Source organism: Leucopleurus acutus, assembly GCF_964270905.1.
Source record: "Leucopleurus acutus genome assembly, chromosome: 9".
NCBI classification, from domain to species: Eukaryota; Metazoa; Chordata; class Mammalia; order Artiodactyla; family Delphinidae; genus Leucopleurus; species Leucopleurus acutus.
The window spans coordinates 102,240,688-102,359,743 of NC_139144.1; the positions used below are offsets into that span (position 1 = coordinate 102,240,688).

General features: G+C 55.7%; 5 protein-coding genes across 5 annotated transcripts; 3 read left to right on the forward strand and 2 right to left on the reverse strand.

Annotated features, from left to right (window-relative positions):
• Positions 1–9,925: 9,925 nt before the first annotated feature.
• KRBA1 (KRAB-A domain containing 1) lies at positions 9,926–24,709 on the forward strand (the record flags this gene model as incomplete). Its single annotated transcript, XM_082847039.1, has 18 exons — positions 9,926–9,974; positions 10,367–10,486; positions 11,148–11,282; positions 11,900–12,055; positions 12,774–12,905; positions 13,112–13,294; positions 14,175–14,330; positions 14,952–15,170; positions 15,657–15,830; positions 16,322–16,423; positions 18,549–18,701; positions 19,250–19,432; positions 20,236–20,430; positions 20,514–20,645; positions 21,563–21,667; positions 22,095–22,334; positions 22,588–22,677; positions 23,826–24,709. The coding sequence occupies exons 1-18, from the start codon at positions 9,941–9,943 to the stop codon at positions 24,707–24,709; spliced, it is 3,393 nt and encodes a 1,130-aa protein (XP_082703165.1). The 5' UTR covers positions 9,926–9,940.
• A 24,131-nt stretch (positions 24,710–48,840) lies between these two features.
• On the reverse strand, positions 48,841–50,676 carry ZNF467 (zinc finger protein 467; the record flags this gene model as incomplete). Its single annotated transcript, XM_082846868.1, has 1 exon — positions 48,841–50,676. One exon carries the CDS (start codon positions 50,674–50,676, stop codon positions 49,183–49,185), a length of 1,494 nt encoding a protein of 497 aa, XP_082702994.1. The 3' UTR covers positions 48,841–49,182.
• A 1,611-nt stretch (positions 50,677–52,287) lies between these two features.
• Positions 52,288–57,033, reverse strand: LOC309966218 (zinc finger protein 467-like). Its single transcript, XM_082846191.1, has 5 exons — positions 56,696–57,033; positions 54,648–54,723; positions 54,055–54,171; positions 53,130–53,243; positions 52,288–52,354 (listed from the first exon to the last, which is right to left on the reverse strand). Exons 2-5 carry the CDS (start codon positions 54,679–54,681, stop codon positions 52,347–52,349), a joined length of 273 nt encoding a protein of 90 aa, XP_082702317.1. The 5' UTR covers positions 54,682–54,723; positions 56,696–57,033; the 3' UTR covers positions 52,288–52,346.
• On the forward strand, positions 56,836–87,990 carry LOC309966666 (SCO-spondin-like; the record flags this gene model as incomplete). Its single annotated transcript, XM_082846869.1, is given in 68 exon segments — positions 56,836–56,860; positions 59,269–59,344; positions 60,458–60,559; positions 60,788–60,946; positions 61,274–61,374; positions 61,552–61,636; positions 61,638–61,650; positions 61,654–61,729; positions 62,555–62,668; positions 62,894–63,134; positions 63,633–63,777; positions 64,610–64,745; positions 65,368–65,510; positions 65,516–65,590; positions 65,592–65,798; positions 65,996–66,161; positions 66,396–66,517; positions 66,519–66,631; positions 67,425–67,614; positions 67,736–67,830; positions 68,061–68,186; positions 68,188–68,306; positions 68,635–68,770; positions 69,409–69,517; positions 69,519–69,608; positions 69,729–69,856; positions 69,909–69,979; positions 69,982–70,023; positions 70,363–70,402; positions 70,404–70,515; positions 70,632–70,723; positions 70,789–70,958; positions 71,165–71,398; positions 71,606–71,827; positions 72,158–72,487; positions 73,078–73,233; positions 73,331–73,422; positions 73,507–73,729; positions 73,861–74,013; positions 74,126–74,536; positions 74,640–74,844; positions 75,375–75,507; positions 75,637–75,763; positions 76,585–76,677; positions 77,006–77,224; positions 78,089–78,277; positions 78,327–78,600; positions 78,719–78,882; positions 79,018–79,097; positions 79,374–79,526; positions 80,049–80,200; positions 80,796–80,842; positions 80,953–81,144; positions 82,148–82,244; positions 82,354–82,430; positions 82,519–82,528; positions 82,641–82,687; positions 82,893–83,053; positions 84,258–84,382; positions 84,999–85,195; positions 85,444–85,445; positions 85,449–85,522; positions 85,524–85,579; positions 85,716–85,821; positions 86,354–86,601; positions 86,962–87,093; positions 87,193–87,313; positions 87,810–87,990. Coding segments are annotated over 68 exon segments (9,102 nt in total).
• Positions 87,991–91,497: 3,507 nt separating this feature from the next.
• Positions 91,498–116,162, forward strand: ZNF862 (zinc finger protein 862). The gene is made up of 7 exons (XM_082847092.1): positions 91,498–91,651; positions 97,823–97,934; positions 99,146–99,250; positions 100,745–101,442; positions 102,895–103,051; positions 113,286–113,381; positions 116,149–116,162. Exons 1-6 carry the CDS (start codon positions 91,628–91,630, stop codon positions 113,297–113,299), a joined length of 1,110 nt encoding a protein of 369 aa, XP_082703218.1. The 5' UTR covers positions 91,498–91,627; the 3' UTR covers positions 113,300–113,381; positions 116,149–116,162.
• The last annotated feature ends 2,894 nt before the right edge of the window (positions 116,163–119,056 follow it).

Genomic DNA, 119,056 nt, shown 5'->3' on the forward strand with positions numbered 1-119,056 from the left:
TCTACATGTTTTCATTGCCCTAAATCAGCGCTTGCTGGTTAGTGTTTAACAACCAGCTCTTGGGGTTGTTGCTACAAAGCACTGATTTGTAGTGTTTTCCAATTTCATGGTGTAAATAATCTCACCCTATCCAATGTCAAGCCACAAACATAAGATCACTGATCATGGAGCTGGGAAGACATGCTAACAAGTGACTCTCTGGTGTAAGCCAGCTTGAACACACCACTGTCCCTAATCCATCTTCTCTACAGTGGCATGGGCTCTGTGACCCCCCCCCCACTCTATCCTCACGATGCTTACAGACATCAGAGCAGTGGATGTTATGGAATCATCCACTTACTTAAGACATATTTGAGTCCTAATCAATGCCAGACACAGGAAAGACAGAGCTCAGCAAGAACTGTTTGTGGTGAGCAAAGGAGTCAAATTAAGAAATGGTCGGGGGCTTCCCTGGTGGCGCAGTGGTTAGGAATCCGCCTGCCAATGCAGGGGACCCTGGTTCGAGCCCTCCCGCAACTAGAGAAAGCCCCCGCCCAGCAACGAAGACCCAATGCAGCCATAAATAAATAATAAATAAATGGTCACATGAACGATAAGGATAGCTAGACAAAAGGAGTGTGCTAATCCCTTAAGGGATTTTAAAGTTTAGGGATTGAGACTGAGGGTGGCACGTTGGCACGAGCTGGAAGAAGGGACACCTATAAGGAGGAAGCTGACCTCAGCAAGATGGTAGGACATAGGCCCAAAGCACAGGTAAGGCACTTACCAAGGGGCTCTGTGGCCTTTAGGAATCCTGAGATCAGATGTTGAATTTTAAACTGTCCTTTTCCATGGCGTGAAACCTTGCGATATCTTCAGATCCTCAGGACAGTGGGCTACACAGACACGGGTCCTGTGTCAGTGATTCCTTGGGTGTGGAGGAGGGGGCTTTGCCCAGGTATGGGGCTGGGCAGGGACTGAGAGTGGTCTCCCGCGGCCTCTCCCTGGAGGCCAGGCCAAGATTGTCAACACTGTATCCCAAAGTTCTGGGAGGTGATCAGCAACAAGGCCAGCGGAGGCCCATGGAAGACTAGAGCGGCTACAGGGAACAACTCTGGGATTGCTGGGCCAGACATTCCCTTTCCCCAAAGAGTCCAGAGGAAGAGAACTGTCGGGGTGGGGGATTGGGGAAGGGCTTTCTGGGCGGCAGGCCCCTCCTCCTCATTGGACCCGGCCTTCCTCTGCTCCTGTAAGCCTCTGTCAACCAGAGCAGGTTTGCCCCAGAAGCCCACCTTCTCCGAGCTGTCCTAATCGGGGTCCTCCAGACCAGGAATGAGGCTCGTTGGGCTCAGCTGGGGTCCTCTCCCCAGAGTCCGCCACCCTCCCCCAGCCCCACTGCTTCCTTTCTGACCTGGAGAACGGTGGGCTCACGCTTCGTTCATTCATCACATTTACTTGAGGGCCTACTACGTGTCAGGAACTTATGGGGTTACCACAATCAACAAGATAGACCAGCAAATAGTCACACAGATATAGCGGCACACGGGTCAATGCTATGGCGAGCGCGGGAGCGCGGTGACAGATCTGAGCATGTGCTGGGCTCAGGCAGCCACTCTGACCCACACACTATCCCAGCCGAGCGGTCTGGCCTGCAGCCCCCTCCGCACCTCTCGGGACCCGCTTCCCCCACGCCTCCCCGGTGGCCCTAGTCAAGGTCGGTTTACGGGATGCGTCCTCTGGGAGAGGCGGTTCCCGTTTAATCCGAGCATCCCACCTGGCACATAGGGTGCGCTCAGTAAATAATGAATGCAAGAATGGATGGATGGATGTGTGGATAGATGGGTTTACGTGTGCAAGAACACCGCAAGCTGACCACCCGACAGATCCCGGCGCCAAGCCCCCCTGGCAGCTTCTCGGGGTCTCGGCTGAACCAGTGGGCAGAGGGCGCCCAACAGGCTCGCCCCGCCTTCACCTCGCCCCGCCTTCACCTCGCCCCGCCTTCACCTCGCCCCTCCTCCGGGCGGCGCCGCGGCGCCTTCTGGGAAGTGTAGTTCGCGCCTGCGCCCGGAGGGCCGCGGAGGCTGGTTCCCCTCTCCTGGGATGCGACGCCCCACGCCCGCCCCTCCTCAACGGCCTGCGCGCCCGGCCCGGTTTCCTCCTGCGCCGACCTAGGTCGCAGCCGCCGCCGCCGCCGCCGCCGCCGAGGGTCGCAACGCAGCCTGTGGGCGGGGAGCGGGTGCCCCCGGCCGTGCCGGAAGCCAGGAACGGAGGCTGAGTCCGGGATGGCGCGCCAGGTAAGGCTAGCGCGGACGGCGCCGCGAGCCGGGACCCCGCCGCCAGCCGGCGAGAACAGACGGACGCCTCGGCGGGTCTGCTCCACGCGGCGCTGTGCGTGCCTGGAGGGCGGGGGCGAGCCTGGGACCCGCCAACTTTGGCCGGGTGGCGGGGAGAGTGCTGGTGCGCAAGATTTGGTGCGGAGAAGTCTAGGTCCCCGGACGCCCCCCTCCCTTCTCCCCGCCCCGCAGTGTACGCATACTTGGAGTCTCTCTCCACCTTTGGAAACTCGTTCCTTTGGGTTAAGCATCACCCTCTCTTCTTGGCTTTTAATGATAAATTATACTGGGAGCGATGGGCACGAAGGCCTAAGGAGAATGAGTAAATCTGTTCACTTTCATTCTTGGTAGGATCCTGGACTCTGGGCGGGGGGAGGGCATAGAACGAGGTACCGGGTGTTATCCATTAGGTGAGATGTGTAGGTCCGAGAGGTGGAGGGAGAGCCCCATCTGTCATAGCCTGGGACCAGTTTGGGCAAGTTGTGTGAAGGTGCTAGGAAACCTGATGGTACCAAAGGGGAGTTGCTGCACGTTCTGCTGGGTGGGTCCCTGGGGCCAGCTCTGTAATTGTGGTGGCTCATGAACTTGGGCCAGCCTCAGACAACCGTGGGCTCCGTGGTTTGAGGGCGGGGGAAGGGGTGGTGGTGTTGGGAGAGTGGCTGGGGCAGTCTGTGGCCAGGCAGAGCGGCACTGTGCCAGGACCTTGGCGACGTTAATGCCCCACAGGCTCCTGGGAGAAAGGGAGAAGCCAAGCAGTTTGGATGCTGTGGGAACAAGGGCAGTCCCCTCTGCAGATCTGGTTGTGTCGTTAGGGAGCCCACGGACACCCAAGCTCAGATATGCCCGCTGGCCCCATGCTCAGGCCTCCTCGTACCATAGTTTCCTCTTCTGTACAATGAGGGGTTGGATCTTTTAGATCTCATGTTCTGGAGTGTGTCCTCCCATTGTGTAGCTTCATGGAGAAGGTGCCCAGGAGTGGCCTTGAGGAGTGGTAGGTCACAGTCAGAGGGAGAGGAACAGGGACGGCCTCCTGTCTTCCTGTCCAGCAGGACTGCCAGATGGTCAGGGGCGTGGGAGCACAGCCCGCAGGTGGGGCAGCAGGGTTCGGGATCTGATCTGGAAGCCCAGAGTCTGAGCCTGAAACATGTTGGGAGAGTGGGTTTGCGCTGATGCGTGCGCGCACGCGCACACACACACACACACACACACACACACACACACACACTCCTCACTCTTCCTCTGCTTTTTCTGGGTAGGGGGAGACTACTGATGGAACCACCTCCCCTGGCCACAGTCAAAACCCATTCCCGTTTTATAAGAACTTTGTCATACAAGAGTTTATCTTTTGGCTGAGGTGATGAATGGCCTGGAAACCATCTCTTCCAGATGTCTGAAAGAGCTGGTATATTTAGCCAGGAGATAAAGAGGCACTCAAGGTCAGGAATGGTGTGTGTAAGAGCCCACTCTGCAGCTGGAGGTGGCCGGCTGTGACCTACAGGTGGACGCTAGGCAGACAGATTCGGCTCTAAGAATAGGAATCGTAGCACTTATCACGTCCCAGCATTTGTTCCAGGCACTTTTCCTATGTTAATTCATTTAATCTTCACAACATCCCTATGAGAGAGGTTTGGGTTTTTTTTTTTAATATTTATTTATTTATTTATTTGGTTGCACCGGGTCTTAGTTGCAGCAGGCAGTCTCCTTAGTTGCAGCTCGTGGGCTCCTTAGTTGCAGCATATGGGCTCCTTCATTGTGGCATGCGAACTCCCAGTTGTGGCATGCATGTGGGATCTAACCCGGATCTAACCCGATCCAGGGATCGAACCCGGTCCCCCTGCATTAGGAGCACAGAGTCCTATCCACTGCACCACCAGGGAAGTCCCGAGAGAGGTTGTTTTGATCCCCGTTTTATAGATGAGTTTGCCGAGCCCTTAGCTAATGTGAAGCAAAGCAGGGATTGGAACTCCAGCAGCCTGGCTCCTGAGGTCAAGCCCAAAGCCCCACACTCTGCCCGTTCGTGTTCCAGAACTTCTTAACTGACAAATCAGGCCAACGATGGGACTGTGGTGAGCCCTCCATTGCTATAGGTGTTCAAGGAGAAATTGAAGAACCCCCCTGTTGTGAGTGGAAGTTGGCACTAAATGTTCACTGAGCCTTAAAGGTGTACAGCAGTTGTCGGTGATTTCTACTTCACAGACATGCTGCGGTGGACAGCTGGCCCCTGGCGGGAGGAGAGGGTCCCGTTCACCCGAGTAGTTTTCATTCTGGCAGGCGGGGCAGGTTCTGTCCAGTCTCCGGGGCCGTGACTGGAGGGCAGCTCTCCCATGGCCCTGTGATTCTAAACTTAGAATGTGTCAGAATCATCTGGGAAACTTGAAAATGTCAATTTCTGGGCTCTGAAAGCACTAAACATAATCATGATTTAGTAGATCTAAGATGAGGTGAGAAAATCAGTCCTAATTAAAAGGAAATTCTGAAGTAAATCCTTTGAACCTAAAAGCCTTTCTGTTTTTTCAGATGTTAGGTAGTAAATAGCTTCTGATGGGAGAAGATAAGGACAGAGTATTTTTCACCCAGTTTGACAAACAGAGAAGCTGTCTGCTGACTTGAACTAGCTCTGCAACAGACCTGCCACTTGGCTCTGCTGGACCCTTACTCTCCCCACTTCCTGCTCCAGCAAGGGCCATGCCATTTGGACTCTGCCATTATCAGTGGCTACAGGATCATTTATTTTTACCCAAGACCCTACCCCTCCCCTCCATCACCATCTTGAAAATCTTGTTAAAAGTTCAGCTTTTATTAAGAGGTTACTGAGAATGAGAATTTGTTTGTAACAGATACTCCCACAATCTGTCGCCACAAACTGTACTGGGTAATAATGATTTTCTAAAAAGTGGATGTTTGGGACTTCCCTGGCAGTCCAGTGGTTAAGACTCTGTGCTTCCAATGCAGGGGACGTGGGTTTGATCCCTGGTCTGGAAACTAAGATCTCACATGCCGCAAGGCGTTTGATGCTTGGTTTGTTAAGGTTTACTGATCTTCTGATAGGTTATAGTCACAGTCAAGCAGAGTCTAGGGTCGTAGACTTGGCCCCTGGCTGTCTGCCTGCTCCTGCTGCATCACCCCTCCTTGCTTTGGAACCTTCGCCCCAAGCCCAGGATAAAGTGCCTGAGCAGCTGCCTGCGTAGGGCCATCCTGTCAATCGAACGAGAGATCTGAAGTGCTCGCAAGTGTGTAGGGATCACCCCTCTGCTGATGTTTAGGCCCCCTGTGTGTGACATCTCACTTAGCATCCGAGTGGGTTAGAGGGAGGGACAGAGATGGATGGAGCTGAGAGGCTGGCTGGGGTCTCACGCACCTGGTCCACATATAAAATGTGGCGTGTTGGGGAAAGTGTACAGGCAGAGAAGGTACCACGACCCCAGCTCTCATCTCCAGAGAGGGAGGTGTCGAGGCCGTGTCAGTCCTCAGCGTGGCTGGTGTTCCCTAGAGAGGGCCGGGGGCGGGGCCTCATTAGACAGGCGGGCCCTCTGCAGCTCGGTAGCTGGGATCTGCGTGTTCTGCCCTTGAGCTAAGGGACCTGCAGAGCCAGCCCTGTGTGGAGCTGCCAGAAGGTGGAGAAGACGTGGCCTCGAAGCCCACCTTGGCTCTCCTTACCGGCCTCCTATAAAATGGGCGTGTGTTTTGGGTGGCATTTTTGTTTTGCAGGTGCAGAGCCTGGTGTCGGTCAGTGCATCCCCCCCCCCTTATAATTCTCAGGGGGATCAACGTACACGAACCAGACTCACAAAGGACAGAGAGATAAATCAGAATATGCCAGTTCCTTAACTTACGGTGAAAAATAGAGCTGACAATCAAACTGGAACTATATGGTGGCCGATTACGTGTTTGACCACCTAACGTGAAATCTGCATGGGAAGCCCAGGGTTAACAGAGTCCGAGCACAGAGGTTTGCTGGATAAGCTGGCATCGTGGAGCCAGGATGGCCTGAAGCACCCGTCTCCCTTAGGAAGAGCCCTGCGGTGCAGGACAGAGACTCTTGTCACCTGGGCAAGGCCAAGAAGCCCAGACAGACTCTGGAGCCCCCAGTGCCCTTCTCTAGGTGTGGTCCATGGTGACAGTGCCGCAGTGGTGGTGGCTTCTCCCTTCGGGCAGCAGCGACCTAGTTCCAGCCCCTCCGCCTGCCCTCCAGCCTCCCTGACAGGTCCAAAGGCCAGGACCTGGGGCTTCCAAACTCCCTGCCATTGCTAGGCCCCCTCCAGGTGGCCGATCTTTCCTCCAGGGCTTGGTGTGACTTGTTTCCAGGCTCTGGGGACACTTACTTTTCTCTAGCGATTGGTCATAGTGGGAATTTAACACATATTTGAGTGTCTAAGGGAAAAGAGAGTGAAGTAATTGTAACTCCTTGACCCTCTCCTGCCCCCTCCCCACTTTTCCTTGGCTGTGGTGGTGAGAGAGTGGCACTACTGATAGGGGGTGCCAACCTTTTTGATTCTGTGACCCTCTTTCTTAACGTTGAAAACTTAGTACATTAGAATTTAGCCTTTCCATGTATTTTAAAATAAATTCAGTATTACCTTTAAAGGACACACATGTGTTCATCACAACAGCATCTATAAACGTGTGCATGCAGCCTGCTGGCAGCGTTTGTGCCCATTCAGCCCCTGGGCCTGTTGGGACAAGTCTGAGCCTCCCGAACATTGACAAAAAGCTAACCAGTCGTCGATCTAAAGGAGAAATAGAGAATTTTATTCATGCCAACCTGAGGGTTATAACCCGAGAGACAATCTTTCAGAAAACTCTGAGGACTGTTCCACTTGTTAGAGGTCGAAGGCACAGTTATGTACATTCTAGAGACAAAGGATCGTTTGTCAAAATGACACACTGACATTTTACATAAAGTTCACCAAAGATACAGAGTCCAGATCTACACGTACAGCAGGTCACCATGACCCCATACAGAATTAGGAAAAGAATGAAGAAGGAAAAAACGCATTGATCTTTATGGTTGAGCAGACATTCCTGCCTTTGTGGAAGTCTGCTTAACGTATGATGTAGATGCCCATTGCACGTTAGGAGGGCCCAGCACAGGCAGGGAGTACGTTATGCTTCAGTTTCCTTGTTCTGCCTTAAAAACAAATTTTATTCCATCACGGTCCGCAGAGCAGACAGGGACTCCCTAACCAAAGCGTCTCCCTGCTCCACCAGCTCCAGGGTTCCCGAGCCTGGCTGGGATTCAGACTCTGGGAGGGAGAGACGGAAGAAGAGGAGAGAGGAACAGAGGACGGAGCGAGGCAGGTGGGCTGTGGATGCCAGGAGGGAGGCGTGAGTGGAAGCAGCGGGGGACGAGGCTGCAAAGCTAGGGCCAGGCTGGGTCGTGAGGCTGAGGCCTCCCCGCCAGACGTGCCAGGTGGGACACCCTCTGGGCCCGCACAGTGCTCGTGTCCTGTTGGGACGTGTAATGGGACCCTGTGTCGGGGTCCCTGAGACCACCCCAGGGTCAGGGATCTGCTAGGAGGACTCCCGGGGCCCGTCGTATAGTTGTATTCACGGCTGTGATTCGTTACAGCCAGAGGACGCAGTCACGATCAGCCGAGGGGCAAGGCACGGGGCAGAGTCCCGACGGAGCAGGAGACGCGTCCTCTCCTGGCGGCGTCACACAGGTCGTACTTAATTCTTCCAGCCGTGAGTTGTGACAACCGGTGTGAAATGTCCTCTCCTGGGGAAGCTCCCTAGAGACTCAGGGTTTTCACTGGAGGCAGACCATGTGGACACCCTCCTCCTGGCATGTACTGAAATCCCAGAGTCCCAGAAGGAAAGCAGTGTTCAGCATCAACCACACTGTTTGCACAAACAGTCTGGGCCCAGCAAACCATCCTCATCAGTCAGGAAGCCGTGGGAACCTCCCCAAATCCAAGTTCCCCAACACCAGCCTCAGGCCAGCCTCGCAGGCAAGCCTTTCTCGGGGCAGCAGCGTCAGGCCCACTCTTCCATACGGACCTGAACTTTGGCTACGAGCTCTCTGTCCAGAAGGCCAGGAAGAGATGAGGGTGGCTCTTTGAGAGGTGTTTCGGAGGGCGTCTGAGCATGTTCCCGAGAGGAGGTGCCCATACCCAGCCAGGGGGCAGAGGTTAGTTCAGGAGAGCCCGCTGGCCTGCTGAGTGGCTGTCCGGTGGTCAGAATGCACAGGGGGCCAAGGAGGAGGAGACTGCGGTGTCTGACCACTTGTGGGCCTTCGGACTCTGGACCGAAGGCAGGTAGCCCGTGGAGAGGCTGCCTCCAGCCGGGTGTGTCCTCGTGGTGCCCGTGGTCAGCGGGAGACAGAGCGGGGAGCAGATGCCATTGGTGACAAGGCCATGGTTGGTGGCGGCGATGGTTTTTACATTTATTTATTTAGTTAGTTAGTTAGTTAGTTAGTTAGTTAGTTGCGACGAGCGGGGGCTACTCTTCGCTGCAGTGCGCGGGCTTCTCATTGCGGTGGCTTCTCTTGTTGTGGAGCTTGGGCTCTAGGCGCGCGAGCTTCAGTAGTTGTGGTGCGTGGGCTTCAGTAGTTGTGGCTCGCGGGCTCTAGAGCGCAAGCTCAGTAGTTGTGGCGCACGGGCTTAGTTGCTCCACCTGGACCAGGGCTCGAACTCGTGTCCCCTGTGTTGGCAGGTGGATCTTAACCACTGCGTCACCAGGGAAGCCCCACAGCGACGGTTTTTAAAATCACTCACTTGAGTTGATGAAACAAGGCAGTAGATTATCTTTGCTTTATTAGGAGTGTCTTCATTTTATTTAATAATTTTTTTCTTACAGATAAATAGTTTAGCATTTGTTCCTAAGCCAGAAGGACCCTTCCCGTAATTTATATTCTGCTTAATATAAATGTAAACTTTGTGCTTAATTTGCATGAAGTTAATTTTTGCTGTAATTTAAAATACATGCCTTCGAGATGCTGGTCATCTTCTAGGGTCCGACGGCCATTTTAAAGCCCACTTAATGACTATTTTTAAAGAAATTAGGGCACAATGTTTCTTTAATCTTCCGAAGCCGGCTCCAAAGGCTCTGGAGGAGGCTCCTGCCTCACCTCTTCCAGCTTCTGGTGGCCCCGGGCATTCCTTGGCTTGCGGCTGCAGCACTCCAGCCTCCGTCTCCATTGTCACATGGACTTTTCCTGCCTGTGGGTCCGTCTCTGTTCCTCTTCTTTTAAGGACACCAGTCATATTGGATTAAGGACCTGCCTTATTCCATTATGACCTCATCTTAACTAATTACATCTGCAGCAACCCTATTTTCAAATAAGGCCACGTTCTCAGGTACTGGGGTGAAGTCTTTGGCGTAACTTTTGGGGGACACAGTTGACCCCGTCACTGTCTCTTGAGCAGACTCCCGTTGCCCCTTTGCCCGTTCCTGTGTGTCAGGTGCCTGCCCCACGCTCTCTGTCACTACTGCCCCCCCTCTGGTGTCCACCTGGAGACACAGGCAAGCTGAGGATGACTAGGCGGGCCTTGCCAGGAGGGAACCAGCCAACTCCCCTGAGATTGTGCCCACAGGTGTCCATGGCCTTCCAGGACCTGGCCGTGCGGTTCTCCGAGGACGAGTGGCGGCTGCTGGGGGAGGGGCAGAGGGCGCTCTACCTGGACGTGATGCGGGAGAACTACGAGACGCTGGCCTCCCTGGGTGAGGGGCAGGCAGGAGCTGGCTGGCGGGTGGACGGGAGGCCGGGTCCCGAGTCGCTCTGGACCCTGGGACCCACCGGGCCTTGGGCTTTGCTTACACATGAGGTGGCGTCAAGAGCCTTGCGCTGAGCTGGGGGCCTCGCGGGTCTTCTATGCTGTCGTTTCTGTGGACTGTACTAGGGTGCTGGGTGTGATTCAGTGGGGACCCTAACAGACTGGCAAAACAGCACTGGTCCCCGAGGTTCTGACCGTCCCTGGGGTTTGGGTGCTCATACGGACACACACGTGCACAGGTGCGTGGATTGCAGGTGCCTGGGCTGCTGGCGCGATTGTGTGTGGGGGGGGCGGAGGCCGGCTTCCACTCCCGGGGACTGTCCCTCTTTTCCTTCCCAGGGACAGTGGAGCTGCTGCCCCTCTCTGCCTTCCTGTGTCCCTCGGAGCCTGGAGGAGCCGTGGGGGGCGGGGGCTGTGCTGCTGATGGGCAGGACCCTCCGCGGGGAGGAGGGCCCCTGGGTGAGTAATCTTGGCGGACGAGGACAGGCCCTTTTGGGGTCCTGGTCCTCCTGGGTAGGCTAGGCCCAGGTGGACTCACTCGTGTCCTTCCCACGTGTCCTCAGCCCCTGGCTCCGTTCCTTCTGGGACGCTGTGACCGCAACCCTCCCCGCCTCGCCACACCGACCCCTCCATGACCTTTCACCCCTCACCCCTCTGGGCCGGGAGCCTGGTACGCTGTTGCCCATCGCATGAAGTGCTCAGAAGAAAGCTGGGGTCACCCTTGGAGAGCTTTCCCCGCTTAGGCCCCCTTCCCGCCACCACCCGTGCAGAGCCAGCCTGCAGCCCCTGAAGGTCCAGAGGCTTTGGGCGGTGGATGTGGTCCAGGGGGTGCCAGGAAAGGCAGGGGCCCGGATAGTGGCAGGGCACGGGGAGGCAGCCCTCCTTGGTGGTCCCCTCGGAGGAGTAACAGGGAACGAGCGACAGGAGCTCAGTTACCCGTGGTCCCCAGTGTCCTGCTCCTGGCTGTGCCCTGAGCCCAGGTCCTCTTTGTCTGCGGACATGGGTTTCTCCTTTGCTGCCCCTCACGTGGTGGGAGGATTACATGAGACGCAGCGTGACGCCGCAAGCAGCAGCATGAGTTTCGAGCTAATGCGGGGGATTCCCTGTGGCCTCTTGGCAGGAGGAGCCCCCCAGCACAGCCTGCACCTCAGCGCCCTGGTGCAGCTGGTGAAGGAGATCCCAGAGTTCCTGTTCGGGGAAGTCAGCCCTGAGAGCAGGGGAGCCAGCCTGGACGGAGAGGGGGCGAGCCCCGAGGGTGAGTTGACAGCGGGCGGGCCCTCTGCATCCCACAGACAAGTTCAAGCTGTGGGCAGCGCTGTGCGCTTGCCCGGCCCCTGCCAGGCCCTGGGTGGAGTCGCCCCACTGCATGAACCCGGGCGGCGTGCCTGTCCTCTGAGAGTGCGTGGATCGTGGTGAGACAGCAGCTTCTGACTCTTCTCTACTGGCTCTGCCTGGCTTCATCCACGCCCTTGGGGCCCCCGTCGTGGCGTGCCCTGCATGGTGGGCGAGGCCAGCCCTGTTCTGTAGATGAGCGGCCAGGCCCCCCGAGCCTGCACTCTTCCCGCCTCACCAGACTCTCCCTCCTTCCCCGAGCTCTGCTCGCCGGCACTCTCACCTCCTCAGGGGTGTGTCCCCAGCAGCCCCAGCCCGTAGGGTTCCTTTGAGTCCGCTCAGCTGATGGTCGGGTGAGAGGGATCTTATCAGAACAAGACCTAGACTGTGAATCTATGTGTCAGAGCCCAGAGATGACAGGGCAGAGGTTACTGACGTCCTGGTCGTTGTTAGTGGAACACGGCAGGGAAGGGCCAGGACGGGACAATGGTGGGGGCATTCTGCCTCCTGCGGGGCTTAATTCCAGTGTCCCGCCCCCAGCAGCAGCTGTGATGGGGGATACTTACCCTCTCCGAGGCTTGCTTGGCTGCCTTCCGGACACACCTGTCGGCCGGCCTGGCCTGGCCGCCATGCCCAGCGGCAGCTCATCCCGCAGCCCGCCCAGAGCCAGGGGGCAGGGGAGCCCCCTCCCCATCAGTGAGTATGACCCAGCACGGGGGCCCCAGGGAGCAGGCCTAGTGCTGGGCCCCCGCCCGTGGGCCAGCGCAGATGCGGGGTGCTCGGCCCCACTCGCGGGGTGCTGTGTGCAGCGTGCCTGTGGCACCGGACCTGACTCTCAGAGCTTCTCGCCATGGCGGCGTTAATAGTCGGGGAGGGCAAGGTGGCCACTGGAATTTCTCTGGGTCTCATTTTATTTTAAAATTTTTGCAAATTATACATTTGTCTGAATATCTGTTTTTATCTGAAACATTTCAAATTAATCTGGCATAAAATTGGCACTCCTGAAAAACATACCCCATTTAGCCTGTAGTTTCAGGTGTCACCTGGCACCTTTGCCACGTGCCCAGCTTTGAGAAACATGTACAAGGCTTGGGCCTGCGTGTTGAGGCTATGGGCATATGACCTGCTGAGCCAGAGTCAGAGGCTGGGGGTGGGGGAGGGTCCCGGAGTGGACAGTCTTGTGCTTACATTTACACCAGAAGGAAACAGGGAGAGACCCTGCCTTCCCCAGGATGGACTCCTGGAACAAGCCTGCGGGAGCTGGCTCTGCCGCAAATCCAGGTTCCCAGGACTTGGCTGCCCCTCAGGGATTTAGAGCCTGGAGAGGCCTGTCCTCTCGGGGGATCAGATCCTGCGTGGCTTCTCAGGGTCGGGAGCTGGGGCTAGAGAGGCCTTCCTGTCTCTCCTGCAACAGAAACTGCTGACGTGCCAAGGCCTGTGGAGGAGAAAAGCCCAGGAGCCCCCAGCCAGGAGCCTAGCCCTCCTACCTGTAGCCCCGGCAGGCGGAAGAGCCACAGGAATCAGGAGAGAGGGGCCACGGGGGCAGGTGAGGGGCTGCCTTTCCTGAGGGCGGGGCCTGCGCCGGAGCTGAGGGGGTGGGAAAAGGGAGGCGTCGTGTGGCTCCCACCTCAGCCTCCTGACCGCCCGGCGTGGCGCTCAGACGTCGCCCGCATTCTCACGGGTGGGAAGTCTGACCCTGAAGTTCCCACAGCTGCCGCATTCAGGGCTGCCCTGAGTGTGCGGGCCTTGCAGGAGCTGCAGGAACCTCTCCTGGGAACAGCCCCCTGCAAGGCCTCATCAACTGCCTGAAGGAAATCCTCGAGCCCGGGCCCCAGCACCCTGAGCGGCCCCCGCGCTTCCTGCCGCCAGCCCGCAGCCTGGGTGCGTCCCAGCTGACCGGAGCAGAGCTGCGGCCCGGGAGCCCGCCCTGGGCAGGTGAGTCCCTGCGGACCCGTCTCCGCGCGCCAAGGTTTCTGAGCCCGCGGAATTGCCCTTGGATGGATCTTTGTCTATAAATACAACATCCTCCCTGAGGATCGTCGCCAGCTTGGCCATTCCAGTATCGTCAGTGTCACATTTCTGGAGCCAGATGGCTGTCTTAGGGGAGCAGCATTGGTCAGCTGGTGTAAGAAAGCTCAGAAATAGACTTTGCCCTGGGTTCTTTGGGTTCTTTACTCGTCCTGATATGGGACACCTGAGGAGGAGATGATGCGTGATGTCACTTCATGTTGACACGAAGGGGGATGCTTGCGGTGGGCTTGGGGGAGCAGGGTGACGCAGTGCGGGCAGGAGCCCCAGCCCTGGACCCTGACGCCTGTTAGCCGGGCAGACTGTGAGACGCTCCTCCAGGCTTTGAGCCTTGGTTTCCAGTCTGTAAAAGGGGACAATTGTTCCCACCTTAGAGGGCTGTTGTGAGGCATAGGTACACTGTGTGTGTGTGTGTGCGTGTGTGTGTGTAAAAAGCTTGGGCCTCCTCAAATTAAGTTCTGTTCAGGACCCAGAGAACCATCTACAAGCAGCAACCCAGTCCACCCACTTCCTTCGTTTGTACTCAGAGTAGCACCATGTACTCTGCCCGTAGGGTGCATTTGCACATCCTCCTTTCATCCATCCAGTTCTGGGAGGTGTGTAGACAGGCATTTTTAAACCAAGCACTAAGAAGACAGTGGCCTGTGCAAGGCTGAGTGAGTTGTAAGAAGACCTGCGTCTCCAGATTTCTGGCCTTGGACCTCTTAACTGAATTCCCCTTTTGGGTGTTTGTCACCGAGCCTGAAGTCGCCGATTCAGGGGGAACGTGTGCTCCTTTTCTCTGTAGTGAAGACAGAGACAGCCTCAGGGGCTTGTCCCCTCCAGAGTCTGCTGAACTGTCTGAAGGAGATCCCAGAGGCCCGGGACAAGCAACCCAGCCCCTCAGGAGCAAGGGACCCATGGCTGCAGGAGGACCCAGGGGCCTGGAAAAGGAATTCTGGAGGTAAAGGCCACTGGCTGGGCAGGGAGGCCCCTGGACGTCAACCACTGCCTTTCTCCCCTCCAAGCAGGGCAGTAGGTGACCCTCCACAGCCAGACACTCGGGCGTCCACATCAGTGTGTCGGTTGGAGTAGCCAGACGTCGGGGATCGTGCTGTAAAAGGGCGTAGGCATGTAGGAGGTGCAGCAGTGCAGTGACATTCCAGATTGGCTCTTACAGTAGGAGCTGAGGGTTCCAGAGGAAGCAGGGTATGGTTGGGAGGGAGAGAGAAGGAAAATAGGAGACATAGCTCCAGGCAGTAGACGTGCCGGATATCATTTTGACGAGGGGGTTCTTGTCACATTCGCGTGGGCTCCACTGGTCATCAGCGTCCCAGAACTTTGAGAAAGTCGATCTGAGATGGGCGCGCTGCCCTTGAAGGCAGGACCCTGGCTCGGTGCTACCTGGGGTGGGCTGCTTGGCATCATCCCTCAGCAGAAATCCCTGGAGGCGGGGGTGGGACTGGGTCCAGCTGCCGATGACTGAGCAGCGACGACCTTGGAGCTGAGGCAGGTGTGGAGGCCGGGGGGCCTTGGATGCCCCATCCTAACCCTATGAGAAGGCCTCATGCGGGGCTTCCCACAGGGCCCCGCCCCTTCCAGACCCCTCCACCCGGGCCTGGTCCTGGAGCTGGCAGCGTGCTCTCTGCAGTGAAGGTGGAGGACGGCTGGGCCCAGGGGCCCCCAGAGCCCACAGCCTGTGAGCTCAGCAAGCAGACCCACGGCCCTTCCGCCGCGGGCAGCCCTGGGGACAGTGGAGGCACCGCCCGGGTCCAAGTGCCCAGCTGGGGCTCTGCCGCTCGAGGTGAGGCCTGGGCTTGTCTGCTCGAGTCTTCCCGGGTGGGGTTCTCAGCGCCCCAACAAAGTTCTGCCAGCCCACAGGGGACGGGGCACCTGCCTGTCTCCTGGGTGGAGAGGCAGCCACCTGGCCGTCCTTCTCAGGCAGTTAATCCCTTCCCTTAATTCCCGTCCTCCTTAACCCAGGCCCTTGCCCAGGAAGCCTTCCACTGTAAGGACCGTGGTCTTGCAGACAATTCCCAACAGTTGGGAAGCTGGCCCCTACGTGTGGCTCTCCCAACGCTGCCCCTGGGCCTGAGTACAGCTGGTGTTGCTTCCCCAGACTGGGGAGCAGAAAACAGATCAGAGCCCGCACAGAAGGGTGTCCTGCCCGGCAGGCTCCCACGCCTGGTGCAGGACTCGCCACCCCTGCGGAAGGCAGGCCAGGCAGCCAGCCGGGGCTGGGCCGGGGGGATGGGCCAGAGATGGTGATGGGGCATCTCCCCTATCCCAGCCGGCAGCGCCTCGAGCTCACCCCTGGAAGCCCTGGAGGCCTGTCTGAGGGGCATCCCCCTGAGTGGGTCGTTACCTTCCCAGCCGCCGGCCAGCTCTTGGTCCCAGAGCCCCCAGCCAGGAGACCCTGGGTCTCAGAGGCCCGAGCTGCAGCGCCTCGGATCACACAGCAGAGGTAGACCACGTCATGGGCTCGGGGTGGCGTTTGTCCCTGTGCACAGAACGGGGGATGCCAAGGACACCGTCAGGTCCGCCCTCCTCATCCCAGGCCTCAGGGGTGCAGCCCTTCTCCCCCAGCCCCCTCTCACGCCTACCCCCAAACAGCCCCTGCACTTGGTGGAAGCCAGTTAAACTCTTCTGCCCACTGTCTCCACTGAGAGTTTCACCTGCCCTCTAGGCCCACAAGACCCGTGGTTGGGTTTATGTGGGTTAACGTGCTACAGGGTTTTAATCAGCGCCGCGAGTGCCCTCACCTAAGGGGAGAGCCCAGTGGGAAAGGCGTTGGGGCCGGTCTGGGCGCCCGTCCACAGCCCAGGGCCCAGGGGACCTCTTCTCCTGTGGTTTTCCCATGACGCCAGCTGTGCTGTTTCCCGCAGAGGTGGTCTTGGGGCCTCTTCTGGCTCTGGGCCTGCGGGGCTGCATGAGAGACCCCTGCCCTCCCTGCAGGCTCCCAAGGCACCTCCGCCAGCTTCTCTTCGTCCAGCAGCATTGACGGGGACCTGGATTTCCAGAGCCCTGAGGGCAGCCAGGGGCATCGGCCTGGAAAAGGTGAGCTGGCCGGCCTGAGGCTGGGAGTGGATTCTGGGGAAGGACAGGAGGCGCGCCCTGCCCACCGCCATGTGTCTGGCCCAAGCAAGTCAGGCCATCGTGCCCGGTGCCGGCAGCAGAGCGGGGATGCCACGGCGGGAGCAGATGCAGGACCTGTTTTGGGGGGCGGGGGTCTCTTTTAGTGACTTGGCTCAGAAGGGGCAGGACGACAACTAAGATGTCTTAAAAAGTAAAAAGATCTTTAACATCAAATTCTTCCTTATCCCAGCCACGAAGAAGTCAGTGTCTGTCATATTCACTGACTTTCCAACTTAAGGAAAAATGTCATGAGGTTTGTGTGAAACCACCTTAGAGGGTGTGTTTGGTGGCTGTGCGTCAGGGTACCTCCTCGTGGAGGCCGCCATGTGAGCTGTCCCCTCTTTGGGACCTTGCAGGACTGGACCTTTTTCTCCACCTGAATAATCCCAGTGCTCTCTGCCTGCCTTGTCCATGGACACCCGGTCCCCGGGGCTCTCCTCTGTGTTTTGGCCTCACCCACTGTCAGTGGAAAGGCCTGGAGCTGCACCCAGGGCTCTGCGCCAGGCCAGCTGGGGCCATCGGGCCGGCCCGGGTCCTCCAGTGTCCCTGGGCCTGGGTCCCTGCACCTGCCGCGGGTTAGCCCCTTGGGTGGGGGGGGGGGCTTTACCTCCCAACATGCAGCCGAAGTTTCTTTTTCATTTTTAGTTCTTAGTAGGTAATAGATCGTTCAGTCTTGCTTAAAAGCTGCGGACGGTTGCGGAGGAAGGGTGGCGTCTGCCTCCCTCTGCTGCCCTGTGTTGCTGAGCCACCCGCTGCCGTGACTTCCAGGGACGCTGCGTGTGGCCCCGCATCCTGCGCGCAGCTTCTCCACCGAGCTTTCTGTCTTCATGCTTCCCTTTGGCGTCTTCCCACGTTTGGTCTTAGCATCCTCAGCGCTGTGCTGCCCCCTCCTCTCTTCCCCGCAGCTGCGCGGTGGGCTGCGGTCGGTACCAGGACATTCCTTCTTGAGCATCCTCTGTCAACAGACCTGGTTTTCTAAGTCACCCAAATGGCGGGCAATCTCACGCCGCCTTGTAGAAGCTTCCAGCCCAGCTCCCCAGCTCCCCGTGTTGCCCCAGAACTCAGCAGCGTCCGTGGGGAAAGCTGTGTGTGGGGTTCCTCTCGTGACTTTGCAATTCCAGCCTCACAGGGGCCTGAAGCTCTGGAAGTTTCTCTTTTCTCCTGCTCTGCCTGGCCCAGCATCGGCAAACGCCTTCAGGGAAGAGCATGGCTGAGGTGACAGCTGACCCAGGAAGGGCCTTTTCTAGAATTTCCGTCCAGGGACTTCCCTGGTGGTCCGGTGGTTAGGACTCTGCGCTTCCATTGCCGGGGGCGCGGGTTCAGTCAGTGGTCGGGGAACTAAGATCCCACGTGCCGCGTGGCACAGCCAAAAAAAAAGAAAAACAGTTTCAGTCCATCTAGTTCCTATCGTATCCACGGCTCTGTCACTAGAAGTACAATTTTGGCAGTTTAGTTTTTTCCCAAGTTGAAAGGCATTAGCGTTGCCTTTTTTTTTTTTTTGCGGTACGCGGGCCTCTCACTGTTGTGGCCTCTCCTGTTGCGGAGCACAGGCTCCGGACGCGCAGGCTCAGCAGCCATGGCTCACGGGCCCAGCCGCTCCGTGGCCTGTGGGATCTTCCCGGACCGGGGCATGAACCCGCGTCCCCTGCATCGGCAGGTGGACTCTCAACCACTGCGCCACCAGGGAAGCCCACGTTGCCCTTCTTGACCTGCTCCATCCTTGGCCTTTCCCTCTTTGAGTAGCGAAGGCAGCCTGACGATGTTCCAGCCTCAGGGCCCATCTCCCCCACCACAGCCCGCTGACCAGTTTCTGTGTAGGTGGCCGAGCTGGGGAGGCCTCTCCCAGGGCGGCCGGGAGGCAGGAGTGATGGGTTTGGGGCCAGGTCCGCCCCCACCCCCGGGTGCCCTGAGCCGGCGTGACCGGCCTCGGGCCCTGCGCCTCCTCCAGTAGCTCCGGCTGCACCGGACACAGGGCACAGGCGAGGCTCCTGGGGTTCACAGGACCGAGCTCTGACCAGCCAAGACCGCGAGCGTTGGGTTTTCACAGGAAGACGCGAGGGAAGCTCCCCGCTCCAGGGCCTGGAGAACTGCCTCAGAGAGATGCCTGCACCTGGGCCGCAGCCCACCTGGCCCTGCTCCTCGGCAGGGCACAGGGGGCCATGGAGGGTGGAGCCCAAGAACTGGACGGCGGGCATGGAAGGTAAAGCGCTGCCCGGCGTCTGAAGGATCTTGAGGCTTCTGGAAGGCTCCCCAGCAGCCTTCCAGAGCAGCTGGAGGCCAGCACCAGGGACCGCCCTGGGCGCTGCCTCCCCAGAAGCTGGTGGGCCCCCATCCCAGGCTAAGATGAGATGATGTCCTGGAAACAGCCTGGGCAGAGGCTTGTCGGCGGTGAGGCGGGACGGGACACCCAGCCCCACGGCTGCTGCTCCAAATCCGGGCCTGGGCCGGGGCCTGGGCCGCAGAGTGTCTGTGTCCTGGCTGTCGGCCCCACGTGCCTTGGCGTCCAGCACGGCCGCTGAGCTGTGGGGCTGCTGGGAGTCTGGGTAGCTGGGTCGGGGCATAAGGAGATCCTGGAGGATTCGGGAGGCTCCGGGAACGTCTGCGGGACTGTTGTATGACGCGCTCCAGGAGCTTGTGAGCCCGAGAGTCCAACGTGACAGAAGTTGTTCTCTGTCCAGTGACTTCCTGGCCTCGGTGCCAGCACGGGGCCCCCGGGCTGACAGGCCTCTTGGCTTCTCATTGAAACAGGACTGAGGGGCGAGGCCTGTGAGCCAGCCCACCTGGGACAGCGAGGGGGTGACGTGCCCACCAGGAGCCTCCGCCTGGCCAGCCCACAGGCACTTGCCCCTGGCACCATCCCTGCCTGCCACCAGCAAGGTCCCAAGGACCCCGGGGCCGCCAGGCCAGGACCGTGGAGGTGGCTCCCAGACGGTGAGCTGCCTCTGCCCCGGGACTTGCTGGCGTGTCTTCCCTCCCGGTAACGGTGTTTGATGAGGGAACAGATGTCCCCTTCCCTCTGTACTCCTCTGTTCCTTCCTTATCTCACCCATTCGGGACTGCCAGCTGGAGAGTGTGTACATTTCCCAAAGACTGCTGGCTGGAGCACCCCGAGGTGTACTGAAAAGAAGTGGGGAGAGCACTGCTTTTATCCAGAAGTTGCGTTTCTCTGGGGGAAGGACTGGTGGTTTCCTCTGTTGTACTAGTTGCCTGGGGGTGGAGGCATGTGTCCTGCTGCTGCAGTGTAGCTGAACTCACAGCAGAATTCCTTCCTAGACTTGCTGAGGTGGGTTGGTAGGGTCTGACTCACTTGAATAAGTACAGTATTTCTAATACTCCCACCAGGCAAGAAAGAGCTGGTTTGGAGGGCCTCCTGTGGGCATAACTGAATCTCTCCTCAGGCTGCAGGTCCTGAGTGAGTGCAAGTGGGAGGTGCTGCCTGGGTTATAAGACCCAGAGCCTGGCTCGAACCAGACTGCTAATGGCTTCCAGGGTCTTGAGACTTCTGGAAGGGTCCCCGGCGGCCTTTCCAGAGTGACTGGGGACCGGGCCAGGCTCTGGCTTTGCATCTGTCCACTCCCCATGGCCAGAGAGGACGCTGTTCAGGGTCCACCAGAGCTTGTATGGGGCTGAGCTGAAAAGGGACCAGCTCCCCGAGCCCGCCCGTTTAGGCAGAGGGCCCTCCTGCCCGGCATTGGGCTGACGGACAGAGGGCTTCTTTATTGCCATTTGCCCAGGGCCAGCCACCAAGCCCTCCCCACTCCACTGCCTGGAGAACTCTCTGAAGGGGATTTTGCCCGGGGGGCCCCTGCGCTTCGCCTGCCTGGCTGACCCTGTCCTGGGCCCCAGCCCCAGCTCCAGCTCCAGCTCCAGCAGCTCAGAAGGAGAAGACCCAAGGCTGGAGCCTGAGCTCTGGCAGCCCCTCCTGCAGGGTGAGCTTGTTGGGGAGAAGGAGAGCCGGCAGCCCCGCCCCAGGGTGCAGGCACCGCCCTGACCCCGGCTTTGTCTGTGACAGAGAGGGACCGCCTTCCCAGCTGCAAGGGCCTTGGCCCTCCTTCCCCACGCCCTGGCGGCCCTCACGCTGGCAGCAGCCCTGGTGAAGTCCGGAGAAGAGGCGAGACCGGGGACCACCGTAGTCTCAGTGCAGGTGAGCCTGGGGTCTCCTGAGAAGGGGGCATGTCCCCCAGAAGGGCCAAGGGTCCAGGTTCTCTGAGTCCCACCCATCACTTTGCCTGACTCTTGCCAGAAAGTTCTCTACTTTTGTCACGCTTGAGTTCCCCGTAGGATGAGCTGTGTCCAAGAGAGAAGGCGGGGACATTGAGGCACATGGGGCCCCAGGAGTGTTAAATGAGTGTGTTTAATTGGAAAGTCCGACAGTAAACTTGATATATATATATATTTTTTATATGTGTATATACTATATGCACATTACACACACTTAATAACATATGTACGTATATATACTGTTGTGTCGGTCCCAGTATATCGATAGTGAAGCTCTCAGCTAGGAACACCTGGGGCCCTCACCCCAGCTCGTGTTACTCGTAGCGGGCCAGCCCCACACACTGGAGCCCCACTGGAGCCAGCGTTGTGTGCTGTAGGACGCACTTCGGCAGAAACCGTCAGGGAACAGGGAAGCACAGGATGTATTACTTGCAGGTCGTGGAGGTTACGTGGCACGCCCACCGGCGAGGTGTGGGGGAGAGAGCGTGCGCAGCCCTGACTGTGTTTTTATTAGGGTGGAGGGTAGGGTATCTAGGGTTTGGCAGGTTCACTCTTTATTGGCTTATTTAAAGCATAAGCGTGGAATTGGGGCCCAAGAAGGGAGAAGTAGGGTCACTCAAGTGGTCACTGATCTAGGTCACCCAGATCTGGGGGCTGCCTGCTTCCTTACCTGGTTGTGTTGCCAGTAGCTTTGGCGGTAAACAGAAACAGTGTCACAAGTGAGATCCCTCCACCCGGGGAAACGAAGCGGTCGTCCCGTCAGGAAAGCTGGAAACGGCTGCCTGCTACTCCAGGCCTCCGCAGTTCTCAGTCGGAGCCTGACCCAGTGTTCACTCCCAGCAGGAAAAGCAGAAGAGAAGGTGGGAGGCCGGTCCCATCCGCCCTGGAGAGAAGTGTGCTTGGAGAGCCTGGGCCCGCCTGGCCCCCTGGGCAGCGCCGGAGGAGGTAGGTATGGGTGGGGTGCAGGGTCGGGGAAGGGGGCTCCCTCTCCCCGCACTCAGGCCGGTGGCTCCACCCACGCTTGGCCTCTGCGCAAGCCCCGGCTGTACCCACATTCCTCACCGGCTGTGGGCCTGTCGGGAAACAGCAGAGGGGGCCAGGCGTGGACCCACAGGGCCTCCATCAGGTCTCCAGAGGGGCCTCACTGGGGGTGGGAACTGCAGGCATGGCGCTCTCCAGCCCTCACCTACTGGGAGAGCCAGAGGCATCATGCCGGAGCCGCAGAGGACTCCGGAAATAATCTGGGCCACCCTCGTCCTGTGTGCCCTGGTGCCCAGAGATGGGCATCCTAACCAGCCGAGTATATCCCTCTTGCGTCTCGTTTAACCAGTATTTGAAAGTTGAAAGTTTGGTTGTTTTGGGTTTTTTTTAGGTCGTGTCCATATATCCCCGGTCAGAGTGGCTCTGGGAAGACGATGTGTATCCACACCCCAAGGGCTCTGTGCTCTTCCTGCGGGGGCAGCTGTGGACCCTGCCTCTCAGCTGGAGAAAAGGTCGGGGTCTGGGCCCTGCCAGCCTCCTGGGTCAGCCTGTGGGCCCCTGTCCTGGAATCCGACGGCTGGTGAAGAGTCCAGGGGCCTGGGGCCCAGAGACGGAAGCCCAGGTGTTACAGGTGAGCTGGTGGCTTCCCCGCCCCCTCAAGTATCGGGAGCCCTACAAGCACGGGGCTGGCGGGGCCTCAGCGTCTGCACGGCCACCCACCCTCTTTCCCCACTGCTTAGCTCACTGTGGCGGGGTGGGCCAGCCAGACCCCCGGGCTCACAGCCTGGGAAAGGCGTTTTCATAACAGCCTTCCAGGCTCGTCTGGGTCACAGGCAGGAAGAGTCTCACGTTGAACTCACTTCGGCTTGCTTATTTCATTTCAGGGTTTTCCTCCAGGACTAGTGGGCTGTTTCATACGAGTGTGCAGACCCTTTTTAGAGGCAAAACAGACATTGAGACTTTCCCCAGAATAGGTGCGTCCAGGATCAAAGTTCGGGGTCTGAGGCGGCTTTAGAGGACAGAGCGGGGAACAGGCGCAGTAGTGAGCGGCCCGGCGGGGGCGTCCCCAGAGATGTGGCTCTGTGTCACCCGACCCCGAGGAAGCTCTTCCCTACACCACGTCAGAGACCCGCCTCGGGAGGGCAGGGCTCGGCCCCTGGTCCGCTCTGGGCCGTGCACCCAGATCCTCACACTTGAAGCCTGCGGTGGGGGGGCTCCGTCGTATCGTGGGCTTGGCGCCCCTGCAGGTGCAGCTGCTCTATCGGGAGCGCTGAGCTGGCCTGAGGCCGGCAGCCCCGCTGCTGCACGATGGGTAGAAGGGCACCTAGGACAGCAGCACTATCGCGGGCCCTTAGCCGAGGTCCTTCCTGAAGCACGTGGCCGGGCATCGTTTGGGTCCTTGGGCTCCAGTCTCCACCTTTTCTGTTTGAAGCTCTGGGGTCCTGAGAAGCGCAGGCCAGAGCCGGGCTGGGGACTCAGACGTGGCCGGAGAGCAGGTCTGTCCTGCGGCTCCGGGTGGTAACGGGGCTTCTTTATGGGTGGAGTGCCTCGGGTGGAGACCAGTTCCAAGGGCACTTAGGGTGAAGGAGGAGGTGATTTTTTTTTTTTTAAAGCAACTGAAGACTTAAAGTCCTGTGTCTGGAACTTCTGAAGAGGGAGGGTAAAGGCCAAGAGGGAGTGGGGACGCTTGTGGTTTACTGGTGACCAGTAGCACTGGGTGCTGATACAGCTCCCTCGTCACCCCACTAGCAACACCTGGGACCCAGGCTGGACTGGCCCTCCTGGGCCCTCTCCAGATGCTGCCCACGGTCTTGGCCTGATGCCATCTGCAGCTTCTCCAGGCCCTGCCCACTGACTCCCAAGGGCAGAGCTACTCGGGACATCAGTAGGGCCCAAAGGTGGCATAGAGAACCCACCTTTTCCTAGAAGATGGGAAGGCCACTGTCCTAAGCGAGCTTGGTTACCATGGAGACCCGGTCTGTGATTTATCCATAATTCCCCAGCCTGAGTCACTAGGATCCTACCCGTCTGAAGCCCGGCCTTAGCTGAAGGGACGGACCCTGGGGGGACAGAAGGTCCTGAGCCTTCGAGGACCCTCACCCGCGTACCGCTCTGGTTTCAGCCGGGACCCACCCGAGGCCCCTTCCCGGAGATCCGCCTGGGCCTACCCCCGGAGCCGCCATCCCTGGGGCTTTGCCGCGCGCCTCCCCGTGGCCACCGTGCCCCTGCACGAGTTCCTTGCAGCACGAGCTCCGCGGCCTTGGTGCCGCTCTCTCGGAGAAGCTGGATCGGCTGGCCGGGACCCTGGCCGGCCTGGCTCAGGAAGTGGCCGCCGTGAGAACCCAGGTGGATCGGCTGGGGCGGCGCCCGTGGGGTCTGGGGACGAAGGGCCTCCTCTGGGGCCCTCGCTGGACCGGTGGCCCTGCTCACAGACACCCGCCCTACTGGAGGCACAAGGGCCCCCGCAGGCCGAGACCGAAGATCTTGCGGGGCCAGGTGGAAGGCTGCAGGGCCGGCGACTCCTCAGGCCAGGCCAGCGGGAGGCCCCGCCTGGTGCCTCAGCTGCCCCCGGACGTGCCCCTGGCAGAGGCTTCTGGGCCCAGCTCCGGCCCTCTCACCTTGGCATGCAGCAGCCCCGCTGTGCTGACCGCTTGTCACCCCCTCGGACTCCCGGAGAGCCACTGGAGCCCCCCACCCCCTTTGCTGCCTGCTGCCCCACCCCTCCAGGTGGCCGCCAGTGCAGGAGCAGAGCCTCGGGCTGCAGCAGCGGCACAGCCCAGGACCCTAAAGTGGCCCAAGGATCCAAGCAGCCTGTTGGCGGGGCTCCAGAGAGCCCTTGAGGGGGAGCTGTGGGGTGGGGAGCACAGGGACCCCGGGTGGGGGCCCCCTAGCCGCCGTCTTAATGGGCTGCATCCTTCCGAGGATGCCCCACCCCTGGCCTCTTCTGGAGGCCGGCCTCCGCCCTCGGCCCCCTGCAGCAGAACCTTCCCCGTGTCTGGACTGTGAGGGGGCCAGGGGTCTGCCCTTGGCCAGACCGCCCCAGACTTCAGGATGCCTGTTGCTCAGGGAGGTGCGTTCCCCAGCCACGCCTCTGGCTTTCTTGACTCAGGTTCGTTTAGATGTCGCTTCCCCTCCGGCCCTTCGCGCTGGAACTGCCAGCGCCGGCAGGGGGTGGTATGCGTACACGCGTGCGCACACCACGTTGCCGGGGCGCTGCGAGCCCCTGCAGGGGCGCCACGCAGGAGAGCACCTCTTCCCGCCTGCTGTCCTGACCTCAGCGCTGAGAAGCCATGGCTGTCCTCTTCCTGGCGGATGGGGGCTTAGCTTTCATTTGGGGCAGAACTCCACCCCCTGGTCTAAGCTGGATATACCTGTGGTGGATTCTAAAATTACCGACCCTGGTTGCTAAGGAAAAGGCCCATGGCTCCTACAGAAAAGAGTCCAGAGGGGCCACACCAGGGCATGGCTGTTTGGTTGTTACCAGCACTGGGGACAAGCCTGCCCTCCCAGAGCCTCCAGAGAATCAGCAACCCCCCTACCCCGCCCCCCAAGCCCCCTGCGCGGCTGGGGGAGGAATTTGCACACGACTCCCTGGGAAAGAGCAACACATGTGTTGTCTTCCTGGGGCCGCAGTAACAGTACCACAGGCCGGGCGCCCTAAACAACACACACTTACATCCCCGCGGTTCTGGAGGCCAGATGTCCAAGGTCGAGGAGTTGGCTCCTTCTGAGGCTGTTCGAGGCCCCTCTCCGTGGCTGGTCGCTGACCGTCCTCATGTGCGCGGTGTGCTCTCCCTGAGCTCATGCCTCAAATGTCCCTTTCGTCTGAGGACACCATCCTCATGCCCTCACTAACATGATTACTTCTGTAAAGACCTTGCCTCCAGCTAAGATCGCGTTCGGTGGTACCGGGGTTAGGACTCCAATATACGATCCGCGGGAGTCGTGCACACTCCAACCCCTAACACACGTGAGGGGCTGAGCTAAACTTGGGTTCCTCGTGGGGGAAGAAAGCATGAGCGGGGTCACTAGGTCTGCTTTCCCGGCGGCCACCAGCCTGCCCTGGGCCCCGCCCCTCAGGTGGCACTCGGTGTAGCACGGGGAACAGCCTGCCTGTCGTCTGCCGCATTTCCCTCCCAAGGGTCAGATCTTTTCTCCCGATCTTTCCCCGCCTGAGTCCTTACTTGATTTGAGGAATCCTCGGGATGGTTGTCATCCGGGAAGGCCCTGTGGCGTGGTTAGCTGTGCTGTCAGGGAACCCGGGTGCGGCGCTGAGGCCCAGGCTGACTCGGGGCCAGAGCGGCTGTAGCCACAATGGGTGCTGAAGGGGGGCCTTGTGGCTGCTGTACCCAGTGCGCCCCTAAAATCAGGGTCTTTGGGGACACACGCCGGGCCTGGCCTGTGCTCCTTGCTGCCTCTGTGGAAGGAGCAGGCCACACATGCCGACGGCAGTAGCCTGCAGACAGACCATGGGAAGGGGGTGTTAGAGCATTTCCAGGGCTAGTCCCAAGGTGACTGTCTCAGAAGCTAGTGTTCGTCAGATCATGTAAGTAGGATGTTTAAGAGACAGTCTTCACGGTTAGCCATACTTTTTTTTTTTTTTTTTTTTTTTTTTGCGGTACGCGGGCCTCTCACCGCTGTGGCCTCTCCCGTTGCGGAGCGCAGGCTCCGGACGCGCAGGCTCAGCGGCCATGACTCACGGGCCCAGACGCTCCGCGGCATGTGGGATCCTCCCAGGCCAGGGCACGAAGCCGTGTCCCCTGCATCGGCAGGCGGACTCGCAACCACTGCGCCACTAGGGAAGCCTCCGGTTAGCCATACTCGATGGAGCATAAGGAACAGAAAAGTTCTAGGCTTTCCACTCAGGAAAATGAGTCCAGCTCGTTCCCAGGCTGTGCAGGAGCGACCCTGGGCCCGTTTCAGAGCCAGTAGTAAGGGTCTGCCGGCCTGGCGGGGAGAGAGGTTGGTGCTGCGGGCGAGGGGCCCTGGCCTCGCGGAGGAGGCCTCCGCCCATCCGCCTGCCCATCACTCTGGGCGGCCTCCCCTCCGCGCGCCCTTCTCAGCGGGGGGACGGGGCGGAGCGCGCCGTCCTCCTCTGCGTGATGTTTGAAGGCTCGGTTTTGTGGGTTTTACAAATCAGCCTGCACGTCAACGCGCGAGGGAGCACGCGGGCCCAGAGGCCAGGAGCGGTTGCACCGGGCTGCGCGGGTCTCCTGCTGGCGCTGGCGGGGAACGCGCACGGCGGCGGCTGCGGCCCAGGCCGGGGGCTCCGGGTCCACTTGGACCCTGTAGGAAAGTGCAAGTCCTTTCTCAAGAATGTAGAAAACGAGTAATAAAATAAAGGGTGAGACACCCCTTGGTCTGCAGCCACATTCGTCCCCCAGGTCCACTGCCTGCCACGTGGACAAAACCCTTTATTAACTGAAAAGCCTTCTAGAATCTCTGGTTTGGTGAGCAATCTGTGTGCAGTGTAGGAGTTTGGTCCTGTGTCCATCTCCAACTACTTCGTGAGGAAATGGGGTCACTCTGGTGGGAGAAACCGAGGGGTCTTTGGAACTCAGGAATTCCCGGGGTCTGGAGATGGGGGCAGAGAACCTTTGCTCCCACGGAGCTCCCTCTAGTCAGGGTCCCCGGCGGCCCACCTGCCCCGCCAGCCCGAGGCCGCTGTGAGGCAGGAAGGTGGGAAGGTCCCGCCTCAGCCTGTCGGCATCGGAGTGGGCCCCACACAGTCCAGCAGAAGGGGGGCCGCTGTGGAGGTGAAGGGGTGCGGGGGCCACAGTCCCTGCCTAAGACGCCCCACAACGTCACCGGTCTGTGCTGAAGGAGCTCGGCGCATGGGCAGACCAGGCTTGCTCTAGACCTTGTGTCCTTGTGTTTTAGATGTGGCCTCTGTAAACAGCCTACGGTTGGATTTTGTCCTTTAATCCAGCCTGACAAATTTGGTCCTTTACTCAGAGCCCTTAATCCATTTATGTGCAGAACGATTGCTGATACATTGAGATTTGAATATAGCATCTTATTTTGTGCGTACGTTTGTCTCACTTGGTGGTGGGGGTTCCCGTCTTTCCTGCCACCTTTTGTACTGACAGTGTTGTGGGTTTTGTTTGTTATCAGTCATTCCATTTTCCCCTCAACCAGCCTCAACATTTAAAGAAATAAAAGGGAAGACATCCAAATTTACAGCTGTATTTGGGAAGTTTTAGCATAGTTTTTTTAAGAAATTGATAGGACAAATCAGGAAGTATATGGAAGATTTGAACGAGCCAGTTAACAAAATTGGCTTGATTGATGAATCTAGAACACTGCACCACAGAACTACAGAATATTCATTCTTTTCAAGCATACACAGAACATTTACAAAAACTGACCCTATACTAAGCCCTAAGTGTAAACAAATTTGAAAGTATTCAAATTACACTGAATATGCTTCCTGACCATACTTTAGCTTTTAAGCTAGAAGCAAATAACAAGAAACGAGAAATTCATATACATATATATATATAAATAAGAACTGTGCTCCTAAGTAACCTGTGTATCAATGAAGAAATCATAAGGAATATTTCGAACTGCACTATAAGAAAGTACGGCATATCAAAACTTGTAGGATACAGCTGAATCAGCACTTAGAAATGGGTGAGCGTGCAAAAAAAAGGCTGAGAATTTACAAGGAGGTACAAATAGGACAGCAAAAGCCCCCGAAACATTAAGGCATGTAAGCATAAGAGTAGAAATTACTGAAATAGCATACGCATAATAGATACAATCAAGAAAGCCAAAAATTGTGTTTTTCACAAACCTAACAAACTTGACCAGTTCGTGGTGTGATTCGTCACTGAAAAAAGAAGGCGGTGACACCCCTTCAGATGCTGCTACAGACCGTATGAAGATAAAAAGATACTTCAAACTTCGCCAAAAATTTGAAAACTCAGACAACTCCCACAAGAATACAACTTAACGAAACAGACTCAAGAAGAAATAGAAAACCTGACTAGTCCCGTGACATTGGAAAAATTGCATCGGTGGTCAAACATCTTCCCACAAAAGTACAGACCTGGAAGTCTTCTCTGATAAATTCTACCTCATTTAAGGAGAAGGTAATTTCACTAATACACAAAGTATTCCAAAGAACAGAAAAATATAGAATACTCTGACTCACTTGTGAGACTAGCATAAGCCTGAAACCAAAACCTGAGAAGGACAGTACAAGAGAAGAAAGTCACAGGCTAATCTCCCAAAGTGTTCAAAGAAGCAAAAATCTTAAAGTATTGCCAAACAATGCAGCAGTTTATAAAAAGAAAAAAACATCATGACTGAGTTGGTTTTATTGCAGAGATTCAGATGGTTTTTGTTTTTTGTTTTTTGTTTTTTTTTTGCGGTACGCGGGCCTCTCACTGCTGTGGCCTCTCCCGTTGCGGAGCACAGGCTCCAGACGCGCAGGCTCAGCGGCCATGGCTCACGGGCCCAGCCGCTCCGCGGCATGTGGGATCTTCCCAGACCGGGGCATGAACCCGTGTCCCCTGCATCGGCAGGCAAACTCTCAACCACTGCGCCACCAGGGAAGCCCTCAGATGGTTTTAACATTTGGAAATCACTAGTGGTAACACGCCATCATAATAAAGGAGAAAGGTCATCTCAGTAGCTGCATAAAGATCATCTGATAAGAGCCAACATCCATAAATGCTCTAAGTAAACTGGGATGAGAAAGGACATCGCTTAATTTGATAAAGATTATCTACCAAAAAAAAAAAGTCTTACGGTAAACATAATACTTAATGATGACCTATTGAACAAGTAAAGGAGGCTGCCTTTCACACTGTAATTCAGCACTGCAGTGGATGTCCCAGGCAGAACAGTGAGCAAGGAAGATGCAGGTCTGATGATCAGAAAAGGAACACAGGAGTCATTACTCACAGGTGATATGACTATATATATAGACAGTTGAAAACATCTATAGATAACTTATTAATGGGAGAGTTTATAAATGGCTAAAGGCCAATGTACCAGAGTAAGCAGTATTTGCATATACCAACAACGGCAGTTAGAAAAAAAATTGGGGGAGACTTCCCTGGTGGCACAGTGGATAAGACTCTGTGCTTCCAATGCAGGGGGCCCAGGTTCGATCCCTGGTCAGTGAACTAGATCCTACATGCTGCAACTAAGGAGCCCATGTGCTGCAACTAAAACCCGGTGTAACCAAATAAATACATAAATATTTTTTTAAAAAAGATAACATTTTTATAGTAACAAAAATTCAAGTATCTAGGAACAAATCCAACAAAGATTTATATGAAGAAAACCATTGAGTACTTTTTATGAGTTCCTTCATTCCTCATTCCTCACAACAGTTTAGGTAGCTGTAAATACTATCATTATCTTTTTTTAAAAAATAAATTTATTTTATTTATTTATTTTTGGCTGCGTTGGGTCTTCGTTGCTGCGCGTGGGCTTTCTCTAGTTGCGGCGAGCGGGGGCTACTCTTTGTTGCGGTGCACAGACTCCTCACTGCAGTGGCTTCTCTTGTTGCGGAGCACGGGCTCTAGGCGCGCGGGCTCAGTAGTTGTGGCTCGCGGGCTCAGCTGCTCCACGGCATGTGGGATCTTCCCGGACCAGGGCTCGAACCCGTGTCCCATGCACTGGCAGGTGGATTCTTAACCACTGCGCCGCCAGGTCTCGAGGTCACACAGCCACTAGGGGACTGAGCTGTGCTGGGAGCTTGGGTAATCTGGCTTCAGAGCAAAGTGAGATCCTAAAACATGCAGAGCAAGAGCACAGTGAAAGCTGCACCTTCACGTCTGAGGCAATTCAGGGAGGAAGAAAAAAGATTATCTTTAAAACTACTAACCGGAGACATTTATTTGTGCGTTATTTGTTGAATGCTCCCCACCCCCAAATCTAAGCTCTATGAATGAGGGCGGAGACGTGTTGTATTTCTGCACCAACACTGGGTCAGGGACATAGTAGGGGTTCGATAAACATGTGTTGAATATCTGAACAACGCTTTTATTTGGATTTGAGACACCAGAGAGGGAGGGTATTGGAATGAATTCATTGAAATTTTCCAAGAGTTTATAGAACCCTTGGATTCTAAATGAAACCGTGAGCTAATACCATTGACACCTGGGGTTCAGCGCTGTGTTTCTGCTTCCCCACCCACCCCCCCGTTAAGAGGTTGGTCACACATTATTACAGGAAAGAAGTTAGAAACATTCTATCCTAGTCCTGGAGCATCTGTGTCCACTGGGCTCAGACACTCCCTCCTCTCCACTCCCAATGTTGTAAATGCTTCTGGCTTGGCGGTGAGCTGGTCTTTAAGGTGATGAAGGACAAGACCCTAGAGAAGCAGACCTGGGCACACACTGGGGTCAGGTCGGGGCCCACTTGCACAGATTCTATTGGTCTGGAGTGAGGCCCGGCCCTGTGTCACCTATATATTGACTTTCAGGTGGTTGTGAGCAGAAAAGGAGGCTCTTCTTAGCCTGGGACGCCCCTCACCATCCATCAGATTGCACAGAGACCACTTTCTCTGTCAAACCGAGGCAGAGTGGCTGCATTTCTGAATTCCAGTTTAGGAGGCAATTGCTGGGCTTCCGTTCCAGGGCCTCGGCGCCACCTGCAGGGCAGGACAAGCAATTACAGATCAAAGCTGCAACCAGTGTGGTCCGAGGGCTGAAAGGAAGGCTGAGAAGCCATGAATAGGCCCCTTCTATTCCTAAACAATTGGAAGGACCCTCAAAGCTTCCACTGTGCAGCACCTGAGGTCATCCTGTGTGGGCATCCTGGATGTGGGGTGAGCCCATGTCTTACTGTCGCCAGGTTTCTCTCCCTAAAGCAGAGCTTGGTGGGGGTGGGGAGTGGGGTCAGCATCCTTCAGAGGTTCCCCATGGGCGGCAGAATCAGGTCCCTCAGCTCACCCCGGCGTCCAGAGCCTTCCACGGGCTGGCCTCGACTTAGCCGAACAATCTCATCACGCACTGGCTTCTCTCACAGAACTTACACTTCAGCCCGGCTCCTCACGCATACCTGAGCCCAAACATTCACTTCCTTGCTGTTCCCCCCGCCAGAAATACCCTTTCTCAATTTTCACATTTTATTGGGCAAAGTCCATTCTATTAGCAAAGCCCAAAGTTGGTACCTCCACCACGTTTCCTGCAGCCAGAAGTGAGTCTATCCTAAGTGTTTCCATGTGACTATGTGGGTTGTTTCACATTATAGTTCTAATCACTGGACAATATTTCATGCAACTGAGGCACCATCGTTTATTTGGACGTATTTTCACTGTTCGGTGTTTGGCTTGCAGTGCCCACGGCTTTTCTCCTGTTTTGAAATCCCCTAAAATAGGATCACTGAATATGTATTTTAAGGCTCTGGACAGGGAAAGTCAAATGGTTTCTGAAAGACATTTAGCATTAACAATACATAGCTATATCAATTTTACAAATATATATCATGTAGTGGAATTGATATGCTTCCGTTTAATTTGAAACCTACAGAAAATGTGAGAGAATGGTACTACAGACAGCCAAGCACGCGTCCCCTAGAATTCACCAGGTGTTAATATTTAGCCATAGTTGCTTCACCTCTCTCTCGCCATATGTATAGACATTTTTTCTTTTTTGCTGAACCATTTGTAAGTATACTGCAGACATCATGGCATTCCTCTCTGAAGTATTTCATCATATATATCCTAAGAGCAATCCCCTACATAATCATCCTACTACAGCCCCCAAGAAATTTAACTTTGACATAATAACCTCATTGCATAATGCAGTCTACATTCAAATTTTCCCAATTGTCCCAATAATGATTTACAATTTATTTCTGTCCAAGATTCAACTAAATGTTATGCATTGCATTTGGCTGACACATCTCTCATCTCCTTTAATCTAGAACCGCCCCTACCCTTTTTTCTTCCATGACATTGACAATTCTTTTTTTATTTTTTTAATGAATGTACTTGATTTACAATGTTGTGTTAATTTCAGATGTACAGCAAAGTGATTCAGTTTTGTGTGTGTGTGTGTGTATATATATATATATATATATATATATATATATATACACATTATATATATATATATTTTCAGATTCTTTTCCATTATAGGTTGTCACAAGATATTGAATATAGTTTCCTGTGCTATGCAGTAGGTCCTTGTTGTTTATCTGTTTTATATATAGTAGTGTGTACCTGCTAATCCCAAACTCCTAATTTATCCCTCTCCCACCACTTCCCCTTTGGTAAGATTTCTATCTCTGTGAGTCTGTTTCTGTTTTGCAAATAAGTTCATTTGTATCATTTTTTTTTTAGATACCACAAATAAGTGATATCATATGGTATTTGTCTTTCTCTCTCTGACTTCTCTTAGTATGATAATCTCTAGCTCCATCCATCTTGCTGCAAATGGTATCATTTCATTCTTTTTTATGGCTGAGTAATATTCCATTGTGTATATATACCCCATCTTCTTTATCCATTCATCTGTTGATGGACATTTCGGTTGCTTCCATGTCTTGGCTATTGTAAATAGTGCTGCTATGAGCATAGGGAGTGCATGTATCTTTTTGAATCAGAGTTTTCTCCAGATATATGCCCAGGAGTGGGATTGCTGGATCATATGGTAACTCTATTTTTAGGTTTTTAAGGACACTGACAGTTCTTAATATGTCAGAGCGGTTGTCCTGTACAACACCCCATTGTCTGGTTTGGACTCATTGTTTCTTATGACTGGATTCAGGTTCAAGGCTCTCATCAAGACGAGGGGATGCTGAGCGCCTCTCACTGCTTCACTGCGTCAGGCAGTTCAGGGTCCCCAGGTCCAGGGAAAACATGAGGGAAGGAGAGGCGTCTGCCAGGAACTATGATTTCCAGCCTGCACAGCGCACCTCGCTCATGGCTGAGGGGACGTGGGACGTCGAGTCTCCTCCCTGACCCTGGGGAAAGGGATGGAAATCCAAGCAGAGGGGCCGGTGAGGATTCCATAGCCTTTGTCCAAGTCCCTGCCCCCAGGAAGGGAGAGAGGGGACAGTCTGGGGAGAGGGGCCTCAAGCGGCCCCGGGGTGAGGTGGCCATGGGCCACTGCGGAGTTGGCGATGGCTTGGCTACTGGTCCTCATGCTGCTGACCCCACCGGGCCCCGTCAGCATCCACGGCTGTGTGGGGTGAGCTGGGCGAGCGGCAGCCTGTGTCCACAGCCAGCGCAGTGGCAGGAAGGGAGCCTCAGCCGCCCCCTCCGGCGCTCTCCTGCGTGCAAGTCAGGTGACCTACTGTTTACCCACGGCTGACACTTGGTGAGCTCGTCCCTCAGCGCCCACGTGGTGCCCAGCACAGGCAAAGTGCCCGGGGCTTGTTAGGTGTGACCACTCAGAGGGCCTCCCCTTGAGACTGGAAAAGGGAAATTTTAGACAAAATAAAAGAAATCTCCCTGCAGTGGAAGGTGGGATTTAGACTCTAATGTTTTCCGGTATCTTAGACATCCTGAAGCTAATGCTGTCAGACCTGACTGCCCCTCAGGGCAACGTGGGCGGCTGTCCTGCACCCACTCCCGGGACGCTCTGGCACCGCCACTGAGCCGGTGTCCGGCCCCGGGTCTGCGAGGTTGGACCCCTCATCTCCTCGGGCCCCGTTGCTCGCTAATCCTCACACAGGAGGCCCTGGTCTCCGAGGTGGACAGACGAGCCCGACTGCAGATTGATTACCTGACATGCGCTTGATGAAAAGCAGCTCTGTTGTGGGGATGAGACTTCACGCTATCAGCGCTATGAGAGAGGGCTGAGCGGGGGAGAGAGAGAGAGGTGGAGAGACGCCTACACCAACAGGGACATCGCAGTGTCAGAGTACTTAGACGGTACATGAACTTGGACCTTGGACGGTGTGACCTACAGTCAGTGCCCCTCACGTGAGCTACATCCCCCAAACCTACACATATTTCTAACAGGCAACTTTTCTCCTAAAATCCATCCCATTCTCTTTACTCTCTCATTACCACGGTTCTTCACTTGGGACCTTGCCACTTTTGCTGTGACTGCTGTTTATAGAGCCGTCCCGGTACATGGAGGAGAATATTCTGGAACACTCATGCAGGAGGCTTTCCCTCCTCTCTGCTGAGCAATCGCGAAGGTGACGCCTGTGAGCTAGTGTTTAAGACAAACAAAAACGACCTGATGCTAACGTTCACCTACAAAAAAACTAAACAGGGCTTCCCTGGTGGCGCAGTGGTTGAGAGTCCGCCTGCCGATGCAGGGCACACGGGTTCGTGCCCCGGTCCAGGAAGATCCCACATGCCGCGGAGCGGCTGGGCCCGTGAGCCATGGCCGCTGAGCCTGCGCGTCCGGAGCCTGTGCTCCGCAACGGGAGAGGCCGCGTCAGTGAGAGGCCTGCATACCACCAAAAAAAAAAAAAAAAAAAAAAAAAAGGTGTAAAGAAGAAAATAAAAATACCCCACAATAGCTCACATTATTAAGTGCTAGTAAATGTGCCCGTCACCACAACAAACTTTACCTAATTTAATCCTCCAATCACCCCCCGCTGAGGAGGGGACTGGGGCTCAGAGAGAGTGAAAGGCTTGCCTGCAGTCACACAGCGAGTAAAAGTGGTGGATTCAGAATAAAAACCTACCTCCGCCGGGTTTCCAGCCAGAACGTCTCACCTGCTATACCAGGGCTCTCGGCTTTTGTATGTTTGAGGCATACTTTCAGACGGAATTCTGACACCCACTTGAAGGGATTTTAAGGTCTGAAACAACGTTACACAAGTCTGGGGAAAAACGCATAATCCCAATGACATTTTACCAAAGTCTCCAAGAGTCCATAAAAGGATTCAGCTGTAACGCGATTTACTTGGTGGCCTTGTCTTTGTGTGTTGCTGTTGAAAGATAATGATTCCTCGCTGAGCCCACATTCTAATTTAGACCCTGTATTCTCTAGGAATGAGTCTTTGGCGCTGGCCTGACCTTCGTCCGCAGCATTTACTTGTCACTCGCCCCAGCTCTTTTCCATCACCAACCCAGTGCCCCGCTCCCTTTCCCCTACTGACCAGTTGATCCAGCTTTCCACACAGAAGGTGCCTATTGCGGTGCCTTCTCTCAGGTTAGGAGCTCTCAGCCATCCCTAACCTCCCCTTGCTGGTCTGCAAATTGCCCCCCCTCAAGATGCTCTCTCCCTTCCCCAAAGAAGGAGCCGCAGAATCCTAAGAAGATGAGTGTGCCCTAAGCCACTCCCACTTGCCCAGGCCTTGGGCATCTGCTGACTGACTCAGCCCTCCCAGCCCACTCCGGGCTCCCGGGGGCCCTTCCTACCCCCATCAGCATCAATAAAAGCTCCTGTCTCCGATGGGGAAAAAGAAGAGCAACGCTGGTTGCCACTCGCTGAGCACTTGCTATGTGCCGCTCACAGCCATGACGCTCTGTAAGAACCGCGGTTGGAAAGATCAGAAAATAGTCCTTCCCTGGCTGAGTTTTATGCAATAAGATTCAATGTGTCTTTCAGTAGCGTGAGCTAATTTTAGACCCAGAATTCGCCAGGCCCTGTGCTCCATCATGTCATTATTATACACCAGTTCATTTCGTCCAGTGAAGTGTCACTTCATCCTCATCGTGCCGAGAGGAAACGGACGCTTAGAACAGTGAGTCACCTGCTCCGCCGTGTGAGCGAAAGGGCTGCGCTGATGCCAGACAAGCTCCGCCCAGGGTCTTCTCTTCCCAGTCGTACTGGAGGTACATTGAATCCCGTCCACGTAAGAGTGCAGAGTCCTCTTGTCACGCTCCTGCCAGGGGCTTCCTCTTCCTTCACGGGCCCCACTCCAGGGAACGTGTTCCTCCTCTTCCATTTCTTGCTCGATGCTGCTGGAGCCCAGTCCATCAGAACGCATCTTTCCAAGTCTAGAGGGAAGGCTGCCTCACCAGCACGGGTCTCCCACGTTTGCCTGGAAACGGCTCCAGGTGGTCCAGGAAGAGTTGCATCCCTAGCGGCAGGCGTTGGCCCCGGGGCCTCAGTTGTCACTTCTGCCCCTGTGGCATCATGGCTGGTTTGGTCTGGAGGATGGTTCTGGAAAACAGGCTGATGAAGACGACCTTGAAGGGCCACTGCTCCCGCCTTCTTTTCCTTTAGCTGTCAGGAATGCAACGATGCTCGGCATAGTGGCGTCACCAGGGATGGTTACCACCTGGATGTCGGGCAAGGTGACTTGTTAATAACCTTGACCCCAGCTGGAAACTTGCAAGTGTCAGACTCTGACAGCCCCTTGGAGGCCTGCACTGAACTGGGCTCCCTTTGAGCAGGGGTCTTAGGCCCTTCCACTGCTGATTCACCTGGAGGAATGGGGAGGGGCAAGTCTCCATCTTCTGAGAATCAGGGGTTAAGCAGAGAAGGAGTGGATGTTTTCACAGATCTGGGCTTTTCTCTTCCGCTGAACACCACGAGAACGGACTCTCTGGACCACAGTTCCGGCTCCCACCGCTGATGGAGGGGGCGCTGGGCTCCAGCCTCCTTCAGCCTGTGGGGAAAAGCCAGGGGCCAGGAGAGCCATTCTTTCAACGGGAAACCAGGTCAGCTGGGTCCTCTGGTGGTGGGAGAAGAATAAGGGATTCCAGGAAGGGAAGGCGCTCTGGGCAAGGGGCTGGAGGACCTACGTCATGTTTTTAATACTGTTTGTGTAAGTCAAGGGTAGAATGTCAGGAATCTTGTGATTTCAAGGTCGGGAGCCCAACTCAACTAACCAAGATGTAAAGGGAAATGTATCGGCTCATTGAATTCCCGGGAAAGGGTGTCGGATGGGTCCTTCTGGAGGCAGGTAGAGGGAGGGGGTAAGAGATGTATTGGGAGGTGATTCCTGTGAAAGATGAAAAAAGGGAGAAAACGGTCTTAGGCACAATGTGGATCTGACACCTCAGAAAGGCAAGTTGGGAGGAAGCAGAGTCGTGCAGGTGGGACTTCAAACCGCGAGGCAGAGAGTCTCGGCTGACCCACAGGGCGCTGCGGAGCAGAGATCCACGGTGGGCAGGGGTAGCCAGGCCTGAGTTCCAGCCGCACTCCGGGTTGGCTAGGGACTTCCTGGGGAGGGCTTGGTCTCGGCTCACAAGCTGAGGTGGACTCTGCAGGCCGACCGTGCCACACTCACCCACAGCGGAATGGAGGTGGTTTGGAAGGGAAACCCAAGCGGCGCATCTCCGTGGCTGCCTCAGAAAGCCAGGAATGCCATTTGGCCTTGGGAATGTCAAGAATCTATGGTTCATCTGATGCCAAGACTCTCTCCATCTCTCATCCCTGCTTTTCTCTGTGGTCAGCTCCATTCGCCTCATCCGCGTGATAAGAAATACAGCCTACAAAAGATTCCGACTTTGACAAGTACGGCCTTTGCTCCCCGGGAGGGTCTGACTCACACAGTCTCTGATGCAAAGCTCAGTGCCCTGCAAAGGGCCCCAGCTGGCCCAGCCGATGTTGGGTTCTCACCTGGACAACTGGCCAGTAGGGAGGGCAGGACCTTGCGAGCACGTGGCAGCCTCACCCGGCCACATCGGTGAAGCAGGAAGAATAAGGGGGAAGCTTTTCCCGGAAGGACAGCTGTGCTGGATGAAGAAGAACCAGACGTCTATTCCGAGCAGCCTGCACATCTATCTGGCCCCCACTTCCCCCCCCACCGCCTTACCTTCGCACCCTCTCAATCTACTTTCCGCCCCAACACTCTGCCGAAGCAGCTTTCTAAGTAACCGCCAACGATTTCAGAGTTAACCAGCCTGATGGTCCTGGAGGAACTGTCAGTATAAGAGTTGGCACGGGGCTGGATCTGGTCACAGTGCCCCCGCGGCAGACGCCTCTTGGGCTTGTCTGTCCAGCCTGGGGGCTCACGGCCACCCCTCTCCCTGGGAATTTCCATCTCTCCCATAAACAGGGCAGAACACAGCACTCATACTACAACCAGGTGACCTCAGCCTCCTGGTCACGGCTGACCAAACCTGGCTAAACTTACCTTGAGCTTAGACCGTCCAATGTTCCCCTCTGGGAATTTGGAACTGAGAAAGTCGGTCGGTCATTTGACTGACGGTGACAGTGGGAACTTGGAGATGCAGAGGCTGAGGAGAGGCCGCTTTCACAGGCCACGTGAATAAAGCCTCAGGAAAGCTGGAGTAGGAGAGGAGGGGCCAGGCCGACAGCCGGCACCAACCACCAGACGTGAACGGGGCCAGCTGGGACCGTCCAGGCCCTGTTGAGCCCCAAAGCCACAAGACGGCAGTGGCATGAAGGACCCCAGGTGGGGCGGGCCCAAACCCTCTTCTCAGGGCCCCACCCAAGTTGCTAACCCGCAGAACTGTGAGCACGTGAGCGGTGCTTGTTTTCAGTCACTCAGTATTCGGGTGAAGGTCGCGCAGGAGTGGAACCTGGTCCAGTGGAGAAGGCGGGTCTGACAGAATGGGTTTGAATAGGACGATGGAAGAAGACATAAAGTCGCTTCTTGCTTGCCAGCCACGCAGTGCGGCTCACTTAATGCACCAGTTACATCTGCAAAAGGCAGCCCCCACGGTGACACTGGGTAGGGCCTCGATTTTTTCCCAGGAATTCTCAAGTACCTGCTTGACTTCAGATAGTCAGTTCGAGTTTGGGGGCATCTCCCCTGTCCCGCTCAGCAATGGTTCCCCAAACAACCACTTTCACAGAGCCGTTGAAAGCTCGGAAGATCGCTCTCTAAACCCTGACGGGTCATGGCTAGCACTGGCCCCAGGAGGAGAGGAAGAGCCTGTGACCTTGACTGGGAATAGAAGTGGGGGTGAGGGGTGAGGACGGCTGCTTTGTTTCCTTCCTGAAACAAAGCACAACAAAGCCAGATGAGGCAGGGGTGTGCCGGCAGCTGCAGCTGCGAAATGAAAAGCCCCGGTCAGACTGTTCACGGGGAGGGGGTACCCCGTGGGCAGGGAGGCACTGGGCTTCCTGGTTCCCGCCCAGCTAGGCCCTCCCGGGGGTGAACTCCAGCCCCCAGGCCCAGCCAGGCTGGGGGGCTTCTGTCTGGGCCCAGAGGTGAAGGTGTGTGGGTCTTTTGGCTAATTATGATTCCTGATCTGGTCCGAGCCCTTCAGCTCACTTAGCTGTGGGTTTGACTACCCGACCCTCCCAAGCCTGCTGAACAGGAAGGGGGTTGCAGAGCCCGGGTGTTTCCTCCGGCCCCATCGCAGTTTCCAAACTGCCTTTAGGCTCCTCCTGTGGCCGGGGCAGCCTGCGGAGGATTACACGGAGAGCGTGTCAGCAGGGCCTCCCCTGGCCAGACCGAGGATTCTGTCTTCCCTTCTCTCCCACCCTCAGTCCTGGGCTGGGGGCCTCTCTCCCTTTCCAGGCCTCTGTTCTTTCACGTGCAGGATGAGGGGTTAAAATTTCAGAGCTTCAGAGACTCTGAAGGCCATGGGTGGGCTTGGGGTCGGGGTGGAGCGGTCCACGTGCCCTCTGAAATTATACGCAAACTGTCGTTTCTCTGCACGTTTTTCTGGGGAGCGTTTCAAACGTCTTACCAACCTGCTTGGTGGTCCACAGAAGTTTAGGGACTGCTGGTCTAGGAAATTCCCAGGCCCCTCCAACACCAATGTTCTTGCTTTCCCTTCACCTCTGCTCCGCCAAGCGAGGCTCTTGCCCCTTCTGGGTCTGTGTGTTTGTCTTCTCATCTGGTAACGTAGGTATAGGTATATCTGGAGGAAACACAAATAAAGACCATATGTTACATCTGGCTGTTAAAATGGGGGAGACGTAAAGTATGTGAGATATACCTGACATCTAACTCTGAGAGTTGCACCTGAGCAGTCCATTCGGCCGTAAGCATTCTGGTGGGGGGGGGGGGGGAATGGGGGGGAGGGGAGGGATAGATCGCTGAATTTTATTCTCTCTCCAGGATTTATGCTTCGCCATTACCGTGACTTAGCCCGAAGCTATGACTCTGAAAAGGTGGATTCTAGGCGCCAAGGCTCTCAGGAGGGGAGAGATGGGCGGGCTCCTCTTCCAGCTACACAGTTCAACTAGCACCCAGGGAACTGGGTCCTAGGAGTCCACACGGTAAACAAGACGCCCGACCTGGAGCTGCCCCCAGTCTGCCTGGGGAGACGAGGCCCTCACATCCCTGAGAGCTGAACTGTTCTAAACCTCAGTTTCCTTACCTGTGAAACGAGGATAACCCAACGGCACTTTGGAGAATTAACTAAGAGCCTAGGTCATGCTAAGCTAAGCGCTCAGTAAGTTTTAGGTATTTGGAAACACAATGCTGCAGATAGCATCAGATGCGGCCTTGAGTACCTAAAGGAGGAGATCCCTGAGGCCGGGCCCTCGGGAAAGACCACCACCCCACCCGAGGAGGGGGGTCTCCATCTGGGCTTGAAGAAGAGGTGGGATTTAAAAGGGAAGTGGAACCTACATGGGAAAAGAATCTAAAAGATTGGATATACACATGTGTAAAACTCATTCACTTTGCTGTACAGCAAAAGGTAACACAACACTGTAAATCAACTATTCTCCAATAAAAATAAAAAATAAAATAAAATTGAAGTATAGTTGATTTACAATGTTGTGTTCATTTCTGCTGTACATATAAATAAGTAAATAAATACCTTTTTCAAAGATAAATAAATAAAAGGGAAGTTGAGCTGGGTGGGCTCATGACGGGGAAACCAAGGGAGGAAAACAGGGGAGGTGGGACAGACTCGGCAAGATGAGGGCGAAAGAACACAAGATCAGTTGAGATTGGGGAGGGTTTTTACCCAGGAGGTTTGGGAAATAAGTTAAGAAAGGCTTGTTGGGGCCAACTGCAGAGGGCTTTGAATTAAAACCCCAAATATTTATTGAGTGCTGGCTGGGGGACGGGAGCCAGGCTGGATGCCAGGGAAGCTCGCAACCCACAGAGGAAGACGGACGCATCCACAGCTGACCTAAGGCAATGCACCAACTGCTGCGAATTCGGATACGCCTCGTGAAGAAGGTGCGTTTAAACTGTAGGAAATGAATGAAAGTTTTAGGCTGGGGCATAACAAGCTAAAAGCAAGACCCCCCCTACCAGCTGGAGGATACATTGGAAAGTGGGAGGAGCTGGAGGCCAGACGACGGGAGGAGGTAATAGTGGTCCAGGTGGTCGGCAAGCCTGGGCTTGGGCAGCCGCGCAGCGAGGACCAGTCAGCGTGGGGAGCACAAGTGCGCCGCGGATGCCCGGGCTCGCGTCCCGGAGGAGACGATCCGAGGACCAGCTACTCGGAGAGAGTTTGCCTCATCCACCCAAACACAGCCCTTCTGGGGGGAAGCTGGGCCACAGGGCCGAGTCTCAGGGGCCCTGAAAGCCCTCCAGGGAAACCTTGAGCGGAGCAACTCAGTGAGGGAAGGGAGCCGCCTGGCCGGGCCATAGGGGAGCCCAGGTGTGGCATCTGGAGAGCCTAAAGCAGAATCCGCTTGAAATGCCCCTAATGACCTTATGTAATGATGTTACATAAGCCTATGGTGTAAATCCAGGCCCTGGTATTGACCAAGAGCGTCCCTGCCATGAGGCTGACCTCCTCCTAGCCCGGGGCTCTGTTCTCTGTCAGGTAGTTGGGGAAGTGTTTCCGGCAATGCCCTGTCGTGAGGACCCCCAGCTTCTCTACCACCTGAGGCCACAGCACAGCGCTCTGCAACCTTTCCCCAAATTACTGCTCCCGGGAAAGGATAGGATGTCACCCATCTGCAACAGAGTAGTCACCCCTGATTGTGAAATCCGGACTTGTCTCTGGTTAACGAGATACCAATAAGGTAGAGTCGTTTGTTTCTCCCACCCTAAGGTGGGGTGAAGCTCTCCACCAGGTCCTCGGAATTACTTTCCTCCCGAAGGGCATCTGCCGTGCTGTGACCACACTATGCCAGGTCCCACCACAACTCCGAGGAGGGTTTTTGAGTCTCCTGGGGCAGAGAAAATGTTCACTATTGCAGACCAATTCATCCCGCTTCAGTCTGCCCATCCTCTCTCCCTCCAGATGCTGTGCAAAAGCCCCACCCCCACCCCAGCGCAGCCCATTTCTCTGAACTGCACCCCCTGCCCTTCAAACCCACTTACCCCTCAAGGCACACTCAGCCCCATGCCATTCCTCCATCTTAGGTCTCCCCACAAATAAACCCTAGAATAGGCACGTGCATGCGCGCGTGCAAACACACACGCACACGCACACACACACACAGTTTTCAGAGACACTAAACACAACAGCCACGTTTGAATGAAGATAGCTCAGTTCTCAGCTGCTCCTACAGTCTCCTAAAAGTCAGCTGTGCTCTTTCTTTGTTTACAGTCATGTCAAAGCTACTTTACTGTTTTAGAAGTAAGAACATATCAATTTAAAACATTACTGCAGAAGAAAGGAACACGAAGAGACATTTCTGTTGCTGTCGCTGGGCTTTTGTGAACACTCTGATGTTTCTCCAGAGCTAGTTTCCCAGCCTGTCACGTGCAAGGCAAGAGCTCTGGGGAGCACAAGTCGAGTCTGATCAGAGCTGTGCCGCTCGAGCCCCCTTCCCTGCGGGGTGGAGCCAGTCATCCCCTCCCAGCACCGGGAGCCTGCATTTCAATGTGTCCTCCTCCAGGGCTGACACAGTATCTCCGTGAAGTTCCCTGCGATGGGTTGAAACGTGTCCCCTAAAGAGACAGACTGAAGTCCTTACCCTGGGACCTGGGACTGTGACCTTATCTGGAAATTGGGTCCCTACAGATGCAGTCAAGTTCAGATGAGGTCACTGGGGCGGCTCTAGTCCACTATGACTGGGTCCTTCTAAGAAGAGAAGAGGGGCTACCCTGGTGGCACAGTGGTTGAGAATCTGCCTGCTAATGCAGGGGACACGGGTTCGAGCCCTGGTCTGGGAGGATCCCACATGCCGCGGAGCAACTGGGCCCGTGAGCCATGGCCGCTGAGCCTGCGCGTCCGGAGCCTGTGCTCTGCAACAAGAGAGACTACGATAGTGAGAGCCCCGCACACCACGATGAAGAGTGGCCCCCGCTTGCCACAACTAGAGAAAGCCCTCGCACAGAAACGAAGACCCAACACAGCAAAAATAAATAAATAAATAAATAATAAACTCCTACCCCCAACATCTAAAAAAAAAAAAAAAGAAGAGAAGAGACACAGAGACAGACACACACACACAGGAAAGGCCATGTGAGCACAGGAGGCAGTGGTTGGACGGACGAGGCTACAAGTCAAGAATCGCAAGCGTTGCCAGCAACACCAGAAGCTGGGAGGGAGGCCTGGAACAGACCCACCCCAGAACCTTCGGAGGGAACGTGGCCCCGCCCACACCTTGATTCTGGACTTCTGGCCTCCAGAACTGAGAGGATAAATGTCTGCTGCTTTCCATCCTCCTCGTGTGGTGCTTTGTTCCTGGGCCCCTAGGAAACAAACACAGCGCCTTTGGTGAAGGAGTCCCGCAGCACAGACCCGGGCTATTCACCCCCTACCCCGCCGCCCCCCGTGTGTGCAGGGGAGAGGCCTGCGGGGCAGGGAAGACAGGCAGGCAGCAGCCAGGCGATTCTCAGATACTGGGGCCCAGAGACGGGCTGCGCTGGGCGGTGTCACTCAAGCCTGTGATACAGGCTGTTGTCCCAGTTACAAGCCGGTTACAGCCGACAGCCACCCTTCCCTACCGACTCCCATATCCCCGCCTCAGGGTGACTCCATAATTCACCATCGCTTCTGGAAAGGGAACATTCTGCAACCAATACATGAGCTTGCTTTCAGTTGCTTCCTGCTTTTTCTCAGGGGTCTGCCCCCTGGAAGTGTGGTTTGCTGCCTTGGGCCCAGGGGCAGGAACCCCTTTCCCTCTCCCTGGATACAGACACTCCTTAATACGGTGAGTGAATGTGACCACAGCACCCGGCTGGCCGAGAGCCCAGTCCGAGGAGGTGAGATCTCAGCAAGTCACCCCACCTTCCAGAGACCCCTCCCGACCCTCCACGTGCACTTCATTGCTGTTCACCCCTCATCCCGTGGCCCTTCGCATGCTTCCCTTCCACGCTGATCACTAGATCCATCCACTGAGCCCCTGAGGACCAGGAACGTTGAGGGTCCTCTCTGCAAAGACACCGAGCTTGGTGTTTAACTATACAGGCTCTAGGGAAACGCAAGTCAAAACCACAAAGAGGGCTTCCCTGGTGGCGCAGTGGTTGAGAGTCCGCCTGCCGATGCAGGGGACGCGGGTTCGTGCCCCGGTCCGGGAGGATCCCACATGCCGCGGAGCGGCTGGGCCCCGTGAGCCATGGCCGCTAAGACTGCGCGTCCGGAGCCTGTGCTCCGCAACAGGAGAGGCCAGAGCGGTGAGAGGCCCGCGTACCGCAAAAAAAAAAAACCACAAAGAGAGATCACCGCACACCTGTTAGAATGGCTACTATCAAAAGAACAGAAAACAACCAGGGTTGGCGAGGAAAAATGGAACCCTTCTGCACTGTTGGTGGGAACGTAAAATGTGCTTTTTTAAAGTACAGCCTCTAGGATCAGACCACTGGGTTGCTTTCATCACATATGCTGTGTGACTTGTGCAAGTAACTTAGACTCTCTGAGTTTCTTTTACCTCATCAGAAAAACTTGACCAAGGACAATGATGCCCACTCACAGGGTGGCGGAAAGAAAAAGAGAGCAACACTTGTAAAGCCCTTAATTTGTAGTGTGCTTAGCACAGAGTATTAGACACATTTTAGTTTATAACTACCATTACTATTCCCAGCATCGAACAGTGTCAGACACACAAGCAGGTACTGTATACATGTTTGTTGAATGAATGAAGGAAGGAAGGAATGACCTTGTTCAAATGGCCTAATTGCTCTGTGCTCAGTTTCCACATCTATAAAATGGGGATAATAATGGTAGTTATTGTGAGTTTTGGCTATGTTAATACATATGTAAAGAACTCAGGTCGGGCCCCGGCACATAGCAAGTATTAGGTAAATATTAGCTACCATTACGATTAGCGGTAATCACAACAACCCCTTTTCATACTGCCTACCCTGTCCCTCATCCCTCGATAGTTTCTTCCGGGGTGGCTGACACAGGGAGGTGTTGTGCTGGGACCAGCTCGGTGAAGGGCTATGGGAGAAGGGAGTCCTGAATGTTCGATGCCTCGCTGGCAGAGGACCTGGAACAGGGCGCCCTGGAGATGTGAGTTCTCTCTGCACTGGCCCTGAGCTGGGTGACCTGTTCTCATCTCAAACTGTGTGCAAATACCTGATCCCCTGCAGCCCGGCGCCTCAACATAAGGTTTAGCACTTAAGGGTTCCCAGTTCCTCCTGGTTCCTCCCACCTCCTCTCGGTCTCTTCCAGTTGTAGCCGCCTTCCGGACTCACCAGGACTCTCCTCCTGGCAAAGCCATCCCTGACTGTTCCAGCCCAGGCCCTCCCCCTTCTCTGAACTCCTCCAATACCTATATCTTGAAGAATAGAATAGAACACCTGGGCCCAGACCACCACATACGATGGTCCAGGTGTTTTATGAAACTCAAGCCTGTCTCCCTTCTAAGGTTTAGGTTTGTGAGTCAGGGATCTTGGCTTTTTCTTCTTCGGAGTGTCCCAGAGCACCCAGCGCTCTGGGCCCCAAAGCAACCAGCTGCTTGTCTTATATCTGGACTGTAGATGCCACAACGACAAGATCTTCTGTTCAATTCCCTACAATGTTTACGCAAGGCTGGTTGGACTCAAAGCTCACCAGTCCTTCTGGGTGGAGGATTGCAATGCCTGTCTCCCTGCCTTCTGATCTAGCCGGCCGAGCCGGGGGAACATCTGGAATCTTTCTGACTCAAGATTCGCAGGGATGTCCGGCAGGTCACTCTAACTGGCATGTTCTCGTCCAACCCTGCAGATGGAGAGGAAGGAGATACAGGAGGAGGCCACTCGGAAAGTTCTTTGTCTTACTAATTATGTGATAGGTAGACTTCACTAAAGCCTGGATTAAGGCTCTAAGTCTACCGACTTCATTCTGCTCTGATTCCATCGCTGCCAAGCAGCCTCTTTATCACTAACTTAGTTGCCCGAGCATAGTGTTACCTAGAAGAAAAATAGGAACATTTAGAGCATCTGGGTATTTTCTGATACAAGGCGCGCCGGCTGTGGGGTTTACAGCGATCTCCTCCTTTTTGAAAGTTCGAATTACGCCACTTCACTTTTATGAAAGACCTACGTTAGTACCTGCTTCCGCTAACTGCAAGGAATCTGAAGAGGAGTTTTGCTTTTATGAAAAGTGAAAATAGCATCTAGCATTTGTTTTGCCCTTATAGAGGCAGCGTACCCCAGGCAGTGAGAGAGACCCTGCAAAGCTCCTTCCTGGGAACCACACTCAGCATGCCAGCATCAAGCCGCCATAGCTTTGAACTGTGTCCGTGAGCATCTGTGCTTCTTCTCTATCTGTTCTGTGCGTCCATTAGCAAGATATGTCCAAAAGTGATTGCTTCTCCACTTTACGATGTTTTAGCTTATGGAAGGTTTCATAGGGACGCCCTACTTTAGGATAGCTGGGGAAACCTGTATTTGAAACACACCAGGCTGGCTCCTTCGCTGACCATTTCCCCTCCTTCTCAAAGTGGAAAGGCAACAACTTAGGAATGGAGCACGTGTGTGCTTTGGGTGCCAGTTCATTGGTGTGGGTGCTTGAAGGAGCCAGCTAAGCCGTGGGGATGCCCGAAGCAGGCAAGAGGCACTGTCCTCTGTTCACTACTGTCCTCTGTTCACTACTGTGTTCTGTTCACTACTGTGCTCTGACTCAGAAGGGCCGCCTGGCTCTTCGTCTTTTCCGCCTCCCCCAGCACACTGGTCATCACCAGAATGGCTGTGGGACTGGGTCCCACCTAAGATTTCCCAGGTCTTGCATATTCAGACCAGTTGGACTTATAAGACTGGGATAGGAAGGAGGTGGGAACCCAGGAAAAGGACCAGGAGGAGGGGCTACCCACTTGCTCTTTGCTCCCATCCTTCAGGGCTCACTTTACAGGTGTCCTCATCCCGGGAACCTCCTTTGACTTTTCCTGAATTTGGGACGCCACTCCCAAAGCCCTCTGTGCTGGCCCTCAGCCCGCACTCCTCACGTTTCCTGCAAGTTCTGTGAGGGCAGGGTCCTGTCTGTCTTGCTTACTATTGTTTCCCAGTGCCTAGCGCAGGGCTAGGGTTCTTTTTCGTGATAGTGCCATTAGAATTGGGAAAAAAGCCTCAGCCCTCATCAACACCAGCAATCTTTTTTTTTTTTTTTTTTTTTTGCGGTACGCGGGCCTCTCACTGTTGTGGCCTCTCCCGTTGCGGAGCACAGGCTCCGGACGCGCAGGCCCAGCAGCCATGGCTCACGGGCCCAGCCGCTCCGCGGCACGTGGGATCTTCCCGGACCGGGGCACGAACCCGCGTCCCCTGCATCGGCAAGCGGACTCCCAACCACTGCGCCACCAGGGAAGCCCCAGCAATATTATTTTAATGAGAAAGCAGAGGCCCAGGAAAATGAGGACTCTGCCGCAAGTCCTAAAAGAGGCTGAGGAAGGGTCAAAGGTAAGACTTCTGACTCCAAGTCCAACACGTTCCCCCATCATCCCACCCCTCCCAGTCACTCCCAGCCAGCCCAGCTCTCCTGCCAGTCTAGGCTGGGGAAGCACAGCTACAGAAACGTCTGCACCCATGGTAAAGAGAGAACCTATGGGAAAGTGTGATGCGAAAGCAACCTTCATCTGTCACTAACATCCTTCCTCCTGCTGCCAGGCAGAGCGGCAGGTGGGGCTGCTGTTCTGAGATCCCCTTGGGAGAGCTGCAAACAGAGGCAGAGCCCTGGAGCTCCAGAGCCCTTGGCGGCACGCCGTCCCCATAGGAATGGCCAGGGGCACACTGTCCCCTCTCTTTGCATTCCCTACAGTTCTAGCCTTTGACACCTGGCATGAGAAATGTATATTGATGTTTCTTCCTTGTCAATTTGAGCTAAAGGCAGGGAGCAAGATGGTGATTTAGCAATTAGCTGGATCACATTTTGATTTGATAAAGGCCATTACCGGCAGTTGGCTAAATTTAACTCACGCAGGATAGGAAGGGAAGGGGTATCTGTGTGTGGATTAAGGTGGGTGAGTGGATGAGAAAAGTCTGGAGTTCCATCCCCCCAACTCATTTCACAGCCCCAGAACCTTCAGATTGTAATTTTAATGAAACTTTCAGTACACAGATCACCATTCTTTCCCTCCCTCCTAGAGGTTCCTGACTCAGTCTTTGGTCAGGAGTGGTCCGGGAAATGTCTGCTTTCCGATGGGGTCTCTGGGTGGGAGATTTCCAGGAACTCAGGCCTTAACTGTTCCTTAGCAAGGATTCACTCTCAGCACTGTTTTTGTCCCAGAATGTCAAAGCCGGTTATCCAGACTTCTCCCCAGCAAGACAGATAGGGAAGGAAAATGGCCAGAGGCTGTCCAGGCCGTTGTGCTCCTCCGCCCAGGAGATGTCGTCGGGCATGGGTCTCTGGAACCAGGGAACAAAAGAAGGCAAAGGCAGGGTCCGGCCTAGAACGAGGCTCAGAAAAAGAGCGGGGATGCCACCACCTCGGTGGGAGTGGGCCAGACGGGAGCCAAGAGGTCAGATTCGGAGGTCGGGTGGGCGGCGCCGCCGTGGATGCGCTGGTGTCGCGCCAGGTGGGTCTTGCGGCTGAAGCTCTTGGCGCACTGAGGGCAGGAGAAGGGGCGGGAACCCGTGTGGACGGCCTGGTGGCGGACCAGGTTGGTTTTGGAGCTGAAGCTGCGGGCGCACACGGCACAGGCGTGGGGCCTACTGCCTGTGTGCACCGCCTGGTGGCGGCCCAGGTGCGACTTGCGGCTGAAGCGGCGGCCGCACTGCGCGCAGGCGAAGGGCCTGGCGCCGCTGTGGGCCCTTGAGTGGGCCACCAGGTTGGGCCGCGAGCCGAAGCGGCGGCCGCACTGCGCGCAGGCGAAGGGCCGTTCGCCCGTGTGCACCCGCCGGTGCCGCGCCAGGTGCTGCCCGTGGGCGAAGCCGCGCCCGCAGTCTGGGCAGAGGAAGGACCGCTGGCTCGCGGGAGCGCCCGGGGGCGCCGGTGTGCTTCGGGGCGCGCAGGCCGAGGGCTCGGTGGCAGCGGCGGGGTCCACGGTGGCGCCCAGTGTGCACTCGTCGCACCCGAAAGGGCGCCCCTCGTCACGGTGCAGACGCTGGTGCATGGCGAGGTTCTTCTTCCAGCCGAAGCTCAGGCCGCAGTCGGAGCAGGAGAAAGGCTTGGGCCCGGGAGGGGACGGAGTGGGGGACGGGGCAGGGGACGTGGGCGAGGCGGACGCGTCGGGGGAGGATGGGGCGCGGCCGGCCGCCTCGTGGACCCTCTGGTGCCGCACCAGGTGTTGCTTGTGCGTGAAGCTGCGCGCGCACTGCGCGCACTGGTAGGGCCTCTCGCCCGTGTGGATGCGCTGGTGGCGGATCAGGTGCGTCTTCTTGCGAAAGCGCTTCTCGCACTCGGGGCAGGGGAAGGGCCGCTCGCCCGTGTGCGTCTTCTGGTGCGAGCCCAGGTGTATCTTCTGGCTGAAGCGCTTGCCGCACTCTGCGCACGGGAAGGGCCGCTCGCCCGTGTGCGTGCGCAGGTGGCGGGTCAGGTGGGCCTTCTTGCTGAAGCGCTTGCCGCACTCGGAGCACGGGAAGGGCCGCTCGCCGCGGTGGCTGCGCTGGTGCAGCAGCATGTGCGCGCGCTGCGTGAAGCTGCGGCCGCAGTCCGGGCAGGCGCAAGGGCCCTCGCCGCGGTGCAGCCTCTGGTGCAGCCGCAGGGTCAGCTGGTCGCGGAAGCGGCGCTCACACTCCCCGCAGCCGTAGGGCTTCTCCGAGGTCGGAACCCACCCCGCCAGCGCGAGCCCGCCCAGTGCCCCTGGGGCCCCCGGCTCCAGCTTATAGGCGGCGGCCAGAGGCCCCAGGTCAGGTGCGGGAAGGGGGCTGGGGAGTAATGACAGATGCTGGGGCCATTCCACCTCCTCTCCTGCCTCGTGATCTTCCGCCTCCACCTTCACCTGCCGAATCATCCACTCCTCCCCTGAAAGATCAAAACAAGGCGAGTCTGTTAAGCCCCACATTTATTCATGCGCCGTTTATCTGCCAATACGACCACCACTTCCTGGAGCCCTGAAGTCTAGCTTCTGCTCTTTCCACTGGAAATTCCTGGGAATGACCAAACCCAAAGATCACTGAAAGTCTTCCTCGCGGGCTCTGCTGCGGGGACGCTTTCGCCCCGGTTTGCCGGCCTCCCTGCCTCTGGACTAGCCTCCCCTTACTCCCCCTCAAGGTTCAGTCCTCAGGTTCCTGTCCTGGCTCATATGTCCACGTGGCCCCCCAGATCTTTCTGTTCTGGAACCTCAACCTCTCATCCCCAGTTGAGCAACTCCCCTGCGTGTCCTGCGAACTGGTTACAGCTCAGCAGGCTTACCGCCAAACACCCCACCTTCCCAGATGTACCCCGCTGATGTCAACGGTAGGTCTACAGCCTCCTTCTCCCAGGGCTGGACTTGGAACCTTGACCTTCACCTTTGACGCCCCCCTTGCTCTCTAACTCCTCCCCAGTGGACACTGAGTACCTCTGCGTTCCTTCCTGTGGTTTCTCAAAGTCTCCCCCTGCTCATACGCCCTTCGCTGCTGCTTCTAGGGCCAGGTGGGAAATCCCAGTTTAAGAAGAGGATTGAGTTTACAGGACTTGGAGGACCAATAGATGGTACCACCGCTGGAGAAGCAGGGAGGGCCCTCTGAGGGAGCAGGCTGGAGATGGGTTCCCCTGGAGCTTTGCCCACTCTTGGGCACTGCAATGGCCCGGCCAAGAGGAAGGAGCTCAGGACCCAGACCGGGAGCGTCCCCTTGGGTTCTCCTCTGCCACTCAGCAGCAGTGTGACCGTGGTTGAGTCACTTAATCTCTTTGAACTAAGTGTGTTAGCTTGCTTAGGCGTAAAGGTTGGACCAGTTCATGGTTCCTAAATCTGGTGCCACGTCATAATCTCCTGGGCAACTTTCACAAAATGCATCTATGGGAGCCGGGCCCGTGAATCTGTTCTCTTTCTTTCAAGCTCCCAAAGTGATTCTTGTTTGAGAACCTTTGTACCGGCTGATCGGAGGTCCTGTCTGGCTCTAAACGTCTGTAATAGCCTGAGCCTTGGTTACATTCCACGTGCACTATCACAATTAGATTTACTCCTGGTTTCCTTTATCCATCCATCAGTTCCAAACAGCTATTTATCGTACTGTGATGTCGCTTTCATTTTCACTGTGCCACTCTTCTGCTGAAGAACCACCAATAGCTCCCTATTATTTAGAGGATAAAGTAAGTTCTAGCTGCATCTGAGGCTCACGCCAACCTAGTCCAACTCTCTTAATACTCCCAGGCATAAACCCCTCACTTCAGGCAAGCTGGTTTTCTGTAACCCCAGTCACATGTCAACTTCCCTAGTTCGAAGTCTCTTAGCCTAGAATGTTTTCCCATCCTCTACCCTCACCTCATCCAAGCTGGAGTCTACACCTCTCTCAATATGCAGCACAAAACCTTTGAGATCCAGCGCACGAGGATCTCATATAAACACTTAAGTGCTGACACTTTTACGCTTCCTTGTGACGTGCCTTTATTGTTATTTGTTCTTTTCATTCTTTATCCTGGCTCATATTGGTATCAGATTTCAGTTTCTGGAGGGCAGACATCTTGTGTTCTGTTTCTTTATGCGCCTAATGAAAATGAGGGTTGCCACCATGTACTGAGTGCCAACTGCAGATGAAGCACTGTATACGCTCTCTCACAAACCTGCACAAAAACCCCTGTGCACAAGTGAGTCTTATTTCTCGTGAACAAGCTGAGGCTCCTCTAGCCTATCCAAGATCGCTCAGGCAAAAATTGTGGAGCAAGGATTCAAACCAGGACTGTGTCACTCTAGAGCCCCTCTCTTCCCGCTCTCCCTAACACAGCCTGGACCTAGTGGGCACGAAATAAGCCCTCGTGGCGTAAGTGACATCACTCAGGCAGAAGGGGATAAAGCTGGTGGTAGTGGAAGGAAGTGACGGGTAGGACTGTGGAGAGAGAACGAACTGTCTGATCGCCTTGCGTATGGGGGAGATGCGTCAACTACAACAGATTCGGAGCATCTGCGGAGCACCGAGATCAGTGGAGATTTGGGGGAAGGAGCATGTCTGGGGAGAGACAATGAAAAGGTTGATCAACGCCATGTGGCTTCCTGGGAATCATATTTCAAGCTGTCAATAGGAATGAACTTTGGGGGAGACAGGCTGGGAAGTTAAGGCTTCTGGAGGATGCTGAAGTGAGAGTGTGTTTCTCTTTGGTGGCCAGCCTCTCTGATTCCTGTTGTCTGTGGATGTAGAATTCCCTCTGCGTGCTGAAGCTCTACAGCAGAAAGGTGCCAGGGCCTGATTCATCTTGGGGTGGTAGGGCCTGGGGGGGCTCCCTCCGCCTGGCCCCCTGGTGGGATGGAGCGCTGGGGAGACTCACCTGGGCAGGAGCCCATGGGCTCAGCCTTCCGTGGTGCACATGCCCGGCCTCCTCTGCAGGGAGCTCCAGCTTGTTCAGTGGGGGCACCTTCCTCTGGTCTGGGGGCCTCGCGCCCTGGCAGAGAACAGGCTACCTCAAGGATGCCGCAGACATCAGAGATGGACAGAGCTCCCCACTGGCGCTAGGAAGCAGGGGCTTTTGACACCCCGGTCCCAGCCCCACCGGCAGGATTGCATCCCACATCATACCTGCAGGGGCTGAATTCCCAGCTGCCCCAGGGCAGCCTCAGGCTCCTTCAAGCAGGGCAGCTGCTAAGGCCGTGCAGGTTGCAAGAGCCACAGCTGTGAGGAGTTTCTGGAATATGTGTGTGTAAGATAGTGGAAGCAAGGAAGGGTCCCTGCCCTGAGGCTTACATGAGGCTCCTAGGAGGGGAGATGGGGGACCTCCCAGCCACCAGATGGACTCCAGTTCCAAGGCAAATCATTAGAGGAGATCGGGGTGTCAGAAAGCCAGGTCCACGCCTGCCTTAGGCATCTTCTCGCATCTGCTTAGCTGCCTCCCTCACCTCTTTCCGATCTTACTTTTCTAATGAGGCCTACTTTCACCCCACTATTTACTTCTCCAGCCTGCCCCGCCCCTACCTGCAGTGGTCTCAGACTCCCTCACCCTGCTTTACGCCCCCAAAGCACATAGCCTCTTCTAACACGGGTTATAAGTACTCTTATTTCTACATTTGTTGTCTGTTGACCCTCTGCCCTCACTAGGATTAAGCTCCTGGAAGGTAGGGATCTTTGTCTCCTTGGTCACTGAGGTATCCTGAATATCTAGAATAGCATGGAGCACGTAGTAGGTGCTCAATAAACACCTGATGAACAAAGGAAGGAAGACTGCCCTGAGCCACCTTCCCTGGTCCCCACTTACTTACCTGAGCATTTGCCCAGCGCTCTCTCTTCCCGGGGAGGGGACATCTGTTCCTGGGCATTATGGGACTCTTCCCCAGGCTCACTTTGGGGGGCCATCTCCGGCTGTCCCACAGAGAGTCCTGTTACAGGCAAAAGGATGGGTCCAAGTAAAGCACAAAGTACAGAAGAGGTGATCAAAGATGAGGGGTCTTCCCCTTCCCAGCCCACCCAATGGGTTTTCCCCATGTGCTCAGGAAGGAAGGGTCTCTAACCAGGACAAGGGACAGCCAGGCCCTGCAGTGGCTTGGCCAGGTATTGACCTCAGCCCCCTTGCACTGCGTCAAGGACAGGCGACAGAAGGAAGAGAGAATAGATTTAAATATCCTGGTGTTCTGTGAGTACTAGCACAACCTCCAACATGGACCAGGCATCTTCCTGATGAAACCGAAAAGGATGCTGCCCTAAAGAAAGGCTCCTCGGGTCTCCGGGGTATCAGGGTGGCAACCTCCTGAGGATGCTCTGCTGTCTGAATTAGGGAAGCAGCAGGCGTAGTATGCTCTTGAATCCTCCTATTCCCCTGCCCCCCATCCAAGTTCCTTCAGTTCTGCTGGCTCACCCAGGGACCTGAGGGCCTCGAAGGTCTCTCTCATGGCAACCCAGGATAACTCCTCCTGGGGATCCGGCCACAGACCCTAAGGAGAAATACAACCTTGTTCAGATTCTTCTCAGCTTCCACCTGGGTCCTGGCTCTGCCCAACCTCTCCCCGTCAGCTATCTCCAGGAGCTCCAAAGGTGATGTCCTCAGGTACAGGCGAGGGAAATGAGGGAACGTGGATTTCAGAAAGCAGAGACCTTTGAAGGTGGACCAAGGCGAAGGCCTTGAAGCCGTATCTGAAAGCTAAGCTCAGGTCAGCTCTGGAAATCAGCCTGCCACCCTCACCTGCAGGTCTCTCAGGGCCAGCACCGGCCCTTCAGCGCTCCCCACCCCCCAGGGCCCTTGCCTGGGGGTGTTAGGAATCAATCGATTCTCTGGGGAGAGGGTGGAGGGTGGGAGACCGGAGGGGAGAGCGGGGAACTTCGTCTCCTAGGCCCTCCAGCTGTCATTGCAGTAGCCGGTGAAATAGGAGCCAGCCTAGGGGCGGAGGTGAATATCACTACTGGGCAACTGGTGGGGAGGCCCTCGGAGGAGGGTCCTCACCGGAGGCAGGAATAACTCTGGCTTCACCTCCCCCAAACCATCGCCCCTCCCCCGCGGGGCTTTCCCAGGCTTGGACACCCGGCCCTCAAGCCGCCTTCGCGGCTCCTCCTCCAGCGGATCCCCTGCCCCTCCCCCAGCAGACTCCCCTCCCCCCCAGTCTCTGGCAGCCTTCCCTCCACCCTCCCCTCTCCCGCTCCCTCCGCCTTCCGCCCTCTCTCCCCACGGAAGCTGGCTGGCTCTCCAGCCCCGCCCCCCGCCCCGCCCCTCCGGCTCCTCCCCCTGCCCACAGCCTGCCTGCCAACCCCTCTCGGCCCCCTCGGGTCTGCCCTCCGTAGCCACCGCCCCCCTGACCCTCAGCTGGGGCAGCCTCCGCGGCAGAGCTCCCCTCCCCCTCCCCAGGCTCAGGGCTGCCTTTCCCTCCCCTCCCGGTTCTCCCCCGGCTCCTTCCCCCTCCCCGGCCGCAAACCCTCTCCCTTCCTTTCCCCCTCCTCTTTTCCTTCCTCCCCAACACCGCCCTCCTCCTCCCGGCTCTCCCCTCCCCTCTCCCTCTCCTCCCCCACTCTGGTTTCCTTTCCTCTCTTCACCTCAGTTCCCTTCCCCCCCCCCCGCTCCCCAGCCCTCCTCCTCCTCTCCCCACACCACCCTCTCCCTCCCTCCATCCTTCCCTCCTGCAGCTCTCCTTCCCCTCCGAGGCCCCGTCTCCCTTCCCCCTCTGCCTCCCCAGCGGGCTCTCGCTTCCCTTCCTTCCTGGTCCCCACTCCCCAGAACTGCTCTTCCCCTCCCCCTTCCAGTCCGCCCCCCCACCCGAGCTCCCGCCTAGTCGCCCGGCCCCCCAGCAAGCCTCGGGTCTGAGGCTCAGCGCTCCCTCCGACTGCCTCGCCGGCCCTGCCCCTCCCCGCCCCTGCCTCCCAACCCACCTCCGCGTCCCTCCCCTCCCTCTCCGGTGCTCCGTTCCCCATTTCTGCTCCCCACTGACTTCTCACCCCTCCCAAGGTTTCCTGTCGCCCAGACCCCTCCCACCCCCTCCCCGCCTCCGTCTGTCCCCCGGAGCCCCTTCGCCTGGAGCTCACTACACGTCCCGACGCCCTCCCGGCTCCCGGGCTCACCTGTCAGCGCCCTTCTCGCGCCCCTCCCGAACGCCCGATCCCCGCGCCTCGACTCCCGCCCGTGCCCCTCGGCCCCCTCCCACACTCCCTGCCCCCTCTCCGGAGACGCCCCACTCCCTGCCCTCGGGGGCCTCCCACCCTTTCCCACCTGACTCCCACCCGGACCCCTCTCCCCAGCCCCCGCCCATCCCTCCGGAGGCCGCCTCTCCGCTCTCCTCAAAGCCCTGACCCCCGAGCCGGCCCTCCTCCCCGGTCCCACCCCTCCCTTCTCCGGCCCTCGCCGCTCCTCTGCCCTCGCTCCCCTCCAGCCCCACCCCACCCCTGCTGCGCTCCGGGCGCCCGCACCCCCGGGGCTGTCACCTGCGCCGCACGGGCGGTGGCTGCGAGTGCGGGTGTGGCGGGGAAGCGGCGGAGCGCCCGCCCTGGGCGCCTCCACGGTCTCCCCGCTGCCGCCCGGACCCCGGCGCCCCGGCCTCCTGCCCCCGCGGGCTCGGCTCGCGATGGCGCCCGCCGCCTGCAGTCCGGGTGCGGACTGCCCGGAGACTGACAGACTGACAGCCCCGAAACTTCGCGGGGAGGGGAGAGGAAAAGACGCGGAGGGAGCGGGAGCGGGGAAGCGGCGCCCGGGAGGAGGAGGGGAGCGAGGAGGCGGGAGGGGGCAGCGGGGCAGCCAGTGGGGGAGGTCGGGGACAGGGTGCCCAGGAGTGGAGAGGGTGCCCAGCGGGTTAGGCGGGCAGGTGAGGGTCTGGAGGAACGACGGCCCGCAGTAGGTGATGGAAAGTGGGAGCTAAGGACGGGGGAGGGGAAGGGGTGGGGGGAGAGGAGTGCGGGGGAAGGGGTGGAGGAGGGAGAGGAGGCAAGGAGGAAGGGCACTCGGGCTGCGAGGGAGGGTGCCGGCAGGCGCGGAGGGAGGAGCCAGGGGAAAGGTGGAGCGCGGGGCGTCGGGGGGCGGTGTGGAGTTGGGGGGAAGAGGAGGGGGCCTGTTAAGGGGAAGGGAGCTAGTGTCTGCGCTGCTGTCTTTGAATCGCAAGTGTCCGGCGGAATGTGTCTGCGCCGCGCTCCCGCGGCGGGATCGAGTCCCCGACTGTCGGTCGGTGGGGTCGGTCTGGGAACCTGCGGCCCTGCCCCCGCTCTCCACCCTGATCCCACTCGGCTCCACCCAGACCCGTAGCCCCCCGCCCCCCACCGATCTTAGACCCACCGCGGGAGCCGGGTCCCTTGGGGGCGGTGAGGAGAGCCCGAAGGAGACCAGGCTGGGCCCCAGTGCCTGCTAAGAACGTGATCTTCGAAGTAGAAATTGGGATGGGGGCTTTGAACCAGGTCACCTGGGAAAAGGCAGGGCTGGCGAGGAGGCGTCGGGGGGGAGGCCGGAGTTGGATGGGGTGAAGACTCCCCGGGGCGGCATCCAGGGGAGCCGCTGCTGACGAGAGGGCAGAGTCCCCTGGGCGTGGTGGGGAGCGGATCCTCCCACCCGGCTGGAAACCTCTGCCAGTCGGGTGTGGAGGGGTGCCCTCAGCCCTCAGACATCCCTGTCCCTGGTTGTGACGTTTCTCTTCAGCTTTGCCACTTGGGCGCCCCAACCCCTGAAAGCTCCCCGTACCCCGTCCTCCTCCATCTAAAATGTGGGCTGGCTACTCCAGGCCCCCCTCTCTAATCTCTTTCTCCAGTCTCCTCTGGGCTCTAGCTTCCTCCCTCCTGGTTACCCCAGGCCCCCCTCTCTAATCTCTTTCTCCAGTCTCCTCTGGGCTCTAGCTTCCTCCCTCCTGGTTACCCCAGGCCCCCCTCTCTAATCTCTTTCTCCAGTCTCCTCTGGGCTCTAGCTTCCTCCCTCCTGGTTACCCCAGGCCCCCCTCTCTAATCTCTTTCTCCAGTCTCCTCTGGGCTCTAGCTTCCTCCCTCCTGGTTACCCCAGGCCCCCCTCTCTAATCTCTTTCTCCAGTCTCCTCTGGGCTCTAGCTTCCTCCCTCCTGGCTACCCCAGGCCCCCCTCTCTAATCTCTTTCTCCAGTCTCCTCTGGGCTCTAGCTTCCTCCCTCCTGGTTACCCCAGGCCCCCCTCTCTAATCTCTTTCTCCAGTCTCCTCTGGGCTCTAGCTTCCTCCCTCCTGGTTACCCCAGGCCCCCCTCTCTAATCTCTTTCTCCAGTCTCCTCTGGGCTCTAGCTTCCTCCCTCCTGGCTACCCCAGGCCCCCCTCTCTAATCTCTTTCTCCAGTCTCCTCTGGGCTCTAGCTTCCTCCCTCCTGGTTACCCCAGGCCCCCCTCTCTAATCTCTTTCTCCAGTCTCCTCTGGGCTCTAGCTTCCTCCCTCCTGGTTACCCCAGGCCCCCCTCTCTAATCTCTTTCTCCAGTCTCCTCTGGGCTCTAGCTTCCTCCCTTCTGGCCTCTTTAGAGGGAAGGATGCGACTTGTATTTCTCCCAATCCACGTGTGGCTTTTCCGGGAGGGGTGGGGATGACTCGGTGTGAAGAGCAGCCTCCCCTGGCTTCCACACCCCATCACCTGGAGGGGACACCAGGGCACAGCGAAGCACAGCATGCAGCAGGGGCACATCAGCATGTGTTGATGCTTAGGATGAGGGGGACAGGAACAGGTGGTGCCTGGAAGAGCACAGGGTGCCTCGGAATCAGCTGTGGAGGGCTCTTCTACCTTCTGTATGGGCTGCTTCAGCCGCTCAGTGTCTGGCCTGGTCATCGGGCTGCAGGACGGCCCTGGGAGCAGAACACATCACTGTGTGCCAGGATGGGGCACAGGCACCTCGGTCTGTCCTTGTAAGACCTGCAGTGCGAGTGTGTGTTAGGTGCCAGAGGGAGAGTGTCCAGGTGTGCATGTGTGAGAGGCTGGGAACAGCTGGGTGTCCACGGCCTGACCCTGGACCTTTCCGAGGACCCCCTCCGAGAGCTCCCTGAGGGATTCACTGCGCCTTCTCCTGGCCCAGGACCAAGGGTCGGCCTGGAAGAATGCCTGGCAGGGCTCTGGTTCCCGGCAGCCCCCCCCAACCCTGCCCACCACAGGTGGGGTGACTGTGTGGGATGCCTGGAGGCACGTCAGGTTTAGGGGTTGGAGGGTTACAGGATCTGAGGCTCAGGCCACATTCCAGCCTGGGTGTCCTCGCAGCTGGTAACCGGTAACCAGGATGTAACCAGGATTCCCCTGGGGAGCGAGCTGCTGCCCAACCCTCTTCCAACCAGATGGTCTGCTCAGATTATCCCATCCGGTTGCCCTGCCCCAAGGGCTGGGGGAGCTGGCTGCAGGCCCCTCTGCCCCCTGCCCCCCACACTTTCTAGCCCAGGCACTCCTCCCTGAGGCTGGCTCTCCTTCCCCTATCTGGGCTTCCTGGTTCTGGATCCCAGGGACCCTAGGAGAGCAGATGGACCCCGCCAGCCACAAATGATCACCCTCAGTAAGAAGTAAGACCGCACAGAGGGAAGGGCGCATGTCACCCCCCTGTCCGCAAACAGTCCAATTGCCCTGGAAACCCCATTCCTTCTGCTCACTGACCCTCGTTTCTGGAGTGCTTGGCAGGAGAAGCAGGAAAGGGACAGGGGAGAGGATCGTACACTCAGGATTTGAGGGCTGGAAGGCCGTGGCCCTGTGACTCTTAACACTATTGTGGGGTCACGGCCCCCCTTGAGAATCTAATAAAAGTTATGGAACTGTCATCAGAAAAACATGCACACACACAATTTCAAAGTATTCGTGGAGCCCCTGTCCCACCTGTGATTCCCCGGGAGGCCCCTGAGGTTTTTACTAGTAAGGAAATTGAGTCCCAGAAAGAGAGTGTGGCTTGCCCCTGTCCACGTTAATTGGTGGTAGGGCTTGAGAGTGTACTCTCAGGGACACACGGACCCCCCATCACACACATACACACTCACTCACTCACACACACAGGAAGGGGATTGTTTCCAGGGAGAGCTGGCCTCAGCTGGCCTCTGAGGGGATTGAGTGATGTGCAGGCAGGTCCAATCTGGTTTTGGGCAGCTGGGCATGGGGCTGAGATAACACCTCCCCTGTGCCACGGGCCTCATGCTCGCTGTCTCAGGCCGCCTTGGACACACTGACCCCAGGCTGCAGTAGCAGCAGTGTGGGGCTGGGGAGGCCAGCCCCAGCCTCTGCTCACCTGCCAGAGCATTGGCTCCCCAAAGCCCCACAGCCCCCAAAGGTGACCTGGGGGTCGCCATGCTGCTCCCTGCCCTCCTCTGTGGGACGGCATCGGCACTGGCTAACAGGTAAGCAGCCCACCCTGGGGCTCCTCGGACTAAGATCCTTCTCCTCCTGCCGCAGGCCCAGGCCCCTCTGGGGCAGCCAGACTCCTTCCCGCACCCCCTTCTCTCAGCCTGCGTAACTTAGCCTCCCCCTCAGCTAACTAACTCTACACGGGGAGTGGGGTCACAGGATAGGGCCTCCCGGACAGATGCGGACAGTGGCCGCAGCTGTCGCTCCCTATCTGTGGGCAGGCGGTGGTGTGAGTGGACAGAGACCATCCTGGTGGAGGAGGAAGTAACCCCCCGTCAGGAGGACCTGGTGCCCTGCACCAGCCTCCATCATTACCAGCGCCGGGGCTGGCGGCTGGACTTGACCTGGAGTGGCCGTGCGGGGCTCTGCCCCATCTACAAGTGAGTGACATGGAGGCTGGGCTACCTGCCGAGCAGGAGAGCGCCGTGGGGTGACATCCTTAGAGTAGGGGAGGACTGAGCGGTGACCTGGAGAAGCGGGCATTTGGGAAGCAGGTCGTGGGTGGGCTCCAGAGGGGCGGAGGGTGGGGGTGGGGGATGAGTGGGCACTTCCGTGGGCAGCGCAGGGAGAGTCATGATGCCTGCTCCCCGTGCCCCCCCTTCAGTCCGCCTTCCCGAGATCATTCTCGCTTTGGAAATGGAGACCAAGAAGGGAAAATTACACGATAAAGCCTCTCAGAGAGTAGGTGACCAGACTGAATGTCCCAGGCCATTCCCAGGGATGGGGCTGAACACCAACATCTTCTCCCCTCCCCCTACCTGGTGGACCCAGGCCCCCGGAAACCAGGCCTGCTGCATGGAACCTGACGGTGAGGGCTTGCTGCCCAGGCTCGGGGCGGGGGGGGGGGCACCCACTGCGCCCTGGGTAAGCGCCTGAGATTAGCCCAGATCCAGGGTTGCCTGGAGGTGGCAGTCCGCCTGGGGAGGGAAGTCCGGTCCAGGCTGACCGTCTGGCTCTGCCCATTCTCTCTTTCTACCCACCACAGCCCTTGCCGAAGCCAGCCTTGAGGGCCACTGCTTTGCCACATGGCTGTGCCAGCCGAGGGCAGGCTCAGCTGACGCTTCTGTGGGGCCTGGAGGAGTGCTGAGCCTGGCCTTGGGGACACAGCTGGCGGGACGGCCACTCCCAGCCCTGCCACAGCTGCTCCAGCCACGAACTCCCTGGTGGGTCCACAGACCCCAGCCTGCGGGAAAGGCACAGCCCCGGCCGTCACCTGCTCCCCTGACAGGCAGTTAGAATTCTTTTATTTTTTAATTATTTATTTATTTATTTTTGGCTGCGTTGGGTCTTCGTTGCTGCACATGGGCTTTCTTGTTTTTAGTTGCAGCGAGTGGGGGCTACTTTTCGTTGCGGTGCGCAGGCCTCTCATTAAGGCGGCTTCTCTTGTTGCAGAGCACGGGCTCTAGGCACGCGGGCTTCAGTAGTTGTGGCACATGGGCTCCGTAGTTGTGGCTCGCGGGCCCTAGAGCGCAGGCTCAGTAGTTGTGGTGCACGGGCTTAGTTGCTCCGCGGCATGTGGGATCTTCCCGGATCAGGACTCGAACCCGTGTCCCCTGCATTGGCAGGCGGATTCTTAACCACTGCGCTACGAGGCTGCAGCCCAGGATGTGTGCCATCAGTTGCTGGACGGTCCATGCAGGGAATGCCATGCCCAGGTACGGGTGGGGGTGGAGGTAGCATCAGGCACTGGAGGGGTGGGAAGGGGGAGTGCTGGGGAGCTGCCAAACGGGGCACCTGGTCCAGGCACCAAATTGCTTTGGGCCGTCGGTCAGGGCGCCCCCTCTGGGAGGCTCCTATATATTATCTCTAAGGTCCCTTGCAGTGTTCACCTGTTTGGTTATAAACCAGGGCGTTTTGGAAGCAAGAGGAGGGAGGCGCTGATGAGTACTGCAGAAGGCTGGTTGGCTGAGGGGCTGTCCCGGTTCGTCAGGTGCCCCCTGCTGAGTACCACGAGGCCTTCCTCTTTGCCTACCGTGCTGGGGCCCCAGCGGGCAGTGGGCGGGAGGAGCGGCTGGAGGCCGCGTGCCCCACCTTGGCCAGCTACGCCCAGGATCGTGCGGCGCGACGCATCCACGTGCGCTGGAGGAAGCCCGGCTTCTGCGGTAGGGCTCCCGCCTGTCCCTCTGTGCACAGCCTCTGGCCTCCCCACCCTGTGGAACTGGGAACTGACCGAGGGCCGTCACGTGGCTCCTGTTTCCTGAGGGGTCCGTCACCCCCTGAGCGCCCCTCTCGGGGGGCTGCCAAGGCCTGCTGGCTCTCCAGCGGCAGCGGGATCTGAGGGGAGGAGGCAAGCTCCTTGGGCCTCACAGCCACTCCTGTGCCCGCAGAGCGCCTGTGCCTAGGGGGCCGGCTGTGCTCGGACTGCGCCTCGGCCTGCCCGCCCAGCTGCTCGGCAGTGGGCGAGGGGGGCGAGGGGTCCTGCGGGGAAGAGTGCGTGAGCGGCTGCGAGTGCCCGCCCGGCCTCTTCTGGGACCGCGCCCTCTGTGTGCCTGCCGCCCGCTGGCCCTGCTACCACCGACGCCGGCGCTACGACCCCGGTGACACCGTGCGCCAGCTGTGCAGCCCGCGGTGGGTCCACGGGCCTTGCTGGCCTGTTCGCTCGGGTTGGAGGCTCCCTGGTCCCCTCTGATCCCTCCCTTATGCTATCTCCTCAACCTGCCTCCCTTCTGGGGCCTCCCTCACAAGAGACCTGTGACCTCTCAAGGCATAAGTGACGGCCCTGCTTAAAAACCTAGCCGGTGACCTCCATCAGTTGACCTCTAGTGCTAACGGGGAGAAGGGGGTGCTGGGGGAGGGAGGGACCAGGGTTTTGGGGGGGTAGGAGGGCGTCTCCAGCTCGGTCCCTCCCCCTCCACCCCCTCCACTCCACCCCCCACCCCCTCACCAGTCCACCCCCCACCCCCTCTCCACTCCACCCCCACCCCCCTCCACTCCACCCCCACCCCCCTCCACTCCACCCTCACCCCCCCTCCACTCCACCCTCACCCCCCCTCCACTCCACCCCCACCCCCCGCCTCCGCCGTGGGGCCGATCCAGAGCGCGCTCTCCAGTCCCTCGCGCCCACAGCGTTGGCCAGGACAGCCGCTGGCTCTGCGCGCAGGCGCCGTGCCCCGCCGAGGGCGCGGTGGGCGGGGACGGGCATTACCTCACCTTCGATGGGCGGAGCTTCTCTTTCCGCGGCCGCGCAGGTCGCCGCTTCAGCCTGGTGCAGGTGTCCAGAGGACCAAGTCCGGGAGCGGGGTGTCGTGCCAGAGCGGGGGCTCTCGCAGGGGTGCTATGGGGGAGAAGGGACTGTAAGCAAACCACTAAATAAACAGAACACACAGTCGTCCAGGGAAAAGCTGAGAGAGAAACGACTCTGGAGGGAAGATGGCAGCCGCAGACCCACAAGCCTGCCCTTTGGGTTCTTGCCTCCTCCTTAGGTTCCTGTGAAAGTCCCGCCGTCATCGCCACCCCAGCCCAGGGGCCCAGAACAAAACCCAACCTCACGGTCCTTTCTCACACACGGGACAGCTGGACTTGTCACACGCTACTTCCTGTAAAACAACCCCAGGGGAAATGAGGGTCCTCCTTCCTCCCAGCCCTCCCCCAATAAAGTTAGGTGACTTCCCAGCTCCAGGCCCAGGCCACCTTCTTACACACATAGGCACAAACAGGAGCTCGCACGTGACATGCTCACACGTGTGCACATAGATTTAGCGTGTGTGTGTGCACGGGCACACAGAGATGAGCGTACATACCCACAGGGAGGAGGGAGAGGAGACATGTTGCCCAAACATGCACACACACACCTCCACATGCGGGTGCACGCGAGCACGCACACACACACACACACACACACACACACACACACACACACGTCACATATGCCAGCCCTTGGTGAGGGTTAAGCCCCTTACCTCACAGAGTCTGGCTGGCTGGCAGGCGGTCAGCGTATGTGCTGCGTGGAAGCTGCCCCGATGTGCGCCGTTGGTGACCACTAGAACAGGAGCTGCTCTCAGGGTCTGCCCCACCGCCACCATGTTCCTCACCATCGGCCCCAGGACTTCGTAAAGAGGCCGCTACTGACTGTACTGGAGCACGGGGACTGCAATGCTGGGAGCTGCCTCCACGCCATCTCGGTCTCCCTGGGGGACACCCACGTCCAGCTCAGGGACTCAGGTGGCCTCAGCTCTCAGGGTACCTACCTACCAGGCCTTCTGCTCCTAGCAGCCCTCTGGAGTGTGGCTCAGGCCCCAGGGGCCTCCTGTCATCTCTCCTCTCCCTGTGGACTTGGACTCTGTCCAGCACCCTCCATCCACACTGCCCTGTGGTTCCTGAGCCCAACTCTCCCGCGACTCCCTCAGCCCAAATCACTGCCTCAACTTCCGCCTCACTCTGCCATCTCTGAAGCAGACATAAAGTCCTGTGGAAATTTCCCAAGGCATCTTCTGCCCCATCCTGAGGGGAAAATACAATTCATAATGTTCTGAGGGATCTGAAAGGCCTCTTGGGGTGAGCGAGGCAGGCAGGCCCCTCCCAGCTCTGGACAGCCAAGGCCCAGTCCCAGCCCCTCCTGCACACTGACTCCAAGGGCAAAGGCAAAGTGGGTGCGAAGGGTCATGTGGGGGTTGTAGGTGGGATGCATGACCTCCCAGGGATCACTCCAGTTCCCCTTGCTCAGGGTGGGCAGCCCACCATGACACAGGCCCTCCCCCCTCCTACCCCAGGTCCTTCCCCTTCTCACAGTCCCATCCTGCAATGTGCCCTCCCCCCACCGTCATCAGCCCAGCCCAGCCCTTTGGGGGTGGCCCCCTCACAGACCCCCTATTGCAGGAGCAGTACTGGTGGACGGGCAGGATGTGGTCTTGCCCTGGAGCTGCCCTGGGGGCCTCAGTGTCTCCCGGCGCCTCTTACACTTTCCTGCTGCTGCGCTGGCCTGGGGCCCGCGTCCTCTGGGGAGCGTCTGACCCTACATCACCCTGGACGCCCGCCATGCCCTCCAGGTGTGCCAGAGAGCGGGTGAGTGGCTGGGCGAAGCCACAGAGGGCCTGGAACCAGCAGGATGACTTCCTGACTCCTGCTGGCAACGTGGAGACCAGCATTGCCGCCTTTGCTAGCAAGTTCCAAGTGGCAGGCGAGGGAAGGTGCCCCTCGGAGGACAGCGCCCCACTTTCCCGCTGCAGCACCCACACTCAGCGTCACATTTTCGTGGAGGCAGCCTGTGCCATCTTGCATGGCCCAGTCTTCCAGGTAGCCAGCTTGGGGGCACTCCTCCAGTTTGCACCTGTAAAATGGGGTCAGCACCTGCCCTGCCCTCCTCCTGGGCTACCGGGAGGGCCCTGGTGCTGTGCCAGGACTGCTGAGCACTGGGAGGTGGCAGTGGGGACCAGAGAAGACAGGGGAATCCGTGCGGGAGGAGCCGACCCCCTTCCTCATCTCCCTCCAAGGAGTGCCATGGGCTGGTGGACAGGGCACGGTTCCACCTGCACTGCTTGGCACCTGTGTGTGGCTGCACCCACGGCGGGGACTGCCTGTGCCCCGTGCTCGCTGCCTATGCTCGGCACTGTGCCCAGGAGGGTGCCCTGCTTTCCTGGAGAGACCAGACCCTCTGCCGTGAGTCTGCTCAGCCGGCCAGCCCCATCCCCAGGCTCTTTCTTCCAGCACCTTCTAGGAATGGCTCAGTGGGATCCAATGGCTTTGCAGCAGGGGAGGGTCCCCAGAAGGACCTCTGACCTTGGCAGTTTGCTGGGTTTGCCTTCTTTCAGAGACGTAGGAACTGGCGGGTTCGGAGGGGTGGGCAGAGCAGCAGTGGCAATGCCCGTGACCTGCATGCATCTCTGTGCCCAGCTGTCCTGTGTCCTGGTGGCCAGGAGTACCAGGAGTGTGCCCCAGTGTGCGGTCGGAACTGTGGGGAGACTGAAGGCTGTGGGGAGCTGGGCAGCTGTGTGGCCGGTTGTAATTGCCCCCCTGGGGCTGCTTTGGGACCCTGAGGGCCAGTGTGTGTCCCCCGGCTCATGCCCCTGCCAGCTTGGGGCCCATCGCTATGCCCCTGGCAGTGCTACCATGAAGGACTGCAACCACTGGTAAGAGCACACACCTGTGAGGGGAGGCAAAAAGCTTGGGGGTGAAGAGGTGGAGCTTAGAGAAAAGGGGCCGGGGATGTAGCTCTGTGGGTTCCGGGCCGATGGCATGCAGAATGACAAAATGCTGATAACTTGCCCTCAGTTGTGGAGCACTTCAGGGTCTATAAAGCACTTTCACGTATATTACCTTATTTAATCTTACTTAATTCTTACAATAACCTAGTAAAGTAGGAAGAGAAAGAATTGTTCCCATTTTGCAGATGAGGAAACTGAGGCTTGGATAGGCTAAATAGCCTGCAGAGTCACATAGCTTGTTAATGATGAAGGACTAGAACCCAGATCTCTGAATTCCAGGTGAGTGTGGTCCAGAGGCTCTTCAATGGGTTAGGAAGTAAAGGCAAGTTACAGACCTACAGGGGCTGTGCCAGATTCAGGCTTTGGTGGGTGAGAGTGAGACTTCAGTGAAATCCTTTTCCTACCTGTGCTGGGAGTAGGGTTGTTCAACATCTCTGCCCCTCCCCAGAGCCCAGAGAATGGCCTCTATTCGAGTTGGGGCAGGAAAGGGTGACAGTGTCTATCCCAGGTATGGCCAGGTGCTGGAAACACTTCCTGTGCTTGTGACAACTGGGGTCGGGGGTGAGACGCTCAGGTCTCCAGTGTCAGAGCTGGATTTTCCCTCAACATTAGGGGCTCCAGACCCCTGGGATCCTGAGGCTCTCCCAGGGCAGGTCGGGGGCCTGGAAGTGAGTCTGGGTTTGGGCCTGGCCCTTACCTGCCTCCCCACCTCTGGCAGCGTCTGCCAGGAGAGGGGCCTGTGGAATTGCACTGCTCAACGCTGCGCCCCACCACGGGCATTCTGCCCCCGTGGGCTCGTCTACGTCCCTGGTGCCTCCCTCCTCACCTGTGACAGCCCCAGTGCCAACGGCTCCTGCCCCGCAGGCAGCATGGGGGGCTGTGTCTGTCCCCCAGGAGCCGTGCTGCTGGTAAGTCCTGGAGGGGGCTACCCGAACCAGAGCTCTGCCCTGACCCCTGCCTGTGTGTAACTGGTGTGGGGGGGGATCAGGCAGTCCGCCAAGGAGCCCTTTGTCCCCGGCCTCTGCTCAGGATGAGGGCTGCGTACCTCCCGAGCTCTGTCCCTGCCGTCACGGTGGGCAGTGGTACCCGCCCAACGCTGCAATCCAGGAGGACTATAACATTTGGTATGCCCAGCCCGTGACCTGTAACCCTGTGACCTAGTGACCCCTGGCTAGGGGCTGGGGTGATGGTGGGTGCGATATCCAGACTGGCCTGGACAACCGGAGTCCTCAGCATCTCTCCAAACTGAGGGTCTGTCTGGAGTTGCTTGGAATCTGGACCGGCTGCCTCCCCTGGATACAGTTCCAGGTCCCTGTCTTCGTGAATCTGCCTCCCCTCTCCCCGTTGCCCACAGGGTGTGCCAGGGTCGGCAGTGGCACTGCACGGGCCAGCGGTGCGATGGACGGTTCCAGGCCTCCCACTATGTGACGTTCGATGGGCTGGCCCTCACCTTCCCCGGGGCCTGCGAGTATCTGCTGGTGTGGGGCCAGCGGCCGTTTCACAGTCTCTGCCCAGGACCTGTCCTGCGGGGCCAGCGGCATCACCTGCACCAAGGCGCTGACCGTGCGCCTGCAGAGCACCGTTGTGCACATGCTGAGAGGTGGCTGCGACATTGAAGGGTGACGTTGCCAGGGAGGGGCACCCCAGGTGGCATCACAGCTCTGCGTGGGTAGCTGAGGTCTGGGGTTCCCCGTGTCTCCCCACTGCTAGCCAGCGGTGCAGCGGGGCTGGCGTCTCTTCTCTTGGCTGGGAATCATAATTCCGGAAGGCTCCATGAAATTAAAGCCCAGAGAGGTCTAATGACTAGCCCCAGGTCACACAGCTAGAGAAGCAAAGGAAAGGTTGGAGGGGAGGCTAGGAGGGCCTCGTGGGGATCTTGGAGCCCCTTTATTCCAAGGCTGAGTCTGAATGTCTCTCTCCCTCCACAGGCCAGGCAGTGACAGTGAATGGGGTAGGTGTAACGCCCCCCAAGGTCTACACGGGCTCCGGGCTGAGCCTGCGCCGTGCTGGCCTCTTCCTGCAGCTCGCCACCTGCCTGGGCCTCACCCTGCTCTGGGATGGAGGGCAGCCCCCGCCCCCAGCCATCTGACCCCCACCCCGAAGCTCCCCACAACTCTTACTCCTTCTCATGTGTGGTCAGAGTCTCCAAATTATGTTTTCATAATTATATTTTTCTTCATTATGAAAGCAATACCTCCTCACCAAAGAAACAGTTTAAAAATACCAAGTTTTAGAGAAGAAATAAAAATACATTTCCTGACATCCCACCACCCAAACCCAAGCAGTTGGCGATTTAGAAATAACCGTTACTGAGAAATCAAAGGAGAGCAAAATAACCCCCACTGTGGGAAAAAGTCGCCTGCACGGAGGCCTCTGGGGCTGGTGGGTGTCACAGGCCGTCCTGGAGTCTGGAATCCTGCCCTTTGGAGAATTTCCCTACCCCCTCCAACCTGGGTTTAGTTCGGAAAGTAAGCTCTCACTTCTTGCCCTTAGCCCCTCAAAGGTAGGTCTCTTCTATCCCCACCAGTCATCACCCCCGAAAGAGGGAGTCAGCGCCCCCTGGTGGGTGGTGGTACTTACCTGGGAAGGTCAAGCAGGCCCACATAATAGGCACCTAGGTCTTCCCCCAGCCCCCTGCCCTAAAGAAGGCCTCCGGGGTCCTGTCTCCACAATCCTTCCCCCTGCTGCCCTCTCCGTCCGGGCACCCGGGTCCTTGTGCAGCTGTCCCCCGAGTTCCGCGGCCGGGTGGCTGGGCTGTGTGGAGACTTTGATGGAGACGCCAGTAATGACCTTCGGAGCCGCCAGGGAGTTCTGCCTGGAGCCCACGGCTGAACTGGCTGCCCACTCCTGGTGCCTCAATCCTCTCTGCCCCGAGCCAGGGGACCTGCAGCACCCCTGTGCCGTGAGGATGGGCAGGAAAGGGGGAAGCGAGGAGGGGCAGCTGCGGAAACCCGGGGTGGGGGGGTTCGAGAGGCTGGGTGCTGCGGAGGAGTCTGGCTGGTCCACCGTGGTGTGCCCGCAGGTGAACACCCACCGGGCCGGCTGGGCCCGCGCCCGCTGCGGGGTGATGCGGCAGCCGCTCTTTTCCCGCTGCGGTGCGAAGGTGCCCCCAGAGCAGCACTTCGAGTGGTGTGTGCGTGACACCCGCAGGTGAGAGGAGCAGGCCTGGGGAAGGGCTGGGCCCGAGCGCTCCCTCCCTCAGATGTGATTCAGGGGGCGACTGTGAGTGTCTCTGCTTGGCCATCGCCACCTACGCAGACGAGTGTTCCCGGCACGGCACGGGATCCACGTGCGCTGGCGCAGCCAGGAGCTCTGCCGTGAGTGCCCCACCCTGGGTCCCGGATGCCCAGTCCCACCACACGTTCAGCTCCTTCCAGGATACTTCTAGCCTGAGAGCCAGCCGTTCATTCATTCAAGGGCGAATACGTGTGGAGTGCTTACTGTGCGCCAGCCACTTCCCTAGATGAACCAAACGCGATGAAATTGCGGCTCTGTGGAGCGTGCACGTGGCACATAGCCTCGGGAGGCGCTCGGCAGGAGTCTGCGCCACGCACCCCCGTGCCCTCCTGAGTGTCGCTCAGGCTGGCTCGCCTGCTGCTGTTGCACCCTGGTGCCCTTGCACCTCAGGGACCCAAGCCTCTTTCCTCTCCACCCAGCTCTGCAGTGTGAAGGGGGCCAGGGGTATGAGGCCTGTGGCCCCATGCGTCCCCCCCCCAACCTGCCATGACTACGGTCCTGAGCCTGGGTGGCACTGCCAGGCCGTTGCCCGTGTGGAGGGCTGCTTCTGTCCTGAGGGGACTCTGCTGCACTGTGTGTAGGGTCAGAGTGGGCAGAGGGGAGGGGCCCACAAGGCCATGGTGACAGGGCTGGCACAGAGGGCTGCCGCGCCCCTTTTGCCAGAGCCCTGCCCTCTGTGATCTCAGGAAGAGTCTGCCTCGAGCCGGCTTCCTGCCCCTGCGAGTGGCGAGGCAGCTTCTTCCCCCCGGGCACCGTACTGCAGAAAGACTGTGGCAACTGGTGAGTGGCGGGCCTGGGGGGAGCCCTGTGCCCTGGGCTGGCTGAGCCCAGGACACTGTCCTCAGCACGTGCCAGCAAAGTCAGTGGCTTTCTGGGGATGACGGTAGCCGCGGGGAGGAGCCGGTGCCGGGCTGTGCGGAGGGAGAGGCCCCATGCCAGGAGGGCGGGCACTGTGTGCCCCACGGATGGCTTTGTGACTACCAGGATGACTGTGGCGATGGCTCAGACGAGGTGGGTGAGTGTCCCGGGTGGCAGTGGCCGAGTGACGGGTTAGTCCTTGAAAGTGTAACGGAAGCATGTGTCCTAGGGCGGCTTCCTAAGCTGCCGCTCCTGTTACCAGCAGCTGCGACCTGTGGGCAGGGCTGTTCTGGTTTCTGGGTTTGGGGGCTTCTCTGGGACCCTTCGTCGGCATCCTCAGCCTGCCTGCCCTCCCCATACCAGGCTGTGACACCCCAGGCCGTGGGGAGGGGCAGACGTCTTGCAGCTCCGGCCACTGCCTGCCCCTGGCCCTGATCTGCGATGGGCAGGACGACTGTGGAGACGGGACGGATGAGCAGGGCTGCCCGTGCCCCCAGGACTCACTGGCCTGCGCTGACGGGCGCTGCCTGCCCCCCGCCCTGCTCTGCGATGGGCACCCTGACTGTCCGGACGCTGCTGACGAGGAGTCCTGTTGGGGTTAGCGGTCCCTACCCCGGACTCCAGTCCACCAGCCGTCCCCTTCTGAGAGACCCATCTTGTGGGTCCCCACCTGTCTGCCTCCCCTCCTTCACCAATCCAGCTTCCAGCTGAGAAATGGACACCTGTGGGTGTGTGAGTGAGGGCACCCCAAACAGTGAGGAGAAGGGGCAGCACCCTGGGACCAGCGCCTTTCTCTGGCTACAGGGCAAGTGAACTGCACCCCTGGGGAGGTGTCCTGCATCGATGGTGCCTGCGTGGGGACCATCCACCTGTGTGATGGAATCTGGGACTGCCCAGATGGAGCCGACGTGGGGCCAGGGCTCTGCCCGCTCCTCTCTCTGCCCACTCCCCCAGCTGGTACCTTGCCTGGCCCCTCTGCTGTCTCCAGGGAGACTGCACCTACTCCTCAAGTCAGCGTCAGCCCCGGTGAGTCTCCTGGAGGGAAGGGGGTGAGAAAATGGGGTCTGGAGGCCTGGAAGGGAGGGGACAGCACCTCAGAGGGAGGCCTTGGGGCAGATGCTGGGGGTGGGAAGGAGCAGGGCCCAGACTCAGCCTCCTGGAGACACCGGAATGAAGGAAGTGAAGAGCGTTTGCGGGGGACTGAAAGAGTCCAGACTTTATTCCCAGAAGTTCAAGGCCCCCCGTTAAACCGACTGGCGTCTAATGGGAATTCTTGGATGCGGCAGGAGAGCCTTTGGAAAACCAGTAGGGCAGCAAAAAGCGGGAGCGGCTGGACTTGGGGAGGGCCGGGCGCAGGTAGGGGGCCGGAAGGGCCTGGAGGGGGAGCGGAGCCAGAGGCGGTGGAAGGGCCCGGCGGCCTGCAGGCATCCCCGGGCGCCCCGCCGGGGTGGAGCGCGGAAGCCCCCGCAGCGCCGCCGTGCGGCCTCTTCGCGAGCGGCGGCAGCGGCGAGTGCGCCCCGCGGGGCTGGCGTTGCGACGGCGAGGACGGCGAGCACGGCCGCGACCGGCCCTGCGCGCCGCACCTCCCGCCCTGCGCCCGCGGCCCGCTCTGTGTGACCCCCGCGCAGCTGTGCGACGGCGCCCCACACTGTCCCCACGGCTCGGACGGGGACCCCGGCGCCTGCGGTTCGGGGTGGCGCTCGCTAGAGAGCGACTTAGGTCTGGGGGCCGCCGAATCTGAGCGAGTTTTGTCCTCCTTGAATCTTTTCCTGGAAACTCTCTTTGAACACTCTTGCCCGCCCGCCCAGCCCCGGGGGAGAGAAGAAAGGGCTTTTGTCTTTGCCCGTGTGGAGGGCTGCTTCTGTCCTGAGGGGACTCTGCTGCACTGTGTGTAGGGTCAGAGTGGGCAGAGGGGAGGGGCCCACAAGGCCATGGTGACAGGGCTGGCACAGAGGGCTGCCGCGCCCCTTTTGCCAGAGCCTGCCCTCTGTGATCTCAGGAGGAGTCTGGGCTGGATGCATTAGAGGGTGGGCAGTGAGTGGCTCTGCCGCAGGTGGTGGGGGGCAGTTTGGGGGGGCTCCCCCAGTTTCTCCCTACCAGGCCTGGGGGTCCCCTCTGTGTCCCCGCGAGTCAGACCTTCACGGCCTGGCCACCTGGTGGCGGCTGGGCGCTGTCCACAGGCCCCATCTCCTCCCCGTGGCCTGCCCCTCCTGGACCCCTCACAAAGGGGTCTGAGCCAGGCTGTGTCCCCTGAGGGCTTTGCCTCATACCCCCAGCCCGTGCCTCCGGCTGCCCCGCCCTCCTCTGCAGCCTCCTGCCCCCCTGCGGCAGCCTCTTCCCCTGTGGTTTGGCTCCCCAGCTGTGCCTGAACCCTGAGCGGCTCTGCGATGGGCTCCCCGACTGTCCGCAGGGCGAGGATGAGCTGGGCTGTGGTAGGCACACTGTTCCCCTGATGGAGGCCACGGCTGGCGGGGGCCTGGGAGGTGACTCTCACTCCCACCTGCCTGTTTTCTCTCCTCTTCCCTTCAGAGGGGCTGCCAGTCCCAGGAGGCCCCAACAGGACAGGGCTTCCCGGCCCAGAATACTCCTACCCGGATGGCCTCTGCCTCGGTTTCCAGCTGGTGAGGGTGGGGAACGGGTGGTGCGGAAGGTAGAGCCACTGTGCCCCCAAAGCGAAAGTCGCCCTGACCCCGTTCCCTCCCCAGGTGTGCGCCGGGCAGCCTGACTGTGAATTGGCGGGGCCCTCCTGGGAAGAGCAGTGCTGTGAGGCCTGGGGCCCCTGGAGCCCATGGGCGTCGTGCAGCCAGATGTGCAGGCCCGGGGTGCAGGGCTGCAGCCGCCGCTGCTCCCCGCCCAGTCTCCCGGTGCTGCGGCACTGCCCGGGCCCCGAGCACCAGACTCAGGCCTGCTTCACGGCAGCCTGCCCAGGTGCGGGGTCCTGGGCACCAGGAGGCCAGTGGGGTGGGCGGGACCTACAGAGAGCCCGCGGGAGGAAGGCACTGGTCCCCGGCCCAACCTCACGGCCCACCTCCCCACCGGTCGGCCCTTTCTCCTCACAGTGGACAGTGAATGGACCTCCTGGTCTCCCTGGTCCCCATGCTCTGAGCCATGCAGGGGCACTATGGCCCGGCAGCGGCAGTGCCGCCCACCCCGGAACGGGGCCCACACCTGTGCCGTGCTGCCTGGGGCCCCTCCCAGCACCCGCCAGACCAGTGAGTGGACGGGAGGAGGGCAAGGTGGGTGAAGTGTGGAGGGGCTGCTGGTGGGCGGCTCGTCCCTGAAGGGGACCCACCCTCGATGACCTCTGGTTCGGCTTCATCTCAGGACCCTGCCCTCAGGACGGCTGCCCCAATGTCACCTGCTCCAGGGAGCTGGTGTTCCATCCCTGTGCCCCTTGCCCTTTGACCTGTGATGACATCTCTGGTCAGGCCGAGTGCCCCCCTGACCGCCCTGCAGCAGCCCAGGTAAGGGAGCTCTGGGCCTGGGGTACGGCGGGCATGTCTGCCGGGACCGAGCTCTCCGCAGAGAAGCCTCGCCCTGGGCCTTCCCTAGGCTGCTGGCGCCCCACAGGGCAGGTGCTGGGTGACGAGGGGTGGTGTGTGTGGCCGCGGCAGTGCCCCTGCCTGGTGGACGGCACCCGCTACTGGCGCGGGCGGCGCGTCAAGGCCGACTGCCGGCTCTGCATCTGCCGAGATGGACGGCCCTGGCGCTGCCGGCCCAACCCAGATGGTGCCGGTGAGGCCCCCCCGGCCCTTCCTGAGGGGCCTCTGGTCTCCTCCCAGACCAGCCGGCGGAGCACCCTGCCCTGCTGTGGCCCTGACGCTTGGCCCTCCCTCAGTGAACTGTGGTTGGTCATCCTGGTCTCCCTGGACCGAGTGCCTGGGCCCCTGTGGGAGCCGCAGCATTCAGTGGTCCTTCCAGAGCGCCAACAATGCCCACCTCGCTGGCCGAGGTCGCCAGCGCTGGGGCATCCACCGCAAGGCCCGCAGCTACTGCACCCGCCAGGGACCTGCGGGGACCTTGACCTCACCTCCAGCTCCCACGTGGGAAGCCACCTGTGCTCAGGGTGCTTCCACGGGCACCATGGACCCCAGATAAGGACCCCCGCACTCTGTGCCCCTATTAATCTAAACACCAGGACTCCCAGCGCATCTTTGGGGATCCCTGGCCTTCTCCTGCATCAGTTTTATGCCCTGGAGGTCCAAAAAGGGGGTGCAGGGGGCCCACAAGTCCAGGGACGGGTATGGGCCCTCTGGTTTGCACCTTGTGCCTCTGGAGGTACCTGGGTGAGGCTTGTAGGCGGAGTAGCCACAGCCGCCTGTCCAGTCCCCTCTGGGGCCGCTCCACTGGCATAGCTTCTTCCAGACCCCTCGCTTGGGCCAGCTGCAGTTTCTCGGGTTCGGGGTGGGGTCGGGGTGACGGGGTGACCAAGTGTCCCCGTTGGCCCAGGACTTTCCAGGTTCTATCACTGAAAGTCCTGAGTCCTGGGAAACCCCTCGCTCCGGGCAAAACAGGATGGGGCGGTTGCCTAGCTGAGCCACTCAGCAGGTGAGGGGCGGCCCTCCCTCCCCAGGTGCCAGCCGAGGCCCCGCGAGGGTCCGCCGAGTCGGGGATCGCTGGCGAGAGGGCCCCTGCAGGGCTGCCAGTGTCTGCACGGCAGCATGTCACGCAGCTCCCACTACTGCCCGCTGGGCAGCTGCTCCCAGGCGAGGGGGGAGCAGGGGCCCTGGGGCCAGGGCGGCGGGGGCGGGGCGAGGTGTGTAGAGGCCAGGGTCGCAGGTCGGGCCAGGTCGGTGGCCAGTTCAGCACGTCTGGCCTGACTCTTGTGCCCGCAGGACTGGGTTCTGGTGGAGGGAGTGGGAGAGTCATGTTGCCACTGTGTCCTGCCTGGTTGGTGGGTCTGCGGGGTAGCAAAGGGGCCCCAAGGGGAGGAGGGTGGCGAGGACTCAGAGCGAGCCACAGGTGACAGCGCCGAGTGGGGGGCACCGGCTACCCCAGCCTCAGGGTGATGGGAGCCTGGGTCCTGGATGCTGGGGAAGGAAGGGGCCCTCGGGTGGGGCTGGGGGGAAGAGCGCTCGCTTGTCTCTGCTCTCCTAAGGCCAGGCCTCAATCTCTGCCCGCCTCCTCTGACCTTTTTGGGGTTTTGCATCCCCTGTGAGGTCACCCTTGAGGACACTTTCTTTTCTCTGGTTCTGCTGGGCCAGATCTGGTTCCTTCCCTGTTCCCACTAAGAGCAACCATAACAAAGTTGGGCTTTTCAAGAGCATCTTTACTTGGAAACTGAATTATAAATAAAACAGGAAGATACAAAGGCTCAGAAACTGATGTGCCTTTGGGTCCAGATTCCATATCTTAAAAGTGCACCCATAGGCTGCTGAGGTTAGGAGAGAGCCCGCACGCACAGTTGTACAGGTGGTTCACTGCACAAGTTACGTGGCGAGTGGGGGCTAGGCTCTAGCCTGGAGGACCGCTTCAATCCAGAGATGCCCTTTTCTCGTGCCCACAAGGGTACCCAATTAGCGACAGCAGCCCTGGATTAGGAACTGCAGCCGCTCGGTCCTGGCCCCTGAAGTGGCTTTGGACTGGTGGTTTTATTCTACGTTAAGTATTCAATGGAAGTGAAAACCCCCAACTCACAACAAGGGAAAGAGGATGGGCTTTTCCAGCTGGGGAGCTGTTCTCAAAGCTCCTGGGAAGTCGTGGGCGAGAAAGTGCCCCAGGAAGTGGAGAGAGGTCAGGGAGCTGGGCCAGGGGCTGGTGTGAGCCTGGGTCTCCCCACACAGGAGACAATCCCACGGTCTGCCACATGGCCCCTCCAGCCCCAAGCCCCCAGATCGGGGCCCCTCTGATCACCTACATTCTGCCTCCCCCCAGAGGTAAAGGGCCACGGGCTACCGTAGGGCGGAGGGAGGATGTTGCCCAAGGGCTGTCCAACCTGGGAGGGCAAACAGGATCGCTGGGCTATACCTCTTGCTCCCATGGGGAGGATGGTTTGCCTAAGCATCTAGACGTCATCCCGGCCTAAGTTGCCTCTGCATCCCTGCCTTTCCTGAACCAGCCTTCTGTCCCTGTTGACACCGCAAGGTCCACTGTGTGGGCCCTTCAAATCCCCCAACTCCCCTCGTGCCTTCCTATCTATGCCCCTAGCAGGCTCCTGCCAGCCTCTGCCCTCCCCCAGCTCCAGCCCCTCTCTCATGCACCCAGATCCCTGCTATTCTCCCCTGGGCCTGGCCCAACTCCCCGAGGGGAGCCTGCATGCTTCTCCCCAGCAGCTGGAGCGCCCCACCTGGGCTGCCATCCTAAGGCCTCCCACGGAGGCACCTGGGCAGCAGGGCTGGAGCCCCGTAGAGGAAGCTTATACTCAGTGGCACGCCCAGCCCCCCTACTTGCAGCTGGACCTGCTACGGCCCTGGAACCTCACTGGTGCGTGGGGAGGGGGCAAGGGCTGGGGGAGGAGGTGGCAGACGGTGGATGGAGGTAGCGGTGGCGTTGGAGGTTGGTGGGCTGGGGTAGTGTTCACTCTGACCCCTGTCCCTCCCCCCAGACATCGTGCTCATTTGACTGATGGGAGGACTGAGGCTCAGCTGGGAGAGGCGATTTATGATGGAACTAGAGCCTGGAGTGGGGGCGTTCTGCGTTCTCCTTCCAGTTGCCTCTTTGTCTTTCCTGAGTGTAATTCACTTCCTGGGGTGCACTTGCTTTCTGCTCAGAAACCTTGAAGCACCCAACACTCAAAACGGATACCAGGATCTGCCAGTAGAGGGTGCGCTAACCCCGTTCCCTCTGTTTTTTTCAATTTTCCGTTCTTTTTTCTTTCCTTTCAGTTAATTTTCTTCTTTCTTTTTATTTTCTGTCCCCTGGTCCTCCCCCAATTCCCTCCTTCATTCTTCCTCTCCCCCTGCCCCTTTCTCTTTTGCCTTTTCTCTCTTAGACTTTTTTTTTCTGGAATGTCCACAAATTTGACAAGTGGGCTTTAAAACATTTTTATTGGAGAAAACTAAAAGGGAGGAAATACTCAAGAGAAAGATCCAGGAGACTCAAGCTAGTGTCTACTCCTTCTGAACAGATGAGGCACCCACCTCTTCCTCCACGCCCTGCCCTCACTTATCCCCACACCACCCATGGCCTTGTCAACCCCTCCCTGTCACCCCAGGGACCCTGCTCCCTGAGCTCCCATGCAGCCCCACAACCTTCCCAGCCGCGCCCCGAGCTGATGCCTCTCCCAGGTGGGACCCCGGGGGAGAAGTGAATGTGCCTAGGCTGAGCTGTCAATCTCTGTGTCCCCAGGGCCAATGACTGGTGTGTGTCCCCTGGGCAAGCAGTGGCTGGACAGTGCACAGGGCCCTGCTTCCTGTGCAGAGCTCAGTGCCCCAAGAGGGACTGACCAGCCCTCCCACCCTGGCTGCTGCTGCAGAGCACTGAACTCAGGGCGCGTGGCTCTGCTCTGCCAGCCCCGTGACCAGCACGTGACCCCAGGCGAGTGGCGTTCAGTATGGGCCTCTGTTTTCCTGTTTGTAAAATGTTGATTGGTCTGGAAATTCTTTTTTTTTTTTAATTTTTATGTATTTATTTTTGGCTGTGTTGGGTCTTCGTTTCTGTGCGAGGTCTTTCTCCAGTTGTGGCAAGCGGGGGCCACTCTTAATCGCGATGCGTGGGCCTCTCACTATCGTGGCCTCTCTTGTTGAGGAGCACAGGCTCCTGTGGTCACCCTGGACCCCATGGAGCGAGTGCTTGGCCTCCTGTGGCCCTGCCCGACGCCACCGGCACCGCTTCTGCACCAGGCCCCCCGGCGTTACACCGTCCAGCTTGGCACTGCTGCCCCCACTGGCTTCAGCCCCACCTCCTTGCCAAGGCCCTGAGGCAGAGGAGGAGCCTTGCCTCCTGCTGGGGTGTGACCGTGAGTCCTGTGGAGCCCAGATGTGGCCTCTGCGCCCTGTGGATGCCTGCCGCCTTGCACCAGCCAATCCCCCGCCACTCCTGTGTGGGCGGCCTCCAGAGCCGGACCCCACCCCGGGGCCTGGGGGATTACTGCGAGGGGCCTCGGGCCCAGGGGGCCGCCTGCCAGGCTCTGCCATGCCCAGGTACCTGCTGGCGACGGGGCTGGGTCAAGGGGCAGAGGTGGGAAAGCTGCAGGGAGCATGACGGGGAGAGGGGCCTGGGTGGGCCGGGGTGGGCGACCCACCCAGCTCTCTGCCTATCCTGTCCCCTCCCCCCAGTGACCAACTGCACCGCCATCCAAGGGGCCGAGTCCAGCCCCTGTGGCCCTCCCTGTCCTTGCTCCTGTGACGACCTCGTGGTGAGTCTGGGCTCCTGAGGGTCACTTTGCGGGGACGGCAAGGTGTGGCTTTGGGGTGTGGCCCCTCTGACCTGGGATTGCCCCGCAGTGGTGATAAGGGGCGGGGTCAGCGCCCATCAGGGTCCCACTTGCTCCAGAGAGAAGTGGGAGCGAGCCTCACCCAGCAGCCCTTGCCTTCCTTACCGCAAACATTTCTCAGTTTAAACGTTTTATGACAGAAGCAGCATAAACACATAGGCAGGGGCAATCATCCCGTTATATCATCGTAAACCCCAGGGGCGTATCGGCGCACAGGCCTTGCCTCCGTGCGCGCGCCTGTGCGCCTGCGTCTGCGCGGGTGTGGGGCTATCCTCTGAGCGCCCGCCCAGGACCATGGAGAGGGACACAGGCAGGCCGCCGGGGTCTCTGTCCAGCGGCGCCTGCGCGGTGGTGAGGAAGCCGACCCGAATCAAAAATGAGGAGAGAAGGGCTGGGGAGAAGGGACGCGCTTGGAGGCCCTGCTCGGACCTGTCCAGGGAGGTCGGGAGGCTCCCACACGGGGGCAGGACGAGGAGGCGGTGCCGGGTCCCGGCCTCCCCCAGGGAGCCCCAGCGCCTTCCCAAACGCCCTCCTCCCCCCAGCTTTCTAGTCGCCTGCTCCCTACGTTCTAGGAGGTCTGGGAGGTGCCTCGGTCCCCACTCATCCCTCCATGGGGTCCACGTTTGGAGGCCACTCCGCCCAGGGAAGCTCCTCTCAGGCTCTCCTCTCCCTCCCCCTCCTCCCCTGGAGGAGAAACTCCGGTGGACGCGTGGCATAAACTGAGTGTAGAAAGTAGCAGTTCTGAACTGGAGCCTCGCACCTTCTCCCCTCTGCCCCCCTCCCCCTCCACTTCATCTTCCATCCCGGGCGCCCCTTCCCGGTGCCCTCGGCCCTGCTTTCCGCTGACCGGGGCCCTCTCTTGCTGTCCCCCAGCACTGGGTTTGGCACTGCCAGCCAGGTCAGGTGCTGAGTGCCGACGACGCTGTCTGCGTGCAGCCCAGCCACTGCAGCTGCCTGGGCCTGCTGACCCGGGAGCGGCACCGTCCCGGCGCTCAACTGGTGAGGCCCGATGGCTGCAACTGCTGGTGAGGCGGGCGTGCGGGCAGGATGCAGGGGTGAGGCACCATGTGGGCAGGATGAAGACGCAGGGGTGAAGGCACCGTGTGGGTAGGATGCAGGATGCAGGGACAGGTGCAGGGGTGAGGACAGGACTAGTCCACTTTGTGTCTCGTGCACCTGAGCTCTCCCGGTCTCAGCGGATGCACGCTAGGCTCCCACAAGCCCTGAGGAGGTGTGGCAGGCCCCCTAACCCCTTGTCTGACAGGTGGGGAAACCAAGGCAGCCAGCTCCGCAGTTCTGGGAGACTTCGGAGGGCTGGGCGTGTGCTCTGAGGGGCAAGGGGGTGGCGATGTGGTGTTTCCTCCCTCTGTCTGGCCCCTGTCAGCAGCAGCGACCTGTGATCATTTCCCCATAGGACAGAGTCCGCAGGACACCTGAGAGGGCCCTGAGTGGGTCAGGGAGCAGGGGCTGGAGGCGCTAGAGGACGGGGAGGGTGACTGAGACCTCAGAGGGAAATGGGGCCAGGCGGATGGAAGGGAGGGCCGATTGGGAGGGGTGTGTGTGGAGGACCCGGCGGGACTGAGCTGCCCTCTCCCTCCTGTGCCTGTGTGCCCTGCCCAGCACCTGCTCAGAGGGCAGGCTGACCTGCACAGACCTGCCTTGCCCAGGTATGCACCCCGCTCCGGGGAAGGTGAGGAGAAGCAGCCCAGGGGCGCAGAGAGAGTTGGGTCCAGGGGAGGGATGGCTGCACCCCAATGCCCGCCATTCGCCTCCACAGTGCCTGGAGGCTGGTGCCTGTGGTCAGAGAGGACGGCGTGCTCCCAACCCTGCTGGGGCCAGACGAGGACCCGCTCCAGGGCCTGCACCTGCCCGGTTCCTCAGCATGGAGGGGTCCCGTGCCCTGGGGAGGCGGGGGAGGCAGGGGCCCAGCATCAGAGGGAGACCTGCGCCAGCCCCCCTGAGTGCCCAGGTGAGGCCCCACTAGGTTGCTCCAATCCCAATAGGTTGGGACCTCTTGGGCCTCCTAAGGCAGCTGGATGATTTTGTCTTCCTGGCACAGTGGATGGAGGCTGGGGCCCATGGGGACCGTGGTCTCCCTGTGACGTTTGCCTGGGGCAGTCCCATCAGAGCCGAGCATGTAGCTGGCCCCCCACTTCTGAGGGAGGCCGGCCCTGCCCTGGGGGCCGCAGGCAGAGTTGCCCCTGCCAGGACAATTCTACTCAATGCACAGGTGAGGGCTTCTGTGGAGCTCTGGGGGGTCCCTTGTAAGGCTAGAGATGCTGCCTCTGACCTTTGACACCCCACATACACACTTGCATGTCACTTTCTTTGAGGGACAGCCCTTAGGTCACTCACCCCGTGGAACTGGGGCAGGGTGAAGGTCCGAGCGGGTGGTGGGCATAGCAGGAGGGCCATCCCCCAGGGTGGACCCCCTCAGCACCCACCCTCTCTGCTTCCCTCCTGCTGTAGACTGTGCAGGTGGCTAGGGTCTTCTCCCCTGTGGGCGGCCCTGCCCCCGCTCCTGCCGGGACCTGTCCCCCGGGGTCGTGTGCCAGCCAGGCTCGACAGGCTGCCAGCCCAGCTGTGGGTGCCCCTTGGCCAGCTGTCCCAGGACGGCCTTTGTGTGTCCCCAGCCCAATGCCGCTGCCAGTACCAGCCCGGAGCCATGGGTCAGTGCCTCCCCTCCCCCTCCCAACGGCCCCCTGAGCATGGCAGCACCCGCCTGCCTGGCCCCTGCCGCTCTGCCCACAGGGGCCAACCTGGGACTGTGGGATGGGAATGGGCAACTCCTGCATCCTTGGGCTGGTCCAGGTTGGGACTTCCATCTCCTGCGTCCAGGATCCCGGTCCCCATGGGGTGGAGTCTGGTAGGGAGGGAGGGAGGGAGGGAGGAGGGAGGAGGCAGGAGGGTACGAGGAGGGATTGATGGGGCTGAGCCGTCTGAAGTGTCCGCCCCCACTCCTGTGTCCTCAGGGATCCCTGAGAACCAGAGCCGGTCCGCAGGGTCTGGGCTCAGCTCCTGGGAGAACCTGGAGCCCGGGGAGGTGGCGACTGGACCGTGTGACAACTGGTGAGCCGGGAGGGTGAGCCAGGGAGGGGGTGGACTGCCAGCCGGGCAGTAGGGCCCTCGGGGAAGCGGGCAGGGCCCTGTCTTCTGAAGCCGCCTTCCTTGTCCCCAGCACCTGTGTGGCGGGCATCCTGCCGTGCTGGGAGGTGCGGGGCTCCTGGGGCCCCTGGGAGGACGGCAGTGTTTCGTGTAGAGGAGGGGAGCAGCTGTGCTCCCGGCGCTGCGCCCGGCCACCCTGCCCCAGACCACCCGCCTGAGCCGCATCTGCTGCACCCAGGTCTGCAGAGGTGAGTCCCAGCCCAGGCTCTGCCCTGGACACTCCGACTGAGCTGATTCCCACTTTGGCCTTTGACCCTGACTCACAGGTGCCTTTTGACCTCTCCCACGCCATCCCCACAGGCTGCCCCTTACCCAGGCCAGTGATGGGCAAGTGAAGGAGGAAGGAGGTAGACTCGGGCTGTGCTGAGGTGTGCGGGGACCGCAGGAGCGGGCGTGGCACGGGCCCTGAGGGGCAGGTTCGGGAGGGTGTTGTTGGCCTGTCTGGGGGTGGGCGCCAGGGTGAGCAGAGGCAGGCCGCGGGGTGGGCACAGGAGGCAGCGAGGGCAGCGGGGCCGGAGCTGGGCACTGACGCAGGTGCTGCCTCAGAGGCAGGCTGCCCGGCCGGGCGTCTGCACCGGGAGTGCCAGCCCGGCGAGGGCTGCCCCTTCTCCTGCGCCCACATCACTCGGCAGGTGGGCTGCTTCTCCGCTGGCTGTGAGGAGGGCCGTCACTGCCCCGAAGGCACCTTCCTGCACCGTTTGGCCTGTGTCCCGGTTAGAACTCACCCTGCCTGGAACCCACGCCTCTCCCCTTCCCTGTCAGCTCTCACTTCTGCAGACCTGTGGCCTCTGGCAGCCTCTAAGCCTCCTGACTTAGAGCTGGTGACACTGAACCCCAGGGAGGGGAAGGGACACACCAAGTCAGGAGACAGTTACTGGCAGAGTTAGACTCAGACTCAGGTGTCCTGGTTCCTGGCTGAGGCCCTTTCCTCCTCCCTCGCTCCCCGCTCCCCCGTCCCATCCTAGAAGGGCCTCTGTTGACCCTGCCGTGTCCTGGCTAAGTGCTCTGTACAGGAAGGTGCCTGGCCATCTCCGATCAGGCCCATAGCCTTGCATCGCTCACGTTCATACCCCTGACACAGGTGAACAGTCCCACTCGCTGCCGGAAATGCTCTCCTAGGGCCCAGGGCCTCACCCCTGCCCCCTACCGTCCTCCCCTACCCGCTTCCTTCTCCCCACGCGCCTTCCGAGGATGTGCACAGATGCGGAGAGCTGGCACCCGGCAGGTGGCTCCAGCCTGTGCCACTGCACTTTCTCCTGCGCTCCCCGCAGCAGTGCTCCTGTGTGCTGACTGCCTCGCTGCTGCAGGAGCTGCGAGCTGCCGGCGCTGACCCGGGGGCTCACCTGTCCATTCTGGGAGAGGGGGGTCAGACCCTTGGGCCTGGAGATGAGTTGGGCTCAGGTCAGACCCTCCATACAGGCTGCAGCAACTGGTTTGGACCGTGGAGAGCCAGGGAGCTGCATAGGGTTCGGGGCCTGGCACTGGCAGGTGCTCCAGGGATTGGCAGATGGGAGGCAGAGGGGCAGAGACAGAGGGCAGCTAGGGCAGGAGGTGGGCAAGACCCACTGTGCCTGGGGGCAGCTACAAGCGGACACAAAGCCACAGCTGGGCCTGCGGCTGCCAAGTGGGAGAACTGTGACGGCTTGGGGGCGGGGGGCCGGGGAGGAGCTGCAGGAGGAGGGGCCCCCTGTCCACCCCCACGCCTCCTTCCCTCCGTGACGTCCAAGATGAACCCCTCTCCTGCAGACCTGCGGTACTCGGGGCCTTGACAGCTCTCGCATTCTGCCTCGTGGCCGCTCACCCATGCCCTGGCTGAGCACCACACGCGTGCAGCTGCTGTGGGCCCTGCACGGCGCTGGCACTAGGATGACGAAATGATTGCCACACAGCCCTGTCCTCGTCTCCCCTTCTGCACAGGGGCTGCTGGAGCAGGCTGGAGGCTGCATTCCCCCAGAGCAGTGTAACTACCAGCACATCTCAGGAGAAGGAGCTGGGGTGACCCTGGCCCCCGGGGACCACCTGCAGCTGGGCTGCAAAGAGTGGTGAGTGTTGGGGGCAGGGAAGGCGGCACCAGAGCACTGGGACCAGAGGGTGGAACAGGGACGGGGAGGGGTTCCCCAGGGCAGCCGCGCAGAGAAGGCCAAGCTAAGCCCCACGGGCCCGGTCCCAGCTTCCTCTTGCTCCAAATGAGCCCAGAGCCCAGGTTACCCCTACGTGAGCTCCCTGCCCACGGCGCTGGGCTGGGTCCTGCCTCCTGAGACCACCCTGACTGCCCCCTCCCACAGTGAGTGCCAGCATGGGGAGCTGCAGCGCACCAGCCGGGGCTGTCAAGGTAACTCGGGACCAGGGGAACCAACTGTCCCCGTTTGCCCAGGGTGGAGGGGTGGGTTTCCGGGACTTGGAACTTTCATTTCTAGGACAAGGACGGTCCCAGACAAACCAGGATGGTTGGTCACCCTGCCCTGGCCCCCTACACCTCCCTCAGCCTCTCCTGTTTCCGGACCTTCCTGGTCACAAGCTAAGCCCCTCCCTCCCTATCTACTGTGGTCTCTGGGTCTGGGGGAGGGTCCCGGGAAGGATGCTCACGTGCCGCCCTTCCTAGGTCTTCTGCCTCTGAGCCGCTGGTCCGAGTGGTCACCCTGTGGGCCCTGCCTCCAGGACTGCCCTAGAGGAGCACTGGCCCGGGGACCCAGCTGGCCTCTCCTCCACCTCGGTCCCCACGCTGGCTTCAGAGCAGCACCGCCGCCGCCTCTGTTTGGACCCCGAGACGGGGAGGCCATGGGCCGGGGATCCAGACCTCTGCACTGTGCCACTCAGCCAGCAGTGTCTCTGCCCAGACCCTGGAGCCTGCCAAGGTGATGGGAGGGGCGGAGGCCACAGGGGGAGGGGCCTGGAATGCGGTGGAGTCGGGCCTGGCCAGGTAGGGCTGGGCCGCGTTGTTCACGTCAGCGTCCCAGCAGTCAGCTGGCCTGCTCGCCCTCCGGCTAGTCCCCAGGGCCTGCTGGATTTGAGGCTGGAGGGTCAGCAGCTAGAAGGTGAGGAAGGGGGCTCAGCTGGAGGCAGGAGGCGGGCCTGGGGACCGACTTCCGCTTCTTCTCCCCAGATTGATGCCAGTGGAGTCCTTGGGGGGCCTGGAGCCACTGCCAGGTACCCTGCAGTGGGGGGTTCCAGCTGCGCTGGAGGAGGCTGCCAGGGGCCATGGGCTCAGACTGAGAGCTGCACCATGGGGCCTTGCCCAGGTAGCCGGCTCCAGCAGCGGAGGAGGGGCCAGGGGTATGGCACCTGAGGGGGATGCTGCCTCTGGCCCTGGAGGTGCCCAGGGAAGGCTCGGGACTCACGAAGTCCCGACACAGACTCCTACCTTCTGGTCCGCAGGAGAGAGCTGCGAGGCCCGGGACCCCGTGCCCACCCTGGACTGTGCCGACCACTGCCCAAGAAGCTGTGCCGACCTCTGGGTACGCGTGCAGTGTCTGCAGGGACGGTGCCGCCCAGGCGGCGGGCAGACGGCTGGGCCGTGAGTTATAGGGCAGCCGAGTGGATCTCTGAGTCACTTTTAGCAACCGGCTGGGGGTCCTGCCCGAGTGAGCCTTAGTCAAGACAGGCTGCGTTCTAAGGATGCTCTCAGGAAGCCTCAAAGTTTCCCAGGGGGTCTTCCCTGGTGGCGCAGTGGTTGAGAGTCCGCCTGCCGATGCAGGGGACACGGGTTCGTGCCCCGGTCCGGGAAGATCCCACATGCCGCGGAGCGGCTGGGCCCGTGAGCCATGGCCGCTGAGCCTGCGCGTCCAGAGCCTGTGCTCCGCAACGGGAGAGGCCACAACAGTGAGAGGCCCGCGTACCGCAAAAAAAAAAAAAAAAAAAAAAAAAAGTTTCCCAGGGTGGTGCCCACACCCAGGGCAGGTGGAGAACAGGTCGCGTGGGGGGGGGGCGGGCGGGAGGAAGGGTGCTCCAGGGCTGCCTGAGGCTTTGGACTCCAGCTGGCTAACAGAGGGATCCGTCACGTGCGCCCGCCCCAGCCCCGCTCTCCCAGGCTGCCGCTGTCCCCCTGGCCAGCTGGTACAGGATGGGCGCCTTGTGCCCATGTCTTCTTGCCGCTGTGGCCTCCCCAGCCCCAGTGCTTCATGGGTGCTGGCTCCGGCCGAGGGGGATGGCTGGACTGCAAAAGCTGGTGTGGCTGCCGGCCGGCGGCCAGGCAGGGACACGGGGAGCCCTGGGTGGGAGGCTCGGGCCAGGTCAGGGTTATGGGCCTTGCTGGGGAGCAGAGGCTCTGTTCACCCTGGCTCTCAAGGGTCTGAGCCCTTTCTGCACACCGCTGGCACAGCACCTGTGTTAACGGGTCCCTGGTGTGCCACCCCCATGAGTGTCCAGCCCTCGGACCTTGGTCAGCCTGGAGCAGCTGCAAGGAAGGTCCTGCGGGGGCACCGTGCCAGGCCCAGGACACGGAGCAACGGCAGGAACGTAACCTGCAGCCCTGCCCCGGTGAGCACCCAGGGCGCTGGGTGCCTGCTGTTCCCTGCCGTGCTGCCGAGCCCAGGGCCCGTCCCGGCTGATCGCCACGGCCGGCAGAGGGTCCCGAGGCAGCCCCCTCCCTGGGACACCACCTCGCTCTCTGCGCTCCCCCCAGAGCGCCCACCTGGCCAGGTGCTCAGCCCCTGTGCGACCCCGTGCCCGCGCCTGTGCTCGCATCTGCAGCCTGGCACCCTCTGCATGCAGGAGCCCTGCCAGCTTGGCTGTGACTGCCCTGGAGGGCAGGTGGGTGTGGGCACCATGCCCTGACTCTCCCGTGAGGGAGCAGGCAGGTGGGGGGGAAGGGGGGATGGTCCAAGTGTAACCGGAGCCTGCCCCGCCGAGGCAGCTGCTGCGCTACTGCACGTGCGTGCGCCCAGCTCTCTGCCCTGGGGCCTCAGCTTGACTCCTGAAGAGCAGGGTCGGGAGATGCCCCCAGGGACTCTGCTCACCCAGAACTGCACCCGCTGGTGAGGGCTGGGGGCGTGGGTGGGGATGGAGGGCGGGGCTGCTGAGAACGGGGGTGGGGAGGAAGGCGTGGCAGGCATCTGAACAAGAGCAGTGTCTTCCCAGTGTCGGCCAAGGCTGAGCCTTCAGCTGCCCCGTCGCTGGCTGTCGGGGTGAGATGTGGGCTGCCCACATCCCTGCTGGTCCCTCCAAAGCCAAGGCCAGGCTGGCCCTGATAAGGGGAGAGGGGCCTGCATGTCCTAGGCGGTGCTACCTCCACTTACCAAGCTGGGCGCCACTAGTATTTGGGAGGGTGGATAGAGCAGAGAGGTATATTCGGAAACCCAGAAGTCTGGAGGCTGCTGGAGCCGAGTGGGCAGCGCTGGGGATAGGAGCAGGGACCCAAGGGTGCCTAGTGTGGGAGGGGGGAGAATCGAGGCTGCACCCAGGGCTGACCCGAGTGGTGGGCTCGGTGGTCTTCCCTGGCAGAGTGCCCCCCCCGGAGAAATGTGGCAGCAGGTGGCCCCCCGGGGAGCTGGGGCCCTGTGAGCAGACTTGCCGGGAGCCCAACGCCACGGAGACTCAGGGCAGCTGCAGTGCGGGGCAGGCCCCGCGGGACCCTGGTGCGTGCACACCACTGCGAGTGCTGGCACCACGGGCGCCCCCGCCCGGTGACACCACAGCCCTCCACGCCCCCTAGCCCTTCTTTTTTGTTTGTTTGTTTGTTTTTTTCGGTACGCGGGCCTCTCACTGTTGTGACCTCTCCCGTTGCGGAGCACAGGCTCCGGACGCGCAGGCTCAGCGGCCATGGCTCACGGGCCCAGCCGCTCCGCGGCATGGGGGATCTTCCCGGATCGGGGCACGAACCCGCGTCCCGTGCATTGGCAGGCGGACTCCCAACCACTGCGCCACCAGGGAAGCCCCCAATCATTCATTCTTAATCACATATATCCCTCAATGGGGAAGGACTGTCAGAAATATTGAGGAAAGGAAATGTGTAAAAGGATTGCAATTCCTGATGATAAAGCAGCTATTATAATTTGATTGTCCACATGATTTCTGTCCTCGAAGATAGGTTACACTTGCTATGCACTTGTGCATTCAACTGCTGACTAGAACATCAATTTGAATATCACTTAGATACTTAAAATCATCATGTCCCAAACTGTGCTCATCATCTTCCCACAACTCCGCTCCTTCTAGTTACTCTACTTATGTAATCCCTGTTTTATCCACCCTCAAAGTCTGTGGAGCCAGAGAAAGCAGTTGGCCAGAAGCCACACTGCTGAGCTAAGCATTTGGGACAACACTTTTATTATTTTTTTTAACATCTTTATTGGAGTATAATTGCTTTACAGTGTTGTGTTAGTTTCTGCTGTATAACAAAGTGAACCAGCTATATGTATACATATATCCCCATATCCCCTCCCTCTTGAGCCTCCCTCCCACCCTCCCTATCCCACCCCTCTAGGTGGTCACAAAGCACCAAGCTGATCTCCCTGTGCTGTGCGGCTGCTTCCCACCAGCTATCTATTTCACATTTGGTAGTGTATATATGTCAATGCCACTCTCTCACTTCTTCCCAGCTTACCCTTCCCCCTCCCTGTGTCCTCAAGTCCATTCTCTAGGTCTGCGTCTTTATTCCTGTCCTGCCCCTAAGTTCTTCAGAACTTTTTTTTTTTTTTAGATTTCATATATATGTGTTAGCATATGGTATTTGTTTTTCTCTTTCTGACTGACTTCACTCTGTATGGCAGATTCTAGGTCCATCCACCTCACTACAAATAACTCAATTTCATTTCTTTTTATGGCTGAGTAATATTCCCTTGTATATATGTGCCACATCTTCTTCATCCATTCATCTGTCGATGGACACTTAGGTTGCTTCCATGTCCTGGCTATTGTAAACAGTGTTGCAATGAACATTGTGGTACCTGACTCTTTTTGAGTTCTGGTTTTCTCAGGGTATATGCCCAGTAGTGGGATTGCTGGGTCATATGGTAGTTCTAATTTTAGATTTTTAAGGAACCTCCAATACTGTTCTCCATGGTGGCTGTATCAATTTACATTCCCACCAACAGTGCAAGAGGGTTCCCTTTTCTCCACACTCTCTCCAGCATTTATTGTTTGTAGATTTTTTGATGATGGCCATTCTGGCCTGTGTGAGGTGAAACCTCATTGTAGTTTTGATTTGCATTTCTCTAATGATTAGTGATGTTGAGCATCCTTTCATGTGTTTGTTGGCAATGTGTATATCTTCTTTGGAGAAAGAAGATATACATTTAGGTCTATTAGGTCTATTGAGGTCTTCTGCCCATTTTTGGGTTGGGTTGTTTGTTTTTTTGTTATTGAGCTGCTTGTATATTTTGGAGATTAATCCTTTGTCAGTTGCTTCGTTTGCAAATATTTTCTCCCATTCTGAGGGTTGTCTTTTCATCTTGTTTACGGTTTCCTTTGCTGTGCAAAAGTCGGACAACACTTTTATGATAGTCATTTCCTTACTTTCTGTAGTTTTACCCCTATGTATACATAATGGGAGGGCCACAAGGAAACTTTCTGGAGTTCTGGAAATTTTTTATATATGATCTGGGTGTTGACTACATGGTACACATGTAAAAATACATTGAGCTGTACACTTAAGATTTCTGCACTTTACTGTCCATTATTTGTATTATTATTATACACATTACATCCATATATATTACAAGCGAAACAACACATTGTTACTATTACTTTATATAATTTTACAACTTTTAAAAAAGATGAGAGAAGAATGGAGAGTAAATATATGTATTTAGAGTTTGGTTTTCTCTCTTTTATCTTTTCCCCTCTATATTCACCTTCTACTCTTCAGTAACTAAAGTGCAATTTGCCCACACCAGTCACCAGCTAAAAACTTACTTCCAGCCCTTAAAGGCAGCACACAATGCCTTCCACATCCATCCCTCGTGTCTCTCCAGCGTCCTTTCCCGCCACTTCCTGTCTTACACACCTTCCCTACACACACTGTTTGCTCACCTCCCTGGCTTTGCCGAGGTTGTTTCTCATGCACAATTGCTCTTCCTAGCAACACTCCTCTTCTCCTCCCGTTTTAGTTGGCTCAGGTTGCCATAACAAAATACCATAGACCAGGTGACTTAAACAACAGAAATTTATTTTCTCACTGTTCTGGAGGCTGGAAGTCCAAGATCAAGGTGCCAGTATGGTCGGGTTCTGGTGAGAACTTTATTCCTGGCTTACAGACAGCTACCTTCTCTTTGTGTCCTTACATGGCAGAGAGAGAGGGCAAGCTCTCTGGTGTCTTGTCTTATAAGGACACTGATCCCATCATGAGAGCCCCACCCTCATGATCTCATCTAAACCTAATTACCTCCCAAAGGCTCCACATCTAAACACCATCACATAGGGGTTAACACATGAATTTGGAGGGGACACCATAGCACCTTCTTTACGTGGCTAACTCCTACCTCTTGTTTTAATTCAACTCAGGCAGCATTTCCTCAGGAAATCCTTGACTAACTACCCCATATCGTCCCACCACCGCACCCTAAGGTGACAAAGTGTGCTTTAATAGAGTCTTGTGTTTACGTCTTTCGTTGCACTGTCTCTTCATTTTGTAGTTATGTTTATGGTCTGTTTCCTCAATAGACTACGAATTCCTTGGAGGCAAAGTTTCTGTTTAACTCAGCTGCGCATTCCCAAACCTTTGCACAATGCCTGGCAACATGACAGGCAACCAATGATGTTTTTTGAATGAATGCTACAAAAAGTATTTACCTCCTTGATTAGATACAGTCTGGAATCTTCAAGGTTGACATTCGCCCTAAAAATGCGAGGGAATAGACACAAGCACGAGCAATCTTATAGCCCAATCAGAGTACTTTGCCCTTCCTATAGGGCCTGGGAGAGCGTCGTGGGTACGCTACCTAGTAACCATCGCCGGGGGAGGGAGGCGGGAAGGGCGGAGAGCTAGCTGCTTCGTCCAATCGGGACCCCGTATTCCCGGAGCAATAGCAGCCTTGGGAGCCGCTTACAGCCTGGACCGCGCTTCCCATGATGCCCCGCCGCCTCGGGCTAGGCTGCTGCCGTAAAGCGACTCGCTCGGCGCGACGCAAGTACCAGCTGCGCGCCTCTCCTGGCTCCGCGAGCGCCACCGCCCCCTCTGACCAGGGACAGCCGGTTCCGGGCCGCGCTCCCTCCCCGCCGGGGCGCCCTCCCTTCCGGGGGTCCCGGTCCCCAGGGTGGTCGCGGCTACGGCATCCTCAGGCCAGGCCGCGGGGGGAGGGGGCGGCCTGGAGGCCGTGGCGGGGTCAGCACGGGCCATCGAAAGCTGGGCCATGGAGCCCAGGGAGTCGGGGAAGGTAGGCCTGGAAGGGCCCTGGGGCCGCCCACTCCCCTCCCGTAGATCCCTGATCTGGGCGAGGCGGGCGGTACGGGCGGAGTCCTCGCAGATGAGCCAGCCTTGCAGGGAAGGACTCGCCCGCTCGCCCGCTTCTTCCTCTGCACTTGGGCGGCCGGCTCCGGGCGAGTCCCGCGCAGCCTTCCGCTCCCTCCCCACGCGGCTGGCCTAGCAGCCCTCCGCCGAGCCCGCCGCCCGGTTGACGCTGGGTGGGTGACCCGCTCAGTGTAGTAGTGCGAAAGTGCTTCCTATTTTCCCACACCACCACTGGCGTTTGGAAGAGGCCCAGCGTGTTTTAAGGCTTTGAGGCTGGATCGGACCCCACTGGGAGCCAGGCATGGGGATCACCGAGAGGCGGGATGAGGGCTTGGCCCTGCCTGGATCCCCCTTCCCAAGGAAGGGCTGAGAAGAAAAAGACAAGGCATCTGGCACATTTCTTGCCGATTTCTGTTTCTAGCTTATCCACTTCGTGGAGTTTCTGAGTATTGCTTAGAAGCGTATTTCATAAACTTGCTTCAGGCTTTGAGCAAGAGGCTGTGAATTGGAAGAAAAGGTGGGGAAAAGTGCTTGAAGGTAGAGTTAAGTGGGTTTGACAGGCTTGCTAGAGCTCGGAGTCAGTGTCAGCAAAGACGAGCGTGGTCGCACGCACTTGATTCGGAGACATTGGCAGCCTTTGGGGACCGAGATCTTTCTGGATATTATTTGATACCAGTTCTTGAGGATTGTTTCTTCTTTGGCAGAAAGGGAACCTCCTCAACAAACGTTTTCGGGTGCATACTGAGTCTCTCCTTTAAAAAAAATTGCTCATTTAATAAACATTTGTGATCCGTGATTTAAGTTGACGGAGATGCTGGAAGTACATATGAAATGACTACTTTCCTCCAGGAGCTTTCCCGCAGTTTTCACTTCAATAACATGGACAAGCCTGGAAGGGTTGTCCAACAGACAAAAGACAGAAGAGATAGTGAGGTTATTTTGATGCTGTACTTTTTCCTGGAAAGACTGGGAAGGACTCTGGATTACAAAAGAAGTTACTCCTTGCTTAATCATCTCTTCCGTACTCCATCCTCTCCACAAGTTACCGTGATGCATTTTCCAGATGAAACAACCTATAAACAGTCCAAGACAATAAAGCTCAACAGAACGTAACCAGAGAAAGATTGAAGGTGAACTGCATGCCAGCCTCATGCTAAGCACTTTAGGGGATACCAGAAAAGTAAAGGAAATGGCTCACGCCCTCAGGTAATATCCTGAGGTTTAGTTTAGACTGAACCTGAATTTGGACAGAGGGGGAGCAAAATGCAGTAGCCGAAGGGCTATACACAATTGGCACTGAAAAGTGGAATTAGTGATTTGAGGTTGATTTCAAGGTATTCTGTTCAGTTGTAGGATTTCTTAGCCTTTGGTGTGAGAAGAGTGAAATACAGATATTTGGGGAGGTGGAGGAGAAATTTTATGTCCTTTTCAGGCCCAACCACTAATTGAAAACACTGGGGACTGGAAATTTCACCCTTGATTCTAATCGTGATTGTAAGGTGTCTCAAAAGGACACCCTTCCCAGGTACATCAGTTTTTTAACCTAGGGAATGAGGATGTTATCCAAAGATGAAATAAAGTAATTGCAAAACAAACTAGCAGTGTAAGAGGTATTGCAGATGAGTGACAATAACTAAGGCCTGGGTGCAATAGCTGTGCTGTTCTAAAGTTCCATTCTGAATATCACTTTTTTCTCTCAAAGCTGGAAGACTGGGGGGTCCACCTGAGGTAGTAGCTTGGTGTATTATTAGAATCTTCCTTAGATGCTATTTTGTGATATTTATTAAGTAAAAGCAGTCTTAGCCTATTGGATTAAGTGTGGGGTATCTTGCTTGCCATTGGCAGAATAATGGATAGAGGACAAAGACCTTTCCCCATCACTCTAACCCGTTATCCTGTTTTATTTTCTTCGCAGCCCTGTCACTATATAAAATTCTCACATTTATTTGTTTGCTGACTTCACTCTATCCCCAGCTAGACTAGTGGAGCAGTATCTGGCATGTAATAGGTTCTCAGTATTTTCTGAATGAATGACTCAAGATAGCATCTCATACAGGAGCCCTTTTGTTGTAGGTGTGGGTGCTGTGAAGAACACTGCAGTCTGACACCTCATGTGCCCTCTGGGAGACTATTGTCGTTGCTGCCAAGTAGGAGTATTTACTGTGTATGTATTTATTGCTTCATACACATTTACTGTGTATGTATTTATTGCCTCAACATCTCTGGTTCCTAGCCACCACTGGCACCCCACCCCCCTTAGAAGTTTTATTATTGCACTTATATCACAGTTGTCTGTCATCTCCTGATGGGTTTTTCTCCTTGACAAATAGAGATAGTGTCTTTTATATCTTAGGATCTCCAAGCACACAGAAACAAATAGAATATGTTGAATGAAAAAATGAATTAAATGCCTATGAAATATTTTCTGTGTAATGTGGTTGTGGGGAAAGGGGTGGTGATGGTGAAGGGGGTTATAAAATAAGATGATCAGCATAGGCTTCCTGTGGACCAGGCACCACGAGGGGTATAAAGCCTTCCTTGCTCGGGAGAAGTAGAAGTGCTTGGGCTAGGTGGGCAGGAAGTCCCTTGCGGGAAAGAGATGGAATGTGAGTAGGAACTTGATGAGTGAGTGGGAGGAAGTAGGCAGAGTCAGGGGATGTAGAGATTGGGTGTGAAGAGGGAGGAAAGGCACAAGATAGCTTGAGTGGCTGCAATTTAATGTTTTATTTTTTTAATTTTATTTTTGGCCGCGTCTGGTGTTAGTTGCAGCACACGGAGGATCTTCATTGAGGCATGCGGGATCTTCCGTGCGGTGCCCCGGCTTCTCTCTAGTTGTGGCGTGAGGGTTTTCTCTCTCTAGTTGTGGCACGTGGGCTCCAGAGCACGTGGGCTCTAGCTTTTGGCACACGGGCTCTCTGGTTGAGGCGCGCCAGCTCAGTAGTTGTGGCACACTGTCTTAGTTGCCCCTTGGCATGTGGAATCTTAACGTGCCGACCAGGGATCGAACCTGCGTCCCCTGCATTGGAAAGCAGATTCTTTTCCACTGGACCACCAGGGAAGTCCCTGAGTGATTGCAGTTATACTAATCTGGCTGTAGTAGAGATTCCAGGTGGGGCAATACCTAGAGCTGAGGTTAGGAAGGTAAGTTAGGTTCAGATCCAGGGGACTTGGTGCTGGGCTGAGAACTCGGAGCTCTGCCTTATAGACAGTGGGAATCAGTAAAGTTGAACATCCAGAGATAGTCCTTGCTTTCTATGTAGGTAAGAAATTCCTCTTATTCAAGCAGATTTGTGTTTCCTTTACATTGCAGTCATCTGAAGGCTCTTGCCATAATACTCGTTAAAAGAGAGGTTCAAGGCTTAGCGTAGTTACTCGTTGGGAAGACAGTTCTTCATTATCTAAACATTCAGCCCTGGCCATACTCTTCATCCTTGTGGCTCTCATAAAGTGATGGGTCTGTTGGCTTTCATTATGCCCACCTGTCCCCTCAGGAAGACAGGGTGGGTGGGAATGAATAGGGAACCCTGCTTGCCCTTGGTCACAAACTCTAACCTGCCCTGATCGGAACACCTTGCCCTGTAGTCCTAGTATACGGTCATCCTGCTAGGATCTGCCTTCAGTATAATCTCGAGGGTTTTCTTCCCCCCTCCCCACATTGGCTCTCCTTAGGCCATATGTTGTGTGTACCTCTTTGCTGTCTGCCCGCCTGCTCTTAGTGGAACCCATCCTGCAGCAGGTTTTTGCAATTATAATCACATTTTGCTTTGGAAGACACTCTGAGAGCAAATAGTTATTTAAAATACACATTGGCATACTATTGGCACATACACATTGGCAGTACAATTCCATGTTTGTTTTTAAGACTGTTCATTTATACATATTCGTAGACAAAAGACTGGAAGGTTACATACCAAATGTCAATAGTAGTTGTTTTTCAGTAAGGAGATTGGGGGTGATCTTAAAACATCTTTTCTGCTTATTGTCTAAATTTTCTGCAGTAAACATATATTGACTCATAAGAAAAATACTCAACTTACTTTAAAATATACAAATCAATAGTGACTGATAATTATCTGTATTGTTTTTCTCAAGAAGCCTCTATGTTGAAGTTAAAGTAGATATTTCATGTGCTTTAAGTTTGAGTATAAAATTACAGGCGATTTTAAACAAATGTACTAGAACTTGTTACAAATGGAAATGACTGTGTCCCCTTCAGAGTTGTCACTTTGGAAGGACATCCTTATGTCACAAGGATGCTATTTCCCAAAATGTTGTTTTTTGGGGGTTCGGGGATTTCCTTTTTTTTTTTTTTTTTTTGCAGTACGCAGGCCTCTCACTGCTGTGGCCTTTCCCGTTGCAGAGCACAGGCTCCAGCCGCTCCGCGGCATGTGGGATCTTCCCGGACCGGGGCACGGACCCGTGTCCCCTGCATCGGCAGGCGGACTCTCGACCACTGCGCCACCAGGGAAGCCCGGGGATTTCCTTTTTGTTGATAGTTTTATTTATTTTTTTATTTCTTTGACTAGCTGATAAATGTTGGTGGTATGAAATTTAAAAGGATAAACAGCAGCAGATTCTGTTTTCCGATTATTTCTTTCATAACCGCTTTTTTCATGGCTGCAATATCTTACCTCTCTGAGGCTAGTGATGATAGTTTTGTTTTTTAAAGGGTTTTTGCTCCATGCCCCACTTCCATTTCCTCAGTTCCTCCTCACTCTTGCTCATCTCCTGTCTGTTTGGATCTCTGTCAGACCTGTTAGAGCCTTTCCTCAGATGTCTGGTAGTCCAGTTGTTTGCTGACGCTTAACGGTGGAAAACCAGAATTCTAACTGGAAGCTCTGAGCACGTGGAAGGGAGGGACTTGCCAGCTTGGAGCCTGTGTCGGGGATCTGGGCAGGCATTTGTTCCGAACAGCTTCCCCCAAATTCTTATTATTTTAACCTCGCTGCGTTCACTCCCAGGCCGAGGTTCCTGGGGCTGCCAGATCCTGAGTCTTTTGAGGATTTAGCAAATGTAAATTGGGTTGTTTCTCCATTTGCCCACTGCTGGCTGAGGGTATGATTTTCTTGGATCTGCTCAGTTATTACTTTTTCATCTGCTTTTCAGTTAACAAAATTGTATTGCTATTGTCCCCTTGTTGTGTTGTCTATCCCAGAGGGTGTTTTTTTTTAACAATTTTTAAAAACATTTATTTATTTATTTATTGGCTGCATCGGGTCTTAGTTGCGGCACGCAGGATCTTTCGCTGTGGTGTATGGGCTCTTCGTTGCGGTGCGTGGTTGTGGTGTGCAGGCTCAGTAGTTGTAGCTCACGGGCTTAGTTGCTGCGCGGCATGTGGGATCTTAGCTCCCCGATCGGGGATCGAACCGGTGTTCCCTGCATTGCAAGACAGATTCTCAACCAGTGGACCACCAGGGAAGCCCTTAGAGGGTGTTTTGTTTGGAGTTTTTTTCGGGGGGAGAGTGTCTTTTCAAACTCACAGGAGGAAGCAAAATTCAGTGTACGTGTTCAATCTGCCATCTTAATTCAGAACTTCCTGAAACGTTTTCTGAATTTCCTCGCCCTTCTCTGGTGGAACAGAGAGAGCTCCTTCATAAGCCCCATGGAATGCAGTTCTCAGCTCTAAAGCTTTGCCCATCTTGATAATTGACCACATTCACAGACATAGTTCTCAGTGACGGTTGACTACTTACAGAAATCAGATACATCTTCCTAAGTGAGGATTTACCACGTTGAAGATTTTGCAAAAGAAGTGCTGTTGGTTGTTGCTGACGCACTGGCTGAGAAGTAATGGATCCCGTGCGAAGGCTGGTGAGGAGTGTGCAGGGGGACACGTGTGAGAGTCCGGAGCTGGCCTTCGTTATGACACTTCTGTTGCAGTGTGTGGCTGTTCCTAGAAGAATGGGTCTCATTCCCGCTGTGACTTGAACCCAGGGGGTGAGAGTAATGCGGTGTAGGTCTTGTATGTAGATTGATAACGCCCCCCCCCCCAGTCTGATCTGTTCCCAGAGTAGGGGTGTCCTCAGGTGGTTGTGAGCTCAGGTGTGGAAGATTAAGGGAGAAGTTGGTGCTTAGCTGGTGTCATTTTTCCTTGCAGGCTCCTGTGACGTTTGATGACATCACGGTGTATTTGCTTCAGGAGGAGTGGATGCTGCTGAGTCAGCAACAGAAGGAGATCTGTGGTTCTGATGAGCTGGCGGCACCACTGGGTATGGGCTCCTGTTCACTTCCCCACTGCCTGAATCTAGGTCAGCATTCCCAACCATGTCTGACTATGACATACTTGAGAATTTTCTGGAATCCGACCATTTTTTTCCAGGCATCTTTATACTGTTTATCCACTCAGTCCCATATCTGACTTAACTGCACACGGATTCACACATCACCCTTTCTCTTTTCCACTTAAATTAGCCAAGAGAAGTGGGGAAATTGGGCGTGTCAAGGCTAGACCTGGATGCTTCAGAATATCCCAGCGTGCCAGAAGGGAAGCCCCACCTGTGGACTGTGGCACTGCAGGTGGATTTTGTTTCAGTGCCCAGAGGACATTGGAGGTGGTGGGTGGTGGTGGAACGAGCATCAGATCTGCAGCCTGGAAATCTGGTCTCAGTCCCAGCTCTGCCACATGGTACTGACCAAGCCCATTAGCCTTTTCAAGCCTTGGCTTCTTTCTTCACAGGCTTGTCATAGAGGTTCAATGAAATAAAACAACTTGAAACTTTGTGCCCATGTAGGTAGTTTTCATCTTTTCTATTTTCTGAATGTCCTTTCTCTGCTTCTATGGGTAGACTTCCTAGACCATGGACAGAGAAGAATGTATTTCATCATGTGTACATGCACACGTACTCTTTTCGGATTTCAATTTGATGACCATGCGCCATGCCTTTCTCTGCTTCTTTTCTTCTTGACCCCTCAGGGTTCTGGGGGCAACAGTCACAGCTCTCTGTGGATGGAGGGGTTGTGGTCTTACTGTCTACTAAAAATGGTTTGAAAACCAATGATTCTTTTAAACCAGAAGTTGCAAAGTAGCAGCAGTGGGCCAGATTTGGCCTACACCTTTTTTTTCTTTCTTTCTTTCATCTCTTTTCTTTGGCTTTAAAATATTTAAATAAGTTGTCAGTATTTTGCCATGGGGGGGTTTTCATATAGAAATATGATTTCTGGCTTCTGTTGGAAACTGGGATGGTCTAGAGGCCATGCCGTCCCTGTATTCAGCTGGCGGCCCCTCCTGGACTTGAGTAGCTACCCCACACCTGGGTTCAAATCCACAGCCTCCCACCCCTGCCTGGTTTCCTCAGAGTATTGTCTGGTCCCGCTCCGCATTTGAGTTTGAGCCTCTGTTCTGGACCAATAGTTTTCATACCTTCTTAGCCTGTGTGACCTGGATCTGACCTCACAGTGCATCTCTCTGTTCCTGACTCAGGACCAGCTATTGCCAACCCAGAGCTGTTCTATAAATTTGAGCGAGGGCCAGAGCAGTGGCTAGCCAATGTCCAGGGCCAGAGGAGTCTCTTGAGCCTCCACCGAGGTGAGTGCGGACCTGCCCCTGGGAGGAGGGGTCCTTAGCTGGAGGGAGGGAGCAGGAAGCTGGGTCCCAAGGCTCCAGTCTCATCCTCTGCCTCTCCCTGTTCCCCACCAATTACACACGAATGCTGTTCTTCCCCCACCTGTCACCCCGTCTAAGATATACACACCTCCCCCAATGTTGTTCTCCAAACTCTCATCTCCCTTTATTTTATTTCTACCTGAGAGTAGATGTTTATGTATAATTATATATTCTAAGTTCCGTGAAGGCATGACTTGGTCTTACTTACTACTGTAGTCCCAGTACCAAGAACAATGCCTGGCATGTGGTTGCGTAGTAGACAATCATGGAATGAATGGGTGAATAAACAGATGGCTGCTAAATCCTGGGGACTGATGTTTGCTTTCCTCCTTTGATAAGCATGTCCTGTTCAGGGATTGGCTTGCCCAGAGCCAGGCCAGATGGCCTCTGTCATTGTGTAAGATGAGCACGTTAACCCAACCCCCTCTACAGGAGAAAAGGGAGGTGGAACGAGTTCCCCGATGGATCGAATTGTGGACGTTTGCTCTCCCTTGTGCTTTATCTCAGATGGACCACAAGGAGCCCTAGACTTCACAGATACTAATTTGTTTCGGTTTGTTTCTCCTGTGCTTGGCTCTTAACTTTGAGCCCATTGACTCTTTACTCGTAGCTTTGTGCTTCTGGGGTTGGCTACAGTTTTGTAGACTGACTGGTCCATTGGCCGGGAGAAAGTACTGTTGAGTCCTTGCCCACTGGGCATCTGAACTTGTTGGTGCATAATAAATGGCTCCAGAGGAGTTAGAGTTGTCTAAGCTGCATTTCAACCAAGGAGTGAATAAAGAAACTGCTGGTTTAGCTTAAAGAAGAAAAGTCTTAGTGACGTCATGGGATTTTTCACTTCTTGGAAGGGTTGTGGTGTGGGAAGGGCTGAGTAGCACTCCTGAGGGGAAGGTACTCAAAGACGGATTGCAGCCCAAGGAAGACTCTGGGGACCAAACTGTCTGCCCGGAAGGTAGGTTGCTCTCTTGCTCTAAAGGTACATGAGCAAAGTGCAGATGCCTGTCTGGCAGGGGTACCAAGGAGGGGGGTTCCTGCCAAGTGTGCAGTTGCAGTGTTTGCTTTAATTACCTTTTTAACCCTACCTTCTCTTAGTTCAGTGTTCTTATCCATAAATAAGTCTGCTCTCCTGAAGACTGTGCCACTGTTTTAGGTTGCAGAGATCTCTTTTCTGCCAGGTATATCTGTCCTTTATATTAAAAAAAAAACTGTTTTCTTAAAGCCCATTTGGTTTCTTCTGGGTTAGGCAAGGTGGACCTGGGGGTTGGGGGCTGGAGAGAAGAGAACACGGGTGCAGGCTGTCACTTTGTGGGTGTGGTTGCAGCTTTGATAGTCCATGGATCTAAGCACCTCTGTGAGTTGCAGTGACTCGACCTATAGGATGTCAGAGAAAATTCCATGTGTTTCTTTTTTCTAAAGGAAAAAACAAGATGGGCTTCATGGAAGAAATGGACATGCAAAGTCCTGCCAGAGAAGCTGGACTCTACCTGCCTCCTCAGAAGAAAGCCTGTCCTTCACATTTCAGCTCAGAGGGTGGCAGCCTCCAGGGAGACTGCACAGGAAGAAGCAGAAAACCCTTGAGACCCCGGTCCATCCAGAAGGCGTGGTTTGCGCAGTTCCCGTGGTTGGTCATGAATGAGGAGCGGACGGCTCTCTTTTGCTCGGCTTGCCGGGAGTACCCATCCGTCAGAGACAAACGGTCAAGGTTAATAGAAGGCTACACAGGACCATTCAAGGTGGAGACTCTCAAATACCACGCCAAGAGCAAGGCCCACGTGCTCTGTGCCAAGGCCTTGGCAGCTCGGGACCCCAGCTGGGCAGCCCGTTTCCGGAGCATCCACGATGTGTCCAGAGAGGTGCTGGCCAGTCCGGGACACCTCTTCACTGCAGATTACCCCATATGTTACCCCCCAGGGCCTCAGGGGATCTATGATAACATGGTCCAGCTCCTGCCCAGCTCGAGAGCTGCACTGGAGGACCCTGGAGGGAGTGGAGCAGTTCCTGCATTGTACCTAGACTGCATTCCTGATTTCAGGCAAAAAGAAATTGCTGATGACATCCGCAGCTCCTCAGATGTTAACATTTTGTGTAATGACTCACCTGAACCCCGTGGCCAGGTAATACGTTTATAATGATTGCTCAAGGGGAAGGATTCTGTATAACGTTACCATAAGCTGACATGCTTGTGATGTGCTGGGTGTTGTTTTAAGTGCTTTGCATGTATTAATTATCTCCTTTATTTGTGACAACAGCCCTACTCTCATCATCTCCTTTTGGCAGATGACAAAACATAATTAGTGGACCAGAATATTCTAACTTCTGATATAAAGAGAGCACCTAAATTCAGAACAGTAATCTTTATCCAAAATCCAGAACGACCACAGAACTCAGGAAATTTTCCACAGCCACAAAACAGCCACAGAGCTCTTAAATAATCAATGTAAACAAATTTTTTAACATTAACTTCAAAATCATGTAGCACTTTTAAACACTGCAAAGTTTCTTCAGACGTGTCCTTTTATGTAGTGTTTTTAATGCTGCTATGAGGTGGGTGGAGCAAACCTAGTTAAACTCATCTTGTTGGGGAACAACTAAGACTTAGGGGGGGAGTGACGTAGCCAGAGAACAAGGGCTCTTGCGGCAGTGACCTCCCCTCAGAGCCCTTGACCGCCAGCCCAGTGCTTTCCTTCTACTCCCTGCAGCACTGGTGGGCCCTCAAAGACTCTAGTTCTCACCTCAGGTTTATTTTGTAAAATAAAATAGGTTTATTTTCTAATTCTTTGGAAAATTGTCCTGCAAAGAAACTGTATTAATTGGAATCTTTGAGTAACCAGATCTGGCCCCTTTTCTCAACTCTTCCATGTAAGCGGGATTTTGCTACAAATCACTTTGAGCAACCCCTCTAGTATTCCGATGAGAAGAGCTCAGACGTTCCACGTGCCTAACATCATACGTAAAGTTAGTAAGCTCGAATTTTTATGGAATCCAGAAAAGTGACAAAGCTCATTTCCCTTCATGTTCATGTTCCTTCTAGTTTTTAGTATTCAAAGCTAATAAACAGGTCTAACCTTTTACAATCTGAATTCCTTTAGCAGTAAAGTGTGTGTTAACCTAGTCACTGAATATGAGCATCTTTAGTTCTTTTTCACTGCTTCTTCCTTCCCATCCTGGTGGGGAACCTTAGCAGGGGCTGCTAGAGGCAGCTGGCTACCTTTGCAGTTGTGGATGAGTAGAAGGTGCCCCTTGGGGCTGTAAAGAACAGGGTGCAGCCATGAGGTTCTGGAAGACCCCTGTTCCTCAGTGCATTTTCCTTTCCTTCCAGGAAAGAAGAGGAAGGATCATTCCTTCCTTCTAGAATAACACTGAGGTTCGTTTGGTTTCTACCTGCTAATTCTGGGCCACACACATTTGCTTCTTTGACTTTTGGTGAATAAATGAATTCCTCAGAGTGCATCGGGGCCTCTTGGCAGGCTTCCCAGGAGAAAAAGGCCTTGAGCAGGACCCCGGAAGGATCATGCTGGGTGTCTGACGTGAGAGGAGTATTGAGTGACTGCTACTCTTTGTTGCAGGATCCTTCTGAAGAGGGGCTGTTTGAGGAGGTTCCCGTGGTGTTTGAGGATGTGGCGGTGTATTTCACCCGGGAGGAGTGGGGCACGCTAGACAAGCGGCAGAAGGAGCTGTACAGAGACGTGATGCGGATGAATTATGAGCTGTTGGCATCCCTGGGTAAAGATCCGTGTAGACCTTTGTTTGCCACCATCACTTGACGTGGGGACCCATGAGGGCAGCAGTGGCTTGTAGTCGTGTTCCCATTTCTGCCCTCACTGTGCATAGGCAGAGAGTGCTTATATCTCTGCGTCTCAGAACTCTCCCTGCTTTGGGGTACTGTGCTTTATCTCCTCTTCATCCACCCACCCATCATCCATCTTCCACCAAACATTATTGAGTACCTACTATGTGCTGGATGGACGTGAACGAGTCACGGTCTCTGCTTTCAAGGGGCTGGCAGGTTTGTGGGAGAGACAGACACTATAATAAGAAACTATGCAATAACACCAGCTCCATTAGAGATTCAGGAAGAGTGTCCTGGGGCTGCTGAAAAGAGTGACTTAATTTGGCCAGGCATCCGAGGGAGGGATAAGGGCTGTCTTTACAGAGTATGAAATATTTTAACTGAGTTGAAAGCCAGGTGCACAGGGATGGGCATCTAGACATGTCAGAGGTGGGGACAGCGTGAGCAAAGGCAGGGAGGCGAGAAAGGGCCTCCGGGAGGATTCCTGGATTCCGCCCTCTACTTTGTGCTGGGGCTGCTTCATCAGGGGCCAGCATGGTGGGCGGTCTCGGCCTGGGCGTCACTAGGTTATAGGCACTGGAGAATGAAGAACAGCACGTGCTGTTCATTACTTTCCCAGAAGAGGCTCCTCTCCTGCATCTGCTTCTTGTTCTTGTCTTTGCCTCCTTTTTCCATCAGACACCCAGGATTTTCATGTGGCACCAAAAAGACAACTTTTCATCTTACACAGCTGTTATTTACTATTTTTTTACTAGCATATATTGTAACAGAAACCTTGCAGAACAGGCTGCTGTACATAACTTAGGAATTCCGACAGCGACCTGTATCGTGACTTCTACAGAATAGGAAATTGGGGTGTTTGTGGCTTACCTGATGTCATATCCCCAGCTTACACACTGCCCTTTCATGTGCAGCTGAGATACGGATTATTTTCTGAACATACTTGACCTATAGACTACTTGTTTTTATCACTGTTCACAATGTTTAAATGGCTCCCCAAACATTCAGAAAGGCTGTGAGAAATTGTTTCTTTTATGAGGAGAGAGGTGCTGTAATCGTGTTCTGGGCCAGGGCACTTGTACCAAGTGCACCTTCAAAGAGCATCACTACCACTGACAGCGTTTAAAAGAGAGAGAGAGGGACTTCCCTGGTGGTCCAGTGGTTAAGACTCCACACTTCCAATACAGGGGGCCCGGCTTTGATCCCTGGTTGGGGAACTAGGATCACACATGCCATGAGGCACGGCCAAAAATAAATAAATAAATAAAAATAAAAATACAGAGCGAGAGGGAAATTCGTTTTTAAGAAATACATACCCACTTACAAGAAGTTGGTTTCCCTTTGAAGGAGTGACCAGCAGTGATGCCCTTTGCCCTTTGGACCCCTGTGGAAAGTCATGGGGAAAGTGGTGGGTGACCAGTGGTATAACAGCGTGTCTCCCACAACCTGGGCCTGACTTGTATTGTTCAGCCAGACAGCAGCATTTTCTTTTTAACTTCCGTATGTTAGGAAGTGGGGAAATCTTAACGAACTGGGGAAATTAAGGGACAGTTCAGCCTCAGTTAAGTGTTGTTTGGATGAACAATAAGTATAACCACGGGAGGGGTAATTAATTTTGCTTGAGGGTTGAGGGCAGGAATCAGGGAAGGCTTTATAGAGGATGGGGCTGTCCTCTTCAGTTGTCTGTGGAATTAAAATGGGTCCAGGGGTCTAGGAACGGAATTGCATGTGTGTGAGTCCTTCTCGCTACTTTAATTAGGTCTCCAGCTTTTATCCTTCAACTGTCCTCCAGTTGAAATGATTTCTCATGCTTGAGATATAAAAGCATTTTAAGGAGCCTTGAGGATATAACTGGGGCCAAACGTAAATGATTTATATGTTTAAAAATAACCTTTTAAAGGGCCTCAAGCTGATAATTGGGATGTAAAACAGTGTTGAAATATAGTGGACCTAATTATTATTTTTGCTTTGACAAGGTTTTTTTCCTCCAATACTTTATCGTCCTGTGACAAGTATTTTAAAAATAGAAAACCTAATATTATTTGGCATTATCTTTTTTTTTTTTTTTTTTTGCGGTACACGGGCCTCTCACCGTTGTGGCCTCTCCCGTTGCAGAGCACAGGCTCCGGACGTGCAGGCTCAGCTGCCATGGCTCACGGGCCCAGCCGCTCCGCGGCATGTGGGATCCTCCCAGACCGGGGCACGAACCCGTGTCCCCTGCATCGGCAGGCGGACTCTCAACCACTGCGCCACCAGGGAAGCCCTTCCCATCCATTTTTTTTAATATCTCTGTTTGTTTGGTTTGGTTTGGTTTTTCAATTTCCTTCCTATTTATTTATTTATTTATTTTGGCTGTGTCGGGTCTTAGTTGCGGCACGTGGGTCTTTCATTGTGGCAGGCGAACTCTTCGTTGCAGCACACAGGCTTCTCCCTAATTGTGGAGGTGCAAGCTCAGTAGTTGCAATGCACAGGCTCTCTAGTTGTGGCACAGGGGCTCCAGAGCATGTGGGCGCAGTAGTTGCAGTGTGTGGGCTCTCTAGTCGTGGCTGCAGGCTCCAAAGTGCGTGGGCTCTGTAGTCGCGGCACACGGGCCTTCTAGTTGTGGCACATGGGCTCAGTAGTGGCAGCTCACAGGCTCTCTAGTTGTGGTGCACGGGCTCCAGAGCACGCGGGCTCAGTAGTTGCAGTGTGTGGGCTCTCTAGTCGTGTTCGCGGGCTCCAGAGCATGTGGGCTCTGTAGTTGTGGCACACGAGCTCTCTAGTTGTGGCGTGTGGGCTCAGTAGTTGCAGCACACAGGCTCTCTAGTTGTGGCACACGGGCTCCAGAGTGGGCGGGTTCAGTAGTTGTGGTGTGTGGGCTCTCTAGTTGTGGCCACAGGCTCCAGAGCACGTGGGCTCTGTAGTTGTGGCACGCAGGCTCTCTAGTTGTGGCACGTGGGCTCAGTAGTTGAGGTGTGCGGGCTTAGTTGCCCCGCGGTACGTGGGATCTTAGTTCCCCGACCAGGGATTGAACCCACATACCCTGCATTGGAAGGTGGATTCTTAACCACTGGAACACCAGGAAAGTCCACTCCCATCCATTTTTAACGTTTATTATCTTTTAATTGAAGTACTGTGATCTGCTTCTATTGGGTGTTACAGGAAGCCTTTATGTTTTCTTTTATTCTTATGTCTGGAAATAATAATAGGCGCTTTTGCTGTTGACTGAACGCCTACCAAAGGCTATGTTGAGTGTCTTGCGTATCTGCTCTCTAATCCTTAAACCAAACCTGTAAAGCAGGTAGTAGTAGTATTTTCAGGTGAGAAAACAGCCCAATGGCTTTGAGAATCCCACCCATTTAGCTGGAAAATGGCTAAACTGAAATTCTTACTATTCCACCCACTGCATGTGCACTAGACTCGGCTAAAATTCCTGCTTCGTATATGTTTATTACCAGTTGGACTCCAGTTCTTTTAGTTTCAAGATTTGTGCTAATCGCTGTTAATATTAAAATAACAATAGCACCAAGGATAATATAAGATTATTTAAAAATTCAAGCAGTATTAGGATTTTTTTAGAAGTCTCCACTCCTATCCCCAGTCCCCCTAGCAAGAGGGTTAGTAGTTTGGTCTGGCTGTCTCAGACCTTCTCTGTAGGTCACTGTTAGTGCTCTTGCCTCCGCCTCCATGAGAACTGAGGTGTAGAAAGGGGCTGATGCCCTGGGGTGAGAGGGTGTGGTTGCTTCAGCCCAGCTCAGGTCAGGTCATGGGTCTTTGTGGTCTGGTGTTCATCATGCTACATTGCAGCACATTCATGCCGTTGATTTCCTTTTGCTCTTATCATTTGAGGAAACGCAGCTAATTCTTCCGTTGCTCTTATTAGGATTTACAACTAGTAGATTTGTTCTTTTAGGTTTTATAATTTTTGTACCTGTTTTTAAAAAGACAGTCTCAATTTGATGCAGTCAAATTTAATATTAATTTGTCAGTTGTGTGGCAGTTAAATTGCGTCAGCTAAAGCTTTTCAACTGATGGTAGTTTCCAGGTTAGGTCCACTCACCTGTCAACAGCCTCCTTGGCCTCACCAGCTCTCTTATCAATAGGACTGAACTTGCAGAGGACAGTCATTTTGATTATGGAGAAAAGAAGAGGTTTATGTTGTTTTTAATGCTTTCCTGGGTCAACCTCTACTTTTGTGGACTTGCTTTTGCTTAGAACTATTTATCACTCTGTAGAGTTCCAACTGTTCTTTTATTTCTGTACTTTAAGTTCTGGTTTCAAACTTTGGCCATATTTGGTGATGTCTCTTGCTTCCCCTGCAAAAAAAGAAAACTCAGTTATACTCCACTGTTAAGAAACTAATATTTGTCAGTAAGAACAGAAAAGCCAATATAGGGACTATGTGGTAACCCTCGTTTTTACTAGGAAAGGTGTCATCATATGCTGAGTGGCAGGTCACTCACTTCAGGTGGGCAGTGTCTTTTCTCCATGTGAGGTCATCAGCTACAGCTAGACCTCACATAGCTGGGGGAAGAAGTCATGTCACTAAGTGGAAAGCAAAACTAAGCGGGAGAGCCCTCAATGAGATGAGCAGGAGTTAGAATGGCTCATATGATGACTAGGAGGCCAGCTGCTGTATGGTGGGCCATGTACGGCCTCCAAGTGGGGGCCGTGCTGAGCTAGAGAGAGAAGAACCAAGGCAAGGTGCCAGAGTGGCCGTCTCCCAACTGATTCGTTGGCAGGCCTGCCAACCTTGGGCTGAAGTTAGCCTGGAAGGATCAGAATCTGTCTTTGTAGGCCAAGCCATTTTTATGGGCTTTTATGGAGTTTGTGTGTGTGTGTGTGTGTGTGTGTGTGTGTATGGCCATGCTATAGTTATGTCTTCTTAGTCACTTTTCCATTACTAAGACATAGGAAAATCTGTTTGAAAATTCCCTTCTGTTTCACTTGTTCTGAAGAGAACAAAAAGAAAAGGTTTCTGGCAACATTTCAGCCGTAGCTTCAGAGAGGTGTGATTGGGGTACGGCACTACTGGGGCCAGTGTGGTGGTGCTAGGGGCAATCAAAAGTGACCAATCCCCAGGGTAATATAACTTAGGCAAACACATCCAGGGATACTCAGTATCATGTATGTTTTCAGTAAATCTTTAAAAAATATTTCTTCATAATTACGTTTCTTTAATCAAAGTAGTTCTCATAAGACATATAACAAAAAATGACAGTTCCCTGTCCTACCATTGTCTGTTGCCAGGTCCTCCTCCCCCCAATTTTTTAGCTGTTTCTTCCAGTACTTGTTTCATTATTTCTGAGTAACAGCTGTAGACATTATTTTTAAAAGCATGAACTTCAGTAGGAGGCACTCATAAAACAGCTTCATCCTTTTCCATCAGCACTTGTTTGGATCAGCCCTTTGGGGATTTCCCGTCTCGCCCTTTGGGCTGCCAGAAGAAAATTCAAAGAGCTTTACTTGCTATGGATACTTTTTAGCAAGAAACAAACTGTTCATGAACTGGGAGACTTCAAACCCGAAGTGGTTAAAAACTTGGCTCTCAGCAGGTGAAGCTCAATTTGTAAAACATGAATGAAGAAGTACATTGGTTTTTAACTGTGATTATATTCTCTTTAGGGTCGTAGCACTGTGTACCTTTTCTTGTGTGTACTGATTGGCTTGGAAGCTGTAAGGTCACACTGACATGAAGGAAACTTCAATTTTGTTTAAGACCAGAGTCAGCATTTTGAGGAAATCAGGACAGCTTAAGATTTGGTTGTGTGACTATGAGTGTTTGGTCCAGGGGTCTGTTCAAACTGTGGCCTCCATTTTGGTTTCTCTTTACAGGGTGAAACCTGGGGCAGGGCGCATGACTTGTCACACTCAGGTAAACAGAAAGTCCTCCAGTCACTTTTTAGTCACATTAATGATCTAATTTCAATTAATAAAATGTCCAGTACAGTACTCTTCAAAAATGTCCTGATTAGGAGGAGGACTCTGGTGGAGCTCCAGGAATCTGTCTCCTCACAGTAGACAACAATTGCACTGGTAGAATCTGTCTGATGTGACTATTTTGGAACTCTGAAATCTGTCAAAGGCTTGCAACTTACAGGAGAAGAGTTGGAAAGTAAATTGTGGTGAAGTTCGGTCAATTTCAGCTCTTAGCACCTTAGCAGCTGCCCATCTCCCACCCCTACTGTGTTCCTGGAGCTGCTTGCACACAGATTGCAGGAATTAGGGCGGGCAAAAAGAATGCTGTCCTCTAAGCATCAGGGATCAGTGCTGTGATCACCGATCGCTGCTTCTCATCTCAGAGGTGCAGACAAAGAAGTAAGCAGCCAGTGTTGTTGCACTTCCCCCACTTTTGCAAGTTCCTCCCCCTCCTCTTAATTTTTGTCTTTTCCCTCTTTTGAAAACCAGACATTAAAGACTAGGACATTCAAAAACATATAGAAGGAAAATTAGAAAGTGATTTTGCATACCCAGGGAAAGACTCCAAAAGACCTGAGAAGACTTTAAGTTTACACCTCAGGCTGATCCTTGGCACAGAGTAGCCTATAATGATTAAAAATTTTTAAATAATAACAATAATTGAAAACAATAAAAACAGCAAACCTTGGGGATCGGGGAGAATCTGATTTCCAGAGTTACCACATTATTAGATTCAGATATCCAGTGTTCAACAAAAAAATCACAAGGCATACAAATAAATAGGAGAGTATGACCCATTCAAAGGAAGAAACTAAATCAATAAAAACTGTCCCTGAAGAAGACCTGATGGCAGGTATACTAGATAAATACTTTAAAACAACTGTCTTAAAAATGCTAAAAGAAATTTAGGAAGATGTGGAGAAAGCCAAGACAGCAATGTATGAATAAAATGGAAATATAACTAAAGAGAGGAAACCTAAAAAGGATCTAGAAAGAAGACTGAGAGCTGAAAACTACAATAACTGAAATGAAAAATTAACTAGAGGAATACAAAAACATTTGAGCAGGCAGAATAGAGAATCAGCAAGCTTGAAGATAGGACAATGGAAATTATGGAGCCTGTGAAACAGAAAAAAAAAGGTCAAAGAAGAGTGAACAGAGCCCAAGGGACATGCAGGAAACCATCAAGTGGACCAGCATACACATTGTGGGAGTCCCAGAGGGAAAAGAGAGAGAGAAAGGGAAAGACATAATGGCTAAAATCTCTACAAATTTGATCGAAGACATGAATATAAACATCCAAGAAGCTCAACAAACTCCAGGTAAGATGAATTCAGACACCCACACTGAGACACACTATAATTAGAATTTCAAAAACAAAGGCAGAATCTTGGAAGCAGCAAGAGAGAAGTGAATCAACTAGAGAAAGCCTGCATGCAGCAATGAAGACCCAACGCAGCCAAAAATAATAAATAAATAAAAATAAATTTACTAAAAAAAAAAAAACAAGGAAGATCTCAAATCAACAACTTAACTTTACAACTTAAGGAGCTAGAAAAAGAAGAATAAACTAAACCCAAAGCTAGCAGAAGGAAGGAAATGATAAAGATGAGAGCAGAGATAAATAGAGAATAGAAAAACTAGAGAAAAATCAATGGAACCAAAAGTTGGTTCTTTGAAAAGATCAACAAAATTGACAAACCTTTAGCTAGATGGACTAAGAGGCACAGGCAAGAAAGGAAAAAATAGACAAGTTGGGCTTCATGAAAATTGTAAAGTTTTGTGAATCAAAAGACATACGTGGGGCTTCCCTGGTGGCGCAGTGGTTGAGAGTCCGCCTGCCGATGCAGGGGACACGGGTTCGTGTCCCGGTCTGGGAAGATCCCACATGCCGTGGAGCGGCTGGGCCTGTGAGCCATGGCTGCTGAGCCTGTGCGTCCAGAGCCTATGCTCCGCAATGGGAGAGGCCACAACAGTGAGAGGCCCACATACCGCAAAAAAAAAAAAGACATACATATAAATATAATAAAAAGACAGCATATAGAATGGGAGAAAGTATTTGCAAATCATATATCAGATAAGGGTTTACTATCCAGAATATATAAAGAACTAAAACTCAGCAACAACAAAAAACCTGATTAAAAAATGTACAAAGGACTTGAATAGGCATTTCTTCAAAGAAGATGTACAAATGGCCAATAAGCATATGAAAAGATACTCTATCACAATCATTAGGGAAACGTAAATCAATACTACAATAAGATACCACCTCACACCCATAAGGATGCCTACTATCAAAAAAATAGAAAACAGCAACTATTGCTGAGGATAGAACCTTTATGCCCTGTTGGTGGGAATATAAAATGGTAAGTCACTGTGGAAAACAGTATGGTGGATTAAATTATAGTGTTATATCAATGTTAAATTTTCTGATTTTGATCATTATACTTTGACTATATAAGACATATTAGTTTTCAGTTGCCGCATAACAAATTATCACAAATTTAATGGCTAAAAAACACCCATTTATTATCTCACAGTTCTGGAGTTCAGAAGTCCAGGTGGGCTTAGCTGGGTTCTTTGCTTAGGGTCTAACATGGCTGAAATTAAGTGTGCCAGACTGGCCTCTTATCAAGAGGCTCTGGGAAGAATCACTGGGCTGTTGAGTTGTTGGCAGGATCAAGTTCCTTGTGGTTGTAGGACTGAGGTCCCCGTTTTCTTTCTGGCTGCTGACCATTCTCAGCTCCTAGGGCCTGCTCCCAGGTCCTTTCCACATGGCCTTCTCCATCCTTAGGCCAGCAATAATACATTGAATTTTTTTGGTGTTTTGATTCTCTGACTTCCTCTGCTTTTAAGCGGCTAGTGTGATTACATTAAGTAATCACCCAGACAACATCTCTTTTGCTATGTAATGTAATTACGGGTGTGATATCAGTTCACACATTTCAGTCACACTCCAAGGGGCAGGGATTAGGCAAGGGTTAGGGTCATGGAGCTCGTGTTAGAATTTTGCAAACCCGATAAGAGAATGTCTTTTTTCTTGAGTACTACACACAGAAGTATTTAGGGATAAAGGGAGGAATGAAAACAATTTAGCCTCAAATGGTCCAGAAAAATATTATATATAGAGAGAGGAAAAGGAGGGAGGGAGAGAGGGCACACGGGCATGATAAAGCAAATGGAACAAAATGCAAATGATTGGAGTTCCTTGTTTTATTATTAAAACTTTTCTGTAGGTTTTAAATGATATCAAAAATTGACCAAAAAAAAAAATCAGGAAACAGAAGTCCAGTCCTTGTGTAGTGGTTAAAAATCTGGACTTCATTTAAAGTGAAGTTTCTTGCCTCTCCCACCTCAACCTGCTTTAGGTCTAGAATCCGGAATCTTGTGATAGGAAGAAAGAAGTTCTCCTCCTACCTCCCAGCTTGTTCCAGGATTTCTGCTGCATCCTGGCTGGGAATGGTGGTGTGTAGGTGGGGAGGAGAGGTACAAGAATTACATCCATGTAATCTGATACCAGTTACATGTAGCTGGGATAATTGAAAGCTGATTCTCCAAGTGTGTTTGTGGGTTCTGCACTCCCCCAAACCCCCGTTACTGGAGATCTCTCACTGCAGTGGGTAATGTCTGCTTTGGCAGTCTGCCCCATATGGGCTCCTTAGGGGAGCATCACCAATAGGCAGACAGGGGCAGCCCCTTTAAGTGGCTCTGGGCCTCTTCTCTTTCCCTCCAGGGCTCACATCTGGACCATGGAAAACACTTATATATCCTTTGCTCTGACAAGCCCTGTGAATGTAGGCTCTTCCCAACATGGCCACCACCAAGGAACCATCGGTCAGTTTATGCCTTTAGTCTTTTCCAGGCCTGGATTCCTGAGCAGCCCCGCAGCTCCAGGAAATACAGGTCAGGATGTCATTCCCATTAGGCTTAAGGTCAGAGGAAAGTAGCCCAGTCCACCCCACCCCTCCCCATGGGAGTGTGGAAGGTTCACAGTACACTTGACTGTGTACTGTGAAAAAAAGCATCTCTAATATCCAACTTCCTGACCTCCTCACTCCCAGTGCTTTGACTCCCTCTTAGTGGCAAGTGCTTGGGTTACAGCCCAGTGTTTCAGCCACTCTTTCCAAGTTGGCTTCGGTGGTCTAGCTTTGGAATGGGGGAGAGTTGGCTCCTATTTTGGGGGGGCCTTCAGCCAAAACAGGCAGACAGAATCACACTTTAATATCCTGTTGCATATGTTTATTGCTATTCCTGATTTATTGATTTTAGATATTATCTATTGATTCCTACTGTGGAGGATGAAGATATGGCCCTCTTACATCAGCCCAGGCCCCCACTTCTCTTCCCTCCATCCTCTCAGAACAGGTATATCATACTTTTTTGGTTAATTCAATGTAAATTATTTGCCTAATTATGATTATGTATTATTTACTTCTAATCAAAGTGACATATTATGATGATGTTTCCTTTGTTGTAGGATTCCCCCCCCCCAGGAATTGAAATTTTTTCTTATTTTTTTACTTTGCTAGCTTTCTGTACTATCACCAATTCTTCTCAAACTCTCCATGGAATTATATAACTCCTTTGAAGAGTCTTTTCCACATCATCAAACATCCTGTGACCTATCCGTTTCACTTTTTTTCCTGGAAACTTCTGTCACTGGGTCTTCCATTCCTCTGCTCTATCTAAACTAGTTATACTTTAGGCCTGCTGCACAGCTGTGAGCTTAGACTTTCCTTCATCTCTCTCCTATTTCCTGGATCTATTGCTTCTTTTAGGTTTATGTCTTCATTTTGTTGGAGCACATCCTTCAGTAACTTCCTAAGAAAGGGTTCATGGGAGGAAATTTTTTAAAGACTCTGTATATCTGAAAATGCCCTTATTCTGCTCTCACAATTGATAATGTGGTTTGGGTATAGAATTCCAGGTTGGAAATGTTTTTCCTCAGCATTTTGAAAGCATTGATTTTAGGTTTTACAGGTGCTGTTGAGCAGTCTAAATACCTTTTTATTCCTAAATCTTTGAACGCAGCCTGTTTTTCCACTCTGAAAAGTTTTAAGGCCTATTCAAGTGTTTTGAAGTACTTAGTGCTTAATGATATGGATTTTTTTTCATCTCTTGTTCTGGATATCTGGTGCTTCCCTTCCATGTGGAAACTCACAGTTTCCATTTTGGGGAAACATTCTTGTATTATTTCTTCCTTTATATTTTCTCTTTTCTTTCTTCCAAAAAAGTCCTATTAGTTAGATATTAGACTTCTTAAATTAAGCCTCTGGTTTTGTTTTATTTTTTTCTTTTTCTCCTATTTCCTGCTTCTGTCTTTTTTGTTCTACTTTCCTGGAGTTTTCCTCCATTTTATTTTCTAACAATTCTATTTAAGTTAAAACATTTTTTTCTATCATATTTTAAACTAAGAGTCCTTATTGCTCTTTTCATGGATAACTATCATGATTTTTCTCTGTGGGAATGTTCTAGTTTTGAGGGGAGGGGGTTGAAATTTTGTTTTGCTTCCTGCAGTATCTCTAGTTCCTTCAATCCTTTTCCCTACTTGTTAGCAGTTTGTCTTAAATAAATATCTTTAGGTTCATTCACATTTAAGAGTAAAGCCTTAAAAACTGGCTGGAAGCTCTGTGTGCATGGCTGGGACTCAAGGGGTAGGTTACATTGTAGGGTGACCAGCTGTGAACCTGGATGTTTCATTGAAGAGCCCGGCAAGGTCTGGATCCGTAGGTCTTTTGGGGAGGAGGCTTGGGGAGGGGCAATTCCATTTCTCCAAAGAAAACTTCCAGTCTCCTGCTTGGCTGTACCCCAAGCTGGTGTTCTCGGAGCCGGGTAACGCAGCTTCTGGTCTGTAGACTGTCTCCATCTGTTTGCATCACAGCTCTTCTTCATCTTTCACTCACCCCACCATCCCAGGGCCCGGAACCTTTCTGGTTAAGTTTTTCTGTAGACCAACCTCTCTCTCCTCCTTGGGGGAGGGTGGTGGTATTTTCTGGCTTCCCAGAATAGGTGAGCGGACCTGGCCTTGAACCGGTCTCTCCTTACCCACCACCTTCTGCTGCACCTGGTGCCTCCAGGTACTGGCTCTTTTGGGGATTCTGGGGTCAAGTTCACTTCTTTGTCCTTATTACCCACTCTGCTGGCATTTGGTGTCCAGCTCTGTTAGTTCTTCTCTTTTATCTCCTTTCCTTCATCTAAAAATGTATTAACATTTCTAGTACAATGTTTGTCTTGGGCTTACGCTTCTTTTTATTAGTATCCCTTTGCCCTCATTTTAGAGACGTTTGAAGATGAATAAGTTTCAATCTACCACAGATTAATAATGTATTATATTTTTATTAGTAATAAATATGTGGATACGTACACACACAGGAACATATAAATACATTTGAATGATCCAAAGGTGAATAGTGAAATCATCTCCCTTTCACCTTGTCCTTCAGTCCCTCCACAGAGGTGCCCGCAGTTACCAGTGGCTTGTATATGTCTTTCCAAAGAAAGCTATACACCCTTTCACATCGATGCGTAAAAAGCCTGTAAGTAGGGATTAATGGATTTTACTTTAAATCAAGAAAGCAATTTCTTCGCATAGCCCTGCAGAATATTCATATTTTCAGTAAAGGGCAGTGCTTAACCCAAGGACACGCATCTCTTCTAGTCGGATTTCAGGTTCCACTGCAGGTGGCAGACAGCATTACAGGGCTTTCCAGGTGCCCCGTGTAGTTAGCTACCTGCACCAAGGCCAGCTGTGGGTGCTGCTGCAGGCCACAGGCATGGGACAGTTGTTGGTGGCCCTCTCCCACTTCCCGTGTGGCTTTCTTTATCATCCCTGTCCTCTCTCCTTCTATTTTGTCCTCCGTATTTCTTCCTGTTTTCACCCTTTCCCCTCCAGATCCGTTTAGCTGAGTCACACTCCCATGGGTGAGCCGTGGGGCTAAGGGATGCACCCTAATTCGGTGCCTCTGTGGGTTTAAAATAAATTGGCACCCTAGATGGGTGTGCTTCTCGCGCCCCTGGTGGGAAGGTTTCATTAGGAGATGCGCCCAGAGGCCTCCCTGGGGCTTTCAGATGGGCTGCTTGACCTGACAGTCCAGAGCTGTGATGTCACTGTGACTCTTCGTCCCTGCAACAGGGCCTGCTGCTGCCAAACCAGCCTTGATCTCAAAACTGGAGCGGAGAGCTGCACCCTGGATCCAGGACCCGAACGGGCCAAAGTGGGGGAAAGGCCGTCCTCCAGGTGGGTCTTGACCTGCTGGGTTCTGAAGGGTTGTCCGGGGGCCCAGGCAGCCCTGGCAAGTCACACAGTGCTAGTTCTGCCATCCTCCTGCTGGACCTGTTGTGCACCAGGCCCTGTATTGGCAGAAAAACGTGAATAAGAAACTAACTGTGCCTTCACAGTGTAGAAGAATCTGAGAAACTGGGACGGTTTGGGAAAAATAAGGAGCTTTGATGAGCAGAAGTGAAACGGGGAGACCGTGGTAGAGCTGATGGGGGTGGTGCGTGGTGGACACTGGCCATGAGGAGCCCCGTGACCCACGGCTGGGAGCCTCTGCTGCCTTCTCCCCGCTCCTCTGGTGTTCAGTGACAACACTGTTGGTCTGTGAGAGTTAGCAATTCGCGTATCTCTGTCGGTAACTTACTGGCTAATAGCTACTGCGTATACTGCTATGCCTCCCTTGTTTCCAAGACTCATAAGAAGACTTTTGGATGTTTAACCTCATTTCTTTGTGGTGCCTCGAAAGAGGATTAAAACCATCCAATAGCATCTGTGGCCAAGGTGCTAAGTAAGCTTATTAGCATCTGATGTCACATGATCTCAGGGTAGATATGTGGATAGGGAGGGGGAGGCTGGCTAAAGAACCCACAAGGATTAGCAGACAACTCTTGGGGAGACAGACTGGCTTTCAGAGAAACTAGTGGGAAAGGGTTTAAATAGAAGCCACTACTGATTTCTAGAAAGGTGGATGACATTCATCCTCTCTGCTTTGCATAAGGGGTACTTATTGAATTGGGGTGTCTTAGCTGATAGGAGGCTGCAGAGTTCTGGGCAGCAAAACCGAGCACAGTTTGACTTGCTCCAAAGGGAAGAAGACGACGGTGGCCATTAGAGAGGCACACACACAGGCCTCAGCTGTAGAATCTGCACTGCTCCCAGCTCCTGCCGTGGAGACGTGCACCTCCTACTGCAATCCCAGCCTTTGTGAAGTAGAAGCAGATGGACGGAGGAAAATCAAGAGGACTTACAGACCCCGTTCAATTCAGAGGTCGTGGTTTGGGCAGTTCCCATGGTTAGTAATTGACCCCAGAGAGACCAAGCTCTTCTGCTCAGCTTGCAAAGAAAGACCTAGTCTCCACGACAAATCATCCCGGTTAGTCCGAGGTTACACGGGTCCTTTTAAAGTGGAGACTTTAAAGTACCATGAAGTCAGCAAAGCACACAAGCTCTGTGTCAACACCCTGGAAGTCAAGGAAGACACCCCGCAGGCCGCCCTCGTCCCCGAGATCTCCAGTGACCTGATGGCCGACATGGAGCACTTTTTCAATGCCGCCTATTCCATCGCGTACCACTCGAGGCCCCTGAACGACTTTGAGAAGATCCTGCAACTCCTCCAAAGCACTGGGACCGTGATTTTGGGCAAGTACCGAAATCGCACCGCCTGCACTCAGTTCATCAAATACATCTCCGAGACTCTGAAGAAGGAGATCCTGGAGGATGTCCGGAACTCCCCGTGTGTGAGCGTGTTGCTGGACAGCGCCACAGACACCTCCGACCAGTCCTGTGTGGGCATTTACATCCGCTACTTTAAGGGGATGGAGGTGAAGGAGTCTTACATCACTCTGGCCCCACTCTACAGCGAGACGGTGGATGGATACTTTGAGACCATCATCTCTGCCCTGGACGAACTGGACATCCCCTTCCGGAAGCCTGGCTGGGTAGTGGGCCTCGGAACCGATGGTTCAACCATGCTGAGCTGCAGAGGAGGTCTGGTGGAGAAGCTCCAGGAGATCGTCCCCCAGCTGCTGCCAGTGCCTTGTGTGGCCCACCGGCTACACCTGGCCGTGGTTGACGCCTGTGGAGGCATCGACCTGGTCAAGAAGTGTGACCGGCACATCCGAACCGTCTTCAAGTTCTATCAGTCCTCGAACAAAAGGCTGAATGAGCTGCAGGAAGGCGCGGCCCCGCTGGAGCAGGAAATCATCCGCCTGAAGGACCTGAACGCTGTCAGGTGGGTGGCCAGCAAGAGGCGCACGCTGAGTGCGCTCATCGTGAGCTGGCCCGCCCTGGCCAGGCACCTGCAGAGCGTGGCGGAAGCAGGTGGCCAGGTCGGGCACAGGGCCACGGGCGTGCTGAAGCTGATGAAGGGCTTCCATTTCGTCAAGTTCTGCCACTTCCTCTTGGACTTCCTGAGCATCTACAGGCCTTTGTCCGAAGTGTGCCAGAAGGAGATCGTGCTGATTACGGAGGTGAACTCCACGCTGGGCCGGGCCTATGTAGCACTGGAGACCCTCCGTCACCAGGCAGGACCCAAAGAGGAGGAGTTCAATGCCGGCTTCAGGGATGGGCGGCTCCACGGCATCTTCTTGGACAGAATGGAGATGGCAGAACAGCGGTTCCAGGCGGACAGGGAGAGAATGATCCTGACTGGGATTGAATACCTCCAGCAAAGGTTTGACGTGGACCGTCCCCCTCAGCTCAAGAACATGGAGGTGTTTGACGCCATGGCCTGGCCAAGTGGGATGGAACTGGCCGGTTTTGGGAATGATGATATACTTGCCCTGGCCAGATATTTTGAACTCTCACTGCCCCCAGGATACAGCGAGGAAGCACTGCTGGAGGAGTGGCTGGGCCTGAAAGCCATTGCCAAGAACTTGCCATTCTCCATGCTGTGCAGGAACGCCCTGGCCCAGGACTGCCGCTTCCCCTTGCTCAGCAGGCTTGTGGCAGTGGTGGTCTGCGTGCCCGTCTCCACCTCCTGCTGTGAGCGCGGGTTCAGTGCCATGAACCGGATCAGGACCGATGAGAGGACCAAGCTGTCCAA

What these genes read in the sequence shown, in the direction of transcription:
- LOC309966218 (XM_082846191.1), bottom strand. Translation starts at nt 54,681, where the DNA reads ATGAGAGAGACCTTCGAGGCCCTCAGGTCCCTGG. An exon ending in CGAGGCCCTCAGGTCCCTGG is followed by an intron (nt 54,172 to 54,647) that starts GTGAGCCAGCAG and finishes TGCCTGTAACAG; the next exon opens with GACTCTCTGTGGGACAGCCG. An exon ending in AGCGCTGGGCAAATGCTCAG is followed by an intron (nt 53,244 to 54,054) that starts GTAAGTAAGTGG and finishes GTTCTCTGCCAG; the next exon opens with GGCGCGAGGCCCCCAGACCA.
- ZNF862 (XM_082847092.1), top strand. Translation starts at nt 91,628, where the DNA reads ATGGAGCCCAGGGAGTCGGGGAAG. An exon ending in TGAGCTGGCGGCACCACTGG is followed by an intron (nt 97,935 to 99,145) that starts GTATGGGCTCCT and finishes TTCCTGACTCAG; the next exon opens with GACCAGCTATTGCCAACCCA. An exon ending in TCTCTTGAGCCTCCACCGAG is followed by an intron (nt 99,251 to 100,744) that starts GTGAGTGCGGAC and finishes TTTTTTCTAAAG; the next exon opens with GAAAAAACAAGATGGGCTTC.